This window comes from Antennarius striatus, chromosome 17, assembly GCF_040054535.1.
Source record: "Antennarius striatus isolate MH-2024 chromosome 17, ASM4005453v1, whole genome shotgun sequence".
Lineage (NCBI taxonomy): Eukaryota > Metazoa > Chordata > Actinopteri > Lophiiformes > Antennariidae > Antennarius > Antennarius striatus.
This window is the reverse complement of record NC_090792.1, coordinates 6,273,342-6,417,520: the sequence shown is the minus strand read 5'-3', so window position 1 is coordinate 6,417,520 and position 144,179 is coordinate 6,273,342. Positions and strand designations below refer to the sequence as shown.

At 43.4% G+C, this 144,179-nt stretch overlaps 2 protein-coding genes across 2 annotated transcripts; one reads left to right on the top strand and one right to left on the bottom strand.

Moving 5' to 3' along the window:
• The first annotated feature begins 24,986 nt into the window (after nucleotides 1–24,986).
• rrh (retinal pigment epithelium-derived rhodopsin homolog) lies at nucleotides 24,987–58,413 on the top strand. Its single transcript, XM_068339484.1, has 7 exons — nucleotides 24,987–25,104; nucleotides 29,327–29,517; nucleotides 37,917–38,016; nucleotides 53,220–53,373; nucleotides 57,150–57,318; nucleotides 57,759–57,937; nucleotides 58,043–58,413. The coding sequence occupies exons 1-7, from the start codon at nucleotides 24,996–24,998 to the stop codon at nucleotides 58,143–58,145; spliced, it is 1,005 nt and encodes a 334-aa protein (XP_068195585.1). The 5' UTR covers nucleotides 24,987–24,995; the 3' UTR covers nucleotides 58,146–58,413.
• Nucleotides 58,414–79,934: 21,521 nt separating this feature from the next.
• Nucleotides 79,935–111,668, bottom strand: dglucy (D-glutamate cyclase). Its single transcript, XM_068339233.1, has 14 exons — nucleotides 111,576–111,668; nucleotides 109,866–110,019; nucleotides 108,087–108,173; nucleotides 98,546–98,699; nucleotides 96,775–96,925; nucleotides 96,567–96,689; nucleotides 91,539–91,781; nucleotides 91,177–91,294; nucleotides 89,957–90,099; nucleotides 89,742–89,841; nucleotides 84,485–84,633; nucleotides 80,937–81,056; nucleotides 80,658–80,815; nucleotides 79,935–80,575 (listed from the first exon to the last, which is right to left on the bottom strand). Exons 1-14 carry the CDS (start codon nucleotides 111,628–111,630, stop codon nucleotides 80,417–80,419), a joined length of 1,914 nt encoding a protein of 637 aa, XP_068195334.1. The 5' UTR covers nucleotides 111,631–111,668; the 3' UTR covers nucleotides 79,935–80,416.
• Between the last annotated feature and the right edge of the window lie 32,511 nt (nucleotides 111,669–144,179).

Here is a 144,179-nt window from a genome sequence, read left to right as displayed (position 1 = left end):
GTCAAGTGGCGAATGCCGAGACACTCCATAAGCACTGTTCTAGCTCCACACAGAGGTGGAGTGGCATCCCTCTTAGCCAATGGGATGCCAGGAAGATACGTAATAGGTAATAGCCAATGGCAGAATGGCTATGAGAATGTTGCGTTCAGGAACCTGTGGGAGATTCGAGGATCAGCCGATACTGTGGTTTTACATTACGTAAGTCGAAGTTTCTTTTGTAAGTGGATGCAATATTTTCCTGCTTAGAAATTTCATGAGTAGAAAATTTCGTAAGTAGAGGTATCACTGCACAGTCAAACCTCGGTTTCAAACGCTTCTGTTCTCGACCAAATCGGTTTTTGACCAGAAAATCAGAGAATTTTACATCTCTGAACTCCACCAAAATTCGGGTCTCGACCAAACCGAAATAAACCGAGCGTACCTGAACGCGACTCACTTGGGAGCCGAGCGACCTGCCCAGGATGCTTCCTCCGTAGCGCATTCATGTTCAAAGTTCGATAGGATATGTATCTTTTATTAAAATAAAACACAGTTTCTATTTCCACCCTTATTTATTTATGGTAAACAGTATACAGTGCGGTTTATGGTGTAAAATAGAAAAAAAAATACTGGAAAAAGTTGTTTTTTAGACTTGGAATGGATTAAAATTATTTACATTAATTATAATGGGAAAAATAGTTTCGGATTTCGAACAACTCGCTTTTCGAACATCCTTCTGGAACGGATTATGTTCGAAAACTGAGGGTTGACTGTATATTAATTTGGCAGTGGCTGAAAGGTGAGCTGACACCTCCCACTGAGCTGACAGTAAGAGTGTAAAAGTGTAAAGATAATTTCCCAATTGTGTGGACATTAAAGTGATTTAATCTTTAATGTTAATCTTAATACTTGTACACCCTCATAGATTTCAGTTTATATTTATTTATTAATTGATTTATGTATTTATTTATTAATCTATTTATTCACTTTTTTGAAAATGTCACTCTACATGGAAATGTTTAATATCATGGTGTGTTATAATTATTTGCAGATGGTTCATGAACTACTCTCTTCATCAGAAACCTCAGCCACACAGCAGAACCCAACCTCCGATTTCAGCTCCACCATATTAGAGAATTCAACCTTCTGTGACACACGTCAGAGCACAGCCTCACGTGACACTGATGCCAGCTCCATAACATGCAACAGTGCTATTAACAGCTCATCATCAGAATCTTTTGAAACTCCTATCATTATGCAAATGGAAAGAGTGACCACAGACCAGTGCCAGTGTCACAACTGCACCAAAGAAACAAATACAATCGGAACTCAGACAGACCCATCACATCTATCAGATATCCTTGATCACCCCCTGTCATCCATGTGTGAACCATCCACCCAGAGTAGCTAAATTTAGCCACCCCAACTAAACAAAGTTACCCATCAGTCTTCCCCGATCACAGCAAATCAAAGTCTGCATCCGAACACCATTGGCAACCTGTCACCTGCAAAGCCTGACCACAGTTATTTCCAAAGGATGTTATCTTTTGATAGCAATCTCTTTCTTACTTCAGGTTCAGAGAGTGAGCCTGAACCTGGGGACCCCCATGACCCTTCCTTCTACAGCAACACTTTGGATGAATCAAATGCATCTTTTGCTGACATTTCTGTAGATATGACATCTTCACGCTACACACCAAACACAAACATGTTGGTAACAGAACCAAAAGTTATTGTATTTGTGGGGAATCTAAAACAATTGTTCGCCTACTGCCAACTGTGTGAAGCCCCTGTTGTGCATTCTGACCTCAAACACAAAGGTGTACAAGCCATTTTTGTAACCACCTGTATGAAACACTGCAACTTCACATGGAGATCGTCCCCTGTGCTGAACAGAATGTCTAGCATTAACATCCTCCTGCCTGCAGCTACCCTGTTTTCAGGAAAACGCTATGGGAAAATTCACCACTTGGCTCAATATATGAACCTCCAAGTACCATCACTCCAAACATACTTCAATGTGCAGAGGTCACTCCTTTTCCCAACAGATTTGGGACACCTGGAATGAGGAGCAGAAACGAGTCCTTAGTTTGCTTCGAGAGCAGGAGAAGACAGTGATGTCAGGCGATGGGCGGTGTGACTCGCCCGGGTACAGCACAAAATGCGGGACGTATACATTGCTTGACTCTACAACTGACTGTGTGGCAGGCTTCACAGTCATCCAAGTGACGGATGTCACGAGTTCCGTAGCTATGGAGAAAGCTGGACTGCAACAAACCCTTGACAATCTTCTACAACAGAATTTCAAAGTTCACACAATTGCAACTGACAGACATCTGGGTATTGTGGTTTGTATGAGAAAGCGGTATCCCGACATCAAGCATCAATACGATGTGTGGCACTTTGTTAAAGCCTTGCTGAAACGGTTGACAAAAGCTGCCAATAAAAAGGGTTGTGAGAAACTGTTCAAGTGGATACCATGCATCGCCAATCATGTATGGTTTGCAGCATCACAATTTAATGGAGATGTCAACCTACTCATGGAAATGTACCTCTCTATAGTGCATCATGTGGTTAATCCCTGCCAGACATAGAAACCAATTTCAACATATTGTAGTGTTCTGTTATCGGGGTTGCCTTGGTCTAGTACTAGGGGCCTTCAGATGATTCAGAACACAGCAGCAAGAATATTAACTAAAACTAGGAAATTTGATCATATCACCCCAGTATTAGCTGCATTACACTGGCTCCCAATTCATATTAGATCCGATTTTAAGGTACTTTTATTGACGTATTAAACCATTAATGGGCCAAACATCTGCCTAATTGGCGATCTAACAGAAACGGCCATACCTCATGCTCGGCTACAGCCCACACTTGTAGCTATTGCCATTGCCAAGAAAACCATTTGGTCAGTTGGAAAGATAAAACAACTCTAAACATCATCCATTGGTTGAATCTCCTCATCGATCACATTTCGCTTGAGAAAATATCTGCTGCTCAAAAAAAACAATTGGCATCATTTAGGTCTCCATTTATTAGATCTTTAAATATAAATCTTTAGCTTTCCCTTGTCTTTCAGCGTATGCCTCCATTCTCACACATCTGATATATTTCTGAACATGCTGTCTGTGCTCGTGATCTGATGACTAACCTACAGTATGTCTCCTCTGCCACCTTATAGTGCAATGATGGATCTGGGACACCATAGATGTGTGCATGCACTAGGGGACGCCTCTCCATGTTGCGCCTGGGTTTGCTCTCTGGATCTCCGGGGCCTGCCTGGCCCTGGCGCCTCACCCTGACGGCTGTTGTATCTGTTGTCTCACCTTTTGGCCCCTGGGGGTGCTGAGTTTCTGGGGTCTATGGGGATTTGGGGGTGGCTGGGCCTGTCCTCTGGGGCGCTCTGGGTTGGCCTGTGGGGTGTGGGGGGTGTTGGCCCTCCTGTTGCTCCCTTCTCCCGTCTCTGCTCCGCCTCGTCTTCGTCTCTCCTCTCCTTTCTGCCCGCCCCTTCTCATCTGAGCCCTGGGGGGCTGGGTGCTCCCTCTCGGGGTGGTGGGCAGGTTGGAGTGGGGTTGGGCGGAGGGATGACACACCCTACCACACACTATCCGGGTGCGGCGGGGATTCCGGGCGGGCTGTGGGTTCAGTCTCCTTGTTGCTGTTTGCGGTGGGGGGTCTGCTGGGTGCTGCTGGGGCTATCATGCTGCTGGCTGGTGTGGCTGGCTGGAGGTCGGGCTCTGTTGGTGGCGCACCATCTGCTATCCACTCATGGGACTGTTTCGTTGGGCCTACGCTTGACCTTTGGTCTGGCTGGTGGACCTGTGATGGTGATGAAAATGCCTCAGTGCGTCCCTGCCTCCCTGCCCTGTGCTCCTTGGGCCTGTCCCGTGCACCCTGGCGGTGGCGGCCGTTGCCTCCTTTGGAATCCTGGGTCTGCGTGGTTCTGGGTGTTCCTGGCTGTTGGGGTTGGGAGTGCTTGGCTGGCGTGGGCCTGTTGAGTTCTGGTAGCCTACCTGGGTGTTGGTTTCATCACACATGCATGTTGGGTCAGGGGTTACCAGCTCCTGTCGAGTCCAATTATTGAGAACCATTGGGTCCCTTCAGTCATCACAATATTATGCCCTCTATCTTCCTCCTAAGCTGGTTTCCTCTGGTGGCTATTCTATATTATCAGGACCTCCACTAATCTGATGTTTTGTAACATTGGTGTTGAAATATCAATTCTAAGATAGAATAAAACAGCCTAAACCTTTTTCACTCCAACAGCACTGCCTGTCTATCCACTACCTTGTTTGTGTTTTCTCTCCCTGTCTCCTTTTGCTTTCTCCCTTAACTCACAGGGGTGCAGCTCTTCCCTCTCTGGCTCACAATAGGAAATTTTAATAAAGACTGACAATTTAGTTCCCAAAGAGGACTAGTGACGGTCACATGCACGCATTAAAATGCACGCAGTCTGAATCCGTAGATATATTTAGATCTAGACTTAAAACTTATCTGTTCTACCCAACATACAAGTAATATGGGGGGTGGCAGTCTCAATGTTTAGGTTTAGCCTAGTCCTGCCGACGAGCCGTAGGATTTCTTAGTTAGGCCCCTGCCTCCCATTAATCTGCCATTCTGGTCCCTCTAGCACCACTCTTGCCCCTGCTGTCTCTATATCTCTCCCTCCTTCTCCTGTTCTCTCACTCAGGCCTTTGTGTGGTGGATCATCGGCAATCGGCTACCTCTGTCCGCTTCCGTGGCTGGCGATATCAAAAGCTGCACAATGGTCCTGTTTCACCATCCACTAGGGGAGTCTGGTTTCTTCTCATTTGGTTCTGCTGTGGTTTTTGGGTTTTGGCAGGGTAATCGTACACTGTAATCTTTTTGAGAACAATGACTAAGGCACTGTTTGGTCTGTCCTCAGAGTGGTGGATCCTCTGCAATTGGTGACCTCTGTGTGCTTCATCGGCTGGTGGTGACTCGCTCTACTGGATGGATCAGTGTGCCTTTGTCATACATTTATTATTGTTATTTTATTGTCATTGTTATTATTGTTGTGTTATTAATCTGTACATGCGATATCTATTGCTTCGTCTGTCCACTCCTGGAAGAGGGGTCCCTCCTTTGCAGTCTTCCTGAGGTTTCTCTCATCCATTTTTTCCCCTGTTAAAAGGGTTTTGGGGGGAATTGTTCCTTATCCGATATGAGGGTCGTACTGCTCGCAGTGCACAAAGGTCAGAGGGATATCATCCATGTGCAGATTGTAAAGCCCTTTGAGACATTGTTTGTGAATCTGGGCTATATAAGAATAAATAAACTTGAAACTTAATCGACATTCTTGGAATGGGTAAGAAGGGGACATATTTACTAGATGTGCTCATCTTCCTATCCCTGAAAGTTGAAGCTCGTCGTACCAAATGGATCAAGAAGGGCTCTGCAGCTCACAAAGCACTCGTAAGTAATATATAATATAATAATCTTCTTCTTTTCCTTTCGGCTTTTCCCTTCAGGGGTCGCCACAGCGAATCAATTTCCTCCATCTAGCCCTGTCCTTTGAATCCTCTTCACTCACACCAACTACCTTCATGTCTTCCCTCATTACATCCATAAACCTCCTCTTTGGTCTTCCTCTAGGCCTCCTGCCTGGCAGTTCAAAACTCAGCATCCTTCTACCAATATATTCACTATCTCTCCTCTGGACATGTCCAAACCATCTCAGTCTGGCCTCTCTGACTTTATCTCCAAAACCTCTAACATGTGCTGTCCCTCTGATGTACTCATTCCTGATCCTATCCTTCCTGGTCACTCCCAGAGAGAACCTCAGCATCTTCATCTCTGCTACCTCCAGCTCTGTCTCCTGTCTTTTCCTCAGTGACACTGTCTCTAGACCAAACAACATCGCTGGTCTCACCACAGTTTTGTACACCTTTCCTTTCATTTTAGCTGAAACTCTTCTATCACACATCACACCTGACACTTTCCTCCACCCGTTCCATCCTGCCTGGACCCGCTTCTTCACCTCTTTTCCACACTCTCCATTGCTCTGGACTGTTGACCCTAAGTACTTAAAATCCTGAACCTTCTTGATCTCTTCTCCCTCTAACCTCACTCTTCCACTTGGGTCCCTCTCATTCACACACATGTGCTCTGTCTTACTGCGGCTAACCTTCATTCCTCTCCTTTCCAGGACAAACCTCCACTTCTCTAGCTTCTCCTCCACCTGTTCCCTGCTCTCACTACAGATCACAATGTCATCTGCAAACATCATAGTCCATGGAGATTCCTGTCTAACCTCGTCTGTCAGCCTGTCCATCACCATGGCAAACAAGAAGGGGCTCAGAGCTGATCCCTGATGCAGTCCCACCTCCACCTTGAACTCCTCTGTCACACCTACAGCACACCTCACCACTGTCTTACAGTCTTCATACATGTCCTGCACCGTTCTAACATACTTCTCTGCCACTCCAGACTTCCTCATACAATACCACAGTTCCTCTCTGGGCACCCTGTCATAAGCTTTCTCCAGATCTACAAAAACACAATGCAGCTCCCTCTGGCCTTCTCTGTACTTCTCTATCAACATCCTCAAAGCAAATACTGCATCTGTAATACTCTTTTTTGGCATGAAACCATACTGCTGCTCACAAATGTTCACTTCTGCCCTTAGTCTAGCTTCCACTACTCTCTCCCATAACTTCATTGTATGGCTCATCAGCTTTATTCCTCTGTAGTTGCCACAACTCTGCACATCTCCCTTGTTCTTAAAAATGGGCACCAGCACACTTCTCCTCCATTCCTCAGGCATCTTCTCACTATCTAAGATCCTGTTGAACAACCCAGTCAGAAACTCTACCGCCACCTCTCCTAGACACTTCCATACCTCTACAGGTATATCATCAGGACCGACTGCCTTTCCACTCTTCATCCTCTTCAATGCCCTCCTCACTTCATCCTGACTAATCTTTTCTACTTCCTGGTCCACAACAGTCACCTCTTCTAGTCTTTGTTCCCTCTCATTTTCCACGTTCATCAACTCTTCAAAGTACTCTTTCCATCTTCCCATCACACTACTGGCACCTGTCAATAGACTTCCATCCCTATCCTTAATCACCCTAACCTGCTGCACGTCCTTCCCATCTCTATCTCTCTGTCTTGCCAACCGGTATAGATCAGTCTCTCCCTCCTTACTGTCCAACCTAGCATACAAGTCATCATAAGCTTCTTGTTTGGCCTTTGCTACCTCTACCTTCACCTTACGCTGCATCTCCCTGTACTCCTGTCTACTCTCCTCAGTCCTCTCAGTGTCCCACTTCCTCTTAGCTAACCTCTTTCTCTGTATACACTCCTGTACCTCCTCATTCCACCACCAAGTCTCCTTATCTACTTTCCTTCCAAATGACACACCAAGTACTCTCCTACCTGTCTCCCTGATCACATTAGCTGTAGTTGTCCAGTCATCTGGAAGCACCTCCTGACCACCCAGAGCCTGTCTTAACTCCTTCCTAAAAGTCATGCAACACTCTTCCTTTTTCAGCTTCCACCATTTCGTCTTCTGCTCTGCCTTTGCCCTCTTGATCTTCCTCACCACCAGTCATCCTACACACCACCATCCTATGCTGTTTGGCTACACTCTCACCTACCACTACTATGCAGTCACTGATCTCTTTCAGGTTACACCGTCTACACAAGATGTAGTCTACCTGTGTGCTCCTACCGCCACTCTTATAGGTCACTCTATGTTCCTGCCTCTTCTGGAAGAAAGTATTCACTACAGCCATTTCCATCCTTTTTGCAAAGTCAACTACCATCTGTCCTTCTGCGTTCCTCTCCTGGATACCAAACCTGCCCATCACCTCCTCATCACCTCTGTTTCCTGCACCAACATGTCCATTGAAGTCTGCTCCAATGACAACTCTCTCACTTCTAGGCATGCTCTGCATCACTTCATCAAGGTCCGACCAGAATTTCTCCTTCTCCTCCAGCTCACATCCTACCTGTGGAGCATACCCGCTAACAACATTGAACATCACACCTTCTATTTCTAGCTTCAGACTCATCACTCTATCTGACACTCTTTTTACCTCCAGGACATTCCTAACAAACTCCTCCTTCAAGATAACTCCTACTCCATTTCTCTTCCCATCTACACCATGATAGAACAACTTGAACCCTGCTCCTAAACTTCTAGCCTTGCTACCTTTCCACCTGGTCTCCTGGACACACAGTATGTCTACCTTCCTCCTCTGCATCATGTCAACCAACTCTCTACCTTTTCCTGTCATAGTTCCAACATTCAACGTCCCTACTCTCAGTCCTATACTCTTGGTGTTCCTCTTCTCTTTCTTCGTGCGAACGCACTTTCCTCCTCTCCTTCTTCGACCAACAGTAATCCAATTTCCACCGGCGCCCTGTAGGTCAACAGCGCCGATGGCGGTCGTTGTTAACCCGGGCCTCGACCGATCCGGTATGGAAGTCATAGGTTTGATTCGCATCTTTGATTTGGCAAAAGTTTTACGCCGGATGCCCTTCCTGACGCAACCCTCTGTATTTATCCGGGCTTGGGACCGGCACAATAAGACACTGGCTTGTGTCCTCTTGCGGCTACATTAATATATAATATAATAATAATAATAATAATAATAATAATAATAATATAATATAAAGTGACAAGGACTAAAAAAAATCAGTTCAACAAGGTATATGCTATAAGAGCCAGACTGATGACAATATCTTAAAAGAGGGATTTCAATATCAGTAGATGCTGCTATTCAGCGTTATCACTGTGTAATATCTTGTTTTAGTTTTAAAATGCATATTCTGTTGGATTGTTTCAAGATGTCCTGTATGACAAGTACCTGCTGAGAGACTTGCATGGTCTTGTGGACTTCTGCCACACTGGACAGCTGGAGGTCTTCCATTCCTTGCTGCTGAAGTACTGCCCAAAAAGGCAGCATTTTTCACTAGAAGGTAATTCTTTACACATGATGTTCCAAAATTAAGATCAAATAATTGTCATTCACCAATTACTAACATAAATTATGGTTCATAAGTCACATTGACCATACATTTGCTGTGTTGTATAAATGTTCCGGCACCATAAACACACCGCTTCATCTATGTAGTTGCTCATCTATCATCGGAGTGTCCATCCCTGAATAAGGCAATACTTTCCAGCCTGCTCATTTTGTTCCATGAGTAGGCTAACCTGTGAATGATCCATGATATAGAGGTGTGGTGTGGTGTGGTTTCCAATGTTTATACTGAAAATTAATTTATTATTTATTGGTTTAACAGGTATGAATGATAGACATGTGTTGGCAGCTCTTGACAACAATGAGAATGTTGGAAGACATCAAGCTGTTACTAAGAAGGGTGAGGGCAGGGGCAATGTGGTCTTCACCAAAGCTAAGAAACACTGGGTTTATAAGACAATAAGAGAAGCAAAGACCTACAATTTCGTTAACAATCACATGACAGGAGTTGTCCAAAGACAGGATGAGAATACTGGAGTTGTGAATAGAGATACTTTGACAAGTAAACTTCCCAAGAGGCCTAAAAACATAGCAAGTCAACCCAAACCTGACAAGTCTGAAATGGCCAGCAAGCACAAGACAATATTCTCAAAGTGAACTGAATACATAATGTAAAAAGTACACAAAGTGTACAAAGTACAGGTCCTGTTTGTGATTATAAAGAGATACCTGTAACTTTGGGGATATAAACATAAACATTGAGCTACGTTTTGTAAATATTTGTTGCAAGATGACATGAGGTGTATATAAAAATTTGTGGACAAAATTGATAACATAATACTGATAATTTTTGTGATACTTGAAGTGCATGACATGCATGATCTGAGTACTTTGTTCTTTACAAGACAATTATTCATTAAGGTGTTTCCTCTTCCAGAATGAATCTATTCGATGTATGATTTTATTTAGGCTAGCAAAGGTGGTCTGTATGTGGAGCTTTAATATGAAATGTGTTCTCAAGTAAAATGTTACTGCACTTTTTACAATACACATTTCTCATCATTCTATCAATCAGTAATTGAATAGAGAAGTAACCACTTATGAAATATTCATCCCTTTAAAGTCTCTGCATTTACAAATAAATGAACTACTGCTGTTATACTGATAAATGCAAAAAATATTCACTTTATAAAACGTACAGGTGATGCTAATATAATAAAATTTAATCATATACATAATTATGTATACAATTTGAAATTTTTCCTCTATGATGCTTTAATACAACACAACACACAAAACAGTTGTGAAAATAACAAATGGATCCAGCACCTTTTTTTGTATTCATAAACACTTTATTTTTTATTGATATGAATGACAACAGGGGCGGCACGGTGGCGCAGTGGGTAGCCCTGTCGCCTCACAACACAACAGACTCGAGTTTGAGTCCCGCTCTGTACGGAATTCGCATGCTCTCCTCGTGTCTGCGTGGGTTCTCTCTAGGTTCTCCGGCTTCCTCCCACCTCCAACAGCATGCGCTTCCGGTTGATTGGCAGGTCCCAAATTGCCCGTAGGAGTGAGTGTGTGTGAGTGGTTGTGTGTCTTTGTGTGTGGCTCCGCGGTGCACTGGCGTTGTGCCCGGATTGTCCCCCGTCTCACACCCTATGCCTCTGGGATAGGCTCCAGCTCCCTGTGACCCACTGCGGCGGATATAGCGGTGGTAATATGAAAATGACATGACATGAATGACAAAAGAAAATATTCAATTCTTATTGCAAAAGTTTATATCCAGTTACAGGTTACATTCTTTGCTATTGTAGAATCAAGATATCAGAGTCACATGTTCAGGCACTGGGGTTTAGGCCATAAGTCACTGATCCTCAGCCTCCTTGTGTCCTGTGTAGATGCCGTCTTCCTCTGGATGCATGGATCTAATGGCCTCCTTCATGCATGATGGCAGTACCTCCCTGCTGCCCTTTCCTAAACGCTGGTAGATGTAGTAGGTGAACTGGGTGTAGGCTACCCATCTGAGAATACTGATTGGGATGGGTCTGACATAAGGATCAGATCTCATGTTGGAACCATACCCTACAACTCTCAGTTTACCATCCTGGTGCTGATAGAGTAGAGATAGTGATAGGAGGCCCAGTTCCAAAGCATCGGTGTGAAGTTGAAATGGTAAAGTCCAGATATGTCATGAACATAGCGCAAGAAGATAGGAGTCAAGTGCACGACACTGAGCGGTAAAATCACAAAACAAGGTTTACTCCAGGCAGGGTTCAGTACACACGTAAGACAGTAGATCCAGGCAGAGATATCCAAGGTGGCAGGCAAAAAGGCAAAGTCAAAATACAAGCAAGGTTCAATCACAAAAACGAGAACGAGAGCAATGAATCAAGGCTGGAACGTGAGCAAAAACTACAACGAACAGGTGACGAGACAAGACACAAAGGGGGAATAAATGTAGGGCTAATGAGGGTGATAGAAGGTAGGTGCGTGAAACACAATCAGGGATCAGGTGCATGCAGACAGAGAGGGGGCAGGGCAAACAGGAACCTGGAACAGAGACTGGTGAGTGATCACAAAATAAAACAGGAAGACAAGACATGAAACATAGGGAAACAAATAAACACTTAACAAGACAGGATCATGACAAGATAAACCAGAACTGGAGGATTTGTAAGGCTATTAATGAGGTGATCCAAGGCTTTTCTGGTGTTCACTAGTTCATTTTACTGGTGTCTTTGAAGACAGCTAATGTCCCTTGGCTTTGAGCTGGTGGGGTAGTACACACCCGTCTTTGATATAAGGAGCTCATACATTGGTTGTGCAACGTGTGAGAAATCCTGAACATAGCTGTGGTAATAGCTAAGGAAGCCCAAAAGCCACTTCACATCACAGACAGTCCAGTTTTTTGTCTTGAGAGATTGTACTGCTTCTGCAGATACTAGGCGACCCATGTATCTAATTTGTCTGCAAAACAAATCACATTTTTCAGGTCTCAGCTTCATGCCATGTTTTTGGAGTGTTCTCAGAACTTTGAGTACTCCCTCGACATGGTTTTTGAAACATTTTGAATAACAACGGATGTCATCAAAATAAGGGATGCAGCATTAATCCCTGAGTGAGGTCAGTATCTCTTCATTACTCCTTTGGAAAGCTGCAGGGGCATTAGAGAGTCCAAATGGTATCCTTACTCATTTGTAAAGCCCCCATGATTTTGATTCCTCATTTGATCACTATACTGTTTTATTTTATTTTTTTGTTTGTCTGTTTGTTTGTTTTTCTCCTTCTGTTTTACTTACTTTGTTCTTTTTTCTTTTCTTTTTTTTAATCCTTCTATATGACTATGCAGTTTAAGTGATTGATATACTTCTGTAAATATCACCAGCAAATATTTTGTTGTTTTGTTTTTGAGTATTTTTTGAGAATAAGGGGGTAGGAGTTTAACAAGTTTACACTTCTTCCTACTCCTTTTCGGATAGTGTTCACACCATTCTGGTGTATTTATTATGTATTTATTTATTATGTTTGTTACTGTTATTTTGTTTTGTTACTCAAAATAAATGAACTCATTCATTCATTCAACATTCCATTCACCATTTGTTGCTCCTCCTTATTAAGTTGACTGACATCAACGGTTGGCTGCCACTGTGATGGTATACAAGATGGATCATGGGGAGAAGCAATGACACCCTGAACCCTCACATTCGTCCTTTTTTTTTTTTGTCTGCAGGTGTTTTCATAGTTAAACCCCATAAAGGGGGTCAACTTTTTATGAGATCATTACTTATTTTAGTCTTGCAGCAAAATCTTTTATATTTTTTAATGTGCGCATGTGACTATCACCAGTCCTCTCTGGGAACTAGTCAGTCTTTATTAGAATTTCCTATTGTGAGCCAGAGAGGTAGGTGCTGCACATCTGTGAGTTAAGGGGGAAGCAAGAGGAAACGGAGAGAAAACACAAGGTAGTGGATAGACAGGCAGTGCTGCTGTAGTGAAAAATGTTTAGGCTGTTTTATTATATCGTAGAACTGATACCTTAATACCAATTTTATAAAACACCAGATTAGTGGAGGCCCTGACAGTACAGAATAGGCCACCAGAGGAAAACAGTGTAGGAGGAAGATAGAGGGCATGAGATTGTGATGTCTGAAGTGAGACTCATCACATTCTGATGGGACCCAATGGTTCTCAATAATTGGACTCGACAGGAGCTGGTAAGCCCTGACCCAACATGCATGTGTGATGAAACCAACACCCAGATAGGCTACCAGAACTCAACAGGGCCACACCAGCCGAGCACTCCCAACCCCGGCAGCCAGGAGCACCCAGAAGCCATCACCCGAAGAGCCACCGGGGGCACCGAGAACCACGCAGACCCAGGGATCCAAAGGAGGCAACGGCTGCCACCGCCAGGGTGCATGGGACAGGCCCAAGGGGCACGAGGTAAGGAGGCTGCCCCTTTGCTGTGTGATCAAGGATGGACATAGTTCCACACAACAGCTGTGCTAGTGTAGGCATTAGCCTCTCTGACCTTCCGTGTATTAGTACTTCAACAACATTAAAACCTACCAATGGCATTTCCAATGGCAATGGACTCACAAGGAAGGGGACATTAATTGATAGAATGAGAGTAATTGGTAGGATGACAGTGATAATAACCCACCCCTGTTTAGAGCAGACACTTCTAGTTTTTCCTCATCAACTACAAGTTCCTTGAGCTCAGAAAGTGGTCAAATCTTGAGACCAGGTAAGTACTTATCTTTCCAGAATCTACTTATTATACTCACTTTGGCACCAGAATCCACAAGAACATCAACGGCTAGGCCATTAAAAATACACTTAGTTAAAGCTTTCCTGCCTATCAACTTGGCCATTTGTTCATTGCTGAAGGGTGGGGAATTCTGCACCGCTACAGCAGGAGTGTCCTTATGACAGCACCTGCTGTTAACATTAGCTATTTCCCTGGCTGCTTTCTGCTTGTGAATTTTGTCAACAAGGGGACAGATTTTTAAGACATCCTCTTTATCTGCAAGCTGGGACTGGGGAAAAGGTCTGGTTACTGTTTGTACCCCTCCAGTAACCGGTTTACGTTTCCCTGAGGTTTGGGACGTTTCAGACAGCCTACGGCTCTGTGACCCTCTTCACCGCGAGTGGAACAGTGCCTACAGTCCTTTAAGCCCTTTTCCCGCACACCTCGTACATCCATAAAGCCTCTCTTTCTTGACTGTTTGGTGTTTTTCAGGTGAACAATTACATGTGTGGTCCTACTGTACTCTGCAAGTGACTCATATACCTTAGTGAGCACTTCTATTTTGTCTGTGAGTTTCTGAACAGTGTGCTTTGTTCTTCTGGTCAACAGGAACTTTGCTTATCTTTAGCTGTTTCGTCTCTTCTCCTTCCAAGTGGGCACTATGTGCGACTGTGTGTCTTGGATGATGTGTTGAGCCCAACCTCTGCTGCCACTCACTTTCATCGCTTGTTATTTTCACCACCTGTTTGAGGATTGCCTCGTCTGCAGCCGTGTGGTGTCAAAGCAATGGTTTCAGCTCTCTACAAATGTATACAAATGTATACAAATACTTGTGTCCTAACCCTTGACATACCGTGTGCAGAAAAACACCTTGGACTGTGTCTGGGCTATACTTCATCCCCGATTCAGACTGTTTTGATGAGAACAAGATTCTTTGTTTCAGTCTGATAACACGATAAAGGAATCGCTGAAGAGTCTCATGCTCACTTTGCTTAGCGCACATTAACTCTTGGAGCAGTTCTGTACTATTCCTCTCCCCTAAGTGTGACTGTAGAAATCCCTTGACCTCAGCTACAGTCATATCTTCCTTGTTGACCAGCATGTCCTTGAAATCCCCTGGTTTTATTATCCCCTCTTACTATGTCAAACTCAGGGAAGTTGTCTTTTACTCCCTTTTTGTAGCGCCTCTCCAGAGTGTTTAGTTTATTAGTAAGAGGTGGCTATCCTGTGTTCTTTAATATTGTTTATATTTCATAAACAATTTATATTGTTTATATTTTGTTGATATAAATTTTATATCAACAAATTACATTTTTAAAAAATATAATTCTGTTTATATTTTAGTTTAGTATATGTCCTGTTAGTGCTGCATGTGTCTGTTAGTGTGGTGTATGTCTTGTGGTATGTCCTGTGGTGTCAGTGTTTCTTTTTCTCCTGGTGTTCATTATGTAGAGGAAGCCTCGGCAGTGGCTGGGAGGTGAGCTGACACCTCCCACCATCAGCTCACGCTCCTGGTGACATTATGGTGGGAGCGGGATTCGATCCACCGATGGCTGGGGCAATCTGTCTCTGAAACATCTACTCTACTGCTGAGCCACTGCCGCCCCTAAATGTAATGCTTGAGCAGTGGATGTGTGCAATTTCCTCCGGGATTAATAAAGTATATATCTTTTGGCATCACTTGGTCATTGCGGTCATTCCCCAAAACTCCAAAAAATATAAATATAAATACATAGTCAGAACATCAACACATAATGTTTTTAACTTTAAATATTTTTTTATATTTATTATTATTTTAATATTTTTAACTTTAAATATTATTATATTTTTTAACTGATATTTATTATCTAAACTTATTATTCAGCTTAGTAAGTTACTAATTGAAATGCATACATTTTAACAAGGTTACATTTTCAATCTGCCAACATACTCTGTTGTAACTTATGTCAGAAGAGTGGTCCCCAATTTGGCCTTCATGAACTTAAAATTCATGGCACTGAATATAGGAGAGATCCTTAAGGGATACTACCTGATCTGAGGTATGGCGGATGGCAGGCACGGACTGGTAGTGCAGTGGTGGTGCAGTGGATTGTGTGGATGTAGTTTGTATTGTACACGTGCCGTCATTGCCTGCGATGTGGGGATGTTAACAAATTTATAGTAATTACTAATAGTAGTTTCTGTTATGGAAGTAGTTACACTGGCTGCATCGGTGGAGGGTGCATTACATATGGCAGTATCGGCTAACTCTACAGGAGAGGTGACAGGTATAGATTGTGCATAGACATTTGACTCAAGAGGTAACACGGCATCACCATTGTACTGTGCAATATCATCAACAATATCTTTCAGGGAAAGCAATTCTTCCATACCAGTGTCCTCAGAGTCCAAAACATTCTTACTGTACGTGAAGGCATGGATGTATTCGAAGCAGCCCTCTGCATCTGCACTCGAAAGCTCTGATAGATCCTTGCCCATAACTGGAGCAATCTGCTCAGCAACCTGGAAAAGTTTGTTACACAACAAAACAAGCAGGCTCTTTCTAATGTCCCACACCAGACTCTTCCTCTCGCTGTCAGTTATGGCAATGTCCTACTCCTTCACACCAGTTCCGTTCTCAATGGGTCACAGATCCATGACCTCCGTGGATTGCACCACTAGCTCGTTGATCATAGGTGATTTGGTTTTAAGATCAGCTCCTACATATCAGGAAGGGCTGATCCCGGACGAGCCAAAAAATCAGTAGCAGGCCCATTGTCAGATTAAATGTATTCTGCAAACAACACAAAATCACACGCCTGGTAACAGTGAGTTATTTTTTCAACTTGCCTCCTTGCTGAACTCAAGATATATATTTTATGTAAACTTTCATATAGAGTACATATATTAATAACTTATCATTATGCATCCCTGGATTTCAGACATAACAAAACGTTGACAATAACAGCGTACAAAAATATAATACATAGAAAGTCTGGCAATATAACGTAGTCCATTGGCAGATTAAATCAAACCATACAGCAAACTTTTAATAACATACTGCGCCACCATACTGATCCACCCCTCATCCACCCATCCACTGTGGACCATCTGCTGTGGACCTGCACCTCCAAGCCCACCAGTATCACCCCCATCTATCCATGTGCTGTGGACCTTCTCCTCCAAGCCCACCAGTAACACGCCTCATCTATCCATCAGCTGCGGTCCTGCTTCCTTTCTTCCTCCGTGCCGCCATACAGTCATCCACACAGCTGTAATTGTGCCTTGACTTTAGCAGTGGGAAACATAACCTTAACCATATTGAAACTGTCTCTATCTGGCCTATCTGCAACTCTCTCTCTGTCTCTCTTTCTCTTTCCCTGTTCTTATCTTCCTTTGATTTCTTTTGCACCCAACTGGTCAAGGCGGATGGCCGCCCAAAAGAGTCTGGGTCCTGCCCGGCGTTTCTTCCTCATCGAGGGAGTTTTTCCCTGCCACTGTCGCTTATGCTTGCTCTGGAGGGTTCAGTTGGGTTTCTCTGTCTGTTGCCATGATTAAGCACTATATAAATAAAACTTGATTGATTGAAATGAACAAACATACATACAGAGCCCAAAACTAACTGAACCTGTTCTATATCATCATACAAAAACTGCTAACCACGATGAATCTGCTGAGCTGGTCACTTAACGTGATCGACAAAATTTTTTCTACCAGACCTGTAGGAACTGGTGAGCGCCACTGCCCAGATGGGACTTTCTTGGCTGGCTACATGCTAGACAGCTGGGATACTTTCAAAACTATGTGTCTGGCCCCACTGGATGTGGAGGATGTCGAGGATGTGTACATCTTCACCACCATGACAATCAGGATAACAGCACTGGGGTTTGGTGTTTTTATGCTGCACCGCAAGCTGAGAAAAATGGGATTACAACAGACCAAAGCACAAGAGGATTCTGATCGAGCAGCAGAGGCAACGGCCAGGGTGTATAAGGAGGCTATGGCCATCATGCTGAATGAAGCCATAGCCAGGATGAGTGACCGGCATGAGGAGTCCAATGCTCGGCTCAAGGAGGATATCACCCAAAAGCTGGAGAAGCTGGAGAAATGGGGAAAACATATGGATGTGAAGGCCAGAAACCGTGATGCTGACGCCAGTGATTAGGAGTGTGGAAGGCACAGAAAGCAACAACAACTACTCAGCCACACAAAGCAAGTCTTTCCAATGGCGATTAATAAATAATTTGACAAGAAACACCCTTGAAAACAATAACAAACTGAACACTAACAAAATTAGGACTCTTCTCAACAACTGATAAAGAGGTGTGCAAAGACGCACGCCTATTGGACTAAATGGATGGATCAAAACAAAACCGTATCAGAATAAAAAGAATTGAATTTGAATTGTGACATGCAAAGTATGTATAAATTGACAATGTGCTGTAATGAGAGAGATGTTGTTGATTTAGGGGACAGGAACTTCACAAGAGAATTGCTTCTACCCATCAACCCTTTTTTTTTTCTTTTCGGGTGATGTTGCTGATGTTTCAACAATGATGAATGTAAAACCTGTTGTAATAACATGCCTGGAAAGAAGAAAATACACTGAAATAAAAAAAAACTGTTCTAAATGATCATACATGCTGAATGCATGTGCTTAACAAGCTAAGCTTAACATGCTAGATAGATAGATAGATAGATAGATAGATAGATAGATAGATAGATAGATAGATAGATAGATAGATAGATAGATAGATAGATAGATAGATAGATAGATAGATAGATAGATAGATAGATAGATAGATAGATAGATAGATAGATAGATAGATAGATAGACAGACAGACAGACAGATAAATACTTTAATAATCCCAAGGGAAATTCAGGGTGACATCTGCTCACAAGATACAAATAAATACATATAACAGTGACTGACACAAAAAAAGACGTTGCATAAATTACATAATTAACATATTTACATAATTACAACACCAGAAAAACCTTATATAAAAAAAGGAAGCATAGGAGCCTGAAAATATAATAGAAGAAGCATTAGATGTAGAGATGCATAAGAAGGTATAAAATCAGAACACATGGATGAACTGAACTGTTGAATTACACTAAGGACCCCCAGAAAATTTTCCCACAGTTCATCTCCAGTGCGTCCTAGGCCCCCATAGTCTATCCCCTCTCGGCCGACCTTGATGACCCCGCTGCTTCCGCTTTGACCCCCTTCCTTCTGAGAGAGTGGTTGTGCCCCCTGATTGCACAAGGAACAAAGGAGGTCCTGAGTCTCCCAGTAGAGGAGCTCGGTGACAGCAGTCTACCACTGAAAGAGCTTCTCTACTGGGTGAAGGTGGTGTGCAGGGGGTGGGGGGTGTTACCCAGGATCGACCTAAACTTGGACATAGTCCTTCTCTCTAGGACAGTCTTTAAAAAGTCCAATTCCTGACCAATCACAGAGCCAGCACTGCGGATGAGCCTGTCTAGGCGCTTGGTGTCCCGTTTCCTGGCACCACCACCCCAACACGCAATGGCGTAAGACAGCACACTTGACACAATGGACTGGTAAAACAGTCTAAGCAGATCAGAGCTGATGTTGAAGGAGGCCAGCCTCCTCAGGAAGTACATCCTACTCTGACTTTTCTTGTATACGCAGTCCAGGTTGTGCGACCAGTCCAGTCTGCTGTCTAGCTGCAGCCCAAGGTACTTAAAAGTCCCCACTACCTCCATCTCCTACCCCCGATGACCACTGGATGTGGGGAGGCGGGTGCCCACCGGAAATTCAGCACCATCTCCTTAGTTTTGGAGATGTTTAGCTGAAGCTCATTTCGCCGACACCACCCCACAAAGTCCGTCAACACTCTCCTGTACACCCCCTCATCACCCTCCTTGACACATGCCACGATTGCAGTGTCGTCTGAGAACTTCTGCATGTGGCACGTACCCAAGTTGTGCTGGAAGTCTGTCGTGTAGAGGGTGACGAGAAGGGGGGAGAGTACAGTTAGCTGCGGATCCCCTGTGCTGCTGGTCACCACTGGTGACAGACCATCCCCCATATGGACGTACTGGGGTCTGTCTTTTAGATAGTCCGTGATCCAGCTTATGAGATAGGGGTCCACAGCCATGGATGACAGTTTCTCCTGCAGGAGCTGGGGCTGGATGGTGTTGAAGGCGCTCGAGAAGTCAAAGAAGGGCACCTTTACTGCACAGCTCCCGACATCCAAGTAGGAGAGGGCCCGGTGGAGGAGGTACAGGGCTGCATCATCAACCCCAACCTGGTGCCGGTAGGCGAACTAGAGGTGGTCCATCGCGCCCTGCACCTGGGGATGCATGAGCTCCAGGACCAGTTGCTCTAGGGTCTTCATCACATGCGAGGTGAGAGCGACTGGTCGGTAGTCATTGAGCTCTGTGGGGCTTCTCCGCTTGGGCACAGGGACGATGCAGGATGTCTTCCATAGGGACGGGACCCTCCCCAGCCGGAGACTGGGTGAAAACCCTACACCAGGTCTTCGACAGCAGCAGCACAGGCCTTGAAGACTCTTGGGGAATGTCTTGTCTCACCGTCCTGAGGTTAAGGGTTTCTGGGGTCCCCTCCAGGTCAAGCTGCTGGACCGCAGCTGGGAGAATGATGGACCGTTCGGATACATCATTGATGACGGCAAACGTTTCAGTGCTTCTTCCTCCATTCCATAAGGTGACCTTCACCACCTTTAGCATGACCTTGGACGAGCAGCTTGGTTGGTCAATATAAAGAGTCTTAGATTCTGCCCCTGCTTTACTCTCCTTCTGGAAGTGGGGCATGATGTCGTGCAGGACGGTTAGAGGTATCTCCTTACATCGATTGCACGGTTTCTTTAAGGTGCATGTCTCCACCTTATGGGTCCGGGCACACCTGTAACAGCGGTCACCGGCGGTTATCCAGGCTGTCAGCTGTGGCTGGGTAAGCTTGTGGACTTTCAGACAGGAGCCCATGAAATGGCCTGTGGCATTGCAGTAGGGGCAGTATGGCTGGAATTTAGGGCTCTTGCTTTTCGGGGGAGAAGCCTTGTTCCCGTCCTCAGTGCTGAAGTACATGGTAGTTGGGTTAGGCTTTCAGGGTGGAGCTCTCCTGTCCTCATATTCCTTCCTCACCGTTGCATTAGTGGCTGAGGCGGTGGACTGTTGGGCAATGATCTTTGCTTTGGCTTTAACTTCCAGCCAATTGGCCAGGTCTTTGAGGATATAGGTGCGACTTGATCCCTCCTTCAGAATGCCTCGGCTGAGGCATTGCTCGATAAAGTTGTCTCTGAGGTAAGGAGGAAGCTTGCTGAGCAGTTTGTCGACATGGGAACCGCATTTAAGTTCATTGCAGTTTTCTCCCTCGACGAACTCCAGCATGGAAGTCAGGGACCGAACGGCCAAGGTGAAGTTCTGGAAAGCGACAGGGTCCCGAGCTTTAATCTGGGGTCCCTCAAATATTCGGTTGAGCTCGTTCTGGACCAGCTGACGGGGCTCTCAATATCTTGCCTTCAGGGCTTGGAGGGCTGATGAATATGAAGTTGGGGAGTGCATGTAGGATTTGGCCAGCGTGTTGGCACTGGGAAAATGGAGATGGTCCAGCAATACCTGGTACTTGTATTGTTCAGAGAGATGACTGTGGATTCCCAGCAAACTATTCAGGGCCATCTCCAGCAGAATAAAGTCACTTTCCTTGCCACTCTCAAAGTAAAGACGTTTGGGCCGGGGTACTCCGTATGCTGAGGCCACCAGCAATTCCACAAGACCGGGTGCCTGCCCATCTCTGTCCAACTGCTGATTAGTATCAATTGGAGGAATGACTTTTGGGAGGTCGCTTCTGGTTCGATGGCTGGATTGTTGATTTGTTGAGATGTCGGGGCGAGGGGGCCTTAGACCTGTAGGTGGTGGTAATTGGCGGTAAGGGTTAGGCGAGAGAGTGTTAGATTCCTTGTCCTCTCTAGATGGAGTTCTTCCGATTACAGAGTCAAAGGGTCGGTTTGGTCGCCCTCTCCCATCTGCTCGTGATGACTCAGCGCTGAAGGGTATAGGGTCAGTATGTTGGTCGATGGCCACCTGCTGGGTTGCGTTTACTTGGGGATTGGCATCTCCCTGATGGTTGACCTCCGCCTGCTGGTGGTTAAAGTCCGAATTGACTTCCTCCTTCTGGTGGTTGACATCCTCCGGTCCCATATCGACTTCTGCATTCTTTTCCAGGAATGAGGAGACAATCCAGGCCTCCTCCAGCCTCTGCCTGGCATATCTTAGCCACCGTTGTTGAGTTATATGCTTGGTGATGTATTCACACTCCTGTAGATCCTGCCGAGTCCGTTCTTCCAAGACTCTGCATCTTTCGTCTGCTGCTCTGTCCTCCTCTATCTGCTGTTCGATCTCTTGTAGTGCCACGAGTCTTTTTTGCTGCTTCAGAGCCGCAACCTGGTCTTCGAACAGGGTTACTGACTGTCGTCTGCGGTCACTCCTGCGGCTGGAGGCTCTGGAGTGGTGACCAGACCCTACTTGGCTGGTGGCTCTGAAGCCATTGAGAGGACTGGACAGGATGGATGCGCACTTGGTGTCTTCTAGGACACACTCGGGACTGGGCTGGGTACCTCCGGAGTGTGGAGGCATTCTTGGTATGGGTTGATGGCCTAGTTCTTGCCCGGATACTGCACCTGGCGGCAGTTCCCTCTGAGTGGCTTTCTTCCATTGCCGATGAGGTAGCCCTTCCACCAATACGGTGTTTGGTTGTAGACTCAGCTGTTGTCGCCTCGGCCACGGTTGAAATGGCTCCCTGGAGCGGCTTGGCCTTGGGCTTTGTTCCTAGGTCTTTAGACTCAGGCAGTTCTTCCTCTTCAACCTTCTTCTCTTTCTCGTCTTCTCTCCCCAGCATTTCCAGTTCTCTTGTCTCCTGTTCGCCTGCCATGGATCAGTCACTATCCGGCTCAAAGGACCATTGAAAGATTGTCTTTGGTATAGTTCAGGTTAAGTGACTGATAAGTGAGCAGGTAGGTCACGTATTAAGCTGACCTTGGAAGAGGCGGAGACAGAGAACTGAGTTTAGCCACAATGGCGTATTTACTGAGGATTTGGGTGTGTGCTGTACAGAAAGAATAAACAAATACTTTTGCATCAATAATTATGTCCTATTCATTAAATCAATGCATATTCAAGAAGCAAACTACAATAAACAAAGTCAATTGATCTTAAATCAATATTCAATTTGGTAATAAAACATTTTCAGAAATCATAAATTATCATAATGAAAAGGAAATCATATCCAAATCTAGGTTTAAGTTCATAATTAACTTCAAATAATAATATTAATAAACTTTAAGTCAATTCACTAATTGGAATAAGCGTCAATATAATTGTTCAATAAACCAAGCGACCAAACAATAAACTCATTATGCATTCAGGCAATAAACAAAGGATAAATACTTAAATGCACAATATATAAACTGAAGGAAATGATCAAACATTCAATAGAACTTAAATAACTTTAAATAATCAAACTATAAATGGAGGGAAAGGCCTGGTGGCACAGAGTCCAATGTGCAAACATTTGTTTGTTGGCCGCATGGTGCCTCAGAACAAAGATGGAGGTCTGATCAAAATAACTCACGTTGAGTATAGACGCACACGGCTTGAAGAATGGAGTAGAGTGGAGAGGTTTCTGGAGTGAAGAATAGTGAGAGTCTGAAAGCAAACAGACTGGTGTAGAGTTGCTGGTGATCTGAACAGAGTGAGAAGCCTGGCTCCTCTATTTAACCTCACAGCTGTGTGATAGGAGGGCGACCATCTTGCTCCTGATTATGTGACCTCACTTCCTTTCCAGGAGTCTTTTCACAGTGCCGTCCCCTTTACAAATTGCTCATTTGAGGCGCACCAAGAAGGAGCTGCCTGCCACTCTACCTTCCTTGCCATGCCTACAGGCCCCCTTGTGTGTGGTGTGTGTGTTACAGGGGCCTGTACACACTAATATGCATGCATGTGATTTGATTTGATTGACTAACAAAAACTAGAGTGTGCGTTCTTAATTTCCCTTCGGGGATTATAACAGTGTATTAAATTAAATTAATATTACCCATGGGAAAAGAATAAAGTGAGTTGTGGACTGCAGGATACCACAAGTTCTCTGTTAATGGAAGTATGATAGACTTTGACCAGTTAATGGAATAATCTGAAAGACCAGAGAAGGTTGTAATTAGTGTACATACTTCACCTTCACTGATGTGAAGTATGTGATGTATTTGGATTTTCTAGATAAAGTAAAATGTCATTTGCATATAAGTTAATTTTGTGTTCCGACTCCTGAGAGCAGATACCTTTAATATTCAGGTTTTGACGTATTGCTACTGCCAGTGGTTCAATAAATATTGCGAACAATAGGGGAGACAGAGGGCATCCCTGTCTGGTTCCTCTTTCTAAAGTGAAATTTGGTGAAATTATCCCATTAGTGGTGACTGTGGCCTTAGGTGTGTAATATAACAAAAATCTTCTGTATGTTTCTACACAGGTGGATCTGTTTGCGGTCTAGCAGGCACGTGTCTCTTTGGCACATTTTTGAGTCTCTGTGGTAGAGCTTCAACAGGTAAGTCATTAACCAGTAGCAGCAAGTTCCAGTGGTGAACTTTGGTCTTTCTTTTGTCTCCTAGCTCTGGGAATACTACATACACAGGATTATATTCTATCTAATGTTTCACTACATATATATTTCTTTCCCAGTATGATTTAAGTTTCCCTGGACCCCCTCTCTCACATAAATTCAATCGAAGGGGTTCTCCTCTTACAATAAGCATATTAAACTGAAACAACTTAATCACATCATGTAATCACACATTCATGGGTGTCGCAGAAGCAATCTTTAGAACAACCTTGATCTTAGGTATGAGTAACATTTATTTACAGGTTTTTATAAAGAAAAGTAAGATAAGATGCTAACTAATTTTCATTATTTTTGGTAAACCTCGAGTTTACAGTCAATTTACAGTATAATTACATCAAAAATTAAAGACTAGACTCAAGTTAAAATTTAATTGCCAAAATGCAACCTAAAAGCAGCTCCATGTGAGCAATAACCTTCTCTTGTGCAGCCTGTTGCTTGATGTCTACTGGGGGGGAAAGGGAGAAATGGTATGTATTAATCCCTTTTGTGTTCACCCCCACCTCACCACAACAATAATACCATTCAGACATTAGTATCCGTACCATAACAGGACTTGTCCACTCTACATTTCTTGTTTAGATTTTTTTTTCCTCCTGAGACTGTTAGTGAAACGACTGTTTACCTCAATTTATTGTCCTTGCTGTTATAGATCTTGTAGCTCAGAAAATGAGGATTGACTCTCCAGTAAATATTTCAGAATATTCCCCTTCTGGGGAAAAAAGTGCCTTTACCCAAATGGAACACAATATTGTGGCTGCATATCTTATCGCTGCAGGTAAGAAAGGACAGACAATCAGGGACATTAAAAATTGTCATTTTGATCTTGTAAGATTGTGATGATTTCAATTATTGTATTAGAAACCACCTTGTTTATTTTCATCAAACTTTTATATATATTTATTTCCAATCAAAAAGTGTTGAATTACTGAATGAGACTATATATATATATATATATATATATATATATATATATATATATATATATATATATATATATATTGCAGGGGAATGAAACTAGAAAAAACTGGAGTATATATATATATATATATATAAATCAATTGAATTGTTCTGCCAGGGCAAGACTGAGTAGTAAACAAACAAAGCAAAACAAAGAAACAGTCATTTTGGCCATATTTACAAGAAATTATTTTTTCTCAACTTTGCAGCTGCCTCTCTATATAATGTGCCTATCTAAGACAAACACATTTCGCTACCCCTAACAATTTATGCTGAATTAGAAAAACAACAACATATAAATAAGATAAAGAGTAACTGCATTTCAGATTAATTATGACTTTTGTTCACAAAATGGTTTTAGTGTATTCATGATCATATATATTTATATAATACAGAGGATAATGTTTGTTTTTTGTTGCAAAATAATGTATATGGATTACATGGAGAAAATTTGATGGCAGATACTGCGTTTAAACCTGTTCACATATTATACTGATATGCACAGTGAAGTGTGCACGTCAAGATAAGTGTTGTTGTTATTGTTGTTGGTGATTAACAGGGATCCTCTTAAATGATAGATGCTTTAATCCCTCATTTAGAGTCATCTTTATTTTTTGCTGTAAGATTACTACTAAATAGAGTTAGTACACCTTTTTTCCCTATGATAGACACCCAGTCACACTGGCTGTTTCGGAATACGTTAATTTTTCATCAGGGCTCGTTTTCTTCATTGCTTTCATCAGCATATTACTGCTATTCTGTAGAAATTTGCTACTCTGTTCTGCCTGCTCCCCTGCAATAAATTTGACATGAATTTTCCAGGCCAAGAAGCTCATACAGTGAAAACATACAATTCGGTATTTACTTTTTCTCCTTCATCTATTCTATGCCCTAATCTGATTTAACTAAAACTTTCCTCCTGGCTTGGACCTGTTCAATTTCCTTATTCCAGCCAATCCTTAACAATATTGCAATAGCCATTTGTTCTCCCTCTGACCCTTGGAGGGAATATTCTTCATACCAGAAGTCTCATGATCAGCCCAGAGTTGATGTTGCTGTATGCCTTGGTTAGTCATTGTGAGTTCAAATTAATTAACTGTATTAATTCTAATCACTTCCATTGTGTGAGAGAAGAGGATGCAGAAGACAGGGTTAGATGCAGGCAACTGATTCGCTCGGGTGACCCCTGAAGGGAAAAGCCGAAAGGAGAGAAGAAGAATTTTAATCACTTCCATTGTCACTCAGTTTATGTTTTTATTAGTTGAGTACCCAAAAACAAATTCTATTTTTCTGACAGTAGACTTAGTATGCCTATAAAAAAGTGGCAATGTTTAAAAACATATCAAAACTAATAATAGACAGATACAAACAGTTGCTGAAATTCTGTTGATATGGATTCTATTCCTAGAAATTAGTTACGTAACAAATCTGCAGTAATATAATATTTAAGTGAGAAAGCAGGCTGCTGGTTACACACAAAATTATGTAGGTTATACCACAGATCAATTGGACCACAAAGAACACTTTTTTTTCAGAATAACACTTTTTTTCTCACCAAAAATCTGTGTTTTTACCTATATTTTACAGTGAGTGTTAGTGATGAACATATTCCTTATTTGAAATTGAGTAAACCTGACAGTTTTTACTCCTTGCTAATACAATTTTTTTTTAAATATCTGCGCTTCCATAACATATCACGACTGTGATTTCAATAGCAAAGTTTAACGTAATCTTAATCACTTTTTGCTTTTCATCACAAGATATGCAAACTGTATCTAAATTAAATAACACTGCCTATTTGGAGCCCTTTGAAATAAGCCACTACAGTTAGAGATCTGAACAACAGACCCAGAAACATGACTTGTGCATTGGTTGAACAGTTTGCTGCGACCATGCTTGTCACATTCCATATGCCAATGTTAAACTTGGTCAGTGTGAACATTATCAAAACTCCAACACAAACCCTCTTAGGCAGTGGTGGGGGTAGAGATGTGGCATTGAGTGATGGGCGGCCTCTTTGTCTCTAAAATGAGACTAGTGGCTAGTGTCTGGCAGCTTCTTTGTTTTAGTGTGTTTTGGACACCTAGTAGTTTGCAGTCACGGCAGTAAATCATCCATGCATTAAACAGACCGAATGTGATGGTGTGTGATGGCACACCATCACACCATAATGCAAAGAAGTAGATGTATCATCTCCAACAAGTAGATGAACCAGCTCCGTGACCTCATATGGTATGTGTACCTTGCAATGCATGCAACAAGGAGGCCTACTCTGCCCATGAATGTGTTGAATTCTTTCACAATGTATGGTCTCCTGACCACAAATGCCCAGTGATGAGTGTTATATTGAACTCAACTGAACAACAGAGATTAGGGTAACAGCTTTGTTGTCGTACTACTTGACAATGACCAGGTTCTTCCAGCTTGGTGTCAACAGACCCTCTGCCTCTCTCTGCAAGACTTTTCTCGTCTTTAAACTGACACTCGGCCCAGCAATTGCCTTTTAGGTTTCCTATAAAGTACACCTTATGGAGAAAGTAAGGTTTTTTTGTTTTTGTTTTTTGCTGGTATCCCCTTGTTAGATTGCAAAATTACAGAGGATTCCTGAGGCAGAAGAGCAGGTCCAAATTTTCAAGGGGCCTTGCACAATACATACATGTCGTATGGGGCAGTGTGTCCCTCTGAATGACACATTTGTGGTCTTCAGGGGAGATATTTCAGATTATTTTGTGTTTTTAATTTTCCAGTACACTTTTAATTTATCAGCAGGTCATAATTCAACTGATACAGATAAATTAATTGGGTGAGTTATTACTATTTTTTGTTATTGTGACAAATGGGTCACAGCAGGTTTTTCTTTATTTTACGGCTAACTGTCTCATGTGATTTTTCTGTAACTTATTTCACATTATTTTCTTCATCAAGTATAGTCAAACCAGTTTGAAATATAGTACATGTTATCAAAGCACTGAACCCTTTAAATGTGCTTGAAATTATCCGTAGTATCAAAAAATTGTTTATTTGAAAAAAGCTGCTTCCTTGAAATATTCATGCAGGCCATACCAACATTTAGGAGAGGTCACTTCCTGTCACAGTCACATGAATGTCACATAGTCATCACACCAGGATATTCAGTATACTGTATATCACATCGGGACTTAATCAGTCAGTCAGAGTGTGGGACATTAAAAGTGTCTTACACTGGTGTAACCGTGGGTTCTTATGGTTAAAGAAGACTGCATGGCAACTGGACTACCTTCAGGGATATTACTCAATGCAATTTGGGACAGAAAGCATTTTCTTTAAATGCCAAAATATGAAACAATAACAACGACACAGGGAAATGTCCATGTGGAGAGGTGTTGCTTTCTCTGGCATTTAAACTGTTGGGGAAGAATTAATGATTAGTTAGTCTTTGAAGATATTTAAAAATACAGGTATATGCATGTGTGGAATTTTATTTGAAGAGTTTATAAAGACAGGAGAAGTTTTGAAATGACAGCAATTGTTCTCCTCACTTCTTTAACATAAAATGTTAAAAGAGATAATGCAATACAAACATAAGTTTCTGTCAAACTTTTTGAAAAATTACAATCATCACATTGTAAATTAGAATATATTTTACAAATGTACATAAAGTTTTAATATTTATATTATAAAATTTGTCTTAATATATTGAGTTATATAGTGATATTTTCAATCATACATAAAATTTTGATGATTTGTACATCACTGCCTGAACCGTAATTACCGTTTACAGTCACCGTGAACCATATGAATGCAAGGATGCAGAAAAGATGTAATTCCAGCAACATTTGAACCACATTTCCATGTTCCTTCACAACCAAAAGGTGTCACAAAATCTCGCAAAGTAGTGATTCTGATTCAGTTCCATTGGGATTTCTCATAAGTAATTCAGCTAAAACTCTTGTATTCTCATGTATTTTCTTTACCCCTAGAGAATGAATAAAAAATAAGGTTAGATTCAGATGCGGTAACTCATGCCTCCCACATTGTGACATTGCTTCATGTCTTCACAGGTGTCATGAGTTTAATGAGCAACATTGTGGTGCTACTAATGTTTGTGAAGTTTAACGAACTCCGCACTGCCACTAACTTCATCATAATCAACTTGGCTTTCACTGATATTGGAGTGGCTGGTATTGGCTATCCCATGTCAGCTGCCTCAGACATCCATGGCAGTTGGAAATTTGGCTACAGTGGTTGTCAGGTGGGTTAGATTTAACCATTCATTGCATCTCTCTCTCTCTCTCTCTTATATATATGTGTATGGTAACACTTTATTTTAAGATACACCTATTCACCATTAATTAGTTGCTTATTAACATGCAAATTAGTAACATATTGGCTCTTAATTAGTCATTATTAAGTACTTATTAATGCCTTGTTCTGCATGGCCTTATTAAACAACCAGTAAGCCATTAACTAACAGTCTTCCCTCAATAACCTCAGAATTCTTGCTTATTAGTATTAAGTAAGGAAGTTGTATATGAATTACGATCTCAATATGCTTTGCTTAGTATGGATTTAATAAGGTTGTAGTACCCCAGGAATAGTTACTCTCCCTTAATACCACTTAATGAACATAACAAAACACAAAATTACAAATATTAAGTGTCCAAATAACTCTAAATTAAGTCTTTGTTACTTAGAATATGTTCCCCATACTAAAGTGACATCTTGATCATTACTAATTCACTAATAGTGGAACACTTATTAACCAACACATGTTCCCTAATCTAAAGTTGCCTCCTTTTCACAATTACTTAATATGTTATAGCACATAACTACTGCTGCAAAAAAGAAGTGATGGGTTACATCTTTGAAAAATGGATCTATCTATACAGTAGGTTCCCTCTCATTCAGTGGTAGAATAACAAAGACAGCACAAGTACAAATACCTCATTTATTAAACCGCTTACTGGTTGTTTAATAAGGCCATGCAGAACAAGGCATTAATAAGTACTTAATAATGACTAATTAAGAGCCAATATGTAACTAATTTGCATGTTAATAAGCAACTTATTAATGGTGAATAGGTGTACCTTAAAATAAAGTGTTACCATGTGTATATATGTATATACGTATATACATATATACACATGAATGTATATACAGTTTGCACATGAATGTAAATACAGTTTGCTCATTGATACAGTTTGCATATCTTGTGATGAAAAGCAAAAGTGATTAAGATTACGTTAAACTTTGCTATTGAAATCACATTCATGATATGTTATGGAAGCGCAGATATAAAAAAAATTGTATACATATATATGTATATACCTATACATATATACACACACACACACACACATATATAAGTATATATATATATAAGGAAGTTGTTGTATATATACAGTATATATATATATATATATATATATATATATATATATATAGTATATATGAGTTAAAATGAGAAACTCAATGAAAATAAAACAGCATAATTAACAATAAAGTGGCGTGTTGAACTTTTGATTACAAGGAAGTATGTCATTAATGCAAGTGTGGTGGAATACCACAGTGGCTTAAAGCTTGGCTTAGCCTCTACATCCCTCAAGGATAAAATTCCATCAGCAGAGGTATAAATGTACAAGCCAGAGGGGGGTAGCCTCAGGATTAGTAACTTTGAAAATGTGAAGCTCTACCACTTCAGCCTATTAACAGACTTGATGACAGCACCAACTGCACAGCTTTCTCACCTTTTTGATTGGGACCAGAGGTGGAAAGTATCCACACAATGTATCAAAGGGAGTGGGACCTGTGGCTGAACAGGCCTTAGAGTTATCAGCCTACTACATCTGGGCAAGTTATTCACACCAAAAAGAGGGATTAGAAGCAGTGACTCACATTAGGGTTGACTCCAAGTCATTGTTACTCACTCTGTCTATTCATTGGTATGGGGTGAAAACTGGAAAAGGGTCTTGTAGATCTGTTTTCCACACTTGAGAACGTAAATGGCGACTTCAGTCCAAAACAAGGTGTCTAGTAAAGGTTATTAGGCAAGACCCCTTATGTTATACCAGCCTATGTCACCCATTTGTGAAGAGACTTTTAGAATTAATGATAAAGACACAGGTTAGTCAGCTGGCAGAGCTGTAGAAATTAAACAGGGTGCACTAAGGGGTACCTAGTAAATACGATAAGCACTGCATGTCCTCCACATGTCCTCCACATGGGGAGGACATTAACAACCTGATGGACTACATCACAGAATATATTAGCTTCTTTGAACACACCACTGTGCCCACCCAGACTGTACGCTGCTTACCCAACAACAAGCAATGGGTTACAAGTGACATGAAGGAACTCTAAATAAGAAGAGGGCTTTCAGGTGTGGTGACCGAGGGGAATTGAAAAGAGTGCAGCACGAGGTCCGAGACAAACTGAGGGAGTGTAAGGAGACCTACAGGACAAAGTTGGAGATCAAACTCCAGCAGAACAACATGAGGTTCTTGTGGTCGGGAATGAAGAAGATCACAGGGAGCTCAGGGAGACAAAGACGACCATCAGGCGGTCTAGATAGAGCCAACGAGCTGAATATTTTCTTCAACAGGTTCAGTTCACAACCGTCTGCCTCCCCCTCACATCCCGACCCCCATGCTCCCCCTCCACTTCCATCACTCCTCTCTCACTCCCTGTTGGTGGGAAGTCCTGGGCATCACCTCCCTCCCACTACCACCTCCTTCATGGAACCAACACCCTCCCCCACCAGCACCCTCCCCCACATGACAGTGACTACGGGCCAGGTCAGGAGACAGCTGGGGAGACTTCACCAGAAGAAGGCTGCCTGACCTGATGGTATTAGCCCCAGGATCCTGAAGACCTGTGCCCCCTAACTGTCTCCAGTCATCACACACCTCTACAACCGGAGCCTGAGCCAGGAGAGAGTCCCGGTGTTGTGGAAAACATCATGCTTGGTCCCTGTCCCTAAAAAGTCAGCCCCATCAGAGTTAAATGACTACTGTCCAGTTGCCCTCAAGTCCCACCTGATGAAGGCACTGGAGAGGCTGGTCTTGGCCAGCTTGAGGCCTCAGGTGAAGGAGCTGCTAGACTCTCTACAGTTTGCGTATGAGCCCCAATTGGGAGTTGATGACTTCGTCATCTTCCTCCTGCAGAGAGCCCATTTGCATCTGGATGGTGGGGGAAGCACTGTGAGAAACACCTTCTCTGATTTCCCCAGTGCTTTTACCACCATTCAGCAAAGGCTGCAGGGTGAGAAGCTGCGGGGGATGGGTGTCGACACCTCCACCATCTCCTGGATCGGATTCAGTTATGCACTCAATACTTTGTCGGGAATCCTTTTTCAAAAATTACTGCTTCAGTGCGGTGTGGCATGGAGGCAATCAGCCTGTGGCACTGCTGAGGTGTTATGGAGGCCCAGGATGCTTCGATAGCGGCCTTAAGCTCATCCACGGAGTTGGGTCTGGTGTCTCTCAACTTCCTCTTCACTATATCCCACAGATTCTCTATGGGGTTCAGGTCAGGAGAGTTGGGAGGCCAATTGAGCACAGTAATACCATGGTCAGTAAACCATTTACCAGTGGTTTTGGCACTGTGAGCAGGTGCCAGGTTGTGCTGAAAAATGAAGTCTTCATCTCCATAAAGCTTTTCAGCAGATAGAAGCATGAAGTGCTCCAAAATCTCCTAATAGCTAGCTGCATTGACCCTGCCCTTGATAAAACATACAGGACCAACACCAGCAGCTGATATGGCCCCCAGACCATCACTGACTGTGGGTACTTGACACTGGACTTCAGACATTTTGGCATGTCCTTCTCCCCAGTCTTCCTCCAGACTCTGGCACCTTGATTTCTGAATGACATGCAAAATTTGCTTTCATTCGAAAAGAGTACTTTGGACCACTGAGCAACAGTCCAGTGCTGCTTCTCTGTAGCCCAAGTCAGGCACTTCTGCCGCTGTTTCTGGTTCAAAAGTGGCTTGGCCATGAGGAATCACAAATATATGTAAGTTTAATTTTTTTGAGAAGACCTGTAATATATGCATATATAAATGTGTAATATATATGCATGTACAACGGAGTGTAAAGATTATTTCCCCATTTGTGTGGATAATAAAGTGTGCTTTAATCTTTTCATCTATTTAATAAAGCTGATGAGCCATACAATGAAGATATGGGAAAGAGTAGTTGAAGCTAGACTAAGGGCAGAAGTGAGCATTTGTGAGCAGCAGTAAGGTTTCATGCCAAAAAAGAGTACTGCAGATGCAGTATTTGCTTTGAAGATGTTGATAGAGAAGTACAGAAAAGGCCAGACGGAGCTGTATTGTGTTTTTGTATATCTGGAGAAAGCTTATGACAAGGTGCCCAGAGAGGAACTGTGGAATTGTATGAGGAAGTCTGGAGTGGCAGAGAAGTATGTTAGAGCAGTGCAGGGCATGTATGAGGACTGTAAGACAGTGGTGAGGTATGCTGTAGGTGTGACAGAGGAGTTCAAGGTGGAGGTGGGACTGCATCAAGGATCAGCTCTGAGCCCCTTCTTGTTCGCTATGGTGATGGACAGACTGACAGATGAGGCTTGACAGGAATCTCCATGGACGATGATGCTTGCAGATGACATTGTGATCTGCAGTGAGAGCAGGGAAGAAGTGGAATAGAAGCTAGAGAGGTGGAGGTTTGTCCTGGAAAGGAGAGGAATGAAGGTTAGCCGCAGTAAGACAGAGTACATGTGTGTGAATGAGAGGGACCCAAGTGGAACAGTGAGGTTACAGGGAGAAGAGATCAAGAAAGTGGGGTGTTTTAAGTACTTAGGGTCAACAGTCCAGAGCAATGGTAAGTGTGGAAAAGAGGTGAAAAAGCGTGTGCAGGCAGGATGGAACAGGTAGAGAAAAACATCAGGTGTGATGTGTGATAGAAGAGTTTCAGCTAAAATGAAAGGAAATGTGTAAAAACTGTGGTGAAACCAGCAATGTGTTTGGTTTAGAGACAGTGTCACTGAGGGATAGACAGGAGACAGAGCTGGAGGTAGCAGAGATGAAAATGCTGAGGTTCTCTTTTAAAGTGACCAGGTTGGATAGGATCAGGAATGAGTACATCAGAGGGACAGCACATGTTAGAGGTTTTGGAGATAAAGTCAGAGAGGCCAGACTGAGATGGTTTGGACATGTCCAGAGGAGAGAAAGTGAATAAATTGGTAGAAGGATGCTAAAATTTTAACTGCCAGGCAGGAGGCCTAGAGGATTACCAAAGAGATGCAGAAACAGGGTTAGATAGAGGAAATTGATTCGCTGTGGTGACCCCTGATCGGAAAAGTCAAAAGGAAAAGAAGAAAAAAAGACTGCATACCAGAGGCACTCAAAAGTGCCAGTTAGACATTAATGGCTTTGACCACCAGGCTGAAATGGCACACTAAGGAGTTTGAGGACTTAAGAATAAACAAGATGTTTCTATCAGTGGCAGGAAAATAACATCAGTCACACCCACTAAAATGAAGGATGAGGGACTCCATTCGACCTACGAAGTTGTGCTGTGGTAACTGGCATCAACATCCATCCATCCATCCTTCTTCCACCACTTATCTGTAGACGGGTCGCGGGGGCAGCAGCTTCAACAGGGAGCCCCAAACTTCCCTTTCCCCGGCCACATCCACCAGCTCTGACTGGGGGATCCCAAGGCGTTCCCAGGCCAGTGTTTACTTATAATCCCTCCACCTGGTCCTGGGTCTGCCCCGAGGTCTCCTCTGAACTGGACGTGCCAGAAACGACTCCCTAGGGAGGCATCCCGGAGGCATCCGCAACAGATGCCCAAACCACCTCAACTGACTTGTTTCAACGCGAAGGAGCAGCGGCTCTACTCTGAGCCCCTCGTGAACAGCAGTGTTTGTCACCTTATCTTTACGGGAGACACCAGCTATCCGCCTGAGAAAGCCCATTTCATCCGCTTGTATCTGCAATCTCGTTCTTTCGGTCATGACCCATCGCTCATGACCATAGGTGAGGGTAGGAACGAAGATTGAACGGTTGATGGAGAGCTTTGCCTCTCGGCTTAGCTCCCTCTGTGACAACAGTGCGGTAAAACAACTGCAATACCATTCCTGCTGCCCCAATTCTCCGTCCAATATCATGTTCCATTGTTCCCTCACTCGTGAACAGGACTCCAAGATACTTAAACTCCTTCACTTGTGGAAGGACCTCATTCCTCACTCGGAGAAGGCATTCCACCGGTTTCCTGCTGAGGACCATGGCCTCAGATTTGGAGGTGCTGATCCTCATCCCCGCCGCTTCACACTCGGCTGCAAACCGGACCAGTGAGTGCTGCTGGCCACAGGCCGATGATGCAAACAGGACCACATCATCTGCAAAAAGCAGCAATGCAATCCTCAGGCCACCAAACTGTAACAATCTGTGATTAGCACAGAAGTCCTACAACATAACACCTCTCGGGTTCAGATCAGGGAGGCCATTCCTCCCAATCACGCCCCTCGAAGTGTCTCAATCATTGCCGACATGGGCATTGAAGTCCCCCAGGAGGGATCCCATCAAGGACCCCTTTTAGGGACCCAAGGAAGGCCGAATACTCTGAACTGATATTTGGTGCGTATGCACAAATAACAGTCAGAGTCCCCCCCCCCCCACAGCCTTAAGGCGTAGGAAAGCGACCCTCTCATTCACTGGGGTAAACTCCAACACAGCGGCGCTCAGCTGGGGGCTTGTGAGTATCCCCATACCCACTCTGCACCTCACGCCTGACGCAGCTCTGGAGTAAAACAAGGTCCAGCCCCTATCCAGGAGTTTGGATCCAGAGCCGAGGTTTTGCATGGAGGTAAGCCCCACCAGATCCAAATGGTAATGCTCCACCTCCAACACAAGCTCCGGCTCCTTCCCCGCCAGTGAGGTGACATTCCACGTCCCCAAAGCCAGCTTTTGCCACCCAGGTCTGGTTCGTCGTGACCCCCTGTCGTCACTGCCACCCATATGGCAGCGCACCCGACCCCATCGATCTGCCCTGTGGGTGGTGGGTCCACAGGGGTGGGAAAAGTCCACGTTGCCTTTTCGGGCTGATCCCAGCCGGGCCCCGTTGCAGACTCGGCCACCAGGCGCTTGCTGACGGGCCCTCCGTCCAGGTCTGGCTCCAGACGTGGGCCCCGGGCTTCCTCTGGGCAGGGTCACATTTTTCCCTTTCTGATTTTTCATGGGATCTTCTGAACCATTCTTTGTCTGGCCCTTCACCTGAGACCTGTTTACCTTGGGTGACCCTACCAGGAGTACAAGACTCCTGACAACACAGCTCCCAGGATCCTTAGGGCACACAAACCTCTCCACCTCGATAAGGTGATGGTTCCTTGGAGAGGCTTCAACATGTAAGCAGGAAACCTTTTACATCCTGAAAGATTTAAGGAGGGATCTCTAAAATCGGACTTGTTTGTCCAGCATATTCTACAAATCCTCATTTGAATTAAAATCTGAGGAATTTGGAGGCCAAATTAAAACCTTAAACTTGTCTTCTTGAAACAACTCCTAATTAATTTTTGCTCATTATGTATGTGTTATGGTGATTCGTCTACATATATACATGAAATTTTGTGTGGAGTACAATCCCAATGTAATGATGTGACTGTCTGATTGGTTTTAAAATACGTTATTTAACCCTTGAAAACCGATTAAAATGGCTATACACATTACCTCAATCGGGTCCAAAAAGAGCCGTCTCATAAACGTGTAAAAAAAATGTAATACAGAAATATTTTTTTTCTTTCAATGCATCAGATATTTTCCATTACTTCAGCTCTATCCATAGATATAAAGTTTATTATATGTTTTATTATTATAAATGTTTATATGGAATTTGCAATTAGAACCCTGTTTTTCTTCCAATGGGAAAGGTTCCAAGCCAGTGCACAGTTTAATACTTCTGATAAAGATATTACAACTATTGGATGAATGTTTTTGCTGGTGTGTGAACACAGACAGTGGGTCTGTTTCTGGGTTGTGGGGTGATTTTGGGGTCATTGTCTTGCTGCAGATACACTTCCAATGATAGGCGTTAAGGAATATAGAAAATAAAGTTGAAAGAAAATTACTGGAGGGCGGCACGGTGGCGCAGTGGTTAGCGCTGCTGCCTCACAACACGGCGGACCCGGGTTCGAGTCCCGCTCTGTGCGGAGTTCGCATGCTCTCCCCGTGTCTGCGTGGGTTCTCTCCGGGTTCTCCGGCTTCCTCCCACCTCCCACCTTCAGGTTGATTGGCCGGTCCCAAATTGACCATAGGAGTGAGTGTGTGTGTGACTGGTTGTTTGTTTGTTTGTTTCTATGTGGCTCCGCGGTACACTGGCGTCGTGCCCGGAGTGTCCCCCGCCTCACGCCCTGAGACTGCCAGGATAGGCACTGGCTACCCTGCGACCTGCGTTAGCGGATTAAGCGGGTTGGAAAATGATGATGATGATGAAAATTACTGGAAAAAATTTCATATATTTAACCTTTCAATTGACAGATTTATTGGGAGAGAAACACATAAAACAACAAAAATGGACTTTTTTGGACCAAACAGTTCCCGAGGGTTAAATTTACATGTTTTTTTTACATCATAATAAATTAAAAGGGTAGTTGTCATGTACTGCCTGTAACCAATTGTCTGTCTTGTTGTTTCCAGATCTATGCAGCACTCAACATCTTCTTTGGCATGGCCAGTATCGGCCTACTGACTGTAGTAGCCATTGACCGCTACCTCACCATTTGCAGACCAGACATAGGTACCTATTTATAGCTGTTCAACTATATGTGTATGAGTTTGTGTATATATATATATATAATATTATATATATATATATATATATATATATATATATATATAAATTATATATATATATATATATATATATATATAATATCCCCACCTATATATTTGAATAAACTCACTTCAAAAGTCTCACGATGTCTCACGCCGCATCTGCCAGAAAGAATCACGTGAACAATATGACGAAAGGCCTAGGGCAGCAAGGCTATCTGTTATACACTATTCGTCCTCATAACAACGCAGATATCTGTGACAAAACCGCTGGCCAAAGTGAAGTTTTTTGAAAAGACCGGGTCTGCGTTGTTGTGTGGACGCTGTAACCTAAACTTTTTCTATCCTGGGAGCGTCTGTGACAAAAAACGCTGTGACGTTAATGTGTGTGACCAGTGTCTACATGTACACACAGAATGCACAGAGTTAAAACCGGCTATTTTCTGACATATGACAGCTCCCCGTGGAAGACGCATTGCTAACCATGCTTGTCAGTTTGATATTTGTTTGTGTATTTTTTTTATGAGTCATAAAGTTTATTTATTTATTCATTCATTCACGTTCGTCACCGACGCCAGTTCTGGGTCAGACCGGTCTGCCCTGCCTGCTGGTGGGAGAACTCTGTCATGGAGGTCATCCTCAAAGAGGAACGCCGTGTATTTCCACACATCCCAGTCCCATTCTCGGAGTTGTTCTTATGCGGTTACGTGTTTTCACGACCCGGCTCGTGAGCCATGACAAAAAGTGGAGATACACAGTATTTAAGGAAAAATTTATAAATTTACAAAAATAACTGCAAACATCTCTCAGCATACAGCATAACATTATGCAATGGAACCAGCAGAACTTTCACGCCCATTCCCAAAACAGGAACAGAGCACCCTGTGTCACTTTCCTCAGAAAATGGCAGCACTGAAGCCTGGATGAAAGAGTCAAAAGCAGCAGTATCCCGCAGTACCTTAACCGGCACCTTGATGCCACTTCCCACCAGGGCAACAAACCCATCCAACACAAAAGGCGGAAAAGAGTCAAGCTCACCAGCTTTGACCTGCATCTCTACACTTGCCACATCCACAGCAGACAATGTAGGCATCGACACAACCAGACACGCACCCTTTGCCTGTCCAGCAGGACCATTCTGTTTAGATTTATTTTTAAAAGCGTAACAGTCTGCTTTCCAATGCCCTTTTTTATGACAAAAGTTACATATCTTATTTGAACTATGCATGCCACGATCTTTCAACTCAGATCTACCTCGAGGAACAGAAGAGTATGCACCAACTGCATCAGTACTCTCCCCAAAACCAGCACTGCGAGTGCGTAATTCGCCACAATTGCACCTGTGCGTTAAGACAAAATCATCTGCTAGAGCAGCTGCTGCAGCAGCAGTTTTCACCTTCTGATCTCTGATATATGTGGCAATATTCTCAGGTACGGGATTGTTAAACTGCTCCAACACTACTAACTCACACATCTGTTCAAAAGTCTTCCCATCGAATGCAGAACACAAACGCATAAAATGCACAGTAAGATAACGGGAAAATTCAAGGTGTGTCTGTTTATCTCCCTTCCTCCACATCCAAAACCGCTGGCGATAAGCCTCGGGGACCAGTTCATAAGCTTTCAACACAGCTGCTTTAACTGCCGAATAGTCATTACTATCTGCAGAAGACAATGACGATTAGGCCTCCTGTGCTCTGCCTGTCAGTGCACACTGCAGTATCAATGTGCGCGCAGACTCCAGCCACTTCCTTGTGCCACACACTCAAACATTACAAAAAATGTCTCTGGATCTCTCTCATTAAATTTAGGCAACAATGTTAAGTTACCCGAAACATCAAACTTCTTCGTAGTACGCACAGGACATCTGGAGGAAGTCTCCCTCTCCATAGAACCATCAGCTGGTACCTTCCCACTTTTAATTAAATCAAGCTTATACTGCTCTAAAGCCAACTTTGTCTCTTCAGACTGAAATCACAATTTTTCCACTGTCAGTTACTTTTCAATTTCTGCATTGTATTTCATTTTATCATGTTCCAACTGCAACATCAGTATTTCTTTTTGCTGCTCAAATGGTAAACCGCCAGCTGCCAACGGCGGAGACAAACTAGCAAACTAGAGTTAACTTGACCGGGGGTTGCTCCGGATCTCCAAACAAAACACCCATTTCCCTCAGATTTGCTTTCAAAATACTTTTAGTGTTATCCTTCAATTGATTGTCAGGAACATCAACTTCTCTGCTATGTTTAACAACTGCTCTTTCGTCACTTGTCCAAAAACTCCTCTGCCGGAGCTTTAACGAAGTCCGATACCTCTGCCATCATACACAACAGCCAGAGGATTAATTTTTATTACACAACCCGACACCATGGGCCAAATAAAGTGCCAACACGGTGCCTACACACAAGCGGAGCGCACAATTCCCTCTATCTAACCTACCTATCCAGTTCTTACCTCGTTCCACTCACCCCTAGTCTTCATGCAGTGACAGTGGCGGGCATTTATGCACTCAATACTTATAGCACAGAAAAGACGACCAAATAATGGCAACTCCCTGAAACTACGGCCGTGCTGCTGAGCAATTGCTTTAACCACATTTACTGCAACACTATGGAAAAAACAAACTCGACAAACCAAAAGGGGAAACAACAACAACAACCTCAAAACGCACAAAAACAGTTAATAAACCCAGTCATTAACTTACAAATGACTCACAAATAAAGGATTATTATCTTATCTTGACTGCATATCTCCAACCAGAAGTGCATACACAAACCATTCAAGGTTTCCCAAACTACGCACTGGAATCAACACAGCTCCGTAGTAACTCTGATGACGTCAGCTCAATCACCAATTAGGAGTCCATTCACAAACCCAGTCAATGAGTCACTGATTACTGCGCACTTTTGGCTACGCCCACCATGACCACATCAACTACTCAGCGTGTATTCAAACACACCAAACAAACAGACATATGCGAAACCAAATTCACTAATTGTCTGACACATTGACTTACCCAGGTCACTAAACTAATCCAGAGATGACGAACTCCCAATTCTAAAAATACATCGACGAGCCCTGACTTTTTTCACTACCCGGCTCGTGAGTCATGAAAAAAGTGGAGATACACAGTATTTAAGGAAAAAATTTATACATTTATTTTACAAAAATAACTGCAAAGCAAACATCTCTAAATTATGAGATGTGTAAAGTCAGCATTATCAGTGTGTCTGTAGATGGATGAATGGAAGATGGTGAGTGAAGTGATGTATGAAAGAAACTAAACTAACATACAGGCCAAAGCCAACCAAACACAAACATGGTGCTGTCAGGATCAGGAGAGAGGGAAGGTTTGAGACAGCTGAGCTTAAATACCCTCACTGGGAGACTGGCCAGGTGCTCCGCCTACTTGCTGGTTACCTGCAAAACACAAACACAGACAGACACACCCACCACACACACACACAGTAGCATCTCATCACACATCTGCAAGAGGCAGAGCTGTTGCAGAGGCAGTTCAGGTAGTTGGATTCAGGAGTTCTTCAAAGTGTTCCTTGCACTGACCAACAACCTCATTCGTCAAGGTCCCATCCTTAACATATACAGCTTGGATGGTCACCTGCTTCCCCTTCCTGAGGTGTCAAACAGTCCCCCAGAATAACTTTGGTGCTGTCCGAAAGTCCTTCTCCATGGGCTTTCCGAACTCTTCCCTCACCCTCTGCAGTCATTTTGGCCTGTCGGTACCCGGCAATTACTTTAGGAGTCCCCAGGGACAACAGACACCTGCAAGCCTCCTTCTTTAGTCGGAAGGCTTCCCTGACCATCGGGGTCCACCTCGGTGTTCGAGGGTTACCACCCCCTGAGGTACCAAAGACCTTGAGACCACAACTCTCTTCCATTGCTTCAGCAATGGAAGCTTTGAACATCGACCATTCGAGTTCAATGTCTCCAGCCTCCTCAGGGATGCACGAGAAGCAACTTCGCAGGTATGAATTTTTTATTTATTCATTTTTTTTGGTCTTGTCTGCATGTATTCTCATAATTTAACCCCATAAAAGGGGGTCAAGTTTTTATGAGATCAATGCTTATTTTAGTCTTCCAGCAAAATATTTTATATATTTTAGTGTGTGCATGTAACCATCATCAGTCCTCTCTGGGAACTAAATTGTCAGTCTTTATTAGAATTTCCTATTGTGAGCCAGAGATGTAGGTGCTGCGCCCCTGTGAGTTAAGGGGGAAAGTAAAAGGAGACAGGGAGAGAAAGCACAAACAAGGTACTGGATTGACAGGCAGTGCTGTTGGAGTGAAAAAGGTTTAGGCTGTTTTATTATATCTTGGAACTGATACCTTAATACCAATGTTATAAAACACCAGATTAGTGGAGGTCCTGACAGTATGGAATAGGCCACCAGAGGAAAACAGTGTAGGAGGAAGACAGAGGGCATAAGATTGTGATGTCTGAAGTGAGACTCATCACGTTCTGACGGGACCCAATCGTTCCCAATAATTGGACTCGACAGGAGCTGGTAAGCCCTGAACCAACATGCATGTGTGATGGAAACAAACGCCCAGATAGGCTACTAGAACCTACTAGGGCCACACTAGCTGAGTACCACCAACTCTGTGAGCCAGGAGCACCAAGAAGCCATGTCCTGAAGAGCCACCAGGGGCACCGAGAACCACGTAGACCCAGAGACCCACAGGAGGCAGCGGTTGCCACCGCCAGGGCGCACGGGTCAGGCCCAAGGGGGCAGGAGCAAGGAGGCAAGTGTGAATTGAAGGCCTTGTGGACAGAGTCCTCCTCCTATATACAGTGGTACCTCTACTTACAAAATTAATTGATAACGGAAGAAATTACGTAAGTAGAACATTTTGTGAGACGCGTTTTCCATGCAAATGCCCTAATCCATTCAAAGCCCCCCAAAATTCTGACATAAATGCTTTATAAAGCATACAAATGCATCAAAACATGTAAAAAAAAAATACATGTTACAATTAGATTATTACACAATGAGAGTTGTGCATGACGTAAAAAACGAAAAATAGAGTAAAGAATAAAAATGATGGTCATTTTCCTTTTAACTGCTGTCCTCGTTGTTTTTTGCCCTCTTTGGTTCATGCGCTCCTGCCTCACAATGCCGAACAACAGAGTGAATTCCTGTCCTCCTTTTGAATTTCTCCAACCACCCACGCAATGCCTTAAACTCCTTAAACTTCTTTTTATTTTAATACTGTGGCAATTGTAGATGCATTACTGACATATTCACATTCTGGCGAGATCAACCCAATGCATTCCTTTTTCATGCTTTTCTGTTATATCTTGCATTGTTTGTATGGACAAAAACCTCTTTTCTTCGTCTTTTCTTTTCCTCTTTTCTCCGTCACTTTCTTGGGGTCTATAGCGAATACTCTAAAAGTTAATATATTCGCGCAAAACTATCAGAACACGTCACGGGTCGAGAGCCGAATGACAAGGACCCTGCATAAACACCGATCTAACTCCACACAGAGGTGTGCCAATGGGATCCCCTTAGCCAATGGGATGCCAGGAAAATACTCGGTAATAGCCAATGGTAGAGCAGCTATGAGAATGTTGCATTCAGGAACCTGTGGAAACTGCGAGTATACTGTAAGCCCATACTGTATTTTTACCTTTTGTAAGTCGAAATTTCTACGTAACTAGAGGCAATATTTTCCTGCTGAGAAATTTTGTAAGTAGATATACTTGTAAGTAGAGGTACCACTGTATACTGTATATATATATATATATATATATATATATATATATATATATATATATATATATAAAATTTCCATCACTTTCAGGTTTGGTATCCAGGAGAGGAATGCAGAAGAACAGATGGTAGCTGACTTTGCAAAAAAGATGGAAACGGCTATAGTGAATTCTTTTTACAGAAGAGGCAGGAACATAGGGTGACCTTGTGGAGGTAGGAGCACACAGGCAGACTGCATCTTGTGTAGACAGTGTAATCCTAAGGAGATCAGTGACTGCAAAGTAGTGGTAGGCAAGAGTGTAGCCAAACAGCATAGGATGGTGGTTTGTAGGATGACTCTGAATGGTGAGGCAGATGAAGAGGGCAAAGACAGAGCAGAGGACAAAATGGTGGAAGCTGAAAAAGGTACAGTGTTGCATGAGTTTTAGGAAGAAGTTAAGACAGTCTCTGGGTGGTCATGATGTGCTTTCAGTTGACTGGACAACTACAGCTACTGCAAACAGGAAGACAGGTAGGAGAGTACATGGTGTGTCATCTGGAAGCAAAGTAGATCAGGAGACTTGGTGGTGGAATGAGGAGGTACAGGAGTGTATACAGAGAAAGAAATTAGCTAAGAAGAAGTGGGACACTAAGGACTGAGGAGAGTAGACAGGCGTACAGGGATATGCAGCGCAAAGTGAAAGTAGAGGTAGCAAAGGCCAAACAAGGGGCTCATGATGACTTGTATGCTAGGTTGGACAGTAAGGAGGGAGAGACTGATCTATACAGGTTGGTAAGACAGAGAGACGGAGATGGGAATGACGTGCAACAGGTTAGGGTGATTAAAAGGATACTTTGAGGATGTTGATAGAGAAGTACAGAGAAGGCCAGAGGGAACTGCATTGTGTTTTTGTAGATCTGGAGAAAGCTTATGACAGGGTGCCCAGGGAGGAACTATGGTATTATATGAGGAAATCTAGAGTGGCAGAGGAGTACTGTATGTTAGAGCGGTGCAGGACATATATGAGGACCGTAAGACAGTGGTGAGGTGTACTGTAGGTGTGACAGAGGAGTTCAAGGTGGAGGTGGGACTGTATCAGGGATCAGCTGATGGTTCTTATGCTATTAGAACTATATTGAGTTGGACTGTGAATGGTCTTAAACAAAACTACAGTGTAAACTCTGGTTGTGTTAAACAAGATGTCAAGGTCAATCAGATTTCTGTTGCTGGACTTGATGAACTGTGAGAACAGAAAACTAAGACATATATCCCTGAATGCACTCAGGATAAGCAGCTTGGTTTATCAAGACAGGATCGGCTGTTCAAAGACTCTCAATAAATCAATCAGTCTGGTTGATGGTCATTTAAACATTGCTTTGCCTTTGTGACGAAATGACCTCAAAATGCCTTGCAACAAGAAGGTTGCTATTCAAGCAGCATGCCCACTGTATCTTAACAGGAGTTTTGGAAGGGACAAGCAGTTCCTCGTTTACCATACAAACGTCATGAGTCATATTATTTCTACTGGTTGTGCCGAGAGAGTGCCAGCTGAGGATCTGTGCCGCTGTGATGGTAGGGTGTGGTATTCACCAAACCACAGTGTGTATCATTCCACATAAGAGAAAAATTGGAGTGGTTTTCGACTGTTGAGGGATAATTTACAAGGGGCCTCTCTGAATGCAGGGCTTCTACATGGTCCAAGTCTTACTAGCTTACTAGTTGGAGTCATTTGCATGGTCAGAAGAGAAGCTGTGACACTTGAGGCAGATGTGGAGGCGATGTTCCATGATGTTAGGGTGCTAAATCTGGTGTCATACCTGGTTAGGTTTCTTTGTTTCTTACATCTGTTTTGACCAGAGAAAGTGTGCAGAAGATAACAAAGAACAGTTTTGTCCTAAAGCTATTGAACTCCATACTAAAAATACAAAATATTGATGATGAAGATCTTTGTACAGTTCTTTGTGAGGCTGCCCGACACCCAAAGGTTCCACTGATCACAAAGACTTGGAAGTGTTGACTCCTAACCATGTTCTGCTTCTGAAGTCCAAGCCACTGTTGCCACAAGATGTGTTCCAAAGAGAGGATCTATATGCTCAAAATTGGTGGGGAATGGTACAGTATACTGTATGTCTGAGTACTAGATCAGGCCTGTCCTCATAGTACTGGCTATGAGGACAGGCCCATCACCAAGGTATGTCTTCTTCAGGAAGCGGAGGAACCGTCACTGAATCTGAGTCATTGTCTCAAGTTATATGCTGCACACTTTTGATCTGTGTGCAGCAAATAAATAAATATCAGACTATTGATCAGAGCTGGGGAAGAATCTGGATGACTTACTTAAATAATTACTTACTTTTTCTCTGGTAATTAACCTGCCATGGCTGTTGTCTTTTGTTGGTCATCGGTCAGTCGCATCACCCTTTGTAATCATGGGGAACATCAACTCGTTGCCCAACAATTTGGAAAAGCTGACAGAGCTGTGCAGAACTGAACAGCAATACACGGAGAACAACTTGTTCATCTTCTTCAAGACGTGGTTGATGGGCAAGATGCTTGAAGCTGACTTCGAACTGACTGGCACCTCCTCAACAAGAGTAAGGAACAAACACCACTGGGAAGAAGAAAGGAGGTGGACTTACTATTTACACAAATGACAGATGGTACCACCCACAACATGTGACTGTGAATCCGATGGCTTGCAGTCGTGATCTGGCACTAACATCTGTTAGTATGCCCTACTACCTGGCATGTGAGTTTTCACATGTTATTGTTCTGGCTATCTACATTCAAACAAAGGTGAACCCCGAGCTCACATTGGAAGGATGATGTTTCTCCTTGCTACAGTCTAAACTACCATCAAGTCATAAGTTCAGAATGGCCAAGGAGGAATACAGGAAGAAGCTGGAGAGGAAACTCCAGCAAAAGAACACTAGTGTGGTGTGGAATTCAATTCAATTCAATTAAAAAGAAACATTATTTCTCCCCAAGGTGCAATTGAAGGTACATAAAGCATTATTGGTACTGTGGTGGGGGTTTCATTTCTCTAAAGGACAGAAGACAGTGTGTAAAATACAAGGTATTTATTTGCCAATTCAAATCATGTAAAATAGCATCATTAGGCTGAGTATGAGTCCGATAACATCATCGATGTTATTGACAGACAGGTTCAACAAACACATAATTTCAACAAATACTTATCAAATCATGATGAGAGCTCTGGAGACGATGAATGGTCCATTTGAGTTGTTGTTGTTGCAGAATATTCTGCATACAGGAAAACTTCAAGTACAAACTGGGAAATGGATCACATATCTTTATATACTCTAAAGGCGTAACTATGGGAGGTGCGAATCAGTTGTTTAACTTCGGCCCCTCTGCTCACCACTAATCTTTCCCCCAGTTTCAGTAGGCACATCATGACCTCAAGAAGTTAGCAGAGACATCAAGTCGACAGTTTCACATGGCTGGTGACATAACCTAATCAGTCACACAGACATTTAGTGCAGACAAAATTATTAAAAGATACTGACATTTACGCAAACACTTCTAAAATCAGATTTGATTCTTGCAGAATCTTTCATGACCTCGAGACTTCCTGGGGCAGTTTCTCCCAAGTGCTGAAAGATTTGACACACACACACTCTAGATTTTTGGTTCAATGAAATGATATTATTTTATTATATTATTATATTGTTTTATTTGTATTATTTTATTGGATTAAAAACTTTCCACCACAGTACAAAAGGACATGCAGAGTGCAAAGAGCAAAAACCAGACTCAATACACAGAAAAAAAACAGAAACGTACAATATAGACAGGTACGTGCAATGAGCTAATAAATATATTGGGGGGAAAAACCCATAGAATGTGTAAAGCTAAAATGTGCAGCTGTCAAACGGCGCGAGGATCGCAGACTGTGTCAATGCGGAAGCTAGTTCCATTATAATATTACTTCCCCACTATGACTGCACTTGTTATCTGACTACAGTAACATTTGTGTGTTCCATAAATATATGTGTGTATGACATTTTCCGTTACGGCATGTGATTGTAGCCCCCGTGACCTTATGAATTGCTCTACATAACGTGTTCTTCCCGAGGTTTTCGGCATCGCCAACAGAATACATAAAAGTACCTACGAATGAATGAATCAATCCATGATTTACTTAAACAAATAATTGATTAATGGCATTTTATCTGTGGCTTGCTTGTAACCCATCCAACGAGGGATTTAAGGACATCATAATAATTCCGAACGTGGTTGCGGTCCATTACATTAATGATATAAGGCTCCAGCAGCTGACAGATGTAATGTAACCCCTCTCCCCAAAACCTGTACCTTTCATACAGTGATTGTTCAGGCAATTCGAACAGATTACACCGATCTCTAAATATTATCTCGCCCCTGAGCGCTCTTCGCACAAGCTGTCCACCAAGATCCACTGGGTTCTCATAAAACGGACAGTCCATTTTCCAAGAGAACTGATTGGTCAGTAGGTGGGGCTGTTATACCTGCTGAGCTCTGATTGGTCAGTAGGTAGGGCTGTTATGCCTGCTAAGCTCTTATCCTGAACTTATCCTGCTCCGGAGCAGGTTAGGTGTTCAGCATGGGTTACCGCGACAACGTAGCCCAATAGAAAGTCAGCCACCTTTATGGTACCAAAAAGCCAGGGTTAAGCCTGAAGTTATCTCGCTAATCCGTAATCCAGCTTTATGGTACAGGCCTCAGGTGGAAAGGTTGCAAGGTTAGAAGTTTAGGAGAAGGAGAAGGACAAATTCTGGTTGAATTTTGATGAAGTGATGCAGAGCCTACCTAGAAGTGAGAGAGTTGGTGCAGACTTCAATGGACATGTTGGTGCAGGAAACAGAGGTGATGAGATGGTGGTTGACTTTGCAAAAACTTCCCAGATTTATTGAGACATGGCATCTTATTAAGATTAATACATCCTCAGCTGTTAAACTGTTTGATCATAAAGTTAGTGATAATACCACATTTCAATTTGGCCTTTTACTAGATGCCAGCACCTCTTCCTAGTGCAGTGCAGAGCCCTAACCAACTAACGTGCTATGTTGTGTAAGTTGACCGGGTTTAACCCCGCAGTTGGAAGAAGGGGAGGCCAGGGCCGAGGAAACGGGGCCAAACTAGGACCGCAGACCGGCCGGTCACCAGGGGAAGTGAGCACAGACTGGTCCACTTACTGGACCACTGGCCCCGTCAGCTCCTCCCCAACAGATCCACGGTGACAAACTGCGGAGCCGCTGCCGACAAGGATAGGCTATCACTGGGCATAACGGGCGTGATAACAGCCTGGAAACTAACACTAGCTACAGTGTCCGTGCTATCTATGCTAACATTACCCCCTACGAGCTGTTCTAGCACATGGACATGTCTCTCTAGCAGAGACATGCTGTCTACTATGATTAAATAGCAGATAAATAAACGGGCAAAAATTAAACAGAAAGAGCAAGAACAGAACAGTGTGTTAATACAGAGATACAGGAAATACGTCACCGCGTCAGGTTTCTCCTATTGTCATGAGCTATGGGGTAGAATCATGCTCCGTAGAAAAGGTTGTAAAGCAGTTAAATCCAACCCGGGACTTGGATTATCAATCGAATATGTTCAGATGTTAATTTCAGTATTTTTCCACCTTTGTTCCATCAGGCACAACAATTTTTGAAATTGGTTCAGAATTGAGCAAGAATGCTTCAGTCAGCAGCCACAAAATGGACTACAGTGTAATCACATGGGGCGAGTTTACCCATCAGATTAAGTCCACCAGGGCGGGTGTGGGAATACTCACAAGTCCCCAGCTGAGCGCCGCCGTGTTGGAGTTTATGCCAGTGAATGAGAGGGTCGCCTTCCTACGCCTTAAAGCTGTTTGTATGTACGCACCAAATATCAGCTCTGAGTATTCGTCCTTCTTGGGGTCCTTAAATGGGATCCTTGATGGGACCCCTGTAGGGGACTCCATTGTTTTCTTGGGGGACTTCAATACAATCAATCAATCAAGTTTTATTTATATAGTGCTTAATCATGGCAACAGACATTTCAAAGCACTTTAACAGACAGAGACCCAACTGAACCCTCGAGAGCAAGCATAAGTGACAGTGGCAGGGATAAACTCCCTTGATGAGGAAGAAACTCCAGGCAGGACCCAGACTCTTTTGGGTGGCCATCAGCCTTGACCGGGTGGAAAAGAAATCAAAGGAAGTTAAGAACAGGGAAAGAGAAAGAGAGACAGAGAGAGAGTGGCAGATAGGCCAGATAGAGACAGTGTCGATATGGTTCAAGTTATGTTTCCCATTGCTAAAGTCAAGGCACAATTACAGCTGCGTGGATGACTGTATGGCGGCACGGAGGAAGAAAGGAAGCAGGACCCCAGGTGATGGATAGATGAGGGGTGGTACTGGTGGGCTTGGAGGAGAAGGTCCACAGCACATGGATAGATGGGGGTGATACTGGTGGGCTTGGAGGTGCAGGTCCACAGAGGAAGGTCCACAGTGGATGGGCGGATGAGGGGTGGAACAGTATGATGACACGAAGGAAGAGAGGCAGCAGGACCCCAGCCGATGGTTAGGTGAGGGGTGATACTGGTGGATGGGAGGCGCAGGTCCACAGCAGATGGTCTACTGAGGATGAGTGGATCAGTATGGTGGCGCGGAGGAAAAATACTGTGTCAAATACTGACAAGAGTTTTTATTTTTTTTACTGTTCACAGTTTTCTGAGTGAACCTGTTACTTGAATAAATGTACCTTATACATTTTAAACATGTCTTTCGATGTAGTCCTTTGCTTTTTTTAAATTACTTTCGACAGAAAGTTCACTCTGTATTAAGTTAATCAAAATGTAGTACTAGGGATATAGAAATTATAACAACAAAGCTTTTAGAAAAATGAATGAAGCTTACTATATTCTTTAGAGGTTATAGCCTGGACTTGATTTAATGGAGCTAATACAATGCATGATTAGGTTTAGTTCAATAAAAAACAAAAACAAAACAGTCAATCAAACTTACTGGTGGCTACTTGTAACAACTAATAATTTTAATTCAGTTCAATGCAAGTGAATAATCAATTGCATTGAATTGATTTACCTTTCCCAAAATTATTAAGTTTATCTAACTATGCAGTATCCCTAGTATTATTTAACTAAACTTGATTTTGTTGTTTGTGATAAGTTATAGTGTTCATTCTACTTCTTCTTCTTTTCCTTTCGGCTTTTCCCTTCAGGGGTCGCCACAGCGAATCAATTTCCTCCATCTAGCCCTGTCCTTTGAATCCTCTTCTCTCACACCAACTACCTTCATGTCTTCCCTCATTACATCCATAAACCTCCTCTTTGGTCTTCCTCTAGGCCTCCTGCCTGGCAGTTCAAAACTCAGCATCCTTCTACCAATATATTCACTATCTCTCCTCTGGACATGTCCAAACCATCTCAGTCTGGCCTCTCTGACTTTATCTCCAAAACCTCTAGCATGTGCTGTCCCTCTGATATACTCATTCCTGATCCTATCCTCCCTGGTCACTCCCAGAGAGAACCTCAGCATCTTCATCTCTGCTACCTCTAGCTCTGTCTCCTGTCTTTTCTTCAGTGACACTGTCTCTAGGCCAAACAACATCGCTAGTCTCACCAGTTTTGTACACCTTTCCCTTCATTTTAGCTGAAACTCTTGAATCACACAACACACCTGACACTTTCCTCCACCCGTTCCATCCTGCCTGTACATGCTTCTTCACCTCTTTTCCACACTCTCCATTGCTCTGGACTGTTGACCATAAGTACTTAAAATCCTCCACCTTCTTGATCTCTTCTCCCTGTAACCTCACTCTTCCACTTGGGTCCCTCTCATTCACACACATGTACTCTTACTGCGGCTAACCTTCATTCCTCTCCTTTCCAGGACAAACCTCCACTGTCAGCCTGTCCATCACCATAGAGAACAAGAAGGGGCTCAGAGCTGATCCCTGATGCAGTCCCACCTCCACCTTGAACTCCTCTGTCACACCTACAGCACACCTCACCACTGTCTTACAGTCCTCATACATGTCCTGCACTGCTCTAACATACTTCTCTCATACAATACCACAGTTTCTCTCTGGGCACCCTGTCATAAGCTTTCTCCAGATCTACAAAAACACAATGCAGCTCCCTCTGGCCTTCTCTGTACTTCTCTATCAGCATCCTCAAAGCAAATACTGCATCTGTAGTACTCTTTTTTGGCATGAAACCATACTGCTGCTCACAAATGTTCACTTCTGCCCTTAGTCTAGCTTCCACTACTCTCTCCCATAACTTCATTGTATGGCTCATCAGCTTTATTCCTCTGTAGTTGCCACAACTCTGCACATCTCCCTTGTTCTTAAAAATGGGCACCAGCACACATCTCCTCCATTCCTCAGGCATCTTCTCACTATCTAAGATCCTGTTGAACAACCCAGTCAGAAACTCTACTGCCAACTCTCCTAGACACTTCCATACCTCTACAGGTATATCATCAGGACCGACTGCCTTTCCACTCTTCATCCTCTTCAATGCCCTCCTCACTTCATCCTGACTAATCTTTGCTACATCCTGGTCCACAACATTCACCTCATCTAGTCTTTGTTCTCTCTCATTTTCCACGTTCATCAACTCTTCAAAGTACTATTTCCATCTTCCCATCACACTACTGGCCCCTGTCAGTACTTTAAAAAAACAAAACAAAACAAACTTGGAAGTTGATTCAATCCATGGTTATGTAATCATGTTACTCATTTCAAAAAGGTTCCCATTTTTAACAGTAGACAATAGAAGTGAATAAGAATGTTGAATATACAGTACATGCATACAAACATGTAGAATTAGAATTAAACAATTTTCAATTAACACTGCATTTACAGACTGTGTGTGTGTGTGTGTGTGTGTGTGTGTGTGTGTGTGTGTGTGTGTGTGTGTGTGTGTGTGTGTGTGTGTGTGTGTGTGTGTGTGTGTGTGTGTGTATGTGGTCGATTGGGTGCCGTGCTGGTTATATAGTCTGACAGCTGAGGAAGGAAAGACCTGAGATAGCGTTCATTCACAAATTTTGGGTGAAACAGCCTATCCCTAAAGAAGCTCTCCATTGATGTTATGGTGCCCTGCAGGGGCGTGGAGTCTTTCTCTATCACGGATGACAGTTTATGCATAATCCTCCTCTCTCTAACCACCTCCACCTCACTCCTGGGGGCATCCTATGACAGAGCTGGCTTTCTTAATCAGCTTGTTAAGTCTCTTTCTATTAGCTGCAGTGATGCTGCTTCTCCAGCAGACCACTCCATAAAAAATGGCTGACAAGCCTTCAAGCGTGCCCCCTACACTTGAAAAGATCTCAGCCTCCTGAGCAGATAGTCTGTTCTAACTTTTTGTACACTGCTGTGTCCAATATGAATAATATGAATGAAATATTAATGTTTATGCCATGTCCCTCTCTGCAGGTCAAAAAATGACTGCGCGGTCATACAACCTTCTTATTCTGACAGCATGGCTGAATGCTATATTCTGGTCCTCCATGCCTATAGCAGGCTGGGCTGGTTATGCCCCTGACCCCACTGGAGCTACATGCACCATCAACTGGAGACAAAATGATGCGTGAGTGATCATTGCAATACTAATGTTACAGGACACTTAGCAGTGAGTACTTTTATGAATATATCTGCATAAATATGTATGGTTTATGTTTAGTATAAAGCACGAGTTAAACAGTGGTTGAAAAATGAACAGAAAAGTCTAAAACTGGATGCAGTGTTGATTTCACTGCAGATCAGCATTACCTAACTAATAAATATTTTTTAAAACTTAACTATTTGTCATCAAAGACCATGATATACACAAATTAAAGAAAAGACAGTAAAGAACAGATGGACAAGCAGTACTAATCAAATACAAACATACAAACAAAACAAACAAACAGCAGAGTAATGTTCTAGAACCAAAAGAGTCCTGAAAGCCAATAAAAATGATTGATTAAGGCAAAGAAATTCTCAAACTTGCCAAATTTGCAAAGATTGGGCAATGATTTAGTGGTGTACGGTGTGCATCACAACATGATATAAAGGCTAGAGATAAATAGAAAAAAAATCAATCAATCAACATTTATTTATATAGCGCTTAATCACATCATCAGACATTGCGAAGCGCTTTAACAGCCAGAGAAACCTAACAGAGTCCTCCAGAGAAAAAATAAGCGACAGTGGCGGGAAAAAACTCCCACATTGAGGAAGAAAGTCTGGAGGGCCGTCATCCGCCTTGACAGGTTGGTTGGGAAAGGAAATATACTGGGGATAGAAACAGGGCAAGGAAAATAGAGAGTGAGAGAGAGGCAGATAGGCCAGATACAATTTGTATTCCAAATTTCCAGGCCTTTGGATTTCCTGTCTTCCATACTTGTTCCCCATCTGTCGAGCAGAAGCAAAAAGACAGCGGCAGTAACTTGCAAGCATTTGACAAGTCCAATTTAATATTAGTAGAAAAAGCAAAGAAAAAGATGTAACAGACTCGCCAAAGTAATTAGAGTTACTCCCTTTAACGGGAGAGACAGCGAAAAAACCCTCAGCAGTGTAGGCCTACAGCAGCTTATCTAGTAGAATCTGTGTTGTTTTTAATAGTAGGCTTTCTCAAAGAGGAGGGTTTTGAGTCTACTGTTAAATAAGATAAGGGCGTCTGCCCCCTTGACCAATGCCCGGAGACTGTTTCAGAGTAAAAGAGCCAGAGCTAAAGCTTCTGCCTCCTGTTCTACTCTTAAAGACCTGACGGTTTACCAGAAATCCTGCATCCTGGGTGATGAGCCCTGGGAGGGTGACTCACTTCAATGGAGATCCTCAATGTAAGATGGAGCCTTACAGTGAAGAGCTTTATATGTGATCAATAAAAAAACAACAACATCAAGACACAGTATGTTACGGTGCTTTTGGATAGATTTAACCAGCTAGTGAGATAACTCAGTTAGCTAGCCTTAGACATTAGAAGTACACTTTATTAATCCCACAAGGGGAAATTACATTGTCACTCAAGTATAGTATATACATTCTGTGTTAGTTTTTAACAGTATACAGGCCCCCTGAACACAGCACACAAGGGGGCCTGGAAGAATGCAGTTAATACACACAACAAACTACACACATTGGGAGGCAGAGTGATGGGCAGCGGCTTCCGGAATGTGCCCCAAATTGAGCAGCTTGTAGGGGGGATGGCACCTTGCTCAAGGACGCCTTGGCAGTGGCTGGGAGGTGAGCTGACACCTCCCACCGTCAGCTCACACTCCAGTGATATCATGGCGGGAGCGGGATTTGATCCACCGATGGCTGGGGCGATCTGCCTGCAAGACATCTGCTCTACTGCTGAGCCACTGCTCCCTTAAGAGAAGGATATTAAGAAATTGAGACTGAGCAATGTGTGAATACATGGACGGGATGACATTACACATTACTGTCAAGACCTGGCTCGTAAGCTGCAAGAAGAAAAGGCAATGCACTCAAACATATTAGACATGCAAACTTAATCAAGGAAAACTCAAAAATCTTAATCAAGGAAAACCTCAAAAACAAGGTGGAGCAGGATGTTCTGGCCAGGGTAGACCAAGCAGGAGTGCAGCAACCTCCAAGCTGCTGACACTGCTGACACTGGTAGCTGCTCATCAGAGGTTTGCTCAGGTGCTGTTAAATAGGCAGAGCTGCACAGATGCCTCCTGGGGTGGCAGTAGCTCAGTCCACTAGGTCTTTGGCTGGGAACTACAGGGTGGCCGAGTCAAGACCAGCCCGTGGACCAAAAATTTGAAGTGTGAACTGGTAGTTGGAGAGGCGCAAGTTCACTTCCTGAGCATTGATGACAAAACGGATACAAAAACAGGACAAAAACAGCTCTGGCTGTAAAACACTCCCCCATAAAGTCAGGGTCCTACGGGAAACCTTGACAAACAACACACCACAACAACTGCACAGAATACACCAAACCTTACCTCTAACTATCTTGATCGATCTATCCATCCATCCATCCATCTTTCTATCTTCACTACAATGTGGAATTTTGGTAGGTGGTCACGTGAAACTGCATGCACATGCTATTGACTGACAGCATTCAGCTAATAGTGTGTGTTCAGAGACTCATGGTACAGGTAATTTGTAAAACCATCACAATGGCTCCCAAATGTGCTGCAAATTGTACTCAGTGTAAGCAACATAGGAAAGTGATGACAATCGAAGAAAAGGTCAAACTTGTGGATATGCTAAAAGCAGGGAGAAGTTTTTCAGCCGTTTGCTGCCATTACGGCATCAATGAGTCGACCAGTCGCAACGTACAGAAAGATGAGAACACAATGCAGTCGACATCGATATCTTTTAACAAAGAAGAAAAAAGGGTCATTATTTCTTGCAATAATACCATCATAAAAATGAAAACCAACATGATCGGAATAATGACGATGATATAATGATATAATAATGACATTTGACATTGATGACCCCCAATCAGAGATATTGGGTGATTTTCACAAGATAGAAAGTGGATTTGTGGCCAGCAGAGGCTAGTGTGATGAATCCCAAAAGAGATACAATAATAATAATAGTAATAATTCACACTTCATTAATCCCTCATGGGGAAATTCTCTTTACACTCACACATGTACATATATGTGTTAATCACAGCACGTGGTTACAGGTTACAGGCCCCTGAAACAGGCACAGCACACTAGGGGTCTGTAGGCATGCAATTAGTAGTACAGAGGTACAGGGGAGGCGGAGTGACGGGTCGCGTGAGGAAATCGCGCATCTTGTGGGAGGGACGGCGCCTTGCTCAAGGACGCCTCGGCAGTGGCTGGGAGGTGAGCCGACACCTCCCACTGTCAGCTCACGCTGCGATGGATGTCCTGGAGTGGGACTCGAACCACCGATGGCTGGGCGATCCGTCTTCAAGACGTTTGCTCTACTGCTGAGCCACTGCCGCCCCAATAAGGCTTTTAAGGCTTTCTAAGTGCTGAAGCTGTTTTGGCTGATACAGTGGCAGCCCAATGCTACGTCGAGGAGCAATTCCCCCACATTAATTTTTTCTTTGTGAAACCATTGCAATAACTCCCAAATGTGGTGCTGGTTTAATATCAGTATGGGGAGGGTTCATAGACATTTAAATTATATGTAAATAATAAAATAAATATTTGATCGCTATATCACGAACTTTCGTGGCTGGTTCTGGAACACATTAACTGTAAGTAACAAGGGATTACTGTTGTACATATGTATGGATTTAAGATTTGGATTTTACAGTTTATTTAAAAATGTATTTCTGTCTTGTGGTAAATACAAACCAGACATGATGAAACAGATCATTGATGTGTGACCACATATACTGTAGCTAACTCTGCTTTTCATTTACAGCTCCTTCATCTCTTACACCATGGCAGTGATTGCTGTGAACTTTGTGATGCCCCTCTCCATCATGTTTTACTGCTATTATAATGTGACAGTCACAGTTAGGAGATACAAAGCCAGCAACTGCTTGGACATTATCAACATTGATTGGTCAGATCAGATGGATGTCACCAAGGTGAAAAGCAAGCTAAGCTGAGCTTTTATTTTTTTCTCATGCATTACTGTCATTAATTTTGCATGTCATTTACTGTGTTGTACTGCCTTTTGTGCAGGATACATATTAATTGATAAAACAGTGGTCCATCATCTTCATTGGCTGTCAAACATTTAGATATTGAGATTTTTTAGCAAATTTTGCTTGACATTTTCTTTCTTTCATGCTTCCAGTTTAAAAATATGGCTTTGGTTTTTTAAAATTATAGTTCATATATTAATGATGATCTTTCAAAAATTAATAAGCTTCGAGTCAATTTCAAAGTCTGAACTCACAACACAAAGACAATGATTATGTTTTTACTTCAACTATTTGCTTGTTCTACTCAGTCTGTTCAATTATACAATAATTAGATTTAGAATTTTGTGAGAGCTGTGTGTTTATCTCTTTGTGGTGGGCAGATGTCCTTACTGATGATTGTCATGTTCCTGGTGGCCTGGTCACCGTACTCTATTGTGTGTCTCTGGGCATCATTTGGTGATCCTAAGACTATCCCTGCTCCCATGGCTATCATTGCTCCCCTTTTTGCCAAGTCCTCAACCTTTTATAACCCTTGCATTTATGTCATTGCAAACAAAAAGTGAGTGATTTTTCTTGATCATTATTTTACAGCATAAAAGGTATATGTAGCATTTGTGTTGTAAATTCAGGATCAGATTATTTAACAAATTAATTTTCCTTTCAGGTTCAGAAGTGCCATTATAGGGATGATAAGATGTCAAACCAGACAAGGACTTACCATCAACTCACAGACTCCCATGACAACCTCCCCACAACCTCTGTCCTAGTGAGTTGAGATTGAGCCGGCTTTCAAACCATTGTTGGATAGATAGGATGGTAGGACATCTTAAATGTATGATTTTCATAAATGAGGCCTAATTGACAACAATTTTTCTTTTGAAATTGCTATATATCAGAGTTCATTTTACCTGAAGAAAATAGTGCATCCCTGGGATTTGTGCATCCCAACATGACATTTATTTATCCCAAAAGTAATAACAGAATATACGGTAGAAACGTATGCAAGGACTGAGTTTTGCCGATAGTACAATATAAAAACTTGACAAACTGTTAATTTTACGGTTTTTATTAATAACATAACTGTTTAAATAAAAAGAAAAAAAACAGTAACATTATATATTAGTTTTATCAAAATGTTTGAGCCTTGTAATCAATTAAAAAAACAACTTTAGAAATAAAGAAAGATGTACTGTATTTTTTTTTCACTTTTGCTTTTTTCTTTGCCTTTAATTAATATATTCTCCGGTTCAAACTGAACCAAGCTGTGACAACTTTCTCCACACAAATTTTAGCAATATGTCAGTAATAGCTGTCTCTTTTTCGTCATTAACTTTTGATTATTTTCTTATGCAAGAAAGCCCTCATTGTCACTTTTTCCCCAACTTTTGCATCTTATTGGGAGGCATGGTGATAATCAATCATTCATTCATTCATTGTCTACCACTACACCAACTGTCGCGGTTCGCAGGGAGCTGGAGCTTAACCAGCTGGCTTAGGGCGTGAGGTGGGGGAAACTCCGGGGCATGACGCCACTGCATCACGGAGCCACACATACACACACACACAGTCAATTAACCCGAAGCACATGCTTTTATAGTTGGGAGGAAGCCGCAGAACCCGGAGAGAACCCACGCAGACACGGGCATGACATGCAAACTTCGCACAGAACGGGACTCGAACTCGAAAACTTGGTGCACGGCGACAGCGCTAGCCACTGTGCCATGCCAATCAATCAACCTTTATTTTTATAGCGCTTAATCACATCAGATAAGATAATAATCCTTTATTGTCCCACAGTGGGGGAAATTTGTGTGATCGTGGCAGCGGGGGAGGGGGGCATACTTAAATACTTAAATAATATACATACATATTAACATATGCAATATATGAAATATATATATTCACATATTGTAAACATATTAACATATATGATATTATCAAAAATTTATAGTTATATTTACACTGCAAAACTATACACTACAAACTACAGAACTGCAGATTACATTGGTCATCCAGATTTTGAATGTTGTGTTCTTTGAGTTCTTTGAGTGGTCTGCTGGGAGGATTGCTCGTTATACAGTCTGACGGCCATGGGCAGGAAAGAACTGCAATAGCGTTCCTACACGCATCTTGGGTGAAGCAACCTATCGCTGAAGGTGCTCTCCAGTCATCTTAGTGTGCCCTGCAGAGGGTGGGAGTGGTTCTTCATCATCGATGACAGCTTAGCTGTCATCCTCCTCTCCACTGAGTCCAGGGAGCATCCTAGGACAGAGCCCGCCTTCGTAATCAGCCTGTCCAGTCTCTTCATGTCGGCCGCAGTGATGCTGCTGCCCCAGCAGACCACCCCATGAAAAATAGCTGGTTACTACTATGTCATAAAAAGTCCATCAGCAGACATTCCAAAGCACTTTAACAGACAGAGAAACCCAACAGAATTCTTCAGGCATGAGCGACAGATTATGCTTGCGCTGGAGGGTCTAACTCCTCGCTCCCACTGTAGCGCATAAAATGAGCAGATGTGTTGCCGTTTGGTCGGTTTTAATGAGACAGAATCATGCAGGTGAGTCTTGTGAAGAGAAATTCTAAAAATAATGGTGATTTCCGCGAATTGGAAAAAATTGTGTATAGTTTTCGTTGAATGGAAGTGCATTTAAAGCTTGCGTCCCAGGGACGCACGATCGTCAGACAGCGTCAAAAAATGTGCATCAAAAATACAAGGATGCAACGCAAACAAGAACACTGATATATTGGTTACCTTAATACATTATGGCATACAGTACTCTGTAAATCTGACTTGCTACATAATTGCAGTCCTTGCATGTCATTTATTCAATAAAAGACACTTCATTCGTTCATTCTTTCGTTTTCTATATATGCTTTTGTCCACTGTTGCGGGTCATGGGGTAGTGGAGCCTATCCCAGCCAACTGGGGGCACGAAGCAGGGTACACTCCTGGGGCAGCACTAGTGCACCACAGACCCACATGACAAACAGACAAACACACACACACACACACACCTATGGGCAATTTCATACCGGTCAATTCACCTGAAACACATGTTTTTGGAGGTGGGAGGACCCAGAGAGAACTCACACAGACACGAGAATAACATGCAAACGCCACACCAAGCGGGACTTGAAACAGGAACCGCCTTTCTGTGCGGCGAAAGCGCTACCCACTGCGGTACTGTGCTGCCCCATTTCAATTCAATTCAGGGTTTTTTTTGTATAGTGCTAGATAATTTAAAAAAAATTCTCAAGGTACTTTCCAGGTAGTGAAGGGAAATACCTGCTCCTATAGAACCCACTTTTAACCTTTTCCGAAAGCACTTTGGCAATGGTAGGAAGAACAGGCAGAAACTTTGAGGAGAACCTGACTCATGGTAGTTGTCCATCTACTTTGATCACCTCAGTGGGGGAAGAGAAATAGACACAGACAGATAGAGAGATGGACTGAGCAAGTTACAGAGTAAAATTGAAAAAAATAAAAATGATAGAAAGACAAAGAGACAATGAAAGAGGGTAAAAAACTGTTGAAAGTGATACATACACGATGTAGCTTTAACGCATTTTATTTGGTTGCAATCCACTTAATTTTATTTATTTCTAAAAAGTATAATATATTTCCATTTTACTTAAAAACAGTACACAACAATATGTATTAATTGAAAATCACACCATTTATCATTGTATGTATGACTATGTGATTACTGTTTATGAAACAAGTTAGTTGGATTTATTGTTTTACCTCCTGTCATGTGACGCTTTGAGGGGGAACATTTGTTGGAACAACTCAGGCGATGACAGATTTTTTTAAAAACTGAACTTTTTAAAAACGCATTGAAAACGATTCGCGTCCACACGACAGCATTTTAAAAAAATCTCTGTCCAAATGTAAACGCACCAGTGCGTTTTGGAAGACGGCTATAAGCATGCCAAACCATGTGGTGGCAGTATTGAGTCAAATTTTATCCAATAGGAATCCTACGTGTTTTGTTGTCACAACATAAACATGCAAACATAAATATGATGTCACAGCAGTTTTCATCACAGTCAAGACGTCAGCGTTTTTAAAAAGTCGCAGATACACCGTCCACACGGCAACGCAGACCCAGCGTTTTTTAAAAATCCACCTCGGCCAGCGTTTTTAAAAAGTTGCGTTTTCATTCCGGATATCTGCGTTGTCGTGTGGACGGAAGGCATAAACACAACAGAAAAGTTGCGTTTTTAAAAAAATCCGTCATCGTGTGGACGGGCCCTCAGTTTACTGATTATTCCATCTTCACTTCAACTGTTACTGTCTGCAGCAGTACTGCATGGACCTTGAGCAAAACAGGTAAGCTCAACAATTTTAGCTGAATTATTGTAAAGTCATGGTATAACTTTGACTTGAAACGTCCCATTCTGTATTTTATGTTTGCTAAGCAAATCATAAATAGCTGTTCTGTACAAATTTCTACTAAGTTAGCTGACCAATGTGGTGACCTACAAAGGCAGGCACACAATACAGCTGCATCAGTCCCATTTAATGGCCCAGGGTCACATGTTGTTTTGGGTCTATTCAGGATGTGACAAATGTTTGACTGTAAGATTAGATTCTCCTTGTATTTTCTTGTTATTGGTTGTGTGAGCTGGGCTCCATTTCCTGTAGGTACTGAAGGAAATTTTAACTTCATTGTTCAGGTACTTTACATGGGAAAAGCATCTAAATCCTTTGATCATCATTTCACCCTTAGGTTTGTTCTCCAGGGTTGTTGTTCTGGTTTATTGCTTAGGTTTATTGCATACGAAATACTGATAACATTCCAAGACCTTCTAACCTTTAGGGTTAGAAGGACATTTGGGGAAATCTATCCACAAGATTTACTCCCCCCCCACACACACTTGGTTCTTTTGTTTAACTGTAAATGAGGTCTGCTCACAGGATACAATCAACACTTGCTAAATAACCTCAGTTTCCCAGCCTTTGAAGATGTAGTTTATGGACCCTGAGGTTATCATGCATTCACCATTTGTCTGTTTCACTGTCCCTTCAACATTTGTTTCTTAGACTGTCCCTTTGAATTTAATTGCATTCCTGTAAAAGAGTCATGTGACATCATGCCTGTCTTCAACAGTATAAATACCACTGTCTTGAGATAAGAATTTGTCCTTCTCGTACCACATTCACCATTGTATTGGAGAACGACCCAGAGCTCTGTAAGTAAAGTACCATGAACTTCCAACAATTGTCTCAAGACTCATCTGTATGCCCTGATCATCTTAACGAACGCGCTGCGGAGCTAGTAGGTCAGACTTCGCTTCAGTACTTTTGGTCATGGACGGGCATGTTACTCACTGCCACTTGATTTTTTTAATGCCTATTTATTTCATTTTTATCTGGGTAGTTGTCGCTTCATGGAGGACACAAGCTTCAGAATGGGATTTTGTGAATGGTTTTACTTCATTGAGACCTGAGCTGCCAGGCTGCACAGAACTTAAGAGCACATTTCTATTGAATATTTTATTTTCATTGGAACATGTTTTTCAAATTGCTGGTTTGTTTGGTAATGACGGTGTGGTGGGGGCTTCGTTTCTCTTAAGGACAGGAGACAGTGTATAAAATACAAGATATTTATTTGTCAATTCAAATCATGTATAGGTTGAGTAGCAGTACAATAATATCATTCACAGGTTGAGTGCGAGTCCAATAATATCATCGATAATATTGACAAACAGGTTCAACAAACAGACAATTTCAACAAATTCTTATCTAAGCATAATGAGAGCACTGGAGACGATGAAAAAGTCCTCCGATGTGTTGTTACAGAATATTCTGTAAAAAACTTCAAGTGCAAACAAGGAAATGGATCACATATCTTTATATACTCTAAAGGCGAGACTAGGGGAAGGTATTAACCTCAGCCCATCTGCTTTCAACCAGTTCTTTACGGGCTTTCAGTTGGTACGTCATGACCTCCAGACGTTACCAAAAATATCAAGTCGACAGTTTCACAAAACTATTGGATGACATAATATAATCAGTCACGTGAACCATGTGAGGATCTGCTGCAGACATTCTTTGGATGACCCTGCGCAGAAACATACATTCTAATTTCAGGTATAGCATATTAAATGATCTGGCTTGCTGCTTCTGTCAGTGTCTAACTTCTTCCGAGGATACCGACAGACCATATTTGGAAATGTTTGCATGACTAACAGTAATTATTTTCATGCAGCGTCTTCATGACCTTGAGACATCCTGGGGCCACTTTCACAAGTGCTGGATGATTTGACACACACAACAATCCAGATCTTTGGTTCTATGAAATTGTATTATTTTATTATATTATTTTATTGTATTATTTTATTGTATTTAAAACTTTCCACCACAACGGAACGTGACCCAAGAGTCTTCCTGTGCAAATGTACTGTGGGACAGCTGAGAAGATGAAAAAGTAGGCTTACATCTTTTAGTTGTGTTTGGAGTTGATTGTGCCAAACTGTTTAATGAGGCTGGCAACTAACATGTTTGTTTTTTTCTTAAAGGGACCTGGCCAGTGTGGTAAAATGTTTAAAGATAAAGATAAAAATCCTGATGTCTGGCATCATCCCTGGTGTCAGCACCACCGTCACGTGGGGTCATGCGTCATCGACAACAGCCGTTGCTTCATCAGTCAGGGCAGCCATTAGAGCACAATGCGATCAATGAAGCAATACATCTGATGAAATCGTGCTTACCTGTGAGGTGAATGATTCTTCCAACACCACAGGAGTTAGACACAAAGATAAGAATCTCTCCAATTTCTCTCCAATCTTCGGGTAAGATTGGAGGACTGCTGGAGCGGGTTGCTCCCCGCAATCCGCTCCAGCAGATGATGCGGTAGACGATTAATGAATTAAAAAAACAAAAGACATATGGTTAACAAGTTTGTGCATGAGTAAGTGGTATATTCAATATTTAAGTAACTAGCTATTTTTTACATAGATCCATCACTAATGGGGTGTACACAAAATGATTTGAATCATCCATCCATCCAACCATCCATCTTCCACCGCTTATTCAACAGCTTCAACAGGGAGCCCCAAACTTTCCTTTCCCCAGCCACATCCACCAGCTCTGACTGGGGGATCCAAAGACGTTCCCAGGCCAGTTTTGAGATATAATCCCTCCACCTGGTCCTGGGTCTGCCCTGAGGTCTCCTCCCAGCTGGACGTGCCAGAAACACCTCCCTAGGGAGGTTTCCCGGAGGCATCCGCACCAGATGCCCAAACCACCTCAACTGACTCCTTTCCATGCGAAGGAGCAGCGACTCTACTCTGAGCCCCTCGCGAACAGCAGTGTTTGTCACCTTATCTCTAAGGGAGACACCAGCTATCCGTCTGAGAAAGCCCATTCCAGCCGGTTGTATCCGCGATCTCGTTCTTTCGGTCATGATCCATCGCTCATGACCATAGGTGAGGGTAGGAACGAAGATTGAACGGTAGATGGAGAGCTTTGCCTCTTGGCTTAGCTCCCTCTTTGTGACAACAGTGCGGTAAAGCGACTGCAATACCGCTCATGCTGCCCCAATTCTCCGTCCAATCTCATGCTCCATTGTTCCCTCTCTCGTGAACAGGACCCCAATATACTTGTGAGCGCTGCAGGTCACAGGCTGATGACGCAAACAGGACCACATCATCTGCAAAAAGCAGCGATGCAATCCTCAGGCCACCAAACCGTAAAGCCTCCTCACCACGACTAACACCTCGATATCCTGTCCATAAAAATCACGAACAGAATTGGTGATAAAGCGCACCAACAGCTACTCGGAAAAAGTTCGACTTACTGCCAAGAACCCGAACGCAGCTCTCACTTTGGGTGTACAGGGATTGGATGGCCCCTCCAAGTGTCTCGATCATTGCCGACGTGTGCATTGAAGTCCCCCAGGAGAACAATGGAGTCCCCTGCAGGGATCCCTTCAAGGACCCCTTTTAGGGACCCCAAGAAGGCCGAATACTCTGAACTGATATTTGGTGCGTATGCACAAATAACAGTCAGAGTCCCCCCCACAGCCTTAAGGCGTAGGGAAGCGACCCTCTCATCCACCGGGGTAAACTCCAACACAGCGGCACTCAGCCGGGGGCTTGTGAGTATCCCCACACCCGTCCTGCGCCTCACGCCTGACGCAACTCCGAAATAAAACAAGGTCCAACCCCTATCCAGGAGTTTGGATCCAGAACCGAGGCTATGCGTGGAGGTAAGCCCCACCAGATCCAACTGGTAATGCTCCACCTCCAACACAAGCTCCAGCTCCTTCCCCGCCAGTCAGGTGACATTCCACGTCCCCAAAGCCAACTTCTGCCGCCCTGGTCTGGTCCGTCATGACCCCCTGTCGTCACTGCCACCCATATAGCAGCGCACCTGACCCCGTTGGTCTGCCCTGCGGGTGGTAAGTCCACAGGGGTGGGAAGAATCCACGTTGCCTTTTTGGGCTGAGCCTGGCCGGGCCCCGTGGCAGACCCGGCCACCAGGCACTCACTGACGGGCCCTCCGTCCAGGTCTGGCTCCAGACGCGGGCCCTGGGCTTCCTCCGGGCAGGGTCACATTTTTCCCTTTCCGATTTGTCATGGGATCTTCTTCTGAAACCATTCTTTGTCTGGCCCTTCACCTGAGACCTGTTTGCCTTGGGTGACCCTACCAGGAGTACAACACTCCCGACAACATATCTCCCAGGATCCTTAGGGCACACAAACTTCTCCACCACGATAAGGTGATAGTTCCTTGGAGAGGTAATTTCAATCAACATAATTAAATGCTTCAATCAAATCTCATATCTGAAATTATGTAATATTAGGCATACATCTCTTCAGTAACATGTATTTATTCTGTTTCTATAATATGATTGTTGCAATATGGACATATTATTTAGGGGATGCTGTACAAGTGCAGTATCCCACAGTTGCACTCAATAATCACTCGATTCATGATGCAATTTGTCATTTCAAAAATGAGCCGTGACAATGTCAAACATAGGGCATATTATATAAACAAAAAGTATGGAAATGGCTATAGTGAAAACTTTCTTCCAGAAGAAGCAGGAACATATGGTGAGCTGTAAGAGTGGAGGTAGGAGCACACAGGTAGACTACATGTTGTGTAGACTGTAATCTGCAGGATATCAGTGACTGCAAAGTAGTGGTAGGCGAGAGTGTAGCCAAACAGCATAGGATGGTGGTGTGTAAAATGACTCTTGTGGTGAGGAAGATGAAAAGGGGAAAGGCAGAGCAGAGGATGAAATGGTGGAAGCTGAAAATGAAAGAATGCTGCGTGACTTTTAGGAAGTTAAAACAGGCTCTGGATGGTCAAGAGGTGCTTCCAGATGACTGGACTACTACAGCTAATGTGATCAGGGAGACAGGTAGGAGAGTACTTGGTGTGTCATCTGGAAGAATGAGGAGATACAGGAGTGTTCACCGAGAAAAAGGTTAGCAAAGAAGAACTGGGACACTGAGAAGACTGAGGAGAGTAGACATGAATACATGTAGATGCGGTATAAGGTGAAAGTAGAGGTACCAAAGGCCAAATAAGGGGTTTATGATGACTTACAGTATATACTAGATGAGACAGAGTTGATGAATGAGGAAAATGAAAATGAGAGAGAACAAAGACTACAAGAGGTGACTGTTGTGGACCAGGAAGTAGCAAAGATTAGTCAGGATGAAGTGAGGAGGGCATTGAAGAGGATGAAAAGTGGAAAGCAGTCGGTCCTGATGACATACCTGTGGAGGTATGGAAGTGTCTAGGAGAGGTAGCAGTAGAGTTTCTGACTGGGTTGTTCAACAGGATCTTAGATAGTTAGATGATACCGGAGGAATGGAGGAGATGTGTGCTGGTGCCCATTTTTAAGAAAAAGGGAGATGTGCAGAGTTGTGCCAACTATAGAGGAATAAAGCTGATGAGCCATACAATGAAGCTATGGGAAAGAGTAATTGAAGCTAGACGAAGAACAGAAGTGAGCATTTGTGAGCAGCAGTATGGTTTCATGCTAAAAAAAGAGTACCACAGATGCAGTATTTGCTTTGAGGATGTTAATAGAAAAGTACAAAGAAGGTCAGATGGAGCTGCGTTGTGTTTTTGTAAATCTGGAGAAAGCTTATGACCAGGTGCCCAGCTCTCACCCATCCTCACCAAGATATTCAACCTCTCCCTGACCCAAGCTGTCATCCCACCCTGTGCTGGAGGACCAATTTCTCGAAGCACTTTGTGATTACTGGGGTGAGAGCTACAGGGCGGTAGTCGTTTAGTGTGGTGGCTGGAGTCTTTTTGGATACCGGATAATCCCACAGGGACTGTTCTGTGCTGCCATGATCAGTGCCTCTGTGCTGTCTGTCAGTCCAGCTTTATTCAGATATTGGTAGGTCTTTTTGATATCAGCCACTTCTTCTATCTGACGGTGGTACATGCCATGTAGGGGCTTGTCCCTCCATGTTGTCTCCTCCTCCTCCTCTTCCTCCTTAGGTTTCTGCTGTCTAAGGCATTCACTGAGCAGTTCATCTGTTGGGGCCATCTTCCTGATGTACTCTTGGATTTTTTATGTCTCATCCGGGACAGTGGCCCTGATGCTCACTGGTCCTCGGCCTCCCTCTTTCCGCTTAGTGTACAGCCTCAGGATGCTGGACTTGGGGTGAAACCCTCCATGCATGGTGAAGAGCTTTCTCGTCTTGATATCTGTGGCTTCTATCTCCTCCTTTGGCCAGCTTATGATCCCAGCGGGGTATCTGATGACAGGCAGTGCATACATGTTGATGGCTCGGACCTTGTTCTTGCCATTCAGCTGACTTCTCAGGATTTGCCTTACTCTCTGGAGGTATTTGGCTGTGGATGACTTCCTTGCGGCCTCCTCATGGTTGCCATTTGCCTGTGGGATTCCTAGGTATTTGTAGCTGTCCTTGATGTCTTCTATCCTGCCCCCTGGTATATCAACCCCTTCAGTTCTGATCATCTTGCCTCTTCATGATACCATCAGGGCCACATTTGTCTAATCCGAATGACATCCCTATGTCGTCGCTGTAGATCCTGGTGGTGTGGATCAGTGAGTCAATTTCTCACTCATTCCTGGCATACAGCTTGATATCATCCATGTAGAGGAGATGGCTGATTGTTGTTCCACTTCGGATGCCATTGAGATGGTTACTAGTTCTTGTTCTGGGAGGCAGCTGTGGTCAGTCCTCTGGTCCAGTAGCCACTGGGAATCGGTGTTGCGTAATGCTTCTCTTTTCCATATGCCCTTCCAGTATTTCTCCACCTCAGCTCTTGGTGGGTCTGGCCGGATGCTATTTCCCTGCCACTGAGAGTACACCTTTGCTGGTTGAGTGGAGAAGGTCTTGTTTATTCTCCTGGCCTCAATCACCTTGGTGTATCTCTTCAGTCGGGTAGTCAGAGCCGTTAGTCTCTGTTTGGCAGTTTCTAGTGCTTCAGGTATGGAGAGCTTGCTGTATTTCCTGGGTACCCCTTTATTCACCATGTTCCCCTTCTGTAGCTCGGCTAGCTGGCTGACTTCTCTCCGTGTCACCTTTATCTTGGCCTCTAACCGTCTCTTCCATGGAGGGTATTGATTTTTATGCCCTGTGTTGATCTTATATCCCAGCATCTCGAGGATTACTGTTGCTGTACTGTGGATCAGCTTGTTGGTCTCAGTTACATTCCCTGTTGGGATGGTTCTTATTGCAGCATTCACATCTTCTAGCAGATCTTCTGAAGGTACTTGTCGGAGGCTCCACGTTTCCATTTGGGTCACGATCTTCCTTCTCAGGTCAGCAGCTCTTGTATTGAGGCTGTGTATGTCTCTTGGGGCTTGGTACCCAATCTCGGATTGTGGAGGGGTGATGTCCTCCCGCTGACCTGGCGTCCTGGCTCCCCCTTGCCGTAGCATTGTTGTAGTATTTAATCGATCTCTAGTTGTGACAGCAGTTTTCGGTTACGGAAGTTGGAACACTGGGCTAACAGCTGTTTCTTTGTCAGCCTTGATTGTGGGTTTCGAAGCATCCATTGGTCCCACATCCACCCCATATATCCCCTCTCTCTGGGATTACATGTGTAGTAGCATTCCAACAACTCTGTATTCTCCGCCCTTGTCCATGTGTGTCTTGTTCCAGTAACCCATTTCTCATCAGATTGCCCTGGTTCCCAAGCAACTGATGCGGACATTGTTGACCCGGGAGATGTACGAGCCGGTATGACTCTGTCTTTATTGTGTTCGCTCATGACTGAGGTAGGTTGGTATAGCATTAAGGGTCTTGCCTAAGGACCCTCACTGGATAGTGTCTGGGGTCCGAAACCACGCCCTCCTGCATTCCAGACCACGCCCCTCCTGCATTTGTGTAAGTTGACTTGATAGTGTTTGTCCAGACCGGGATTCGAACCCACAACCTCCTATATACAGTATATATTATATACATATATATATATATATATATATATATATATATATATATATATATATATATATATATATATATATATATATATATAGGCATATATACTGTATATGTATATAGTGCTGTCAGGCGATTAAAAAAATTGTCTAATTAATTACAGGATTTGTAATTAATTAATCTAATAAATCACATTTAAATCTCATACCTGTTGACGGCCTACAAATAAAGAACTTGAATTCTAGGACATTACAAAATTGTAGTGCATGACTAATCAATAGAATACACCAAGAAGAGAAGATTTGAAATCCACATTTATATAGGTTAAGTGTGCTTTATAAGAAGAAGTATTCTTTATTGAACCCCAAAGGGGAAATTACAAAGTCACTTGACAAGTATACAGGCCTCCTGAACACAGAAGACAAGGGGACCTGTTAAGCATGCAGTTAGTACAATCACATTAAACTACACACATCAGGGAGGCAGAGTTACGGGCAGCAGCAGCTTGTAGGGGGGACAGTGCCTTGTTCAAGGGCACCTTGGCAGTGGCTGGGAGGTGACTGTCAGCTCCCACTCCTGGTGACATCATGGCCGTAGCAGGATTCGATCCACCGATGGCTGGGGCGATCCGTCTACGAGACATCTGCTCTACCGCTGAGCCACTGCCGCCCCTAAATGAAATTCAGAAGAAAAAAGGCAAAGAACATCAGCAAACCAATTTGGCCAGGTGCATTTCTCAAAAATGCAATACAAATACATTAAATAAAATAAATACAATTTAGAAATAAAATAAGGCTGAGTCTCAAATCGGCACATAAGTAGACTCTCAATCAATATGATTAATGTTATGGTTGGTTTTGTGTAGACATGCTGTGCGGCTGCTTTTGTGTTTTCCCTTTTGTTTTTCCCAGGGCTTTGAACAAGAATTTTTTGCCAATCGGTTTGTTCCGAACAGAAACGGAATTATAATGCTTCCGGTTTTGCGTTCCATAAACTCAGTTCCATAAACTGATGTTCCTGAACCGGTTAGAACAAAAAAATAAAATTCCTGAACCGGTTAATAATGTTCCTTGTAAATATGAATATGTTGGTGCTGTATTTTGCGCACCATAAGACGTGCTTAAAAGCCTTAAAATTTCTCAAAAATCAATGCTGCGCTTTTTAACATTAAGCGACTTATGTGTACACTGAGTTCCAAAATCTGTAAAAATGTTTTTGTGTGACTTTAGTCAGCGATCCGCCAGCTTGGCCATTTTCCACCAACATAGGACGTATTACGTCACTACGTACACCAGCAGTGATAGATCAATTAGAGAACATGACGCGAGGCTACGTCCGGCACACCTCCGGTAGGTACCCGGTATACAGTACATTATATGCCGGTACTGTACCGCAGGTATGCTGTTTGGCTAAAGATCCCCGACAATGGCGTCAGCAAAGAGACACACTTACGACGCAACATGTAAACTCCAGGCTATCAGTTCCCGTTGTTTCGGTTCACGTTAAGACACCGGGTGGCTTTTTTCACGCTTCGCCATCTCTCTTGATCTGTGACTCCATGCACGCCCACAGCACCGCTTCTGTAAAAAACCATGTCAAGCGGCTGAATCCGGAGCTTGCCATCATCCTGAGAGGATTAACGAAAGAGCTCCAACCACTGGACATTGGTGTAAACAGAGCCTTTTACGTTTACCAGGACTGGAGGCAGTACCAAGCGAGTTACACTGCGAGTTACAGCCCCACAATATGTGCGTTGATTGTGGATGCCTGGACTAATGTGTCTGCTTCAACTTTTGTCCGATGTTTCGCAAAAGCCAGCATCGTTACCGGACAGTCACCCGGAAACGTGACGGTCATCCATATATCCATCTTCCACCGCTTATCCGTAGTCAGGTTGCGGGGGCAGCAGCTTCAACAGGGAGCCCCAAACTTCCCTTTTCCCGGACACATCCACCAGGTAACTGGGGGATCCCAAGGCGTTCTCAGGCCAGTGTTGACATATAATCCCTCCACCTGGTCCTGGGTCTGCCCCGAGGTCTCCTCCCAGTTGGACGTGCCAGAAACACCTCCCTAGGGAGGTTTCCCGGAGGCATCCGCACCAGATGCCCAAACCACCTTAACTGACTCCTTTCGACAATCCTTTCCAGCAACCATGGAGTAAACTTTCCCAGGGAGGCTGAGGAGTGTGATGCCCCTGTTGTTGGCACACACCTTTTGGTCCCCCTTTTTAAAAAGAGGAACAACCTGCCACTCTTTGGGCACTGTCCCAGACTTCCAACCAATGTTAAAGAGGCTGTCATCTATGACAGCCCCTCAACACCAAGAGCCTTCAGCATTTCCGGACGAATCTCATCAACCCCCGGGGCTTTGCCACCGTGAAGTTGTTTAACTACCTCGATGACTTCACCCTGAGAGATTGACTCTGATCCCCCATCATCCTCCAGGTCTGCCTCTGCAACAGACGACGGGTCAGTTGGGGTAGTTGGATTCAGGAGTTCCTCAAAGTGCTTCTTCCACCGACCTACAACCTCCTCAGTCGAGGTCAATAGTGTCCCATCCTTGCTGTATAGAGCTTGGATGGTCCCCCGTTTCCCCCTCCTGAGGTGTCGGACAGTCCTCCAGAACAACTTTGGTGCCGTCCGATAGTCCTTCTCCATGGCCTCTCCGAACTCCTCCCACACCCTCTGTTTTGCCTCCATCATAGCCGAGGCTGCAGTATTTTTGGCCTGTCAGTACCCTGCAACTGCTTCAGGAGTCCCCAGGGACAACATGCCCCTGAAGGCGTCCTTCTTCAGTCGGACGGCTTCCCTGACCACCGGGGTCCACCACAGTGTTTGAGGGTTACCGCCCCTTGAGGCACCCAAAACCTTGAGACCACAGCTCTCAGCTGAAGTTTCAGCAATGGAAGCTTTGAACATCGACCATTCCGGTTCAATGCCCCCAGCCTCCACAGGGATGCACGAGAAGCTCCTTGGAGGTGTGAATTGAAGGCCTCGTGGACCGAGTCCTCCTCCAGACGTTCCCAGTTCACCCACACTACTCATTTGGGCTTACCAGGTCTATCCAAAGGTTTCCTCCGCTAACGGACCCAACTCACCACCAGGTGGTGATCAGTTGACAGCTCTGCCCCTGACAGCTCTGAGTGTCGAAGGTCAGATGATATAATCACAAGATCGATCATTGACCTCCGACCAAGTACACTTATGAGCATCCTTGTGTTCGAACATGGTGTTAGTTATGAACAATCCGTGGTTAGCACAGAAATCCAACAACACAACACCGCTCGGGTTTAGATCAGGGAGGCCATTCCTCCCAATCATGCCCCTCCAAGTGTCTCCATCATTGCCGACGTGTGCATTGAAGTCCCCCAGGAGAATAATGGAGTCCCCTGCAGGGATCCCATCAAGGACCCCATTAAGGGACTCCAAGAAGGCCGAATACTCTGAACTGATATTTGGTGCGTATGCACAAATAACAGTCAGAGTTTTCCCTCCCACAACCTTAAAAGTGACGGTCCGTGATAGTGAAATTGCCAAGCTATTCAATGCAGACCGAAGATGAGGACTTTGAAGGATTTAGCAAAGATTTATCAAAAAATAAAAACATATTTAAAAAATAATGTCGGTGTATTTTTTTTAAATTTAAATACGTTGTACAACACAGTTCAACCACAGTCACCTTTTTGCTTCCGTTAGTAAGCATGCACAGAAAAATAATGTGTGCCATTTATCCGGTTAAAGTACAGAAATAAACTCTGTTATTTACACGGCGCCTCGTTAAACAATGAGCTGAATGGTGTGCAAAATATGTTAACTTAACGACTTTTAAATTGGCAACTAAAGCGATTAGTTTATATACTCTAGACTATAATTATAGATATATCCCTACCCTACAGTAAACAGTACCACAACACTACACCTCTGCTTTATAAAAGAATAACTTCCACCATGTTATTTATTGCTGAACTACAGATCTTCATTGCGCTTCTCCCATAGCTCAATATTGCTACAAAGCGCTGGCAGTACAGGGACACACTGCTCTAAAAATGACTTCAGCCAATGAGTTAATGTCTAAATCATACATTTTTAAGATTGACATAGTGCAGTGTTTACCTGTCATGATTAAATTGTGACTGGGAGACTGCCCTTTTCCTAAGTGCTGCTTATAGTTGCTACTTTCTCTGCTCTCATCCCGTGTACAGTGAATGACAGGAAGTGAAGCATGAGTTCAAATATTTTTTTGAGAACGAAAAAAAACAAAACAGGTTTTAACCAGTTTCAAATTATTTTCTGTTCCGATTCTGTTCCGCAACATTAAAAAATATAAAGTTTTCAGTTTCATTTTCATTTCTGCCAAAATATCAAAAGTTTCTGGTTTTCGTTTGTGATCCATGAACCGGTTCAAAGCCCTGGTTTTTCCTTTCCTTCTAGGACCTGCAGGGCTCGTGATTGGAGGAGACGTGGGCAATGAGGCACACCAGGTTCTACACAACCTTCATCAACCATACTATGAAGCTGGTCCTGACTCTCACTGCAGTGCCAGATAATTCCGACTTGTTCAGTAGCTCAATCCAGAGACTTTGCATCCTTGCGAGTACCTTTTCTTTGTTCCCAGTGAGCAGCTGAATCAATTCTTGTATTCTCGTTGATTGTAGTTCAGTGGCTCATCGCCTCCTGTTCTTGGAGCACCAGCCTCCTGCCTCCACCAGGCTAACTGCAACTGTTTTTGTGTGCTTGCACTTTTCTTTTGCAATAAACTCTCTGAACTTTTATCCACCTGCCTCCTGCAATTTGGGTCCACAACAGTCTCGAGGCAGCCCCAACAGAATACTAAAGCTGATTTAATACAGCAATTCAAAATGAATAGTATAACATGCCTCTAAAGAAGGCAACATTAGTAGTAAGATGCCAACAGGCATTTCCTTTAAAAGGGTAAGCTAACGTTACAGGAACTGACCAGACAAAATCTGTGTCCTTGACATGTTTTTCATTTAAATGATACGTTAGGCTGGAGCTGTTTCGATGATATGAAAATTCTCTTACAAACGGTAAAAATCACTACGTTTTTGTTGATAGCCCCGTCTTTGTTCTTTTTATAAATAAGCTTTCCGACCTAAGGTCCGAGTGGGCTTGCCTCGCTCCCCTGTGTCGCGTCCATCTCTGTTGTCAGTCACCCTGCCTTTGACTAGTGGCACAGGTACGAAGTGACGTGCGACTGCAGCCTACGGGTCCCTCAATGGGTCAAATTTAAAATGCTTGCACATTGACTTGCCAGTCACGATTAATTCCGTTAATTTTTATAGTGCGTTAATTTGCAGCATAATTATTCTAATTAACACGTTAAACTGACAGCCCAAATATATAAGGCTAAGATCCTGTGGAACTTCAGCTTCCAAACTGACGAACAGCTGCTGGCTAACAAACTGGACATAGTGGTGGTGGACAAAGAGCAGATAGAGCAATGGTGATAGATGTGGCGATTCCGGCTGACGCCAACGTCAGGAAGAAGTAACACAAAATGATTGAGAAGTATCAAGGGTTGAAAGAACAGCTGGAACATATGTGGAAGATCAAGGTTAATGTGGTCCCCGTGGTAGTAGGAGCACTTGGGGCAGTGACCCCAAACTGGAAGAGTGGCTCCAGCAGATTCCTGGAACAACATCTGAAGCCTCAGTCCAGAAGAGCGCAGTCCTAGGAACATCTAAGATACTGTGCAGAACCCTCAGACTCCCAGACCTCTGGGAGAGGACCCGAACTTGAGGATGACCCATAGATACCACCCCACAAGGGTGAGAGGGATATATATATATATATATATCACTGATCCACACAACCAGGATCTGCAGCGACGACATAGGGATGTCATTCGGAATAGACAAATGTGGCCGAATGGTATCAAGAAGAGGCAAGATGATCAGAACTGAAGGGGTTGACCTACCAGGGGGCAGGATAGAAGACATCAAGGACAGATACAAATACCTTGGAATCCCACAGGCTAATGGCAACCATGAGGAGGCCGCAAGGAAGTCATCCACAGCCAAATACAGTACCTCCAGAGAGTAAGGAAAGTCCTGAGAAGTCAGCTGAATGGCAAGAACAAGGTCCGAGCCATCAACATGTATGCACTGCCTGTCATCAGATACCCCGCTGGGATCATAAGCTGGCCAAAGGAGGAGATAGAAGCCACAGACATCAAGACGAGAAAGCTCCCCACCATGCATGGAGGGTTTCACCCCAAGTCCAGCATCCTGAGGCTGTACACTAAGCGGAAAGAGGGAGGCCGAGGACTAGTGAGCATCAGAGCCACTGTCCAGGATGAGACATCAAAAATCCAAGAGTACATCAGGAAGATGGCCCCAACAGATGACCTGCTCAGTGAATGCCTTAGACAGCAGAAGCCTGAGGAGGAAGAGGAGGAGGAGGAGACGACATGGAGGGACAAGCCCCTACACGGCATGTACCACCGTCAGATAGAGGAAGTGGCTGATATCAAGAAGACATAGCAATGGCTGAATAAAGCTGGACTGACAGACAGCACAGAGGCACTGATCATGGCAGCACAAGAACAGGCCCTAAGTACAAGGGCAATAGAGGCAAATGTCTACCACAGTAGATCTGACCCAAGGTGCAGGCTATGTAAAGAAGCCCCAGAGTCAGTCCAGCATGTGGTAGCAGGGTGTAAGATGCTCGCCAGCTCAGCATACATGGAAAGGCACAACCAAGTAGCTGTGATAGTGTACAGGAACATCTGTACCCGGTATGGACTAGAAGTACCCAAATCCCAATGGGACATACCACCGAAGGTGGTTGAGAATGGCAAGGCTAAGATCCTGTGGGACTTCAGCTTCCAGACCGACAAACAGCTGCTGGCTAACTAACCGGACATAGTGGTGATGGACAAAGAGCAGAAGAGAGCAGTGGTGATAGATGTGGCGATTCCAGCTGACGCCAACATCAGGAAGAAGGAACACGAAAAGATTGAGAAATATCAAGGGTTGAAAGAACAGCTGGAACAGATGTGGAAGGTTAAGGTTAATGTGGTCCCCATGGTAGTAGGAGCACTTGGGGCAGTGACCCCCAAACTGGAAGAGTGGCTCCAGCAGATTCCTGGAACAACATCTGAAGCCTCAGTCCAGAAGAGCGCAGTCCTAGGAACATCTAAGATGCTGCACAGAACCCTCAGACTCCCAGGCCTCTGGTAGAGGATATATGTATATATATACACACACACACACACACACACAAATTACAGGAACACTTTTAATTGGGTCTGGTATGAAATCAATTAAATCTATCTGATAATTTTCTGGTTGGTTAAGCCGCTGAGGGCATCGTTAATCACTTTCAGCTGTATTTGGTGTTCATGGAATTAACAACAGGTGCACTAAAGTGGTAAAATTAGAAAACCCTCAAACAGGACTGGTTTCACATGTGGAGGTCATCTCAAGTTTCTCCTTCTTGATCTTTTTTGGCTGGTTTTCTACTCGTGCTGGTTGCGGCTTGAGTAATAATCTCTACTGGCAGTATGAGGTGATTCCTTAACCCTACAGAAGTTGCACAGGTTGTCCAACTTCTCCAGGATGGCACATCCACATATGCTGCAGCAAGAAGGTTTAATGTGCTTCCCAGCACAATCTCCATAGCATGAAGGAGATTTCAGGAGACTGGTGGTTATTCTCGGAGAGCTGGACAGGGCCGTAGAAGGTCTTCAACCCATCAGCAGGACCTATACCTGCTCCTTTGTGCAAGGCGGAACAGGCTGAGCACTGCTCGTGCCCCACAGAATGACCTCCAGAGGGCCACTGGTGTGAATGTCTCTACCCACACAATCAGGAATAGACTTCTTGAAGGTGGCCTGAGGGCCAGACGTCCTGTAGTGGGCCCTGTGCTCACTGCCCATCACCGTGGAGCTCGACTGGCATTTGCTCAAGAACACCAGAATTGGCAAGTTTGCCACTGGTACCATGTACTTTTCAAACATGAGAGCAGGTTCACCCTGAGCACCTGTGATAGCCGTGAAAGAGTCTGGAGAAGACAAGGGGAATGTTATGCTGCCTGCAACGTCATTCAACATGACAGGTTTGGTGGTGGGTCAGTGATGGTCTGGGGAGGCATATCCATGGAGGGAAGCACAGACCTCTACTCCCGAGGAAATGGTGCTCTGACTGCCATAAGGTATCGAGATGACATCCTTGAATCCACTGTCAGACCCTACGCTGGTGCAAGAGGTCCTGGTTTCCTTCTAATACAAGACAATACCCGGCCTCATGTGGCAAGAGTATGCAGGCAGTACTTGGAGGATGAAGGAATTGAAACAATTGAATGGCCTTCACGATCCCCTCACTTAAACCCAATAGAACATCTGTGGCACATTATATTTAAGTCCATTAGGTGCCGCCAGGTTGTTCCTCAGAATGTACAACAGCTCAGGGATGCCCACATACAGATCTGGGAAGAAATTCCACAAGACACCATCTGTCGTCTCATTGGGAGCATGCTGCGATGTTGTCAAGCATGCATACAAGCTCCTGGGGGCCACACAAGATACTGAAAAGCGTTTTGAGTTGCAGAAATTAAGTTTTTGAAAAATGGACTAGCCTGCCACATCCTCATTTCACTCTGATTTTAGGGTGTCTACACGCACATAGGCTGTAGGCTGAAAACTTTTATTTCCATGAAAAGACTTGGCATCCTTTTATTCCTAAGACATTGCCCTGTCGTTATTTGTATAGAAATCCAACTTCATATTGAGATCTGATGGATCTAATGTCTTTTAAGTGTTCCTTTAATTTTTGTGAGCAGTATATATATATATATATATATATATATATATATATGTGTGTGTGTGTGTGTGTGTGTGTGTGTAGTTAACCTTTTGAAGTGTAGATAACAGCCGCTCAACCAAACATTGCTTTGGGCATATACCTATACATCTGGAGGCATTGGCTCAGCCGGTAGAGCAGGTCGTCCAATGATCACAAGATCGGTGGTTCGATTCCCGCTCCTGCCCAGTCACCTCTGAGTATGAGCTAAAAGTCAAAGGTGTCAGCTCACCTCCTGACACTGCCGAGGCACCTTTGAGCAATGTGCCGATGTGGTGGAAAGTTTTTAATACAATAAAATAATACAATAAAATAATATAATTAAATAATATGATAAAATAATATCATTTAATTGAACCAAAAATGGGCGGCACGGTGGCGCCGTGGTTAGCGCTGTCGCCTCACAACACGGCGGGTCCGGGTTCCAGTCCCGCTCTGTGCGGAGTTCGCATGGTCTCCCCGTGTCTGCGTGGGTTCTCTCCAGGTTCTCCGGCTTCCTCCCACCTCCAAAAGCATCCGCTTCAGGTTGATTGGCCGGTCCCAAATTGACCGTAGGAGTGAGTGTATGTGTGTGTGTTTGTATGTCTTTGTATGTGGCTGGGCGGTGCACTGGCGTCGTGCCCGGAGTGTCCCCTCACGCCCTATGCCAACTGGGATAGGCTCCAGCTCCCCACGACCTGCTACGGTGGATACAGCGGCGGTACATGAAAATGAATGAATGAATGAACCAAAGATATAGATTGTTGTTTGTTTGTTAAATCTTTCAGCACTTGGGAGAAACGGCCCCAGGAAGTCTCGAGGTCATGAAAGATTCTGCAAGAATCTAATCTGTTTTTAGAAGACTTTGCGAAAACGTCAGTATCTTTTAATAATTTGTCTGCACTAAATGTCCGTGTGACTGCTTAGGTTATGTCATCAGCCATGTGAAACTGTCGACTAGATGTCTCTGCTAACTTCTTGAGGTCATGATGTGCCTACTGAAACTGGGGGAAAAAGATGGAGAGTGGAGGGGCCGAAGTTAAAACAACTGATTCGCACCTCCCATAGTCACGCCTTTAAGGTATAAAAAGAGAGGTGATCCATTTCCCAGTTTCTACTTGAAGTTTTCCTGTACCCAGAATATTCTGCAACAACAACACCTCAAATGGACCATTCATCGTCTCCAGAGCTCTCATCATGATTTGATAAGTATTTGTTGAAATTGTCTGTTTGTTGAACCTGTCTGTCTGTCAATATCATCGATGATATTGTTGGAGTTATACTCAACCTACTGAATAGTCATCATAATCAATAACTGTCGGATACATACAATCTGAAGTTACAAAGAAGCATACACAGGCAGAGGAGGTTTTTTTTATTTGGTAATAATATTCTACTGGTACATGTGGAAAGTCATTTGAATCTAGTTATATTGAGTTTTTGCGCAGTTGAAGATTTCCAGACTGATTAAAGTAACGGAGGATCCATTCAAAAGAAATAAATTATTAATTCATTATTGAAATCTTCTATATGCCACACTACATGTCTGACTATAGATGTTCAGTTGACAAACAGCAACTACACAAGCATTACCCCAATACAAACAAATGAAAAAGGTGTTAAAATTTTCTACAATACTGAGAGAAATTGGAATTTTTATAAAATATATTTTTGTGTATATAACTAACTATAATGAAGGGCTATGTTTCATCTTTAGATATAAACAGTGTTGAGAGTTCACACCAAGTTTCAAATTAATTCAATAAAAAATCTTCTAAAAGACTGATTGTTTCAGTTAATTTCTATTGAATTCTGCCTGTTTAAAATACATATAACTCTTCATCATTTCAGAGTGGTGGAGACCCTTGTGACCTCCAGTAGTGTGGTGATGATATCAGAGTGAGTGGGGTGAAAGGTCAAACCATCCACTTCCATGGCCAGGTGACCTGTTTTCCCACTTCTTATCCCATATTTCACCAAAACAGAAAGGATAGATTCCTCCTGAAAGAAAAAAGAAATAAAGTGTGTGTGTGTGTGTGTGTATGTGTGTGTGTGTGTGTGTGTGTGAGAGAGACAGAGAGACCTTGTCCACAGATGGCAGGTTTGCAGTCCAGTCCTGGATCATTTGTGGGGTTGTGGGTTCTAGTCTCTGACCTCTATTTTTGTATCGCTGGTGGGAGGGGCAAGTGTGAAGCAGGAACAGCCCACACGCCACGGCGTATCCTCCCCAGTTAGACACTCCTGCAGTACAGACAGATGGAGGAGAACCTTCAAACCTCTCTCTGCTGTTTGTCTGCACCATTCAAAGGGACTGGTATGACGTTCAGGGTCTACAGCTGGTAAAATGACTGGATTTGCATACCAGCAGTGATTGCGTAGTCAGCAGGAACATCACAGGCTATGAGACTCCCACTGGGCATCAGGGCCTTCACTTTATCCTTCAGTTTGCCCATCCCCAACTCATTACCACCATCACCGATTCCTGCACAGACACACAAGAACATCTGCTGAGTGGAGTCAGCTACAGACTGTGTCAGACTACCACTACTACTATTATTACAGCTACTACTACTACTATTACTAGTACTACTACTACTACTACTACAGCTACTACTCCTACACACAACACCAAGCCACTGGTCCCGGTAAGTGGATGACACATGGGTCAAGATCAAAATCCACGAGGTGCAACCTTTCACCAAACACAGCAACTCGGTGGACAGCAACATCAAGTTCACCAGAAAGGATTGAAGAGATTTTGCTGGCTGTGTATTTAGTTTAAATCATAAAATAAACTTTTCTATCACTTTGTCTCAGTAAATTTCCACACACTTGAACTCATTTAATTTGTCACATAGACACACACACACGGTTGCAGTGCCAGTTTCATTTGGAGAACGTAGGGAAACTTATCTAATCTTACACACACACACACACACACACACACACACACACACACACACACACACACACACACACACACACACACACACACACACTTATGTAAGTTTTCACACTTTTGGGGTGATCAGGATGTAGGGAGGTTTGTTTACAGGATGAAAACGGAAACGAAAACTACACCAAGAAGAAGCGGTTTCTGTTTCTGGTTTCATTAGAAACGGGTAAGGCGATGTGGACCAGAAGACACCACATCCCTTCATGCATATTCCTAATATGAATTGTTTAAATTTGATAGAATTTTCTCTTCTTCAGCTGCGTCTGATATAAGTCCCGTGTAGTCCCGGCAGTCAGGGACACTGCGAGAGCCCAGATATCTGTATTAGACTTGTCAGGAATAAACTTTTTAAACTTATGACGATCGGCTAAGTCTCCTACTTTACCTCAATAACAAGAACCCATGGAATAACAAAGCTTAGAAAAGACTTTGCTTCAGGATGTAAATTACAACAGTTTGCCCTTTTTGGATTGTGAGGCCTGCCTGAAAGATGACAGAAGTCTGAATGTTGGGGTATACAGGAAACCAACACACACAGACCAGTACCTACTTTTTGACTCCCACAATCCACTGGAGTAAAAGCTTGGCGTCGTCAGGACCATGCAAAAAGCGCTGACAAGCTATCAACCAGTACCCAAGACCAGGTAACAGAACACCAACACCTGAAAGGGGCACTGACTGGACTGGATCTTTGTGAAGGCTCACACAAGATCCAGAAAGGAGAATACAGTAACCCGGTGAGGAAGGAAGAGAAGGAGAGCAAGCTTAATGGTATCGTGATCCCTTGTATGTCTGGAGTGTCTGAAAAACTGATGAGGATCTTCAACAAACACCAGTTCCTGTGTATTTTTAAGCTGGGTAATGCCCTTAGACAAAGATTGGTCCAACCCAAAGACCCCACATCACACAGTCAGAAGAGCAACCCGGTATATGCAGTCAAATGCAACAAGGAATGTCTACATAGAGGAAACCAAACAGCCACTACACAAGCGCATGGCTCAATACAAAACAGTCAGCTCATCAGGACAGGACTCAGCAGTATTCCTTCACCTCAAGGAAGAGGAACACTCATTTCAGGATAACGATGTTCAGATCTTGGACAAGAAAGACAGATGGTTTGAGAGAGGAGTGAAAGAAGCCATCCACAAAAAAGTGGAACGGGGGTGGTGACATTTAACCTTTCACCCATTTAAAATCAGGTCCACAAAACTCACAAAAAGGATGAATCAGTAGTTTAACCCAGGTGATGTGTCTCATGCTAATGACCCTGATTAGTATATAAAGGCTCAGTGAAACTCGCATTTCAGCGACCCCCCCCCCCCCTTTGACAACCCCTGGCACCCCCATCAACCATCGTTGATGAGCCAGACGGGTTTTAACGACGGTCGTTGAAATGTGAATAACGCTGACCACACCCCACAGGGTTAATAAGCTGGGACAAGACCAGCCACTGTCAGTACTGAAGAAGAGTCTCGGTTGAGAGTGAAAACGTCTTCAAGAAACTTTCTTAAAGTCCAGTGGATTGATTTAAACAGCTTTGCATAACCATGACCTGGATAACTGTGAACCTGCAAAGACACTACTAGATTACTAAGGCCACTAGTACTACAGGTACGACTACTACTACTGTTACTACTACTACTACTAGTCCAACATTAGTCCAACAACTCATCTAAGCTATAACAGCGGCAGTTCATAAAAAGACTGTCACAATCCGCCCCTGGTTTTCCTCTCATCTGCCCAGCTCTACCTGCCTTCCACTCCCACCTCATCAGTGCAACTGCCTTCACCTGTGTTTCCTCACCTGATTATCACCTGCCTGTTCTGTACATATACCCTCCCATTCCTCTCAGTCTCTGCCAGATTGTCTTTGTATCATGCATAGCTCTCTCGCGTTTATCTCCGGACTGCTCCCTCGGTTTCGACCCTGCCTGTGTTCGACCTGTCTTCCTCGTCTCTGCCCCGGTAATCTGACCAGCCTTCTGTCTTTGACTACCCTGCCTGCTCGTTCCTCGTCTGCTACCTGTCAACTGGGATTCCTGTTTGCTGAGACTGTTTTTCTGGAATATTGCTGCCACTCTGTCCGAAGCTTCAGAATAAACTGTTGGACTTTTCCTGCTCTGGTCTCAGTCTGTGCTGTACTTGGGTCCTACCTCTGACCGGTTACAAAGACACTGTATAATTATTTCCTGTATCACAAAATATACAACAAAACATGTGGAACCACTATTTCAATCCCATCAATGTGGCATATATTATTGTACATCATCATTGTAGTACTAATACTGGTTAGGCAAGCAAAAGCTAATATAATATGGTGCTGCCAGTGTTAAACAGATTGAGATTTCCCTACGGAGAACCATTTCTTTCTGACAGCACAGATCCATTTTAACTTCTCGTAGCCTGGAGTTGAATCATTATTGTGAATGTTCATGAGACAACACAGCTTCCTTAGTACATAATTGCATTAAAAAAATATGTACTAAATTTCCACATGGCCATTAAACTATGTCATGTGCAGGTTAATCTTTAGACTACAACTAGACATTATTAACAGGGTCACGTTTTCATTTATAAATGGACATATATATATATATATATATATATATATATATATATAAATCACACAGAATGGTGAAGAGGGATCAAAAGAAATCAATAAAGCTCAGCTTGTAGATGGCTCAGTAGCAGCCTGTTCCCAACAGTCCCTACCGTACTCTTCATGTTTTGCTGATCAACTCTCCTTACATCTTCTAATCATTAAGACATTGATTTATCTGAATCATCACTTAAACAACATTTTGATGTAGAACAGGTGATTTCATAACTGCAGCATTAATATTACTAGGTGACAATAGACGCATGATTGGAGCATTCAGAATATGCATGTTGTTTGTTGCCTGCAGTTTGAAGCCCCAAAATCTCATTCTAGAGGCTTAATTAATGAAACTTACCGATAGTGGTAATTCCTGCTATGTCCTTGGCAGCAAGAAACAAATCATCGATTGGATCCACCAGATGTTTGACGTTTATTCCTCTCATGTTGTAGTAATTCCCGTTCGCTGCACGTCCACTGCGCTCTATTGCCACAAGATGGTCGTACCTGGTATGACAGACATATCACCTCTGTCCTATTATGAAAAACACATTTTTTCAAGTCTTTACCTTTACTAAGTGGTTCTCCCTAACACTACCAACTCCTAGAATCTGGAGAACAAATTTGTCCCTCATCAATATATATATATGAAATCTTTTGAAATCCACAGTGAAAACGTGGATGTTGTAGTAATTCCCGTTCGCTGCATATCCACTGCTCTCTATTGCCACAAGATGGTCGTACCTGGTATTACAGACATATAACCTATATGTCTTAAAGGGGTCCTATTACAAAAAACACATTTCTTCAGGTCTTTACATAATCAAAGTGGTCTTCCCTAACTGCCAACTCTCAGAATATGGAACACAAATACATCCTGCATCAATAATTACATGAAATCTTTTGAAATCCACGGTGAAAACATCTCAACTAATAACAGCGCCTGACCTAACGTAATCTCTGGTGTGATTGACAGTGATTGACCTATTCTGAGCCCTATTTGACTGAATGACACGTCCTCTCCCCGGATAAGGGCGTGGTCATCCCCAACGTAGAGTTCATGTTCGGGCAAAGGTAGCAGTATGCGAAAATGACGTTGCTCAGACCCACACACTGAAAGTTCCTCACAAGCTGTTGAAGTCCACTAACATTTCTCTAGTTAGCTCCGCTTCAGTCAAATGTGTATGTGTTTGTGTGTGTTTGTCTCTGTAAAGCGTATCATAGGAAACACATAACTAGTTTCATAGCATATGAAGACGCTACTAAATCAGAACTGCTGTCTGGTTTTTGATGAAGGAAAGCAGGTTTAGCTCTTTTAAGTGATCTGAGAGCTGAGTCAATCCAAAGCGACTACAGCGGTCGTTAACAAACAGCCTCAGCCTTTATTTAGAGTCTAATAGGTATTCACGGTCACCAGTCAAGGGTTACATTCAACTGACCTAAACCCTGCATGTGAATATTTCAGACAGAAAACAAGAGGTGAAGTTATCACTCATTCCCAGCCTTGTGAGAAAGAAACGGTGGATATGCACGCATGTATGCACACACATCCACGCACACATACACACATACACGCATGCACACACATACACACACACACACACACACACACATACACACAGCATATTTTATCTTATTTACAGCTGCTTATGAGTATAAGAATACGAATAATTTAAGAATGAAGAGTTAAAATAAATCGTAAGAGAGATGTACAGTTTGTCAGGATTTGCAGTTGCTTCTCTCTCTCTCCCTCTTCTGAGTCCCTCATAGTTCCACCTACCTGGGTGTGGCTGTTGCTGGCAGCAGAGCACCACACCTGTGACCAATCTCCAATCTCCAGACCTTCATGAGGACCAGTTTTCCACCATTCATTGCCAGTTCGTTTGTACTGCTTTTCTGGTCTGTTGCCTGTTGGACTACAACCATTTCCAGCCGCCTGCTTGTTTTCTCCTCACCTGCCGATTTACCTGTTCAGCCTGATCATCTGGTTCATCATCGCTTCACATTTATTGTTAAATAAATCTATTTTTTCCTTTTACCTGACGTCTGCGCATTTGGATCCTACAGCAAACCCCGACACAGTTTTGTATACACAGTATGTATGTACGGTAGGTTTATACAGTTTTTAGTGTCCTAGCTTCTATTCGTCCTCCTCCTCACTGTAACATGGGGTTAATGGTCGAAGGTAAAGTAGGGACTTGGCGCAACAGCCAACAGTTCAACATCTTCTTCTCCTTTCGGCTTTTCCCTTCAGGGGTCGCCACAGCGAATCAGTTGCCTCCATCTAACCCTGTCTTCTGCATCCTCTCCTCTCACACCAACTACCTTCATATCATCTTTCACTACATCCATAAACCTCCTCTTTGGTCTTCCTCTGGGCCTCCTGCATGGCAGTTCAAAAATCACCATCCTTCCACCACTATATATACTATCTCTCCTCTGGACATGTCCAAACCATCTCAGTCTTACCTCTCTGACCTCATTTCCAAAACTCTAACATGTGCTGTCCCTCTGATGTACTCATTCCTGATCCTGTCCATCCTGGTTACTCCCAAAGAGAACCTCAGCATCTTCATCTGTGCTATACGAATATAAGGAAAAGCCTCAACATTTTGTCTAACCTCTTTGGTAACATCCAATTTCATTAGACTGCTTTAGCTTAGCTGTCTGGTGTTGTTAGTGATCTGTCATTGTCAGTGACAATTGTTGGGAAATAGGTCATAGCTCAGAGGCACGCTCATTTTAAATGAATCGATTTTGACCGGCAATGATTTTATCAATATTCAGTCAAACATATTGAGGACGACGGATCAGTTTGGGGAAAGACATGTCAAATACAATGTAGTTGGACATCTAGCAGCTGAATGACATTGATGAAAAAAAGAATAATATGGGACCTTTAAATCTAAAAAAATGACTCTTCAAATAGACTAAAGAAAGTAAGGATTGCATATATACAGTATGTACTGTATACAGGAATTACTGTATGACTTATTCATTGAGTTTCACACCATGTAACACTAAAAATAACCACAACAGAAAGTTTAAAAGAGAAATATTGAGCTACTTAGGAGGATTTTGTTTTTCCAGCATCTATTTAACAAACGAGAAGGAGAAATTCTGGTTGGACATGGATGAAGTAATGCAGAGCATACTGAGAAGTGAGAGAGTTGTCATTGGAGCAGACTTCAATGGACATGTTGGTGCAGGAAACAGAGGTGATGAGGAAGTGATGGGCAGGTTTGGTATCCAGGAGAGGAACGCAGAAGGACAGATGGTAGTTGACTTTGCAAAAAGGATGGAAATGGCCATAGTACATACTTTCTTCTAGAAGAGGCAGGAACATAGGAGCACACAGGTAGACTACATCTTGTGTAGACAGTGTGATCTGAAGGAGATCAGTGACTGCAAAGTAGTGGTAGGCGAGAGTGTAGCCAAACAGCATAGGATGGTGGTGTGTAGGATGACTCTGGTAGTGAGAAAGATGAAGAGGGAAAAGGCAGAGCAGAAGACGAAATGGTGGAAGCTGAAAAAGGAAGAGTGTTGCATGACGTTTAGGAAGGAGTTAAGACAGGCTCTGGGTGGTCAGGAGGTGCTTCCAGATGACTGGACAACTACAGCTAATTTGATCAGGGAGACAGTTAGGAGAGTACTTGGTGTGTCATCTGGAAGGAAAGTAGATAAGGAGACTTGGTGGTGGACTGAGGAGGTACAGGAGTGTATACAGAGAAAGATGTTAGCTAAGAGGAAGTGGAACACTGAGAGGACTGAGGAGAGTAGACAGGAGTACAGGGAGATGCAGCGTAAGGTGAAGGTAGAGGTAGCAAAGGCCAAACAAGGGGCTTTATGATGACTTGTATGCTAGGTTGGACAGTAAGGAGGGAGAGACTGATTTATACAGGTTGGCAAGACAGAGAGACAGAGATGGGAAGGACGTGCAGCAAGTTAGAGTGATCAAGGATAGGGATGGAAGCCTATTGACAGGTGCCAGTAGTGTGATGGGAAGATGGAAAGTGTACGTGGAAAATGAGAGAGAACAAAGACTAGAAGAGGTGACTGTTGTGGACCAGGAAGTAACAAAGATTAGTCAGGATGAAGTGAGGAGGGCATTGAAGAGGATGAAGAGTGGAAAGGCAGTCGGTCCTGATGATATACCTGTAGAGGTTGGAAGTGCCTAGGAGAGGTGGCAGTAGAGTTTCTGAATGGGTTGTTCAACAGGATCTTAGATTGTGAGAAGATGCCCGAGGAATGGAGGAGAAGTGTGCTGGTGCCCATTTTTAAGAACAAGGGAGATGTGCAGAGTTGTGGCAACTACAGAGGAATAAAGCTGATGTGCCGTACAATGAATTTATGGGAAAGAGTAGTGGAAGATAGACTAAGGGCAGAAGTGAGCATTGTGAGCAGCAGTAAGGTTTCATGCCAAAAAAGAGTACTACAGATGCAATATTTGCTTTGAGGATGTTGATAGAGAAGTACAGAGAAGGCCAAACAGAGCTTCATTTGTTTTTTGTAGATCTTGAGAAAGCTTATGACAGGGTGCCCAGAGAGGAACTGTGGTATTGTATGAGGAAGTCTGGAGTGGCAGAGTGGCAAGTATGTTAGAGCGGTGCAGGACATGTATGAGGACTGTGAAGACAGTGGTGAGGCGTGCTGTATGTGTGATAGAGGAGTTCAAGGTGGAGGTGGGACTGCATCAGGGATCAGCTCTTAGCCCCTTCTTGTTGGTGATGGACAGGCTGACAGATGAGGTTAGACAGGAATCTCCAAGGACTATGATTTTTACATTGTGATTTGCAGTGAGAGCAGGGGACGGGTGGATGAGAAGCTAGAGAGGTGGAGGTTTGTCCTGGAAAGGACAGGAATGAAGGTTAGCCGCAGTAAGACAGAGTACATGTGTGTGAATGAGAAGGACCCAAGTGGAAGGGTGAGGTTACAGGGAGAAGAGATCAAGAAGGTGGAGGATTTTAAGTACTTAGGGTCAACAGTCCAGAGCAATGGAGAGTGTGGAAAAGAGGCGAAGAAGCGCGTACAGGCAGGATGGAACGGGTGGAGAAAAGTGTCAGGTGTCATGTGTGATAGAAGAGTTTCAGCTAAAATGAAAGGAAAGGTGTACTAAACTGGTGAGACCAGCGATGTTGTTTGGTCTAGAGACAGTGTCACTGAGGAGAAGACAGGAGGCCGAGCTGGAGGTAGCAGAGATGAAGATGCTGAGGTTCTCTTTGGAAGTGACCAAGAAAGATGGGATCAGGAATGAGTACATCAGAGGGACAGCACATGTTAGAGGTTTTGGAGATACAGTCAGAGAGGCCAGACTGGGATGTCCAGACGAGAGATAATGAATATATTGGTAGAAAGATGCTGAGTTTTGAACTGCCAGGCCTAGGGGAAGACCAAAGAGGAGGTTTATGGATGTAGTGAAAGAGGACATGAAGGTAGTTGGTGTGAGAGAAGAGGATGGAGAAGACAGGGTTAATGGAGGCAATTGATTCGTTGTGGCGACCCCTGAAGGGAAAAGCCGAAAGGAAAAGAAGAAGGTCACTGTTTGTTTGTTAAATCTAAGTGTACCATATGACAAGGTATTAAAGTCGAGCGTCACCAGTAGCAGGTCAGCCAACCTGGGCTTGCTGGGGTCTCCATGGTGACACAGGAAATGCAGTGCAGAGTCCGGGCCACTGTCTTCAAAGGTGACCAATGGGATTGTAGTTTTCAGCACACCTGAAACAATAAGTGCAATGCACAAACACAAGTACAATGATGACCAATGATGAATTCTTGAAGGTTAAAAAATTTTTCTTTTATTTTTTGTATTAGATTTCCAATTTTTTCCCACCTAAGCTGACCGCCTCATCAATGATGGCCTGGTTCATGTCCAATGCTCTTCTGTCCGTGATCATCGTCACCTGCCTCCCTAATGAAAGCAGCATGGTTGCCATGGCAATAGCTCCTGGTGGGCCATCAGTCTCATCTGGAGAACTAAATGGAAAACATCAACTATATATTTGATTTTATGTTTTTTTTTTTTTCAACTAGTTCAGTGTTGTAGTAGCAGATGTCTATGAATACCTTTATGTTTGTGTTATTTCATACAAACATAAAGGCAATCCATATACATAGGATAGTGGATCCTTCCTCTCCCGCTGGAGTGGTTCCTTCGTGTTTTTATGTCCTTGTCCATCTTTGTCACGTCCATCTCTGTCATGTCTACTTGCCCCAAGTTGCTCATACTCCCATGAGTTTCTACTCGACATGTGCAGAACAATTTTTTCGGACTTAAACCCAGGAAGTGCCATGTGAGTGCAGCCTTCTCCAGAGGCCTGCTAAACCACCAACCCCCACTCCTACACCCAGCCCACAGTGGAAGCACCACAGGCGGAACATGCAGAAACAAAGAGGGGCAAGCACGGAGGGATTCGGGCTAGGCTAGCGGCTAGCTCTCACTGGCCGGCTGGATAATAAACTGGATTACATCCACCTCCTCCGGTCATTTTCTAAGTCTGTGGATGAGTGTTGCGTCTTTGTGTTTGTGGAAACATGGTTCACCAACAGCGTCCCAGACTGTGTCATTCAGCTAACATGCTACCAGGCTGACAGAGCCTACCGACCAAAACCAGCAAGCTCAAGGACAGTTTCTTTCACCAAACGGTCCGGAGTCTCACCTCCCTCCCTGCTCTGCCCCCTGTCACAGCCTTGAACTCTACCTTCACCCTGCCTTTGCCACCCCAGCACCTGACTACCCCCCCCCCCCGCCCAACTCAGTGACTGCGCACACATCACTTCCGCTACAGGATTAGAGAGTTTATAGAGATGTTTACCATCCCTTTTTGTTTCATCTTATACTTTGTGCTGTACTGTCGGCTGTACTGCCTGTCTTGTACCGCCTGTTGTACTGCCAGTGTTGTACTGCCTGTTGTATTGCCTGTGTTGTATTGCCTGTTGACTGTGGGTCTGAGTACTCCAATTTCATCTGTGGTGTGTGCTGTGCATGGTACATTTGATAATAAAGCCGATTTTGACTTTGATATCACACATGTGTAGTGTTTAGGTAGGTACTTGTCTTCGCAATTTGTTGGGAAGCCAGTTGTTATGGCAACAGAGTTTGCATGAGAGAGTGCCAAACAGGAGCGCAGAAGTTCATCCTGAACAAATAAAGCTCTGATCCCTCGTTGACCTGGTGACAGAAAATGACAAATTTATAACCACCAGAGAGCAGAGAACACAGTGAGATTCATCCTCTGGGGATCAAGAATATATGTGCAGGAATTGATGTTAATCCATCCAGTCATACCTGATTTTGGTTATCGGATAGCCAAACACCCGAACACCCACAGAAATTGACAAATACAGCCAACAATTTTTCTCCTGTAAATTTTTTTTTTCACTGAATGACCTGAATGACATCATTCTCTGCTCACCTGGGTCTTGTCCAATAATGCTCTCCAGCTGTCTGATTTTTGTCACTGCCTTCTTAGATGCCAAACTGTACAACAATGGATTATGGGAAATCTGGAAGCAAAGGGGGATGAGTTCAGGACTGAGATCCGTGATGAGGGGGTCTAGACCTCTGGTGGGTGGAGACAGGATGGAAGTAGGAGTGGAGTCTGGGATGTCAGTCAGGAACAAGCAGCCTGGTGAGTGGGTGAATGCCAAAGAAACCTCTGCAGAGAAACAGAGAATTAGAAGTGAATGCATCATCACTTCTCAGATCATATGAACATATTCATTCATTAACTCATCTTCCGAACTAGGGATGAGCAAGTACACGACTATCTGTATCTGTTCAACCATGTAAATGATCTGTATCTGTACTCGGAATGGGTGGGTGTTAAACCAGAAGAGGATGTAGTTTCACCAAAAATGGATGGGGCTTAAATCGCTACATTATTTTAGGTTGAAATTGATAGGGATTGATCAGAAGTTGCTATATTTATTGTTTATTTTAAAATTATTTACAGAACAGCCTCAAAACTGACATTCAAATCAATTTTTTTGATCACAAAAGTAGAAGTATTTACAGAACAAGTTTTTTATGAACTCAGAACATGAAGTGCATTAATGAATACAACGCATGCAATAGGAAATTACTACAAAGCAGCATGAACAACAACTGTCATACTCAACACAACTTTCTATTTTTTTTCTTTTTTTTTAATCTTTATGATGAAGCTGTTTTTTAAATTATTTATTTATTTTCACCACTTAATGTTCTTGCCATTTTTTTACACACAAAGTCAAACAATATTGATTAACACTAGAACTCCCAACACAGTCATTTTGACTGCTTTCAAAATTTGCAATGTCATAACTTGGTTTTAGAAAAACTTATCTACCAATAGGAGCCTGACTTTTCCTAAATGTGTGTATATTTTATTCTGACATTGTTCTGACATTCAAATTTCAAAACCCCCTAAAATCTGAGTAGTGACTGCTCAGATATTATTTGTATATAATTTGGATTATCATGAAAACATCCAAGAATACCGCGCTGCACAGGCGTTGGGCCCAGAGTGTCCCCTGCCTCACGCCCTATGCCAGCTGGGATAGGCTCCAGCTCCCTGTGACCCGCTATGGCGGATACAGCAGCAGTACATGAAAATGAATGAATGAATGAATGAATATCCAAGAATAAATTGGTGGAATAGGTAAAAACAAATCAGGTTACTACATTAAAACTATAATGATTGAGTGTTTTATTTATTTAATTGGCACAACATAGCTTCTCTGCAATTACACATCTAAATTTGAACTTTGACATATTAACAAATGTGTCCTTCTTCAAAATAGATTGGTTTCATCATTAGACCTTAACAATGAAAATTATTAACTACAGTATTATGAACAATCCAAAATGCTGTGGTGGCTGGAGACACTGATGTTACAATGCCAAAATGGTTTGCTTATGGCTCCCAATCACTCACAGTCTACACAGGTAACCTGTATTTTCCCTCTGCAGCTCCCACTACCTTATGGCATTTGACACAATTATCCTTTGCTTTGTTTTTCTTACACATTTGCTTTATTTTTCTTACACATTCTTCACTTGGCACTGCCTTCTCCTCTCCATCTTCTACTGCTGTGAATGGGGCTCTCGCACCATCATTTGTCAGGCTTTTGCTTTCATGTGTCCTGAGCAAAGTTCCTTTGAGAGTCGCATTATGAGGTTCCTCTGTGACATCATGTTATTGGTGCACTTCTTGAACAGGATTGAAGCATTTATGGCAGCCAGGTTAAGAATATTACGAAACATCACCAATGGCCATCATCATGTAGGCGCTTTCACTGGGTATTTCCTCACCATTTGATCAGATCTACTCCAACCTTGGTTCTGTCGTGGTACTGTACATAATAGTCTCCAGTTTAGCCTCATGGCCACTTCTGATGTTAACAGCTGTGTGGATTGTGATTAGAATGGAGACATTTTTCTTTGGTTAGCATTGGTGTGCAGGGCTCTTTGCCACTCTACAGATGGAGGAAGCTCTGGTCTAATTTTATTTACAGGACCAACCAGACTGGTTTTCTGGGCCTTTAGTGAAAAGTTCAAGAGAAGTAAAGAAGTTGGTGATATTTCTCCCCCTCAACACAAGTTACCTGTGTTGACTGAGCATTTGTGAGGCATAAGCAACAACTTGGGGTTGTAACAGTTTCTCCACCGGGCTTGCAGCCATCACAGCATTATTTAATGTTCATAATATTTAATAATTATTATTGTTAAGTTCTCATGATGACACCATTCTATTTTGAAGCATGATATAATTGTTTTGATTTCACAGACATAAGTTTGTTTTCATTTCACAGTTTGAGTATGGATGTGTAATTGCAGAGAAGTTATGTTTTGTCAATTAAAAAAAAACATTCAATCATTATAGTTTTCATTTAGTGTCCTGATTTTTTTAATCTATTCCACCAATTTATTCTTAGACATTTTCAAAGATAATCCAAATTATATTCAAACATTGTTCGAGCAGTCAAAATCACTGCTTATGGGAGTTTGAGTAGTTGCAGAATTCTGGGAGGCCGAGTGTTAAGGTCTGTGTGCGTGTGTTTGTGTGTGCATGTATATGTGACTGAGTGATTGTGTAAGAGGGAGAGAGGAGAGACCACGTGCATGTGTGTGTGTGTGTGTGTGTGTGTGTGTGTGTGTGTGTGTGCGGGCGCTTTGTAAAAGTTAAAATATCTATACAGTACATAAATTATTACTTTGAACTCAAGTGAGAAATTGTCAAACTAAGAGCAAGCAGGTAAAAAAACAACAACGACTGGACTGGAGTGGTTGAGACACAAGCAGTATTCAGCTCTGTCTGGTCAAATGCACCGCGTACGTGCAACAAAACTGATGCTGCAGGCCATCGAGCCACTGTCCAACATTCCACCCATCATCAGTTTACCACCCATCATAACAGGTGTGTAGAAAAGACTTTCACTGTTGCCAACTCTCTGAACATTCTGATAAACAACAACAGCCTCAGAGTCAGCATATGACATCTTGACAGATGAGTAAATTGTTTCAGCATCAAACACGCCATCAGTTTGGGAGTTTGTGGTGTGACCCGTACGGCCTCCCTCTGCATACAGGTCAGTTAGTTTCCCCCTGACTGGGGCTGGGAGGAGTCATTACCAGGGCACCCGACTCTTGTGTGGCCAGGGGCAAGGCAGGAAAAACACAGCCTCTCAGACATGCAGTGTGAAATGGTCGTGTGGTTCTGGTCATTACAAACCCTACAAACTGTCTCCCTGGGGCGCCTGTCACGAAGAACCCGCTGGAACCTACCACCCCGAACTGAATTCGAAGTATTGCGTCTCTGCACTTTCTCCATCATCCCCTGAAAAATGTCAACTATACGAGAGAGAAGCTTCTCCTCAGACTGTTGGAGATTCTGTGCTACAACCGGCATGGAGTGTGCATGATGTGAATCACCTTGAACTGGCACTTTCACTGGAAGTGTACAATCTGGTTGGCAAACTCTGCACTGGCCATCGAGAGAGGACGGTGAAGGGCTTGGAGCATGGCACTGCGGAGATGCTACCGAACCTAATGACAACCGACTGGACTGGTCAGGACTGATGGCAGTGATGTGACTTCTCAGTTGCGTAGCCACAGAACCTCTGTTGTGAGCCCTCAACTCTCTCTGGTACTCATCAATCCTCAGCTGCACATCACGAGAGTTCCACTCATGCATCGGCCTACATTTTAGGGTGCAGGATAGTTCTGGGTCAGGGCAGTGTTTGACGAACATAAGGGCCACCTCATCACTCATACTGTCTGTCTGCCTCCCCTTTTTCCGCAGACCCTCAACAGCTAAGTCCGCCGCCTTATTCAGCCGTATCCAGTAATCAACTGGGTTTTCATTGCGCACGGGCAGTGTGGCATAAAAGTCAGCGAGAGGAAGACAAGACGGGGTATCGCTGAAATAGTGGAGGAGAATATCATATATTAAACCAGGTTTCTGCCTAACATCCAGCGTATCATCACTACGCAAAGCAACCTTTACAACATCTTTAGCCTTTCCAATCAAGTGGCTCACAATCTCCTCTGCATGGTCATACACAGGGACCTCTTGTTTCCTGAGATGAGTCTCAGCCATGTCTATCCAGTCCCGGACTGAGTATTTATCCGTACTGTCACCCCTGAATGTCTGTAGACCTTTATCCGATTTAACACGGACTGTCACATGAGGCAGATCATGCTTTTCCGAGACATTGTGCACATGTTGGTTGGTAGAAGCAGTCTGGGGGTCACTACTACTGTTAACAACACCAGCTGACATCAGCTTTTCAAAAATGGACTCACCAATCTGGGCACCTAGCTGACCCACCATGTCTGTGAGTTGGTGAATTGCTTCTAAATCATTCCCAGGTGTGGATGTACAAGGATCTACCCTCACAAACCCACTAGCAGGAGTACAACCTGGGCTCTGGCCTAACCCTGAGTCGACAAGACCGTCAGCAGATAAAGCCCTAGAGTAACCTACAGCACCACTATTGGCCAAACTGTTTAGCCAAGCACCCCTACCTTCGAGACTCATCAAAAATGTGTTATCCCTACTGGATACTTGTCTGAAACGAGTACTCGGCTCAACCCTATTCCGATTCCCTTTATTCGCCGTAGTGGGTCACAGGAAGCTGGAGCCTATCACAGCTGTCTTAGGGCGTGAGGCGGGGCAAACTCTGGATGCGATGTCGGTGCAGCGCGGAGCGACACAGACAGACAACCATGCACGCTCACACTCACACACTACGGGCAATTTAACCTGAAGTGTATGTTTTTAGAGACGGGAGGAAGCCGGCAAATCCAGAGAGAACCCAGGGAGAACATGCAAACGCCGCACAGAGCGGGACGCGAACCCAGAACCGCCTTGCTGTGTGGCAACAGCGCTACACACTGCGTCACTGTGCTGCCCCCATGAAGAAATTATGCTGTTTAAATATAGAATCATCTTGCTCACTGCTGGTTAGCAATGCTTCTGTAGCAGTAATTCCACAGGCCCAGAACACTGGGACATCACCAGGCTGCATCTCTACTGGATCCCCGTAGTCAGGTCTGGACAGGTCCTGTATGCCAAGGAGAGCTGCACAAACAACATTTACACTTTGCTGCATACTTGTTAATAACAATCCCGTGGAAATCATGAGGGTGTGTGTATGTGTGTGTACCTGGGTCTCCGATGTGAACAGGTGCTCCATGTGCAGACGGGCTGAGGTGAGCGACTTCTACTGCTGCATTCAACATCCCAGCTGGAATAGGACGCATACTAACCAATAGAGGGCAGCTGAACACTCCAACAGGAAAACACGGGACTGCAGACTGAGCACACAAATGCAATCTTTACAGTATTGTAGAGGTACTATGGTAAACACAAACAATGTGCCATCCAAATGATTACAGAGGCCCATTAAGATGTTTCTAGAAACTATAACTGCCATATATGATATCTGACATTCGTGTAATATAAACTGCAATTCAAACAAGACGCCAGTCAATCAATAAACTGAACAGCAACAATAACCATTTAATAAATAACTACTTTTAGTGTAACAATTTGTTGACTTAATTTTTCAGGAATAAATGTGCTAAAAATCTCGGTGTTCATTCTGCTAAAAATAAAGACAAATTGCAATTTGTGATACAAACATCACTTCTTCCAGTGACATAAAATTCCTAAACAAATCTCATCCAATTGTTTAATAAAGTCATACTGAACAGCAAGCCTTGGAAAGTAAATGCATTTTTCTGAAACAAAAGCTTATATAATTTTATCAATCTTATATCATTCTAAACCTATAATGTTTGTCAAATAAATCGAGTCACCACAGACTTATTAATAATAATGATGATAATAATAATAATAATAATAATAATAATAATAATGGATTTAATTAAATTTAATTTTATACTGTTTATATTTTAATTTAATACAGTTATATTTTTTTTATTTTATACTGTTTATTTTTTAATTTTATAGTGTTTATATTTTAGTTATAATTTAGTATTTAAGTCATGTTACTGCTGCATGTGTCTGTTAGTGTAGTGTATGTCTTGGGGTATGTCCTGTGATGTCAGTGTTTCTTTTTCTCCTGGTGTTTCTGTACTCGGAATGGGTGGGTGTTAAACCAGAAGAGGATGTAGTTTCACCAAAAAGGGATGGGGCCTAAATCGCTACATTATTTTAGGTTGAAATTGATAGGGATTGATCAGAAGTTGCTATATTTATTGTTTATTTTAAAATTATTTACAGAACAGTCTCAAAACTGAGATTCAAATCAATGTTTTTGATCACAAAAACATCGATGGTGTTTATTCAGTATTATTCGTTATGTAATGCCTGAGCAGTGGATATATACAATTTCCTCCGGGATTTATAAAGTATCTATCTATCTATCTATCTATCTATCTATCTATCTATCTATCTATCTATCTATCTATCTATCTATCTATCTATCTATCTAATAATAATATTATTAATAATAATAATAATAATAATAATCATCATCGCCATCGCCATCATCATTATCATTTACTTTTTTATTTATTTATTTATATTTATTTATTTTCTTTCCGGACGTGTTATTACAACAGACTTCACCTTCATCACATTTCCAACATTAACAACAACATCCGATGAAGAAATAAAGGGCTGGTGTGTAGAAGCCATTTGGTTTGTAAAAGTCCCGTCCTCACAATCAACAACATCAACACAATGTTATCAACCAAAATTCATACATTAGTTTCACATTTATATTATCTGGTACATTGCTGTTTTGAACTGTCCATTCAGTCCCAATAGCCGTGCGTAATTGCACATGTCTTTATCAGTTCTTGGAGTCACTTCAGGTTTTGTTCATGATCTTTAATAGTCCATTCCATGTGATGTTTTGTTTACATCAAGCAATAATAAAATGTGTAACATTGATAGGAGTACCATACCCTGAACATGCTGACTTTTTTGCCCTGCTCTGCATTCCTGACAGGAACTCCAGCTCTCTTCAGTCGGCCCTCAAGGCCAAAACTGGTCCCCAGATAGAAACACACCATGTCTGACAAAGAGCCATGATACTCTGCCTGCTGCTCTGATGTACTCCTGGAAGTACAATAAAGAGAAGTTTATATTTACATCAATGATATTACATTTGAATTAATGATATCACTGCACGCATGGAAAATACTGAAAGAAACTTTCCCAAATAGAAGAAAACAATGACAACAATATTACACACAACAAAGAAAGCACCTGAAATGCTGGTGGTATTTTGTGTTATTTAAAAGCAAATGCAGCCTCAGGAATTATTTGCAGTGTGAAATTGATCACGATCTCTCGTTTAACACACACATTAAGTAGGTTTCTACAATGGCCTTTTTCCATCTCCAAAACGTTGCTAAAATCAGGCATACTTTAAAACGGAATGATGCAGAGAAATTAATCCATGCTTTCATCACTTCCATACTTGACTACTGTAACGCACTTTTTTCAGGCTGCCCCAAAAGAAGACTCTTCAATTAATTCAGAATGCTGCTGGCCGTGTTCTGACCAGGACCAGTACCAGAGACCATATTTCTCCTGTGTTGGCTTCTCTGCACTGGCTTCCTGTGAAAGCTAGGATAGATTTTAAAATACTCCTCCTCACTTACAAAGCCCTTCATGGCCAGGCACCGACCTATCTGAAGGAACATTTAGTTCCATATAATCCATCTAGAGCATTACGCTCTCAACATACTGGCCTAGTGGTGGTTCCACTTCCTTCTCTCTGACCATCTATGTTACTCCTCCTCCTCTCCAATCTCACTCTCCAAGTCTCCAATCACACCCTACTAACTCAACTTCCCTGGAGTCTCTGTGCTTTATGTCCTCACAGGTTTTTCTCAGGTTCACCCCTCATCCACTCATCCACTATGGACCTGCTTTTCTCATCCCACCAGTATCCCCCTAACCTAATCATCTGCTGGGGTCCGGCTTCCTTTTTTTCCCTCCGCGCCACCATACTGATCCACCCCTCCTCCGCCCATCCACTGTGGACCTTCCTCTATGGACCTGCACCTCCAAGTCCACCAGTATCACCCCCATCTATCCATGTGCTGTGGACCTTCTCCTCCAAGCCCACCAGTACCACCCCTCATCTATCCATCGGCTGGGGTCCTGTTTCCTTTCTTCCTCCGTGCCGCCATACAGTCATCCACGCAGCTGTAATTGTGCCTTGACTTTAGCAATGGGGAACATAACTTGAACCATATTGACACTGACTCTGTCTGGCCTATCTGCCACTCTCTCTCCGTCTCTTTTTCTCTTTCCCTGTTCTTACCTTCCTTTGATTTCTTTTCCACCCAACCGGTCAAGGCGGATGGCCGCCCAAAAGAGTCTGGGTACTGGCCGGCGTTTCTTCCTCATCAAGGGAGTTTTTCTCAGCCACTGTCGCTTATGCTTGCTCTGGAGGGTTCAGTTGGGTTTCTCTGTCTGTTAAAGCACTTTGAAATGTCTGTTGCCATGATTAAGCGCTATATAAATAAAACTTGATTGATTGTATGTTAGTACCAATGGTCCTTCTAATTTTTCCTGTGTCTGGGCAAACACACAAGCTTCCAGAGTGTACTGTGGACCACTGTGAGCAACATCAGATGTGCGCGCTGCGGCCTCAGACCAGTATCAAACTTGTTCAAAACCTTGGATCATAGAAAGATACGTGGCTTATTAAAATAATCAAACTACAGTAACAAATTTCATTAGTTTACTTTTAAGGCAAGTAATTTGGCCCACTTGAAATTAAGTGAGTGAGATTCAGTTGTGGCCTGGATTAAGGTTCTGGAAGAAATGACACATGTACACCTTCCATACATAACACTTTGTTCACATGAAAACATTCAAATTTTGCACAATTTATTTATTTATTTATTTATTTATTTATTCAGTTCATTTTTCTTCTTTCCAGACATGTTATTACAACATATTTCACTTTCATCAGTGTTGAAACATCATCCGCAACATCCGAAAAGAAAAAAAAAGGGTTGACGGGAAGAAGCCATTGGCTTGTAAGATTCCCGTCCCCTAAATTATCAACAAAAACATCTCTGTCATTAGAATATGTAATCAACAAACTCAGACTTTAAAAGTCTTCAACCAGCTCATACATTGAATTCTGACAGATGTTCATACCCTTATCCACTTCCAGACATTAGCCTTTTACCCTAGAGTATAACCATGTTTACATTCTTCCTAGGAACACAAGGTTTGTTAACATCATGGATAGTCAAAACTAGATGTTGACCTTGCCAGTGTTCTCCACAAGAATATAATGATCATATTAACCTCTTTCAGCAGACAGTGTTGATACAAGAATTAACCAGTTTGTTACAGACACTTGAACAGTTTCACATGGTATTATATTGACAAAATATATCAACATGCTCTTTAAAGTCTTAAGTTAATGTTATCCCATGTTATCACAAATAAATGTTGTTGTTTTTTGTTTGTTTTGGTTTTGTTTGTTTTTTTGTTCATTAGTCCATGTTTCTGACATCAATGGTGCAGATTTTTCGACTGTTCCGTGAAATACTTGACGTGTCCAAAATTAGTAGAGCTCCCAATATTGAAGTGACTCTGTTGTACTGATCTTTGGTGTAGTAACAATTCTTGTCCGTCTTTATTGCTCATATTTCACCAACTCCTCTGCACTCCTGATCACCATTGTTTTCATCTGGTCCGGAGAAAGCCCCTTTGTTTTGATGAAGATCCTGCAGTTGTTCGTCTAGGTGTTGTCGATCAGTCCATTCTTCTTCAGTTGTTGAGCTTTTTTGGCGATATCAGCATTCTTTTTAGTGAGATTCTCATTAATGTAGACATTTTTTCCTTTCAGGTTGAAGCCTTGTTTCAGAAGAGCAATTTTTGTGTTTACGATTGTTGAATTTTATCAGCACTGCAGGTGGTCTCCTACCTCCAGATGGTAATGGGTAACATGTCTCAATCTGGTCCGGATCTATAGTTATCTCCAGGTCCCTCAGTTGAGAACTCACTTGTTGCTCCAGAGATTCGATGTCAGCGCTAGCCATAGCATTTCTGTAATTCGTCGGCTTGATTTTGATTCCAGTGATAATCACATCATTTATACGAATGCTTTGTTCCAAATAATCCATTCTTTGTTGTCCCTCTTCCAAGACAACAATTTTTCGGTCTCTTTCATCCATGTCTTACTGCATTTTCTTCATTTTGTCCTTCATTTCTTCCAAGGCATCTAGCACCGGTTTGAGCTTTTCTTCCAACTTTTTATCAAAGTCACTCCCTAACTTATCAAAGTTGCTCTTTAACTCACTCTTTAATTCTTTCATAGAGACCATCTGGTCTTTAGTATCCTCCGATTTTGCTTTTGGTATCGTCATTTTGCAGAGAATAAGTGAGAGTCAGTCTGGGTATGAGTTAGAGAGATGACCTGTGCTGTTGCTGATCATACAGTTTAAATGGGTGTAACTCCTTGCCTATAAAATATCGAATTACTCCTTTTTTTATTAAAATTTCTACTACCCAAAATTATCCAGTAGTAACAGCATTTAATGATTAATTTCCATAAATAAAAAAAACTTAACAAATGTCATTAGAATGTGCACAAATCTGACATAAATTTTACCTTATTTTTCACGTGGTTGTACACTTTGTCCAGGTTAATGGCTTCATCAGCTTTTTGCTTTGGACTTTCTCGGAAAGAAAAAAATCTCACCCAGTTTCACAGCTTGTTCCTCTATTTGCATCTAAACATGTTCTCTGACAGCCATTCGATCTTAAAAGAACCATATTTCTTTTTTACTTTGGCTTGGTGAGTGGATGTGTCGCTGCCCATTCGTTTCCAGTTGTTAGCTAGCTAACCTGCACGGCGCGTATAGAAGGGCACACATGCCGGACCGTCAAAAAATGTAGCCGCAAGAGAACACAAGCCAGTGTCTCATTGTGCCAGTCCCAAGCCTGGATAAATACAAAAGGTTGCGTCAGGAAGGGCATCCGGCGTAGAACTTTTGCCAATCAAACATGCGAATCAAACCTATGATTTCCATACCCGATCGGTCGAGGCCCGGGTTAACAATGACTGCCATCAGTGTTGTTGACCTACAGGGTCAACAACACTGATGTTGTTGTTGACCCTGTAGGTCAACAACATCAGGACTGCTGTTGGTCGAAGAAGGACAGGAGGAAAGTGTGTTCGTAGGAAGAGAGAGAAGAGGAAAGCCAAGAGTATAGGACTGAGAGTAAAGACATTGAATGTTGGAACTATGACAGGAAAAGGTAAATAGTTGGCTGACATGATGCAGAGGAGGAAGGTAGACATACGGTGTGTCCAGGAGACCAGATTGAAAGGTAGCAATGCTCGACAAGTAGGGTGTGAGCTGGAGGAGAAGGAGAAATTCTGGTTGGACTTTGACAAAGTGATGCAGAGCATATCTAGAAGTGAGAGAGTTGTTATTGGTGCAGACTTCAATGGACATGTTGGTGCAGGAAACAGAGGTGATGAGGAGGTGATGGGCAGGTTTGGTATCCAGGAGAGGAACGCAGAAGGACAGATGGTAGTTGATTTTGCAAAAAGGATGGAAATGGCTATAGTGAATACTTTCTTCCAGAAGAGGCAGGAACATAGGGTGACCTATAAGAGGGGAGGTAGGAGCACACAGGCAGACTACATCTTGTTTAGACGGTGTAATCTGAAGGAGATCAGTGACGGCAAAGTAGTGGTAGGCAAAAGTGTAGCCAAACAGTATATGATGATGGTGTGTAGGATGACCCTGGTGGTGAGGAAGATAAACAGGACAGAGGCAGAGCAGAGGATGAAATGGTGGAAGCTAAAAAAGGTAAAGTGCTGAATGACTTTTAGGCAGGAGTTAAGACAGGCTCTGGGTGGTCAGGAAGTGCTGCAAGATGACTGGACAACTACAGCTAATGTGATCAGGGAGACAGGTGGGGGAGTACTTGGTGTGTCATCTGGAAAGAAAGTAAATAAGGAGACTTGGTGGTCAAATGAGGAGGTACAGGAGTGTATACAGAGAAAGAGGTTAGCTATGAAAAAGTGGGACACTGACAGGACTGAGGAGAGTAGACAGGAGTACAGGGAGATGCAGCGTTAGGTGAAGGAGAGGTAGCAAAGGCCAAACAAGGGGCTTATGATGACTAGTATGCTAGGTTGGACAGTAAAGAGGGAGAGACTGATCTACACAGGTTGGCAAGATAGAGAGACAGAGATAGGAAGGACATGCAGCAGGTTAGGGTGATTAAGGATAGGGATGGTAGTATATTGACAGGTGCCAGTAGTGTGATGAGAAGATGGAAAGAGTACTTTAAAGAGTTGATGAACGAGGAAAATGAGAGAGAACAAAGACTAGAAGAGGTGACTGTTATGGACCAGGAAATAGCACAGATTAGTCAGGATGAAGTGAGGAGGGCATTGAAGAGGATGAAGAGTGGAAAGGCAGTCGGTCCTGATGATATACCAGTGGAGGTTTGGACGTGTCCAGGAGAGGTGGCAGTAGAGTTTGTGACTGGGTTGTTCAACAGGATCTTAGATAGTGAGATGATACCGGAGGAATGGAGGAGATGTGTGCTGGTTCCCAATTTTAAAAACAAGGGAGATGTGCAGAGTTGTGGCAACTACAGAGGAATAAAGCTGATGAGCCATACAATGAAGTTATGGAAAAGAGTAGTTGAAGCTAGACTAAGTGCAGAAGTGAGCATTTGTGAGCAGCAGTATGGTTTCCTGCCAAAAAAGAGTACTACAGATGCAGTATTTGCTTTGAGGATGTTGATAGAGAAGTACAGAGAAGGTCAGACGGAGCTGCACTGTGTTTTTGTAGTTCTAGAGAAAGCTTATGACAGGGTGCCCAGACAGAAACTGTGTTATTGTATGAGGAAGTGTGGAGTGGCAGAGAAGTATGTGAGAGCGGTGCAGGACATGTTTGACAGTAAGACAGTGGTGAGGTGTGTTGTAGGTGTGACAGAGGAGTTCAAGGTGGAGGTGGGACTGCATCAGGGATCAGCTCTGAGCCTTTTCTTGTTCGCTATGGTGGTGGACAGGCTGACAGACATTCCTGATCCTATCCATCCTGGTCACTCCCAAAGAGAACCTCAGCATCTTCATCAGTGCTATACGAATATAAGGAAAAGCCTCAACATTTTGTCTAACCTCTTTGGTAACATCCCGTTTCATTAGACTGCTTTAGCTTAGCTGTCCAGTGTTGTTAGTGATCTGTCACTGTCAGTGACAATTGTTGGGAAATAGGTCATAGCTCAGAGGCACGCTCATTTTAAATGAAATGATTTTAATCAATATTCAGTCAAACATATTGAGGACGACAGATCAGTTTGGGGAAAGACATGTCAAATACAATGTAGCTGGACATCTAGCAGCTGAATGACGTTGATGAAAAAAAGAATAATATGGGACCTTTAAATCTAAAAGATGACTCTTCAAATAGACTAAAGAAAGTAAGGATTGCATATATACAGTATGTACTGCATACAGGAATAACTGTATGACTTATTCATTGAGTTTCACACCATGTAACACTAAAATAACCACAACAGAAAGTTTAAAAGAGAAAAATCGAACTACTTAGGAGGATTTTGTTTTTCCAGCATCTATTTAACAAACGAGAAGGAGAAATTCTGGTTGGACTTTGATGAAGTAATGCAGAACATACTGAGAAGTGAGAGAGTTGTCATTGGAGCAGACTTCAATGGACATGTTGGTGCAGGAAACAGAGATGATGAGGAAGTGATGGGCAGGTTTGGTATCCAGGAGAGGAACGCAGAAGGACAGATGGTAGTTGACTTTGCAAAAAGGATGGAAATGGCTATAGTGAATACTTTCTTCCAGAAGAGGCAGGAACATAGGGTGACCTATAAGAGTGGTGGTAGGAGCACACAGGTAGACTACATCTTGTGTAGACAGTGTGATCTGAAGGAGATCAGTGACTGCAAAGTAGTGGTAGGCGAGAGTGTAGCCAAACAGAATAGGATGGTGGTGTGTAGGATGACTCTGGTAGTGAGGAAGACGAAGAGGGAAAAGGCAGAGCAGAAGACGAAATGGTGGAAGCTGAAAAATGAAGAGTGTTGCATGACGTTTAGGAAGGAGTTAAGACAGGCTCTGGGTGGTCAGGAGGTGCTTCCAGATGACTGGACAACTACAGCTAATGTGATCAGGGAGACAGGTAGGAGAGTACTTGGTGTGTCATCTGGAAGGAAAGTAGATAAGGAGACTTGGTGGTGGACTGAGGAGGTACAGGAGTGTATACAGAGAAAGAGGTTAGCTAAGAGGAAGTGGAAAACTGAGAGGACTGAGGAGAGTAGACAGGAGTACAGGGAGATGCAGTGTAAGGTGAAGGTAGAGGTAGCAAAGGCCAAACAAGGGGCTTATGATGACTAGTATGCTAGGTTGGACAGTAAGGAGGGAGAGACTGATTTATACAGGTTGGCAAGACAGAGAGACAGAGATGGGAAGGACATGCAGCAAGTTAGAGTGATCAAGGATAGGGATGGAAGCCTATTGACAGGTGCCAGTAGTGTGATGGGAAGATGGAAATAGTACGTGGAAAATGAGAGAGAACAAAGACTAGAAGAGGTGACTGCTGTGGACCAGGAAGTAACAAAGATTAGTCAGGATGAAGTGAGGAGGGCATTGAAGAGGATGAAGAGTGGAAAGGCAGTCGGTCCTGATGATATACCTGTAGAGGTTGGAAGTGCCTAGGAGAGGTGGCAGTAGAGTTGTTCAACAGGATCTTAGATTGTGAGAAGATGTCTGAGGAATGGAGAGGAAGTGTGCTGGTGCCCATTTTTAAGAACAAGGGAGATGTGCAGAGTTGTGGCAACTACAGAGGAATAAAGCTGATGAGCCATACAATGAATTTATGGGAAAGAGTAGTGGAAGATAGACTAAGGGCAGAAGTGAGCATTTGTGAGCAGCAGTAAGGTTTCATGCCAAAAAAGAGTACTACAGATGCAGTATTTGCTTTGAGGATGTTGATAGAGAAGTACAGAGAAGGTCAGACGGAGCTGCACTGTGTTTTTGTAGTTCTAGAGAAAGCTTATGACTGGGTGCCCAGACAGAAACTGTGTTATTGTATGAGGAAGTGTGGAGTGGCAGAGAAGTATGTGAGAGCGGTGCAGGACATGTTTGACAGTAAGACAGTGGTGAGGTGTGTTGTAGGTGTGACAGAGGAGTTCAAGGTGGAGGTGGGACTGCATCAGGGATCAGCTCTGAGCCTCTTCTTGTTCGCTAAGGTGGTGGACAGAATGACAGACGAGGTCACACAGGAATCTCCATGGACTATGATGTTTGCAGATGACATTGTGATCTGCAGTGAGAGCAGGGAACAGGTGGAGGAGAACCTAGATAGGTGGAGGTTTGTCATGGAAGGGAGAGGAATGAAGGTTGGCCGCAGTAAGACAGAGTACATGTGTGTGAATGAGAGGGACCCAAGTGGAAGAGTGAGGTTACAGGGAGAAGAGATCAAGAAAGTGGAGGATTTTAAGTACTTAGGGTCAACAGTCCAGAGCAATGGAGAGTGTGGAAAATAGGTGAATAAACGTGTGCAGTCAGGATGGAACAGGTGAAGAAAAGTGTGAGGTGTGATACATGATAGAAGAGTTTCAGCTAAACTGAAAGGAAAGGTGTACAAAACTGTGGTGAGACCAGTGATGTTGTTTGGTCTAGAGACAGTGTCACTGAGGAAAAGACAGGAGACAGAGCTGGAGGTAGCAGATATGAAGATGCTGAGGTTCTCTTTGGAAGTGACCAGGTTCGATAGGATCAGGAATGAGTCAAAGGAACAGCATTATATTAGAGGTTTTGGAGATAAAGTCAGAGTGGCAAGACTGAGATGGTTTGGACATGTCCAGAGGAGAGATAGTGAATATATTGGTAGAAGGATGCTGAGTTTTGAACTGTCAAGCAGGAGGCCAAGAGGAAGACCAAAGAGGAGGTTTATGAATGTAATGAAAGAGGACATGAAAGTAGTTGGTGTTCGAGAAGAGGATGCATACGACAGGGTCAGATGGAGGCAACTGATTCGCTGTGGCGACCCCTGAAGGGAAAAGCCGAAAGGAAAAGAAGAAGACATGCAGGACCGTAAATGCTATGATTGGCTGTGTAACGTCAGGGAACCATATCGTATGGTACATTAGATATAAATTTAGATATTACTGTATTTAATACTGTTACACCCCCGGTGTCATGTAATGCAGGCACGGATGACAACCACGGACTTCTTTTGGCGAGCTTAATTTTTGCATCCAGACTTAACAAGCAACCGTCCAGAAGTCCTTTCAACTCCCACTCAGCACTCACCTTTTACACTCACACGCCCCTCCCTCCAAGTCACGTGAACTCATGCACAACTCACACACGCAAAGAACGTGTGATGCGCAATTGTGCAGGGACGCAGCTTAGAGGGAATCCTGGTTAGTACCAAGACACACCAGTGGCCTGCTCTGGTGCTGATAACTTACCTTGTCTGAGTGAGATAACTCTTCAGATTGGAGATTGTTTTCACTGGTCGACCTTCATCATACACAGAGTACAGAGAAATATCAGTCCTGCAGACATATAAAGAAATAAATAAGATTTAAGTAATACAAAAATTGAACTGACAACCCATTACAACATTACTGAATTCAGAGAAATATTGGAGTGGAATAAAGGCACAACCAAGGATCTCATGGCATATAAGTTGGTACCAATTGAGCATAAGGTACGTTTTAATCAATGATAGAATAAATCCATATGATAATCTGAAATACTATTTAACGGAAACCTGGCTAAGTGGGTATGAGTATTTTTCCCTAAACAAAGCTACCCCCCCTAGTCACCTAAATGATCGGATCCCTCGAGTTTCAGGCTGAGGATGAGGAGTTGCAGCTATTTTCAATTCCTGTCTACAACTGAACCCTAAATCTAAGACGAACTTTAACTCACTTGAAAGTCTTAGTCGTAGCCTACCAAACCAAACCCACAAACTACTCCAGCCTTTGCTGATTGTCACAATGTATTGTCCGCCTGGTAAATACAGGGACTTTCTGTATGGCCCTCTCCTCTCTGACCACTGCCTGATAGCCTTTGATGTTCGGCTATTGTGTGGTTCCCTTCCTGCCAAAAATGTTTATACTAGACATTTATCAGATCATGCTGTTTCTAAATTTTTTGAAGAAATCCCAAGAATGCATAATTTAATCGCGTACCTAAACTACACAGCAGGTTATTTCTCTAACTCAGTTAATGAGTCTCAAATTGATAAGTTTGTTAACAATACAGCAGACTCTGCAAAAAATCTTAGATTCAATTGCTCCAGTAAAAAATAAGACTATAAAACAGGGTACGTGAACTCCCTGGTTTAATTCCCATATCCACCAATTACAGTTAAATCCAACAGTTTATTTAAGAGTTTCCAGTCAGGTTTTAGAGAACATCATAGTATGGAAATGGCACTGGTCAAGGTTAGCAATGACCGTCGAACCTCTTCAAGACAGAGGACTTGTTTCTATACTTCTACTCTTGGAAATTAAATCCATGCTTTCATCACATCCACATTAGACTCATGTAACTCACTTTCCAGGCTCCCCTAAAACATCACTTCAACTATCCACAATGCTGATGCCTGTCTACTAACAAGGACCAGTACTAGAGACTATATTTCTCCTGTGTTGGCCTTCAACACTGGGTCCCTCTGAAAACTAGGATAGATTTTAAAATACTCCTCCTTCATGGTCACACTGAGCGCCTCTCCCCTCCAAGATCACACACTCCACTGGGAATATTTACAAGGAGCAATGGTTGACATGCAAGTTGTATTTCAGAGCAGATTTAAGGAGTTCATCAATGCAATAAAACACAATACATTATAGTAATGGAAGTTAAATTTAAAGCACCAAATGTGGTACAACAGAGTAGTCACGTGATGTCATTCTCTCTGGGAAGCACTCCAGGGAAAAAAAAACATTTAACATTTATTTTTTTTGTAGCTCCATACAGATTTGATTTTAGTTTTTCTTTTTGGTCCAATATGGCTCTATGAACATTTTGGGTGGCTGACCCCTGACCTACAGTAGATAAAACAAACTTTGATAGTTTTGCTCGGGTGATATACTGTATGTTTCTTCTGCGGGTCTGTGACAAACTTGAAGGCAGGAAGTGTCTGTATTTCTGAATGTCGTCCTGAATACTGCAAGCCTAATGTACTTTCTGTTATACTGGAAAATAATTTAAAAAACTACATTTGCTGTGTGTTTTACCTTATATCAACATGTTTAGCAAGAGGCAGACATGAAGTTTCTCCTGGTTGACTGCGATGAAGGAGAGGCATGGCATTGGGGTTTTTGTGACAGAACTCTTCATAGTCATCGGCCAGATTATTGGGAAGGATGACGACACAAGCCTTTTGATACCCTGCCACACACACACACACACGCACGCACGCATGCACGCACACACACACACACACACACACACACACACACACTTAATGCATCCTATTCATCAAGTTTATTTTTTTACTCTATGAATAAAAGTCATGATTCTAGTAGTGAATGTTATTTTTCTCATTCATGTAGAAGTCCAATATGCTACCACTACGCTACGCTACATAACGCTACCACTGTTCACTCCCGATTAATTTCATTGAAATGAAATCTGGTTGTACTTCACCTAAACTTATGATGTACAGTACTGATGTTATAAGGTGATGTACATCATAACATAATTTGTGATAACATCAAATATGTGTTATCACAAATATCTGTGATAACAGACAAATGTAACAGAAAAATATTTGTGATAACTGATATTTGTCAGTTATTTGTTATCACCAGTTAACAGACAAATTCACTGAGACCAGGAGATCGTTGACCTGTTAAGTCACTGAGTAACTGTATCATGCAAATCTGTTATCTACATGATACAGATAACAATCAAAAAAAAGAGTGAGAGATGTCATCATGAGTCTCTCTCCCTTATAATGAATAGTTGAGTAAGAAAACTGGGTGTTATTCTAGACTCTAGATACACATTTCAAAACGCATCATTTAAAAAACATCACCAGGGTCAGAAGATTGATGACGCATTATGACCTATAGATACTAAAACATGCTTCTATTTCTCATATATTAGATTACTGTTCAAAGGAATTTCGAAACAAGCTGTCGGACAAATTCAGCTCATTCAGAATGTGTCTGCATGAATCCTGACAAAAACCAGGAAGCACAACCACATAACACCAATTACAAAGTCTAGACTGGCTACTTGTTAGTCAGACAATTAATTTTAAAATGTCTCAGCTGCTTTATAAATCTCACTGGCTCGGCACCAAAATACATGTCTGACATGCTTGTGTCACATGAACCACCTAGATCCCTAAGAGCATCTGGAGTTGGACTGTCCCAAGAGTCAGAACCATGAATATAGTGAAGAAGCTTTCGTTAATAGGCAGCAGTAACCTGGAAAACGCGTTAAGAAAAGTTTTGTTGTTAAGTGACACCTTTTTTTGTAAATGTTAACATGATACACATTTATAAATTTCTACACACCTGCATCAGCATCTTTGAAACTTTTTGGGGCACTGTGGAGCTACTTGCCCATAACCGCTTTGGCACTTCATGAATAGTTTTTGAGAACATTTTTTTAACACTGTCAAGTACAGAGCTCTTATTATGCTACATGACTCCACTAAGAGTTTTTCAGCAACATTTTTTTCTAACCCCAACAAAGTCGTAAGTGCATGTTTATGCTTATAAACATTCAGAAACAACCTTGAGCTTGAAACGTGATACACATTTAAACTCCATGTAAAAAAATAAAAACGTATTACAGGGCTAGATGGTTGATTTACTGTACTTCAGATTATATAAGAAACATTTACAAAAGATATTTTATTAATTAATTTATTTAAGGTAACACATATAATCTACACATAGTTCCAAACCCACAGGTGACATATTGTTTCTTACCATTAGTTAATCCAGTTGTGATTCTTATTCTGGGATCTTCCTGCCTTATCAGCATCCTCAACTCGGCAGGACTCAGGGAATTCACATTAGCCAGCTTTGCCATCGCAGAACACACAATGCCGTGAGATATTCTAACTCCTATGTCACTTTCTTTTGGTATATGGATGTTTATGTGTTACTACCTGTGGAGCCTGGGAATGTCAGTCACTGCACACCGTGGCAGAAATACTGACTTTTGCTATTCAACAAAAGCAAGATGTGGCTACAGTGGTGGGAAAGGACTTTGTTTATTCCACCAAACTCCTCCTTCCTCTAAACTCATGGCCAATCAAATGCTCTGATCTGCTCTTGTCAGTGTAAGTCATTTTAATGATAAAGCAAAGGGGGCGTGGATGTTTTCTAACACAATGAAAATTGCTAAAGTTGCACCATTATATAAGAATGGGGATTGATGTGATTTTACAAATATTTTTTTATGAATATAGACCTGTCACAATACTACTACAGATATCAAAAATTGTAGAGCAACTATTTTACTGGGTCTGTTCATAACAAAATATAACATTAATAGCAGCACGGTTTCAGGAAGAATATTTCCACTGCTTTAGCACTAACCAAATCAATGTGAAATTATCACTGACCCCGCAGATCAAAGGATGCATTCCATAGGACTCTTCATTGACCACAAAAAGGCTTTTCATATAATTGACCATGGAATTCTAATTGAGAAATTGGATTAATTTGGAATTAGGGTTGCATTAATGGAATGGTTCAAGAGCTACTTACTGTAATTAAGAGATCATAATATGTCACATTGGGAGGCGGGTACATCAGAAACATTAGACTTTGTACGTGGGGTACCTTAGGGGTCTGTCTTGGGTCAGAATTTTCTTATAATTTACACAAATAACATATGTAAGATTTCAAATACCCTAAAAATGATCATTTTTGTTGATGACACAACTTTTATGCACAGGAGATGATATAAATCAATTAGCCCAGACAGTTAATGAGGGATAGTCCAAGCTGCAATTATGGTTCAATAAAAATACATTATTGCTGAATCTGATTAAAAGAAAATACATGATATTTGGGAAAATAAGAAGTAAAAAAAAGCATAGATATCACGGTGAACAGGGTCAATATAGAACGGGTTACTGAATACAAAGTGCTAGAGGTGATCATTGATGACATGTTAACTTTGAAACCCCATACAAGACAACTGCAAAATAACCTAGCCAGAAGTGTGTCCATTCTATTGAAAACTCAGAAACTACTAAATCAGAAGGACTTTTCTATGATTTAATATGCATTAGTCCTGCCCTATCTGAGCTACTGTGCTGAGGTGTGGGGAAACACAAAAGTTGTGTGCAGCCTTTATTCCTTCTTCAGCAAAGAGTCAGAATAATTCTTCACAATGCTCAATATACAGCACACACAAATCAATTGTTCATTACATCAAAATTACTTAAGATACATGATCTTATAAGCTATAGGACTGTTCAACTCATGTATAAGGCAGCCAACAACTGTTTACCACAAAATATACAACCACAACTTCCGAATAGTGAGTCCAACTAACAATTGAGGGGAAACACAGCATTTTTACAGAAGAAAGCAAGAACTACATTAAAACATTTTCTTTTTCTTTTAACGGTGTCAGACTATGGGACAATTTGGCCAATTAAGTTAGGAGTCTAGGAACTAGGGTTGAGCCGGATACTCGTTTGATACAAGTATCCGATACGAATAACGCATTTTTGACGAATACGAGTAAATACGAATAAAACCCGTTAATACTCGTAATCGGACTGAAGGAAAATCATCCTGACTGTTTTCACGCTCTGTGATTGGCCAGTCACTTACTTCCCGCCCCTCCCCACAGACTGCACTTAGAGCAGTTTGTCCCTGTCCCACTCTCCGACACACGCAGACATTTACTGATCTCTCTGTCGGTGGCTTCATCGTAGCTCACGTCTTTTTAGGTTTTCTTCAGCTTGCCTCCATTTCGGTGTTTGGTTACCTGGTGAACTTTCTTGTTGTTTTTTTGTTGCACCTACGCGTGCATTTAACCACCGCCTCCACTCGTCTTTTCTTTTACCTGTTTGTTCTAAACTTTGTTCAAATTAATAATTCTATACTTTATAAATATTTTAACTGAGGCATAGCGCACACACCCCCACCCACACACACGCACACACACACACACACACACACACACACACACACACACACACACACACACACACACACACACACACACACAAACTCACTCACCGCAATCAACATTGTTTAACTTTATGTGAAAAAAAATGGCAAGAACATTAGGTGCTAAAAATAAATAATTTAAAAAAAAAGTTTGATTATGAAAAAAATTAAATGAAAAAGAAGAAAAAAAAATTTTGTGAAGTATGACAATTCTTGTTCATGCATACTTCGTAATTGATAAATTCCTATTGCATGCACTTCATTAATGCATTTTGTGTTTACTCATTCTATATACGTATAGTTCCTTTACTATTGTGATCAAAAGCGTTGAATCTCAATTCTGAGGCTCTTCGGTAAATAGTCATTCATAGATTTAAGAATATTCATGTTCTGACTCAATTCCACAAAAAACTTGTGATGTAAATAGTTCTCTTACTTTTTTGATGAAAAACGTTGATGTGAATCTCAATTTCGAGGCTATTCTGTTAATAGTTTTAAAATAAACAATAAATATGGCAACTTGTGATCAATCCATATCAATTTTAGACTTAAAATAATGTAGATTTAAGCCCGACTCATTTCCGGTCAAACCACACCCACTTCTGGTTTAGTCCCCGCCCATTCCGAGTACACATACGGATAGAGATAATCTAGTTGGTTGAACTGATACAGATACAGATAGTGGTGTACTCACTCATCCATACTAGGAACCCTATCTGTCTTTAAAAATGCATATAAAGAATTGACATTGCGAGGTTACAGAACTGATGGAAATGTTGGTAAACTTAGATACAGTGATACCTCTGTACTCGACCATAATAATTCTGAGGTGGTGGTTGAGCACCGATTTGTTCGACCACCGAAACCAATTTTCTCATAAGAAATAATGGAAAGTATTTTAATCCGTTCTTACCATTTAGAAAAATACCTAAAATATTATAAGAACGTGTATCTAAACAACAATGAATACGTAAATGTGCACAAGCAGTACATGATAAAGATAAAGCATTATTGTCATGTGGTGACATAGAGAACTGCAGTGTTGCTCATGAGTTGCGACACTGCTTTACGGCAAGACCGTAAGTGAGAGACAGAGAGATACTCGTGAGCGTGATTGAGACACCTGCCCGCACCTGTTCGTGTTCTGTTCGACAGCCAATAATAAAGGCCTGTTCTGAAACGTCTAGTTTCCACTTGTCATTCTACATGGTGTCAGAAGATACCCGGATCGGATCGTCGCTGTAAAAGTCAAACGGAGCACCATGGCTAAGTTTAATCCACCCGCGAACTTTCCCTTTGATAAGCCGACGGACTGGCCGGACTGGCGGCAGCGCTTCGAGAGATACCGCATCGCCACAAAACTCGACAGAGATGAGGGGACAGTACAGGTGAGCTGCCTTATCTACGCTATGGGCGCTGAAGCCGAGAACATTTTCAAGTCATTCACGTTCGCCGAAGACGAAGACCGGGATGACGTTAAGATTGTTCTGGCGAAGTTCGATGACTACTTTTTCCCGCGGAGGAACGTAATACACGAGAGAGCGTGTTTTCATCAGAGAGTCCAGCGCCCGGGAGAGAAGGTGGAGAGTTTCATCCGAACCCTCTATGAACTGTCCGAGCACTGCGAGTTCGGAGCGGCGAGGGAGGAGCACATCCGCGACCGGATAGTGGTTGGGATCCAGGATAAAGAGCTCTCACGGAAACTACAGTTAATGCCGGATCTCACATTGGCTCTCACAACCCAGACAGTGAGGCAGTCAGAGGAGGTCGCAGCACAAGTGAGTCTGCAAGGAGACACAGCAGCAGCAGTGCAGGAGGTTCAGTACAGGAATAAAAAACCACTCAGGACGGCACAACGCAAACAAGACAAGTCAACAATGAGCAGAAAATGGAGTGAGACAGAAAACAAGTGTGGAAAATGTGGAAAATCACATCACAAAGCAGATGAAAGATGTCCAGCTTCAAAAGCTACGTGCCACAGCTGCCACAAGGTAGGGCACTGGGCCAGAGTATGTCGTAGTGGTAGGTCAATTAACGAAGTCAAAGAGACAAGAAAAAGACAGCAGACCTCCTACTTTCTGGGCTCAGTGTTAAACACTAAAGAAAAGACTGAAGCATGGACTGTGACGCTCCAAGTAGATTCAAACCCTGTTGAATTTAAAATAGACACAGGAGCTGATGTTAATGTCATGAATGAAGACACATTCCACTCTCTCACCCAAAGAAAGGTGTTACAGCCTTCTGACCTTCCCTTGGACAGCCCAGGAGGAAAACTAAGGTGTCTAGGCTATTTTAAGGTGACCATACAATATAAAGGCAAGGACTATATATCTAAAATGTATGTGGTGCGTGGTCATAATGTGAACAATTTGCTCAGCCGTGGTCTGTCAATTAAAATGAATATAGTGAGAAGAATTGATGAGATTACAAGGGCGCGACAGCTCTATGGACAGCATGGCACGCTAAAGACGGAACCAGTCAAGATAGAGTTAAAAGAAGATGCAGTGCCACATGCTATACATACAGCACGCCGTGTACCCTTTCCCATGCTACAAAAGGTGAAAGACGAATTGCTGAGGATGGAGCAAAATGGTGTAATTGAACATGTGACACAACCAACAGAATGGTGTGCTCCCATGGTTCCCGTCTTGAAGAAACACACAGGCAAAGCCCGGATATGTGTGGACCTAACAAAACTGAACAAATCGGTGAAAAGAGAACGTTACATCCTGCCAATCTCTGATGAAATAACTTCTAAACTGAGTGGCGCCACGGTGTTTTCATCTCTCGATGCTGCCAGCGGATTGTGGCAGATCCCCTTACATCAGGAAAGCTGCAAGTTAACAACATTCATAACACCGTTTGGCAGATACTGTTTTAAGAGGTTACCTTTCGGCATTACAAGTGTACCCGAAATATTCCAATGCAAGATGTTAGAGACCCTAGACGGCCTGGAAGGCGTACAGGTCTTTATGGATGACATCTTGGTGTACGGGGCCACCATGGAGGAGCATGACGCTCGTTTGGACAAAGTCCTACGTCGCATCGAGTTAGCTGGGCTCAAGCTCAACGAAGAAAAGTGTTCCTTGAGACAGAGTCAACTAAGGTTCCTAGGTCACCTGATCGACCGCTCTGGGGTGAGGCCGGACCCCCAGAAAGTTGAGGCGATCAACCGATTGCCCCCACCACAGAATGTGCACGAACTTAAACGAGTACTCGGCATGGTCAATTATCTAGGCAAATATGTCCCTGCACTAGCCACAGTTGGCCTGCCCCTATACGAACTGCTCAAAACGAAGAACACCTGGACATGGGGTCCTTCTCAGCAGTCAGCATTTGAGAACATTAAAAGTATGCTAACTACAGCACCAGTTCTCGCCTTCTACGACGTTGCAAAGCCAACGACCGTGTCTGCAGATGCAAGCAGCTATGGATTAGGAGCGGTACTTCTTCAACTTCATGGAGAAGTGTGGAAACCAGTCGCTTACTGCTCCCGTCGCCTGTCCGAGGCCGAAACACGCTACGCCCAGATCGAGAAGGAATGCCTAGCTGGCGTGTGGGCCTGTGAAAAATTCGATAAATATCTATGTGGCTTGGATCAGTTCAGACTAGAGACTGACCACAGACCATTAGTACCCCTGGTGAACAACCGTAGCTTGGATAACGTTCCCCTGAGATGTCAGCGTCTACTCATGAGGCTCATGAGGTACAAACCAGAAGCCATTTATGTACCAGGTAAAACCCTTGCTGTCGCAGATACCCTGTCACGTAGCCCACAGACGCACACCAGCGAGACAACGGAGCTGCAGAGTGAGGTAGAATGCTATGTAGCCACAGTGGTGCAAGGCACCCCAGCTTCACCGAGCCGAATAGAAAGCATCAAAACAGCCACAGCATGTGACAGCGAACTGCAAACAGTCATTAGGCTCATAAGAAATGGATGGCCTGAATACAAAGATAAAGTACCTTTGAACGTCAGAGCTTATATGCAAGTGAAAAATGAACTGTCGGAGATCAACGGTCTAGTCACACGTGGAAACAGGATCGTCATCCCGAGATCCGAAAGAGCTGAGATCCTAAAGAAGATCCACGCTGGTCATCAAGGACTCACAAAATGCAGAGAAAGAGCAAATTCATCTGTTTGGTGGCCAGGTCTATCCACTGAAATAACAGAGACTGTGTCACAATGCAAGTCCTGCCAGGAGCAGAAACACACCCAACAGAAGGAGCCACTCATCTCCACACCTCTGCCGGACCGCCCCTGGAAAAGAATTGGACTTGACCTTTGTGAGTACAATAAACATAATTATCTGGTAGTATCAGACTACTACTCACGGTTCTTGGAGATACTACTCTTGCCTTCAACCACTAGCTTTCAGGTCATTCAAAGACTGAAGGCAATGATGGCTCGTTTTGGGATCCCTGAGGAGGTGGTGAGCGATAATGGACCTCAGTTTTCCTGTGCAGAATTTAGGGAGTTTGCAAAAGAAATGGACTTCAGACACATCACGTCCAGTCCTCACCATCCTCAAGGAAACGGTCACGCAGAGAGAGCGGTACAGACCGCAAAGAGAATTCTCAGACAGGAGGATCCGCTCATCGCTCTGATGTGCTACAGATCTACACCTTGTACAACTACCGGAGTCAGTCCAGCTGAACTCCTAATGGGTAGAAGGATCCGCACAACACTCCCCACGCTGGAGAAAAATCTCCAACCGAAGTGGCCCGACAAACAGATTGTCAGGCAAAAGGATGCTACAGAGAAGGCCAAACAAGCTTTCTACTACAACCGTCGCCACGGAGCCAGACCCCTCCCTGCTCTACGTCCAGGTGACATGGTAGTCGCCAAGCTGGATCAGGAAAAGACCTGGGTGACACCTGCTGTTGTTACCGAGAGGTCCGTCACGCCAAGGTCGTATCTTCTTCAGACACCGCAGGGCGTGGTGCTGCGCCGCAACCACCGTCATCTGCGCAAAGATGATCTTCGACAGCCTGCAGATCCACCCATACCTCCACCTGCCGAGGCTAACGACGCCTCCGATAGGTTCTTCTGCTCTGGAGAAGACGCCCTCTGTTGCGCGCTCTGAGGACTCACCGCAGTCTGTCCGTACCAGATCTGGACGGGTGTGCAAACCTGTCGTGAGACTAAACCTGTAGTCTCTATTGCACACGGCGCATTCTATGGTCTTTGGGGGCGGGAGCGATATATATATATAAATAGATAAAATGAATAAATAAATAAAAGAAATTTAAATGAAAGTAAAAAAAAAAAAAAAAGGGGAAGATGTCATGTGGTGACATAGAGAACTGCAGTGTTGCTCATGAGTTGCGACACTGCTTTACGGCAAGACCGTAAGTGAGAGACAGAGAGATACTCGTGAGCGTGATTGAGACACCTGCCCGCACCTGTTCGTGTTCTGTTCGACAGCTAATAATAAAGGCCTGTTCTGAAACGTCTAGTTTCCACTCGTCATTCTACAATTATAAACCATTTTGTATAATTTACTTTACGTTTTAGAGAGTGGTTGATGGCACTAGCGTCATCATAGAAGGGGAATCCCCTTCCATGATGACGCTAGGTAACGCGCCTCCAGGGGTTTTCTCCCTTTTCTCTCCCTTCTCTCTCCCTTCTCTCTCCCTTCTCTCTCTCTGGCTGGGCAGTAGCCTTCCTCTATTCTTTAAGAAGGAACCTGTCCATTGTCAGTTGCTTCTGCTTCAAGATAGTGGAAATGGCTCGTACACCACTTTCATATTTTGCTATAATTTCCGTACGTCTTTGCGTACGTAATTTGCGTACGTGTTATCCCGCTGGCGGTCTGAGTCGAACTGACGCTTACCCGCTGGCCGAGGAGCGCAGCCGAGGAGTGCGTTCGGGTCAACTCGGCTAGTCGAGTACCGAAAATCTGTTTGGGGTCCGATACATTTTCTACTCGAATTTTTTGGTCGAGCACCGATTTGGTCGAGTATAGAGGCGGTCGAGTACAGAGGTATCACTGTACTGTTTAATATAATCATATTAAACAATATCAGAGTCAGAACACTGGCGAGGTCAACTTCTCGTTTTGACATTGAATGGATGGTTTACGACACCAATGTCCCAAATAAATTAAATGTTAAATTTGATGCATGATTTGGTTGAAAACATATTGTAATGAGTGAAGTATTGGTTGATTCTGTGGATGGAAATTTCATAAGCCAAATGGCTTCTCCGCACCAGCCCCCCCCCCTTCTTTTTTTTTTTTACTGTTGTTGTTGATGTTGCAAATGTGATGGTGTGAAGTATGTTGTAACGTCATGTTAAGTTAAATGAACTGAAATTAAACTAACTCTTTGGAACCCTGATCTGGAAAAAGAAGCAGAGCAGAATAAGGAGAGAACTGTTAAAAGATATGAATATATTCAAGTATAAGTAGAATACTACTACAACATTTAGGCAGTTGATTGATTTTGATAATTGTTTCAGTCATTCATTCATTTTCTATATATCGGCGTTGTCCACTACTGTGGCTGAAACCTATCCCAGCCAACTGGGGTCACAAGGCAGGGACATTATCAGCCACTCTCTGAACTGAAGAAGTCTCTTGGATGAGGTACGAAACGTCTTCAAGAACTTTCTTAACGTCCAGTGGATCGACTTAACAGCTTTTGGATAACCATGACCTGGATGACTGAGAACCTACGCAGACATCTCACAGTGTCACGTTTTAACTCCACCCACTACCGCCCAACCAATCATGGCACATCTGTCAGAAGGAATCACATGAACAATATAGCGCAAGGCATCAAGCAGCGAGGCTTTTTGTTGCAGTTACACCTTTTGTCCACATGACAACGCGGATATCCGGGACGAATACACTGGCCAAACTGAAGTTTTCTGAAAACGCCGGTTATGCGTTGTCGTGTGGTGTAACCGAAAGTTTTTCTATCCGCTGTGATGTTAGTGTGTGTGACCCGTGTCTACATGAACACACAGAATGGCATATAACAGCTCCACATCAAAGATAAACATGCTTGACCTTTGGATATTTGTTCGTGTTTTTCTGTCTTTCTTTCGTTTTTGGATACTTCCTTATTTTGCTGTAATTCACAAGCTTTCTGAAAAATGCCACACACTTCAAACTCATGCCAGCTGATATTTTAGATGTCGTACTAGAGCAAATGAAGCCTCATGAAGCTTCGAACTGCAGTGAACCAATTGGGATGAAAAGCTTCCATGCTTCATGGGGCTTCATCTGCCCATCACTAATTACGAGAGCCACGGTGTTGACACTGACAAGAAGTACAAACGAACTGGCAATGAATGGTGGGAAGCTGGTCCTCATGCAGGTCTGATGATTGGAAATGGAAAACAGGTGTGCTGTTCTGTTGCCAGGAGTAGCCACACCCAGGTAGGTGAGACCTGGGTGTGACACATAAAAGGAGAGAGGAGCAAACTGCAAATCCTGACATGCTTAGATTGAAATGAAAAGTCAAAGTGACTCACATTGACATTTTCCTTAATTTCTGCATCAATCTAACCATAATTTGAAAGTTATCATTAATGGAAGTCTATCCAGTAGGCTTTGTGAAATCCTACACGAAATAAACAAAATGAACAACAACATTTTTTAAAATCAATTGTGCTTATTTGTGTGTTACACTTTGGTTGTGTAAATAATTCTGCTATGAGACTTTAAACACACTCACTGTTGCTAAGTACAATTTTCTCCAGGATTATTAAAGTATATATCTAATTAAATGGTGAATAAGCTACACTGTAGGTTTATATAGACCAAGATGGCGGTGTGTGCACATCACGAGGCCCGGCGTCTTTTGCAATTTTATAATAATTTTCCTGCTCATCTCAGGTCTGTTCGTACAGAACAGCTTCACTTTAACATCCTACACCCGACAGAAACTTTTGGACATAGGATTACACCACTCAGACGATTATATCGCCAATTTTATCACCAATCTATGGCTCATTCCTGAGATCTCTAGAACAACGGAGGCTACGCACTCTAACTGGCCGGGCGGAACTGCTCGCAGGCTGCGTCGAGATCATAAACAAAGACGAGGGAAGTGCAGAGGGGTAAGAGCGAAATTGAAACTAACATTTTCCTCGCCAATGTGCGGTCTTTGGTGAATAAAATGTATAAGTTACGACTCCTCATCACCCACAGCAAAAGACTTACAGACTGTAATGTCGTGATCTTCAGGGAAATCATGGCTAAACAGTAGAGTACCGGACAGTGCTATCGAGCTAGGTTGCCACACACTCCGGGCACACAGAACAGCAGATGACTCCGGTAAGACCAGAGGCGGAGGATTGTGCATCTACATTGACAAATCTTGGTGTACAGACTCTGTTATTGTTGAGAGACACTGCTCAGCTAACCTTGAGTTTCTCATGGTTAAATGCAGACCTTTCTATTTGCCACGGGAGTTCACTTCAATAATTGTAACCACAGCCTACATCCCTCCAGATGCCGATGCTACGGTTGCTATGAAGGAACTGTACACAGCCATCAGCAAACAACAGTCTGCTCATAGTTGCAGATGAGTTTAATCACTCAAACTTAAAGACAGTGCTCCCTAAATTCCATCAGCATGTTTCCTGCAACACAAGAGGAAACAAAATCTTAGACCATGTTTACACCAACATTGCAGGAGCCTACACCGCAACCCCTCTCCCCTACCTAGGACAATCAGATCATCTTTCTTTGTTCCTCATCCCCAAATACTCCACACTCATCCAACGTGTAAAGCCAACAGTGACAACCATCAAGGTGTGGCCAGCAGGGACAGACTCTGTACTTCAGGACAAGTTCCAACACACAGACTGGATCAGCCTACAGCACATCCAGGGCAAACCTGAGGAGGGGCATCATCAAAGACAAGCACTGCTACAAGCTGAAGGTGGAGGAGCACTTCTCCAACTCAGACCCCAGAAGCACGTGGCAAGGCATTCAGGCCATAACTGACCACAAACCCAGCAACTCCACCCCAGCAACCACAGATGTTTCCTTCCTAAATGTGCTGAATCACTTTTATGCTCGTTTCGACAGAGACAACAAGGAGACCCTGACCACGACTAGACCCCCTGCAGACAACCAGTCTTTCTCTCTCACCTCCACAGACGTACATGCTGCACTGAGCCGTATCAAATCAAGGAAGGCTGCTGGCCCAGATGGCATCCCAGGGCGTGTGCTCAGAGCATGTGCGGAGGAGCTCACAGGGGTTTTTACAGACAATTTTCAACCTGTCCCTTGCCCAAGCAGCTCTACCAGCATGCTTCAAATCCACCTCCATTGTTCCAGTGTCGAAACACTCCAGCCCAGCGTGCCTGAATGACTACCGCCCTGTGGCACTCACACCCATCATCATGAAGTGTTTCGAGCAACTGGTCCTGGCACATCTGAAGAGCTGCCTCCCACCTACACTGGACCCGTATCAGTTTGCCTACTGCAGCAATAGGTGTACAGAGGATGTACACTGCACTCTCTGTGTTCACACATCTGGACACATCTGTTTATTGACTTGACCTCCGCATTTAACAGCGTCGTTCCCTCTAAGTTAATCATTAAACTTTGTGATCTGGGCATCAACACCCCCCTCTGTTACTGGATAATGGACTCCCTGACTAACAGACCCCAGCATGTTAGGTCAGGTCACAACTGATGAACCACCATCACAATCAACACAGGGACAGGGGTGCCACAGGGCTGTGTGCTGAGCCCATTGCTCTACTCCCTCTTCACCCACGACTGCAGACCTGTACATGGATCCAACTCCATCATTATATTAGTGGACGACACAACATTGATTGGCATCATCAGTAACAACGATGAGACAGCCTACAGGGAGGAGGTACAACACTTCCCACCCTGCCACAGACTGTTTGTCCTTCTGCCCTCCAGCAGGTGCTTCAGGAACCTCTGGACCAGAACCAGCAGGAACAGCTTTTTCTCCAGAGCTGTTTCCCTACTGAACTCTGCCCCCCACTGATCCCTCCACGCATTTCCACACGTCTTTCACCCATCTATAAAATATGTCCACATTACTCAAACCTGTATAGTATGTTCACACCACAAAAAACTGTTATCCATCTGTATAATATGTATAGTGTATTTATTTCTCATCTGTAAAATATGTCCATAGTACTTCTGTATAGCATGTTCATATCACTCATTTTATCCATATATCCATATATTATATCCACTTATACTCACTGCACTTTAGCCTGTATATTGATATTTTTCCATATTTGACAACCACTTCACTCTAGTCTGTATATTCCAATAATCTGTATACCATATTATGTATATTATTGTATAGTTTGTTCAGAGCACCACACATGTATAAATATATATCGCATGCAAAAATCTGTATATCCTGTAACTGACTTCAAACTAATGCACTTCTTGTTAGATTCCAAACTGCATTTTATTACATTGTACTTGTGTAATGACAATGAAGTTGAATCTAATCTACTCTAATATTTTTGTGAATCTGATTATGATGAAATCAGTGCCTCACCAGCCGTGAACCTCACCACACATCACTTGTGTACATAAAATAGATGGCCAAGGCAGGCCAAGATAAGATAGATGACCAAGGCTGCTGTCATTGAACTGTCATTGAACTGCTGACAAATCAATACTCCTTTTCCTTTCAGCTTTTCCTTTCAGGGGCCGCCACAGCAAATCAGTTGCCTCAATCTAACCCTGTCTCTGCATCCTCTTCTCTCACACCAACTATCTTCATGTCCTCTTTCACCACATCCATAAACCTCCTCTTTGGTCTTCCTCTAGGTCTCCTGCCTGGCAGTTCAAAACTCAGCATCCTTCTACCAATATATTCACTATTTCTCCTCTGGACATGTCCAAACCATCTCAGTCTGGCCTCTCTGACTTTATCTCCAAAACCTCTAACATGTGCTGTCCCTCTGATGTACTCATTCCTGATCCTATCGAACCTGGTCACTTCCAAAGAGAACCTCAGCATCTTCATCTCTGCTACCTCCAGCTCTGTCTCCTGTCTTTTCCTCAGTGACACTGTCTCTAGACCAAACAACATCACTGGTCTCACCACAGTTTTGTACAACTTTCATTTCATTTTAGCTGAAACTCTTGTATCAAAGCATCACACCTGAGGCTTTTCTCCACTCGTACCACCCTCCCTGTACACGCTTCTTCACCTCTTTTCCACACTCCCCATTGCTCTGGACTGTTGACCCTAAGTATTTAAAATCCTAAAATCCTATTTATCCGGGCTTGGGACCGGCACAATAAGACACTGGCTTGTGTCCTCTTGCAGCTACATTGCTGATAATAGTTTAGCCGAGTTAGTATTATTTTAAGCACATGACCTTCTTCTGGAGGTAGCATCTACACGGCTGAACTTTAAATGAATACAGTACCTGCTGTTCACTATTTGGAATGTTTATCTGCCTCCTTGTCCAAAGGCCATTGTCCAAAGTGATGATGTTGAACCGTGAGGTGAACTTGTGACGCAGGAGAAATAGATGAAGCCATAAGGTCATTACCCCCCTTCAGAAGGGCTTTACACTTGGTTTTAAAAATTGTACTAGCTATTGCACTTATGATATAATATATTAAAACGTATCATTTACTCCTTATTAATATTTATGTCTCTTATGTCTCAGTAATTTTGCCAAAAACTAGGTTGTTTATTTTCAAATACTGTGTGTACATTTATTGCTATGAAAACATATGCTGTATCTCTTCAAGAATGCTCTCTATAGAAGTAGAAACACATACTACTCCACACTAATAGAGGAGCATAAAGACAACCCTAGGTTTCTTTTCAGCGCTGCAGCCACACAAATACGCAACTGTATTGGGCATATTCCTTTGAATCTGGACAGTGATGACTTTCTTACGCCTTGTTCAGACTAGTCGCCTATATCTGATTTTTAGCCCATCCATAGTGATGTTACATACTGTATCTCGTTTGTAGTCTGAACAGTCCCATACCACACGAAATCTGATTTTTGCAGGATGGATTGAAACCCTGTTCTGGAGTTAGTTTCGTGTTGGTAGGGACAGAGGCGTCTTCAGTCTGAACAGCTCCAAACACTCTGATCAGATATAGCGGACAGTGGAGTCATTTGCTTGAAGCGCCAGTAGGAAGAGCATTGCGCATTACCGAGCGGTAGAAAATGGAAGATGTCTGGTGTGTGTGAGATTTTCTCCTCCTCTACCAGACAATGATATCGCCAATACGCTAAGTTAACAAAAACTTAATGTTAGTCATTGTTGTTGTTGCCACTGTCGCTATTATATTACCTCACACATTACACACAATGAACGACGACTCCGCCCCAAAGTTGTTGCTACGCAACCTGTCAGATCGGATGATAATGTGGCCCAGTCTGAACAGTCATCCTGAAAAATCAGATATGGAAGGAAATCTGATATGCCTGCAGTCTGCATGGAGCCTCACAGTGGTGGGCAGTTAGGGCCAGCAAGGACTTTTCTGCTGGCCTGACATAACCATAAATCAAGTTATGATAAAAGTTAACTATATGTATGGAAAATGTATATTTTAATACATTTTCCATACATGCGCGCGCACACACACACACACACACACACACACACACACACACACACACACACACACACACACACACACACACACACACACACACACACACCAATATATGTGACCAATGTATGTCTTCTCTGCATTAATTACACTCTGGAACCCAAGTGGTGGCAACAGCTCACGTGGGTGTATATTCTGCTCTCAATGAAAAAAAACCAAAACAAAACACAGGAGACAGTGTATGGTGTGTCAATTTGTGTACCAATTAAGCACATGGCAGCTTTGTCTCATGGAAATCCTCCATCGTACTGAGGATTTCTGTGCTACAATAAGTACATTTATGATGTTGGGATCGCATAGTGGTTTTTACACAATTAGATGAACAATTCTCGTTTCCATTTGAAATACAGAATGTAAAATACATGTATTGTATTTTTTAATCACTATGAACTTTTACCAATTTTTTCATATTATTTTATTTATCAAATAACATGAGCTTGCACAAAAATACACATTAAATTATAAGACTCATAACATACCTGCACTCAATAAAAAAACAAACACAGGAGACAGTGTATGGCGTGTCAATTTGTGGACCAATTAAGCAAATGGCAGCTCTGGGAGAACAACGACACAACCTTTACCTTTACATACCAAGTAAAATAATGTACAAAAAGTTAATGTTTTACCTTACAAAAAACGTAACAGTTAGTCTAATGGCGTTAGCTTTCAGGCATGTATCCCAGATTAACTTCTAAGTGCTTTTCAAAATGATAATTCATTTTGTCCACAGACACACGGACATTAGCTGTCTCATGGAAATCCTCCGTCATACTGAGGATTTCCGATCCTCCTTCTCTAACCTGAAGTAGGCATGATGCAGACATGTGCAACTACAACTACAACAGTAGATGGTGTAGTTTCCCCATTTAGCGGGATTTTAACTACAATTTATATAACTATGTTACATACACTCCACTAAAATCCTGCTGTCAGTCAGTCAGTGAACTTGTCCACAGGTGGCGGGGTTTGCAGTCCAGTCTGGGATCATTTGTGGGGTTGTGGGTTCAAGTCTCTGACCTATATTTCTGTACCGCTGGTGGAAGAGGAAAGTGTGGAGCAGGAACAGCCCACCAGGCCACGGCGTATCCTGCCCAGTTAGACACCCCTGCAGCAGGGAAGGATGGAGGAGAACCTTCAAACCTCTCTCTGCTGTTTGTCTGCACCATCCAACAGGACCGGTATGATGATCAGTGTCTCCACCTGGTAAAATGACTGGACTTCTATATCAGCAGTGATGGCATAGTCAGCAGGAACATCACAGGCTATGAGACTCCCACTGGGTATCAGGGCCTTCACTTTGTCCTTCAGTTTACCCATCCCCAACTAATTACCACCATCACCGATTCCTGCAGAGACACACAAGAACATCTGCTGTGTGAGTCAGCGACAGAGTGCGTCTCACTACTACTACTACTACTATTACTACTGCTATTGCTACAGCTACTACTACTAATGCTACTACTATTACTACCACTACTACTGCTATTACTACGCTACTACTATGACTACTGCTATTACTACAGCTGCTACTACTACTACTATTACTACTACTACTCCTAATACTATTACTACTATCCCTACTCATACTACTAGTACTATTAGTCCAATGTGGACTCATCTAAGCTATACCAGCAACAGTTGAGAAAAAGACAAGAATCACTATAAAACTATTTCTTGTATATGCAACAAAATATGTGGGTCCACTATTTCTGTCACGGTTCGGCGTGGCAGTGCTGTTGTGTGGCAGGGGGAGGCCAAGCTTGTGGGTGGAGCCACGGCTCCACACTGTTGGTCCTCTCCACACCTGAGACTCATCCACACAGCCTTTCTGATTATCACACCTGAACTTGCTTTGGTGCTAATGACCATAAGGCTTTTTAAGCCTGGCTCCATGAGAGCTCAGTGCTGGTTCGTTTGCTCATGTTTGGTTCCTGGTAGTCTTTCCTGATTTTGAGTTTCTTGTCTGTCTGTAGAATTTTTAAGTTTGTTAATAAATCATGGATGGAAGATTTGCTTTTGGTGTCCTGCACTTGGGTCCATATTCCGCCTCACGTGACAATTTCAGTCTTCCAGCGTGGCATATATTACTGTACTGTAGATCATCATTCTAGCCTCCTGACTATCAGGAAAAAATATAGTCCAATAACAATTATTCTAAATCTCCCAATCTTCTTAAAAGTAATAAGAATACTGCAAACAATATTTTTATTTTATTTTTAACACATATCCACTATAGTCAACATTGGAATGCCGTACATGTAAAACTAAACCTTGATGGCAACCACTTAGTCCCACAGACAATATCAGAAAGTCAACATTTGAGTGAGTTTAACATACGTTGTTGCTTTGTTGCGCTTATTTGGAATGATACTTCAAAAAGCAATTCCCCTTTTTGGAAACACAAAGGAATACCATGCACTTTGTGGATGTCACAAATGTTTTGCTCTTGCAGCCAAATCTACGACCCCTTGATGCATGTGTTTCATCCACCGTCTGATGGTGGCCACTGCCGCGCCCACTATCTGGGGGTGACAGTGGCTCACTGGTGAAGCGGGTGGTAGAGCGGGTCGTCCAGTGTTCTGAGATCAGCAGTTCGATTCCTGCTCCCGCCCAAAGAAAAACACCTGGAGGTGAGCTGACAGTAGGTGTCAGCTCACCCCCGGAGCACTGCTGAGGCGCCCTTGAGCAAGGCGCCGTCCCCCCTCACAAGCTGCTAAAAGGAGCTGCCCGCCACTCTACCTCCCATTGCATGCCTACAGGCCCCCTTGTGTGTGGTTATGTGTATAACAGAGACCTGTACACACTAGTGAGCATGCGTGTGATTTACTAACAAAAAAAACAAACTAGAGTGTGCGTTCTTAATTTTCCTTCAGAGATTATAACAGTGTATAAAATTCATTCATTTCATTCATTCATTTTCATGTACCGCCACTGTATCCGCCGTAGCGGGTTACGGGGAGTTGGAGCCTATCCCAGATGACATAGGGCGTGAGGCGGGGGACACTCTGGGCATGACGCCAGTGCACCGCAGAGTGCAAAAAATTAAACAAAATTTTTTAAAAATTAAAGAATCTCTGGAAGATGGGATGGTGCTGTAGTGTCTCACAGCTGCATCTGGCTGCAGGTTCCACTGCAGTTTGAAGTCAAGGAACTTCAGTGGTTCCTTCCCCAGAAACTGCCAGTCACTCTTATACTGAAGCCGTAAGTTGGTGATTGCCAGGTCAAAAAGGTGGAAAACTGCACGCACTGTCCACTTCCGAGGCCATCCTGTAGAAACTCAACATTCAGTTGGCCAAGTCCACGCCACTGATGTTGGTGTTGTACTTAGCAATTGTCAGTGGCCTTGACACCTGGACAAACCTTTTGTCTTTCTTGGACCATCTTCTGGGTGTGTCCTGAGGTGTAATGCCATAGGCAGATGACTACATGACAACTTGCTTGTTGTCCAGCCACTTTATGACAGCAAGTTCAGGAGGGCTTTGTCTGACCACCATCTCTGATGCCTCTCTTTCTTTCTTTTTTAAGTGTTTATCCCCTATGATCTTGCATTCCTTTGGAACCCTGTTACTCATGAGGGTTCCAGGTCCTGTCAGCCATTTTGTCATCAGGGTGTCGAGAAGGTCAATCGTTGTTAAGAACCTGTCAAAGAACAGGTGGGTTCCTTGGGGACTCTGCCAAAGGAATGCCAGAATTATCTTCCTTTGCATCTGGCTCAAACACTGCATCTTGATCTTCTTCATCAGACAACTTAATATCTGAGTTTCAATCAACAATTCGAAGTAAAAGTCTCTTTACTCTTGAGAATGACTCCCTTTCTTGTCATTTGAAAAAACAGAACAAATGGGAAGAAATAACTACAACTTTTTAAACACTAAAACACTGCTAAAATGCAGTCAAAACAATTCAGACAATGTTTAAAAGTGTTGTTAAAAGACATATAAAATATGCCATCAAGATTTCAAGCCAAAATTAGCTCAATAATAATTGTTATGCACTTATTTTTTTCTTCTTCCCATAAAATGTGCTTGCACTGATGGATGCCACACAAAGGTACCAAAGCCTTTGTGTGGCATCCATCACTCTTTCACATTAGGTATCATTGAAAAGCCCTCAATGTCCTTTGTAGATGATGACAGGAGTTCATTCAGTTGTGTGCAGAGGATGGGAGATAGTCAAGTTTACAAATGTCCTCTACAGAGCACAAATTTGACCTACTGGTAGTCAGAAGGATATCCTTCTAGTAATGGTACTGGTTAGGCCAACAAAAGCTAATGTAATATGGAGCTGCCAGTCTTAAACAGATTGAGATCATCTTCATGACAGCACAGATCTATTTTTACTTCTCGTAGCCTGGAGTTGAATCATTACTGAGGATGTTCATGAGTTGACACAGCTTTCTTGTTGTCTAAGTCTTCTATGCAAATATGTACTAATTTTCCACATGACAAGTACAGTATATCATATCCAGAGTCATCTTTAAACTGCAAGTAAACATTATTACCAAGGTCTCATTTTTCATCTATAAATGGATATGTAAGTAAATCCCAAAGAATGGTGAAGCGGGCTCAAGAGAAATCATTAATGTTCAGCTCGTAGATGACTCGGCAGCAGTATGTTTCTAACAGTCCCTACCGCACCCTTCATGTTTAGCTGATCAATTCTCCTCTTATATCCTTTAATCACTAAGGCATTGATTAATCTGGATCATCACTTTAATATAATTTTGATGTAGAACACGTGATTACATGAACTGCAGTATTAATACTATCAGGTGACAGTAGATGCTTGAGTGGAATATTTGGAACATGCCTATTGTTTTTTGCCTACAGTTTGAATTCCTGAAATCTTTCCCTTCCTGAATGGTAAAATGATGAAACTTACCGATAGTGCTGATTCCTGCTGTATCCTTGGCAGCAAGAAGCAAATCATCAATGGGATCCACCAGATGTCTGATGTTTATTCCTCTCATGTTGTAGTAATTCCTATCTGCTGCACGCCCACTGCACTCTATTGCTACCAGATGGTTGTACCTTGTATGACAGACATATCACCTCTGTCCTATTATGAAAAACACATTTTTTCAAGTCTTTACCTTTACTAAGTGGTTCTCTGAAATCTTTTGAAATCCACAGTGAAAACGTTTTGATTAATAACAACGCCTTACCTGACGTAATCTCCAGCGTGATTCAGAGTCAGAGATCAGAGAATTAGAATCAGAGTTTTATTATTGTCATGCTGACACACGTTTACATATGACAGTACGAAATATGTCTCTGAAGGTCCCAGTAAGCCCGGTTGATAAATAAGATTAAATAAGATAAATAAGATAAGTTAAGAAAAGATAGGTTAAAAATGTAAGATAAATAGGAGAACAGAGAAAAGTTAAGAATTGTAAAGTGTAAATTGAAAAATGTCTGAACAGCAAAGTCTATTTACAGTGTAGCAGCTGTATGTGGGTAAGTATGTAGGTGCTCCATCCATTGCACCTGATGAAGCACCATATTGCACCAGATCCCTGTGTGTCTGTGGTGACACTCGGGGCGTCGTGAGGGTGACTACAGAGCACCACAGGAGTTCAGCTGTCTAACAGCCTCCGGGAAGAAGCTGTTCCTCAGCCTGGTGGTCCTGCTCCGGATGATCCGTAGTCTCCTGCCAGAGGGGAGGGGTTGAAAAAGACTGTGTGCTGGGTGGATGGGGGCTCTCATGATGTAGGTGGCCCTCCTTCTACACCTACTTGTGTTGATTTCTGTGGTGGTAGGTAGGCCACCCCCTACAGTCCTCTGTGCAGCTTTCACAACCCTCTGCAGAGCTTTCCTTTCTCCTGCAGAGCAGCTGCCGTGCCACACAGTGATGCTGGTGGTGAGGATGCCCACCACCGCACCCCTGTAGAAAGCCTTCAGGACGGCACTCCCAAATCCAGCATGCCTCAGCTTCCTGAGGAAGTAAAGCCGCTGGTCGGCCTTCCTGAGCAGGTAGGAGGTGTTACAGCTCCAGGTGAGGTCCTCAGTGAGTTGAACCCCCAAGTACCTGTAGCTGGGGACCACCTCCACAGCTGCTCCTCCGATGTGTAGGGGGGGGGGGGGTGTCTCTTCCTCCTGAAGTCCACCACCATCTCCTTGGTCTTCCCCACGTTGATGCAGAGGTTGTTGCGTCTGCACCAGTGCACCAGGTGCTCCACCTCCTCTCTGTATTTGGACTCATCATTGTTGTGGATGCGTCCCACCACTACTGTGTTGTCTGCAAACTTTACTATATGACAGCTCGGGTGTTTTGCTGAGCATTCATACGTCAGCAGGGTGAACAGGAGGGGGGCTGAGCACGCAACCCTGTGGGGAGCCGGTGCTGAGGGTGATGGGGGATGAGACCGTGTTGTTCACCCTGACAGTCTGTGATCTGTCTGCCAGGAAGTCCAGGACCCAGTTCCCTGTGGTGGCAGACAGTCCCAGCTCTAACAGTTTCTGCACCAGGGTCTGGGGGATGATGGTGTTGAATGCGGAGGTGAAATCCAGGAACAGCAGGCAGATGTAGGAGTCCTTCCTCTCCAGGTGGGTGAGGGATGTGTGGACCACAGAGGAGATGGCGTCATCGGTGGAGCGGTTCCTCCTGTTGGCATATTGGTGGGGGTCCACCGTAATGTCTATGGAGTCCTTTATGTGTGCCATGACCAGCTTCTCAAAGCACTTCATGACTATCGGGGTGAGGGCCACTGGCCGATAGTCATTCAGCTCCTTCACCGAGTGGCGTTTGGGGACTGGGACGATGGTGGCGGACTTCAGACAGCTGGGGACCATTGCTAGCTGCAGTGAGGTGTTGAAGATGTCTGTTAGCACTTCTGCTAGCTGGTGGGAACAGTCCTTCAGCATTCTCCCTGGGACGCCGTCGGTTCCTGCTGCCTTGCGAGGGTTAATCCTTTGCAGGGTCCTCCTCACGTCCTCTGTGGTCACACTGAGGGGCGTGTTGTCGAGGGGGGGGGGGTTAGTTTGGTGCTTGGGAGGGTGTTGGGGTCCTCAAAGCGGGCATAAAATTTATTGAGGGCATCTGCTAGGGAGGGGTCTGTCGGGCCCTGTGCATTCCTGGTGTTAAAGTTAGTGATGCACTTGATGCCCTTCCACATGCTCCGTGGGTCCCCTGACGTCAGGTGACCATGGACCTTTTGAGCATAAGTGGATTTAGCCTCCTTTATGTCCTTATCCAGAGCCCTCCTCGCTGCCCTTAGTGCCCCTGTCTCCCCCGCCCTGAAAGCAGCATCCCTGGCCTTCAGCAGAGCTCTCACCTCTGCATTCAGCCAGGGCTTCTGGTGTTGGTCACATCGTCCGCACACTTGGAGATGAACCAGAGGACAGAAGAAGTGTATTCCTCCAGGTTCACCTCTCCCCCCTCTGTGGCTGCCTCCCTGAACATCTGCCAGTCTGTGTGCTGGAAGCAGTCCTGGATCACCGGGGCCGCGTCCTGGGGCCACACAGTGACAGTTTTCCTCGTGGGTTTGAGGGATTTCACCAGGGGACGATATGCTGGAGCCATCAGGATGGAAATGTGGTCTGATAGGCCCAGGTGTGGTCGGGGGAGGGACCTATATGCGCTGGTAAGTTGGTGTATGCACAGTCAAGCGTATTGTCCCCACGTGTGGGGATGGTGACGTGTTGGTAAAAACTGGGCAGTGTGTCCGTTAGTTTAAAGTGGTTGAAGTCTCCAGCTACCACATAAAATGGCCTGGTCTGCAGTGAGCTGATGGTGTCGTGCAGCTCACGTAACGCTTCGTTACCGTTAGCATTAGCATTAGCACCCGGCGGGATGTAAGCAATGGTGATGAACACTGCCGTGAACTCACGAGGCAGATAGAACACGTGACTGTTAAATGCCAGCCGCACTATCGCCTCGGAGCAGTAGCTCTTAACCAGTTCACTATTTGTGCACCAACCCCTGTTCACGTATGCACACAGTCCTCTCCCACGTGTTTTCCTGGATGGATGGTCCCGGTCTGCTTGGAACAGCTGTAATCCATCGATCTGGAAAGCAGAGTCCGGCAATGCTGTTGTTGAGCCAGGTCTCCGCCAGGCCGACCACACAGCAGCTCCTCATCTCCTCCCAGACCCCCAGCAAGAGGCGTAGCATGTCTATTTTATTGTCCAAACAATGGACATTGGCCAGAAAGAGTGAGGGGATTGGTGGTCTGCTGGATTTTAGCTGGGTTAGCAAGCCAGCACTCTTTCCTCTTTTCTGCCTCCGGGCACATCGTTTCCTCTTGCCGGTCCGTCCTCAGGCCCCCCCGCACCGCTCCTCCTGCGTTCTGAAAAACCCCAGTCTGCCGAGAATAGCTTTCACCGTTGTTGAAATTGATGCCGTTTGGTTATTTCTGATGACATACAGTTTGGCTGGGCTGTACTTCACATTTGCTGTTAAACTGCTGTTCAGATTATTTCTTAAAGTGCTAGAAATGGGCATTACAGCGGGAGCTCAAGAAGCCGCTGCAACCCTGTGCGCCGCCATCATGGAATCATTGACGTAGTGATTGACGTATCCTGAGCCATATTTGTGTGTGTCTGTCTGTACATGTAAGGCCTAAGGCCTATTTGATGAATGAAAGCAGCTTTAGCTCTTTTAAGCGATCTGAGAGCTGTGTTGTGGTTTGGGTTTCTGTGGCAGTTTTTTGTGTTTTCCCTTTTTCTCTTTCCAGGACCTGCAGGGCTTGTGAGTGGAGGAGGCGTGGACAATGAGGCACACCAGGTTCCACTCAACAATCATCAACCTCACTATAAAGCTGGTCTTGACTCTCACTACAGGGCCAGATAATTCCGTCTTGTTCGGTAGCGCAATCCAGAGAATCTGCATTCTTGTGAGTACCTCTTGTTGCCAGTAAGCAGCTGAACTAATTTTTTTTTTCTTATTGGTCGTAGTTCAGTGCCTCATCGCCTCCTGTTCCTGGAGCACCAGCCTCCTGCCACCACCAGGCTACCTGCTACTGTTATTTTTTTTTTTTTTGTGTTCCTTCACATTTCCTTTGTAAATAAACTCTCTGTACTTTTATCCGCCTGTCTCCTGCAATTTGGGCCCACAACAGTCTTCAGGCAGCCCTAACAGAATTATCTGGCCAGAAATGGACCCAGCAGAGACAGAGCGTTTGAGACAAGCGCTCGCCAGCCAAGGTGCCATGGTAGGCAGCCATGACACTATGTTAAAGAAGATTGCTGACCACATGAACCAGCTCATGATTAGAGTCACTGAGATGGGAGGACGGTTAGAAGCAGTTGCGGACCAGCTCTCCTCTTCTGGAAATTCCATCCAGCAACCCGCTCCACCGACACTGGCACCCAGCAACTCCTCTCCCCACCAAGAGATTATATAACATCTCAAAACCTGAAAAAGAAAGCATGGAGAAATACATAAACGACTGTCTGGCTGCAGGCCTCATCCACTGCTCCTCATCTCCGGTGGGAGCTGTTTTTTTCTTTGTAGAGAAGAAAGACAAGACACTTCGGCCTTGCATCGATTACACCGGCCTGAATGAAATTACCATGAAGAACAAATATCCACTCCCTCTCATAGACTCAAAAAAAGACTCATGTACCTTTTTCTCCCGGCGCCTCACTCCAGCGGAACACAATTATGATATGGGGAACCGAGAGTTGCTGGCAGTGGTCCTGGCTCTTCAGGAGTGGTGGCACTGGTTGGAGGGAACTGTTCATCCTTTTATCGTCTGGACTGACCACAAAACCCTGTCCTACCTTCGGTCCGCTCGTCGGCTGAACCCACGTCAGGCTCGGTGGGCTCTTTTCCTGAGCCGTTTTAACTACACCTGTTGGCCGGGGTCAAATAATAAAAAACCGGATGCACTCTCACGTCAGTTTGACCCCACTGGGGAAGAAGGGAAGCCAGAGACCATCCTTCCCCCGTCCTGTGTGGTAGGAGTGATCCGGTGGGAGGTGGAGCAGACTGTTCAGGATGCACTCCAACATCATCCAACCCCTGAGGAGTGCCCAGAAGGTAAATTGTTCATTCCCCCAACTGCTAGATCTCCAGTGCTTCAGTGGGGACATTCCTCTCACTTGGCATGCCATCCCAGGCTCCCGGGATTCGGCAATGGTTTTGGTGGCCATCTATGACTGCAGACACCAGACAATTCATCGTGGCGTGTCCAGTTTGTGCCCGGAATAAAGCATCGCATCGCGCCCCTGCTGGTCTCCTGTTGCCCTTGCCTGTCCCACACTTGCCCTGGTCTTGCATAGCACTGGACTTTGTCACTGGACTCCCACCTTCAGAGGGTAACCACAATACTCACCATAGTAGACAGTTTTTCCAAGGCAGCATGTTTTCCGTCTCCATGGTATCCCTCAGGACATTGTGTCGGACAGAGGCCCCCAGTTCATTTCTCAGGTATGGAAGGCTTTCTGTCACACTTTGGGCACCACAACCAGCCTCTCTTCAGGGTACCACCCGCAGTCGAATGGTCAAACGGAGCGGGCCAACCAAGATCTGGAATCGGCTTTGCGGTGTGTGGCTTCCCGTCTCCCTGCCTCCTGGTGCTCCCACCTACCATGGGTGGAATACTCTCACAATTCCATGGTCAGCTCTGCGACAGGAATGTCACCTTTTATGGTGACCCAGGGTTTTCAACCTCCCCTAGTCCCCAACCAGGAGGTCGAGGTGGCAGTTCCCTCGGTCCAGGCCCAGTTCCGTCGAGCCCGCCTCTGGCGGGAAGCCAGAGCCTCTCTGGAGAGAACGGAGGCCCGAAACAGGCGGATTGCGGACCGTCATTGTACACCTGCACCAGAGTACAAGGTTGGTCAGCAGGTCTGGTTGTCGTCACGGGATCTCCCTCTCCAGACTGATTCGCGCAAAATGGCGCCCAGGTTCATTGGTCCCTACCCTGTGGAGCACATCGTCAACCCCAGTGCCGTCCGACTGAAGCTTCCTGCAGCTCTCAAGGTTCACCCCGTGTTCCACGTTTCACTGCTGAAGCCGGTGGTCGACAGTCCCCTACAACCTCCGGCTGATTCCCCCCACCCCCCCGTCTCATTGATGGTCACCCGGCATACACGGTTAACCACATTTTGGATGTTCACAGGCACAGCAGGGGCTACCAGTATCTTGTGGACTGGGAGGGGTATGGCCCCGAGGGGCGCTCCTGGTTGTCGCGATCTTTGATTTTGGACTCTACGTTGTTGTCTGACTTTTATGAGCTGTTTCCACACAAGCCTGGTAGGACGCCAGGGGGCGTCCGTTAGAGGGGGGGGGGTACTGTTGTGGTTTGGGTTTCTGTGGCAGTGTTTTGTGTTTTCCCTTTTTCTCCTTCCAGGACCTGCAGGGCTTGTGAGTGGAGGAGGCGTGGACAATGAGGCACACTAGGTTCCACTCAACAATCATCAACCTCACTATAAAGCTGGTCTTGACTCTCACTACAGTGCCAGATAATTCAATCTTGTTCGGTAGTGCAATCCAGAGAATCTGCATTCTTGTTTCCAGTGAGCAGCTGAACTAATTCTTATTTTTTCTTATTGGTCATAGTTCAGTGTCTCATTGCTTCCTGTTCCTGGAGCACAAGCCTCCTGCCACCACCAGGCTACCTGCTACTGTTTTTTTTGTGTGTCCCTGCACATTTCCTTTGTAAATAAACTCTATACTTTTATCCGCCTGTGTCCTGCAATTTGGGTCCACAACAGTCTTCAGGCAGCCCTAACAAGCTGCGTATATCAAGACCAACTACACAGCTCATTAACAAATACCCTAAGCCTTTATTTACAGCCTGCTAGATGTTCACTGTCACCAATCAAGGTTAACATTCAATTGACGTAAACCCTGCATCTGAAATAATCCAGGCAGAAATCAAGAGGTGAATTTATCACTCATTCCCAGCTGTGTGAGATTCAAACGGTGGACGGAGATATGCACACACACACACACACACACACACACACACACACACACACAGCACGTTTCTATCTTGTTTACAGTTGCTTATGAGTATAAGAATAAGAAGAATTTAAGAATGAAGCACTAAAAGAAATCGGAATAATTACAAAATAGATCAGAGATGTACAGTAGGTCTGTACAGTTTTTAGTGTCCTAGCTTCCATTCGTCCTACTGCAAGATAGGGTTAGTGGATCGAGGTAAATTAGGGACTTCGCGCAAAGGCAACAGTTCAATATACTTCACTAATACAAGAAAAAGCCTCCACGTTTGTCTTATCACTCTGGTAACATCCCATGTTTCATTAGACTGCTTTACCTTAGCCGTCCAGTGTTGTTAGCGATCTTTCATTTTCTGTGACGGTTGTCAGGAAATAGATTTAATTACCTCCTGTCTGTAATCATCTGTTGTTGTCTCCACTGATTCTGTCTCATTTGCAAACACTTTGTTTTTCTCCACAAGTCCTCCGCTATGTTTACTGGCCCATCTCATTTTGATCAGCTGATCTAGGTTCACACAATGAGCCATGAGTCATGTTCAGCTGACTGAGAAAGCACCTCCCCGCTTAGTGCAGAAAAATTAATGGTTATTTCATTAAAATAAACAAAAACATGAGAAAAATAAGAACTTAATACATAATAACCAAGTTACTGAGAGTTAAAAACAATTCCAGACTGAGGTAAGTGCGAGTGGACGGTAGGGTTAGGGTTAGGGTTATGTGCTTTTATGTGGAGCATGTTAAGAAAACATCACGTGAACACAGGGGGGAGTGGGGTATTGATAGAGCTCAGAAACAAATCTATTTGGACCATAAGTGATTTTATCAATATACAATGAAAAATATTGAGGACCATGGATCAGATTGGGAATAGACATTTCAAATGCAGTGTAGTTAGATATGGCAGCTGAATGACATTAATGGGAAAAAAGCATAATATGGGACCTCTAAATCTGAGAGGTTATTTTTCAAACAGACTGAAAGCGTAAGGATTACATGTGCAGTGCATAATTTATTTGTACAGATCAGTTGGAATTTCTGATTGCTTATTAATTGAGTTTTCACTCAGGGTGACACTAAAATAACCACAACAGAAAGTTTTAAAGAAGAAAATGAAAGTAGTTATGAGGATTTTGTTTGTCCTACTTCTATTTAAAGTCCAGCTTCACCAGCAACAGCTCAGATAACCTGGGCTTGCTGGGGTCTTTTTGGTGACACAAGAAATGTAGTGCAGAGTCCGGGCTGCTGTCTTCAAAGGTGGCTAATGGGATTGCAGAATCCAAAATTCTGTCCAATATTCAATATTGTGTCCGAATCCACCATTGTGTCCGATATGGGAACCGTGTTCCAAAATCAGACATGGGTCCATATCCTATATTGGACCACGGTTCCAATAGACAAGATGAAGAGTGACTTAAGACCAGGATGCTTTGCGGCAGAGGACGGCGGAAAATCCAATATTGTGACCGATATCCAATATTGTGTCGGATATACACAGAGGTCCTCCTTCGTGCCCCGTGTCATCAGGGGATACCATGACTCTCTCAGGAGGAGCGGGGGGGGGGGGGCGAGGTCAGCAGCACGCAGTTGAATGGAGGGGAGGAAATGGGATGGGATGTCAGCCTGTGCTACAGTGGGCCAAGGTGTTGTGATGTTGTGATATTAGATAATGACATGCCTTACATTGTAAGAAGGGTGTACCTTACCCACCAGGTGGGCCTCCTGCTAATTTTCACTTGCACTTTTTGTTTTTATTTATGTTATTTTATTTTATACTGAATATATTTTAGTTATAGTTTAGTATATGCCCTGTTCATGCTGCATGTGTCTGTTAGTGGAGTGTATGTCTTGTGGTATGTCCTGTGATGTCAGTGTTTGTGTTTATCCAGTATTTATTCGTTATGTTATGCCTGAGCAGTGGATACGTGCCTGCCTTCGAGTCCGAGCCTGCGCCCCAGCCTGTCACTGCACCCTGAGCGGGACCGGTTCCTGAACCTGTTCCCGACACTGGGCCTGGACTCCATTTAGTCCGGGAACATGGCCCTGACCCTCCCCGGGACCGTCTTTGGGACATCGGGGGCCATCCCTTGGGGGCTACTGTTGCAGTTCGGTGTTGCTCTGCTGGTGTGTGGCAAGAGGAGAGGCCAAGGCTCCACATCTCTCTGTTGCTCATCTCCGCACCTGGACTTGATCAGGGTGATTACCATTAGGCTTTTTAAGCCAGGTTCAGTCTTTGTTCTTTGCCGGTTCATACTTGTAATTCTGTATTGTAGTTCTGTCTTGCAGTCTTAAAAGTGTTCTCAGCAGTAGTTGAAGTGAGGTAATGTAATGGATGTGTCACATCCATATTTATGCTTTGGATATGGCAAATGTACTTTTTTGGATTTGACCAACACAGTATGACAGATGGGTGTCTTTAATGTACTCATAAACCTTCAGTAAACGCGCGTCATTTACATTTGTGCTTTTGTGCGTCTGACGTCATGACACCCAGCATTCTTCCAGAAATTTTCAGTCTTCGAATGAGCCGCCATTTTCTCTTGCGGCACCGTCTCGGAAAGAAGGTAAGCCAGTTGTTACGGCACACTATAGAGTAGAACCCAATTAGTGACACCAGAGTCCAAAAATCCAAAAAGCTGTGTTTATTCAAATAAAAGCGGGCGGAGGATCACAGCACGAGTTTGGTAAAAGGGAGCAGCAGCAGGGAGACCAGAATCACCAACATCAAACTGGAGCAACAATCTGGAACTGTCTGCGTGGAGAGCTGGGTCTAAGAAGCCGGCTGATTGCAGATGGGATCCAGGTGAAGCTGCTCCCAGGACGACTCCGCCCACACACCCACACATGTGAACACAGGAGTAGGAGGAGAGGCTGGAGCAGTCACCAACACCAGTGTTAATTTAAATTTTGACAAACGTTTTATATGTTTGATATGAAATACATCAGATGAATTGCTCACATTTTGTAGTGTTCTGTCGCTGTGTCAGTAGTATTTTGTTGACGAGCTCATAGGATGTAGTCCTGAAGGTAGGTCTAACTTTAAATATTAGCCGTAACTTAGTTATGACTTGCTGGTTATCACAATACTTACTTCGGCTTGTTTTTTGTGGGCGGTACACGCATGGTTGACCATAAAATTTGTGCTTTGTATTGGTGTAACGTTACTGCATATTTGCACATTGGCGCAGCAATATTGAACAGGACCAGGTCTGAGTAAGCGCGCCACCATAAAAGGCCCACCATGGTTCTGTTCGCTTTGGATTGTCAGAACCACACAGTCACAGTGATGTAGACAGTAAGATTCTGTCGTACGTCATGTGTGTTTCAGAAAACATGAATTTACTGTTGACACCTGCGTTGCTTCCTATGTAATCATGTCGGCGGCCATAGAGAGCGGGCCTGCTACTATCGTATAGCCACGAAGGCGCCCCCGGCTGCCAGCTAAAGAGTGCAAAACTTAGTTTTGTGGAAGATGCAGTGGCAACGAAGATGTCGCCCTGATGCCTCCGCGATAAAGTATGTTTACGTTTGAATTATGGCGGTGGAGGTGATAAATTTGTGCTGTGTGAAAGCCCAAAGTTTAATGAGAGGATTAGAATTTGCCAGCTCAGTACTGCTGTGCCACTGCGCTAATAAGCGCTTGTTATTTTGTGTTATCCGCTGCTGCAGACGCCAGTCTTCTCTGTTCATAAACAGTTATAAGGTTTGGTAATTAGCGTGACATCCACATGCAAAACTACTTAACCATTGCCAACTATAGCATCATAGTGAGTTGACATTTTTTCTCCCTTAATATTAATGGAATTATAATTATTTCCCACCCCCCAGACTCGACACACAAGTGGACATAAAAATCACTGGATTACTCAAGGTAAATTTGCAGTCCTACATTGAACAGAATACTACAGTGCTTTGGCTGTAGACAAAGTGAAGTGTAGTCTGAAGTGAACAAAATATTTGAACTTAAAAACAGTAAGGGTGAAGGTCAGGTGATCATGTTGCAACTTGAGCTTCAAAAGATATTTTGTTAATGCACCCTGAGAGTTCAGCAAAAATTGGAAATACATAATAGCTGAAACTGCCTTTTAAACAGAAAATAATTTGTCTTTTCGTCCATTTTTATAATACATATTTTAAATATATTTTAAAATTTTTATCTAGGCTCTGAAGTATTAACTGATCTGAGAACTGCACCTCCAAGAGAAATATTCAAATGCTTTGAATATTCCTAGGTTGTTTTTTTTTTCCGAATTCCCTGGCAAATGCCTGGTATAGCCATGAGGGGGGCGCCTTCGTGGCTATACGATACTACACAGACATCCGAATTCCCTGGAACCACTCAGCCCTTACAGTTTATCTTGTATTCTTCCTATACTTAATGATAGTATCACATTTTTTTAAAATTTAATTTTATATACTTGATTAATCCCCAAAGGGAAATTAGTGGAACAATCTAGTTAAAATCAAGTTTGTACAGGTTTGTACATTTAGTTTGTACAGGCCCTGAACACAAACACACACGGGGCCTGTACGCATGCATTGGGAGGTAGAGTGGCAGGCAGCTCCTTCTTGGTGTGCCCCAAATGAGCAACTTGTAAGGGGGATGGTGCCTTGCTCAAGGGCGCCTCGGCAGTGCTCCGGAGGTGAACTGACACCTCCCACTGTCAGCTCACCTCCGGATGTTTTTTTGGGTGGGAGCAAGAATCCTACCGCCGATCTCAGATCATTGGACAGCCCGCTCTACCGCGCAATGTACCACTGAGCCACTGCCACCCATTTTAACATACATTTTTTTAAAAATTTAATTAGAATCAAAAAAGGTTTGAGACGTTTAGATTGAATTAAACAGATAAAGTGCACATCTTCAAAATGTAGCGTTTTTACAATTAAATTACTTCCGTTTTAATGATTGGACCCACAATTTTCTGTAACAGGTCTGGTAAAGCCCATCTCTTTATTTTCCCAGTGTAGCACATAATGTGGCGATGAAAGGACTGTGAGTGCAAGGTTACAAGGAGATCCGAACTGCTCAAGCACTACGAAGTTACTCGGACATTATGGAAGGAGCCGTCCATATTTGTGTGCTTACTTCAGTTGCAAATGTAGCTTCAAGACTTGGAATGCCCTACTGAGCAATTTATTAATAAATAACCCTGCCCAAAGAACAAATCTATATCAACATCCACAGGGATGGAAGAGAGAGTGAGTTAAACAACTCACAGTGGCAAAGCCCAGGTGTTGATGAGATTCACCCTGAAATGCTAAAGGCTCTGGATGTTGAGGGGCTGTTACGAATGGGACACCTCTTTAACATTGCGTGGTAGTCTGGGACAGTGCTGAAATAGAGGCAGACTGGGGTGGCAGTTCCTGTTTTTAAAAAGTGGAACCAGAGGTTGTGTGCCAACTACAGGGGCATCACACTCCTCAGCCTCCCTGGGAAAGTTTACTCCAAGGTGCTTAAAAGGAGGGCCTGGTCAATTGCTGAAACTTGGATTGAGGAGGAACATTGTGGGTTCCGTCCTGGTCATGGAACAATGGACCAGCTTTGTACTCTCACAGGGATCCTAGAAAGTGTTTGGGAATATGCCCATCCAGTCAACATGTGTTTTGTAGACTTGGAGAAGGCGTACAATCGGGTCCGCGGGGATACACTGTGGGAGTAAGGGGTGAGGGGGCCTTGCCACAGGGCAATCCGATCCCTGTACACCCAAAGTGAGAGTTGTGTTCGGTTTCTCGGCAGTAAATCGGACTTGTTCCGAGTAGCTGTTGGCCTTTGCCAGGGCTGCGCTTTGTCACCAATTCTGTTTGTGATTTTCATGGACGGGATATCGAGGCGTAGTCAAGGTCGGGAGGGTTTAGTTTGGTGGGCTGAGGATTA

Bases quoted from the DNA above. Each gene is read 5' to 3' on its own strand.
- dglucy (XM_068339233.1), bottom strand. From the start codon at position 111,630: ATGCTGATAAGGCAGGAAGATCCCAGAATAAGAATCACAACTGGATTA. The intron at 108,174-109,865 runs GTAAAACACACA...ATATGTCTGCAG, and splicing joins GCTAAACATGTTGATATAAG to GACTGATATTTCTCTGTACT. The intron at 81,057-84,484 runs GTAAGTTTCATT...GTGTCTGTGCAG, and splicing joins AGCAGGAATTACCACTATCG to GAATCGGTGATGGTGGTAAT.
- rrh (XM_068339484.1), top strand. From the start codon at position 24,996: ATGAGGATTGACTCTCCAGTAAATATTTCAGAATATTCCCCTTCTGGG. The intron at 57,319-57,758 runs GTGAAAAGCAAG...TGTGGTGGGCAG, and splicing joins ATCAGATGGATGTCACCAAG to ATGTCCTTACTGATGATTGT. The intron at 57,938-58,042 runs GTGAGTGATTTT...TTTTCCTTTCAG, and splicing joins TATGTCATTGCAAACAAAAA to GTTCAGAAGTGCCATTATAG.